General features: G+C 33.4%; 12 protein-coding genes and 1 non-coding gene across 16 annotated transcripts; 10 read left to right on the forward strand and 3 right to left on the reverse strand.

Moving 5' to 3' along the window:
• The first annotated feature begins 6187 nt into the window (after positions 1-6187).
• On the forward strand, positions 6188-11471 carry LOC132604509 (F-box/kelch-repeat protein At3g23880-like). The gene is made up of 2 exons (XM_060318048.1): positions 6188-7648; positions 11225-11471. The coding sequence occupies exon 1, from the start codon at positions 6441-6443 to the stop codon at positions 7623-7625; it is 1185 nt and encodes a 394-aa protein (XP_060174031.1). The 5' UTR covers positions 6188-6440; the 3' UTR covers positions 7626-7648; positions 11225-11471.
• An 11264-nt stretch (positions 11472-22735) lies between these two features.
• On the forward strand, positions 22736-25530 carry LOC132604510 (GATA transcription factor 15-like). Of its 3 annotated transcripts, none has more exons than XM_060318049.1 (3): positions 22736-23489; positions 23588-23722; positions 24957-25530. In XM_060318049.1, the coding sequence occupies exons 1-3, from the start codon at positions 23454-23456 to the stop codon at positions 25302-25304; spliced, it is 519 nt and encodes a 172-aa protein (XP_060174032.1). In that variant the 5' UTR covers positions 22736-23453; the 3' UTR covers positions 25305-25530. The 3 variants fall into 3 exon arrangements, with proteins under 3 accessions (XP_060174032.1, XP_060174034.1, XP_060174033.1); XM_060318051.1 differs by having other exon boundaries at positions 22736-22925; XM_060318050.1 differs by having other exon boundaries at positions 22736-22920.
• A 5220-nt stretch (positions 25531-30750) lies between these two features.
• Positions 30751-36007, reverse strand: LOC132601974 (two-component response regulator ARR1-like). Its single transcript, XM_060315013.1, has 6 exons — positions 35694-36007; positions 34073-34225; positions 33626-34000; positions 32447-32523; positions 30843-31730; positions 30751-30774 (listed from the first exon to the last, which is right to left on the reverse strand). Exons 1-6 carry the CDS (start codon positions 35836-35838, stop codon positions 30751-30753), a joined length of 1662 nt encoding a protein of 553 aa, XP_060170996.1. The 5' UTR covers positions 35839-36007.
• A 4257-nt stretch (positions 36008-40264) lies between these two features.
• TRNAT-AGU (transfer RNA threonine (anticodon AGU)) lies at positions 40265-40338 on the reverse strand. The gene has a single exon. It is a non-coding gene; the product is annotated as a tRNA-Thr (tRNA).
• Positions 40339-48143: 7805 nt separating this feature from the next.
• Positions 48144-53836, forward strand: LOC132604512 (protein DEHYDRATION-INDUCED 19 homolog 4-like). Of its 2 annotated transcripts, XM_060318054.1 has the most exons (6): positions 48146-48287; positions 48860-48921; positions 50530-50672; positions 52138-52215; positions 52306-52571; positions 53544-53836. In XM_060318054.1, the coding sequence occupies exons 2-6, from the start codon at positions 48861-48863 to the stop codon at positions 53650-53652; spliced, it is 657 nt and encodes a 218-aa protein (XP_060174037.1). In that variant the 5' UTR covers positions 48146-48287; position 48860; the 3' UTR covers positions 53653-53836. The 2 variants fall into 2 exon arrangements, with proteins under 2 accessions (XP_060174036.1, XP_060174037.1); XM_060318053.1 differs by having other exon boundaries at positions 48144-48921.
• A 1606-nt stretch (positions 53837-55442) lies between these two features.
• On the forward strand, positions 55443-56777 carry LOC132604514 (major strawberry allergen Fra a 1-2-like). Its single transcript, XM_060318055.1, has 2 exons — positions 55443-55675; positions 56247-56777. Exons 1-2 carry the CDS (start codon positions 55492-55494, stop codon positions 56543-56545), a joined length of 483 nt encoding a protein of 160 aa, XP_060174038.1. The 5' UTR covers positions 55443-55491; the 3' UTR covers positions 56546-56777.
• A 134-nt stretch (positions 56778-56911) lies between these two features.
• On the forward strand, positions 56912-58879 carry LOC132604515 (SKP1-like protein 1). Its single transcript, XM_060318056.1, has one exon. The coding sequence runs from the start codon at positions 57467-57469 to the stop codon at positions 57935-57937; it is 471 nt and encodes a 156-aa protein (XP_060174039.1). The 5' UTR covers positions 56912-57466; the 3' UTR covers positions 57938-58879.
• Positions 58880-58999: 120 nt separating this feature from the next.
• Positions 59000-63243, reverse strand: LOC132604511 (uncharacterized). The gene is made up of 8 exons (XM_060318052.1): positions 62849-63243; positions 61317-61447; positions 60378-60455; positions 60250-60294; positions 60100-60144; positions 59968-60019; positions 59593-59689; positions 59000-59422 (listed from the first exon to the last, which is right to left on the reverse strand). The coding sequence occupies exons 1-8, from the start codon at positions 63207-63209 to the stop codon at positions 59257-59259; spliced, it is 975 nt and encodes a 324-aa protein (XP_060174035.1). The 5' UTR covers positions 63210-63243; the 3' UTR covers positions 59000-59256.
• Positions 63244-73787: 10544 nt separating this feature from the next.
• On the forward strand, positions 73788-77822 carry LOC132602684 (pectinesterase-like). The gene is made up of 4 exons (XM_060315480.1): positions 73788-74602; positions 75048-75332; positions 76083-76409; positions 77210-77822. The coding sequence occupies exons 1-4, from the start codon at positions 73939-73941 to the stop codon at positions 77602-77604; spliced, it is 1671 nt and encodes a 556-aa protein (XP_060171463.1). The 5' UTR covers positions 73788-73938; the 3' UTR covers positions 77605-77822.
• Positions 77823-79352: 1530 nt separating this feature from the next.
• LOC132604516 (condensin-2 complex subunit H2) lies at positions 79353-87381 on the forward strand. The gene is made up of 11 exons (XM_060318057.1): positions 79353-79739; positions 81153-81252; positions 84358-84464; positions 84542-84681; positions 84757-85234; positions 85329-85504; positions 85584-85757; positions 85869-85958; positions 86124-86225; positions 86315-86473; positions 86643-87381. Exons 1-11 carry the CDS (start codon positions 79529-79531, stop codon positions 86997-86999), a joined length of 2094 nt encoding a protein of 697 aa, XP_060174040.1. The 5' UTR covers positions 79353-79528; the 3' UTR covers positions 87000-87381.
• Positions 87382-90883: 3502 nt separating this feature from the next.
• Positions 90884-94785, forward strand: LOC132604517 (uncharacterized). Its single transcript, XM_060318059.1, has 4 exons — positions 90884-91230; positions 91944-92221; positions 93109-93341; positions 94310-94785. The coding sequence occupies exons 1-4, from the start codon at positions 91026-91028 to the stop codon at positions 94563-94565; spliced, it is 972 nt and encodes a 323-aa protein (XP_060174042.1). The 5' UTR covers positions 90884-91025; the 3' UTR covers positions 94566-94785.
• Positions 94786-103227: 8442 nt separating this feature from the next.
• Positions 103228-111916, forward strand: LOC132604518 (glyoxysomal fatty acid beta-oxidation multifunctional protein MFP-a-like). Its single transcript, XM_060318060.1, has 18 exons — positions 103228-103458; positions 105721-105792; positions 105871-105936; positions 106012-106068; positions 106163-106230; positions 106303-106384; positions 107912-107967; positions 108056-108358; positions 108441-108527; positions 108920-109094; positions 109169-109290; positions 109370-109533; positions 109614-109868; positions 109954-110075; positions 110170-110291; positions 110389-110537; positions 110694-110832; positions 111565-111916. The coding sequence occupies exons 1-18, from the start codon at positions 103353-103355 to the stop codon at positions 111598-111600; spliced, it is 2181 nt and encodes a 726-aa protein (XP_060174043.1). The 5' UTR covers positions 103228-103352; the 3' UTR covers positions 111601-111916.
• A 4601-nt stretch (positions 111917-116517) lies between these two features.
• LOC132604519 (uncharacterized) lies at positions 116518-119538 on the forward strand. The gene is made up of 2 exons (XM_060318061.1): positions 116518-117873; positions 118675-119538. Exons 1-2 carry the CDS (start codon positions 117336-117338, stop codon positions 119166-119168), a joined length of 1032 nt encoding a protein of 343 aa, XP_060174044.1. The 5' UTR covers positions 116518-117335; the 3' UTR covers positions 119169-119538.
• Positions 119539-134893: the final 15355 nt, after the last annotated feature.

A 134893-nucleotide genomic window follows, 5' to 3' on the forward strand; every position in this document is an offset into this window, starting at 1 on the left:
CTCAACCCCTTAATTAAAAACATAAAACATAACTTCATACTCTTAAATTTTATCTCACCCCACCACCACACTCCCACCTTTTACTTTACTAGACGGCCTATGCCCGTGCTGCGCACGGGCCCAACACTTTAGATTATAGTGCATCTATGTATATGTAATTGTTTTTGAATAGTGATTATATATATATATATTATGTTCGTAACACAATTAATATAACATTATAGTTGTGCTCCGTATCTAAAATTTTATTATATTAATGTTTGCTACGAATACAAAATCGGCAAATTTATTAATATTTTTTAAAAGAGAAGATTTGTTTAAAAGGAAACTATTTTCCTCTCTTTGAGATAAAACAATAGCAATATTTAAGCATCAATTGATACTTTCAATTTTAATTCGATTAATTTAAAGGTATAAAATACTTATTATTTTTTATCAAATTTTGATTTGGATAATTCAAATTCAAATTAGTAAATTAATTTACATGTTTAAAACGAAACAAAGTAGAAATTGATTTTCTATTTAAATGAAGAAATACTATTTTTTAATTTTGGTAAATATTCTCGGTTTAGCTTATTTTGCTTGTCATGTTGTCTTTTGCATGGTTTTTTAAGGAAACGTCGTTTAGAATTATAATTTGACTTGTTCACCTTATTCATTATTTGTTCTCCATTTGATATATTTTTTTGTACAACATTAATCTCTTTTCACATTTATTAGAGTAAGAATAAAAATAAAAAGTAATTAAATTCTATCTTATTTTAAAATATAAATATTTTAAGTATATTTATTTTAGTGAACATAACAAATAAATGACATGGCGGAATAGTAAATACAACAGTTTAATATCTAGATTAGATCTCAGGCTAATAAAAAAAAAAAAAAACTGTATGGTTTGACTACTTATTTTTTGGAAGAAAAGCAATTTGATTTGCTCCCATTAATGGATTGATACGCACGTGGCAATGAATCCATCATTATTGATTTAATGAGATACTTTGAAAATTACATGAATATTGTTTGATTTTTTGATATGGAGTGCACTTTTTTTTTTTTGGACATAATTAATTTGCACTATTTTTATGCATACACACACATATATATATATATATATATATATATATATATATATATATATATATACACACACACACACACACTATGTTCAAAACACTATTAATATAACATTGTAGTTTGTACTCCGTATCTAAAACTTTAGTATATTAGTGTTTACTACGAATACAAAGTCTGCACTTTTTTTTTTACATTTTTTTTTAATATGGGGTTCACTTTTTTTTTTTTTTTTTTTTTGATATTGCTTGATTTTGTTAATATGGGGTCCACTTTTTTTTTTACAGTGAGTTTGGAGATGGTGGGTTCCACTTTTTATTTTTTATTTTTTTTATATTGCTTGATGTTGTTTAGTATGAGGTCCACCCTTTATGGGGTGCACCTTTTTTTTTGACATTATTAGTTTGTATTATTTTTATGCATATAATATATCTACATATACTATGTTCAAAACACGATTAATATAACATTGTAGTTTGTGCTCTGTATCTAAAACTTTATTATATTAGTGTTTGCTACGAATACAAAGCCATCACTTTTTGTTTTTAACATTATATTTTTTTTAATATGTTCACTTTTGTTTTTTGATATTGCTTGATTTTGATAATATAGGGTCCACTTTTTTTCCCATGAGTTTGGAGATGGCGAGTTCCACCTTTTTTTTTTTTTTATTGCTCGGTGTTATTTAGTATGGGGCCCACCCCTTTTTTTTAAGGGACAACGGACGACGAAGCATGGGTCTAAACCCATCCTTTATATAGTTTTTTTTTGTTTTTTTTATTTTTTATATTGCTTGGTGTTGTTTAGTATGGGGCCCACCCTTTTGGATATTATTAGTTTGCACTATTTTTATGCATATAATATATATATATATATATATATATATATATATATATATATATATATATATATATATATATATATATATATATATATTATGTTCAAAACATAATTGATATAACATTGTAATTTGTGCTCCGTATCTAAAACTTTATTATATTAGTGTTTGCTACGAATACAAAGTGTGCACTTTTTTTTTGACATTGTTTTTTTTTTAATATGGGATTCACTTTTTTTATATATATATTGTTTGATTTTGTCAATATGGATACTATGTTCAAAACACGATTAATATAATATTGTAGTTTGTGCTCCGTATTTAAAACTTTATTATATTAGTGTTTGCTACGAATACGCACGTGGCAATGAATCCATCATTATTGACTTAATGAGATACTTTGGAAATTAAATGAATATTATTTGATTTTTTAATACGGGGTGCACTTTTTTTTGGACATTATTAATTTACACTATTTTTTTAATATTAGTTGTTGTTTAATATATATGGGGCCCATAACTTTAAAAAAAATTAGAACGGATATATATATGCCATAGAATTATGGGGCCCATAATTATTTTTTTATATTAGTTGTTGTTTTTAATATATATGGGTGGGGCTCACAATTTATTTTTTATTAAATTGAAAACGGATGACAAAAAAGTGAGTTGAACTCACTCTTCTAAATAGTTAGAATGTATTCGGTATTTGAAACTCAATCAAAGTAATATAAGATTTGTGTTGAGTAGATTTAATATCAGAAGTGGATTCAAAACTTTGAAATATATGATTTTCGGATTTTAACCATTTGGAGTTACTGTGTTTTAACTTTATAATTTGAACATATTAAATGGAGTTTTCAAGGTGAATACAAATTTGAATCAAAGTTGTAAGATTTTGGTGAACCAATATCATAAAATAATATATATATGTCCCTGTTCACTATAGAAATAAAATGCTTTATACTGAAATTTTTTAATCCGGAAAACTTAATAAAAAACATATCATCAATGGTGAAGGATTCCGACCATTTATCCCAACCTCCATGATCCCATCCCCAATTTTGGCCTCTCTTTTCTTGCATTTGACAAAAATGGAACTCAAAAGTGTGTTGCTTTTTCTACTCATATAAGTAATAGCAATACATAAAGACTAAGAGCCCGTTTGGATTGGCTTATAAGTTGTTTATAAGTTGCTTATAAGCTGTTTTCAGCTTTTTTGAGTGTTTGGCTGGCCAGCTTAAAGTCATTTTGTGCTTAAAATAAGTTCAAAACATAATTGGGCCCATTTGACTTATCTTATCTAAAGCAGTTTATAAGCTGAAAACAGCTTATAAGCCAAAAAAAAATAAGTTGGGGTAGCAAAAAAAATAAGTTAGACTACCCCAACTTATTTTTTTTAGCTTATAAGCTGTTTGCAGTTTATTGGCATAAGCCCATCCAAACAGGCTCTTAACACATAACATTGCTCCCCATTGTCTAGTTGTCCCTTAGTTTCCATCTTTGGATTCTCATGCATCAGTGCCACACCTTTTGAATTCTTTTTAACTTTTTTACAATTTGATCATATTGATTACAAAGTGGCAGTGGATCAATTTTCCTCACCAGCGGTCTTTTCAATCAGAGCTCGTTGTACTGGACTGGCCTATTGAGATTTACATCTTCTGTGTAATTTGCGAGCTATTTTACAGTGAGCAGGTTACCTACTGCGCAAACAGAAAGGTAGCAACTTACAGGTTTTCCTGGAGGTTCCAAAAAAAAAGAATTATACAGCGGCAGTCAACCTTTTAAAAAGAAAGATAAATAATTATCTATAGTGAAGAAATTAACAAATACAAGAATTTAAGATTATGACAATGTAGAAGTCAACAAATCACAAATAGTTATTTTCCTAAAATATTTACGACGTAGTTTATTTTGTTCTTTACTTATTTGTTCATTTCAAGTACCACAGAGTTGACATTTTAGTAGATTCCTTGCCTTTTTTTTTTTTTAACTTTAAATCGATTACCTTTTTTTCTTTTTTCTTTTTCTTTTTCACTTTAGATAGATACCTTGAGGAACTGAACAAAGTTATAGATTTGCACTCTCGATCATTGACGTTTTACGTTTACGTACATCTAATTACCTTCCATTTTACATAAAAACTGTACATATTTGTAACTCAAATTTAGTTAATTATTTAAATAATCATTCAAGTTATGAAAAATAAAGTAGTAGAGTAACTTTGATTTTTTTTATAATAATAAAATCATCCAAATTAACCCGACCTTTCCCATATAGAAGCCGAGTCAATCCAAAAAATGATATTGACAATGAACCTCAGCAAAAAAAAATCCTCATTAACATCCTAATATTTATACATTTTAATATGCAACCAATTCCTCCAAATTTGAGACTCCTAAATCAAGCCATAAAAAAAAACGAAAATTTACATAGTAAAATATATGGATTACTAAACTTAAAACAAAATTCCTGATAATTAGGAAAGATGGATATATAACTTTTTTCACATCAATAATGATGTACCTATACTCTTTAAAAGACTAGCTCAATTCCGAATAAGTTGGATCGGTTATATGAATCATTATTGTTTCATTTAAGCTCAACTCATATCATTATCATAGCAAACTCGGTCTGCGCGAGCCAACTCACATTCCCATCCCAATTCCGAATAAAGGAAGAAGAGTTGTTGTTAACCAACAACCAATATAAAACTTGTCAATTTATGATCATAAATCTTCATAATATTTTCTTTAAAAAAATAATATCTACTCCAGTAAGATAAGGTATTATTTCACTGTTGAATGATAGTTTGTCATGTTTCTATTCTGAATAAAGGAAAAGTAATAATTAAATAAGACGAATTGATGAATATTACTTTATTAATTTGGAGGGGACAAAACCTTACAAACAGGTCCAATTTTCATGAATGGGAATTAAAAGTTGGCTAGATTCTCTAATTAAGGTGCTTGTAATAGTAGCAATGCTAATAGACAAACAGTGGGAAAGTGGGTGTGTTGACCCCAGCCACCAACATGTTTGCAGGAATTTGGAAACTTAAGTACACTTTTTAATTTGGTTTTATTAGTTCTTTGGTGACTTGAACTCCTAACATCTTGATTGGAAGTGGTGTACTCTTGCCACTGATGCAACCTCACTTACCATAGTTTGTTATTCAAATTACCTCACAATGCTTGTGTCTGGCTCTTTACAAGTTTGCCTTCTATTTCTGGTGGTTTCCATATGCAGATAACTCCAGCAGCCATTGCACATCTTGGTGTGATTCATTTCTCTGCTGCACCTGTGGTACATGCTCAACACCAGAAGAGGATGAACCATTGAACTATACATCGAAAAGATGTTATATTATACATTTCTTGAACTTCAATTTCACCTGAGTTTGCATAGACCAGTTAGCTTCCGTTAAAAATAACTGGAAAATAGTTGATTCCTCTTAGATGTTGTTAAGGTTGTCATCGAACTCAGTGTATCGATCCATAGAAGAGACCTGTATGCTTCTTGAAGAAGAGCTGCTTTTTTGTACTCTCTTTAGTTCCATGTGACAAACAAATCAAAGTTGCTTTAAATTAGACGATGCAACAAAACCAATTCTTTGGCAAATATATCAAATCCCATTAGAAGAACATGTTGAATTCTGCTAACTTGGGTTTATGAGTGAAAATCTAGTTAAATGTGATTTAGTACAAAGTGCATACTTGCCAAAATTGTTTATCATATATAGACAACCTGATTTTCCTAGTTACTTCCAGCATTGGTTTGTTTGACATATTTCTGCCTAATCACTTGCGTTTCTCGAATTGGTGCTTAACAACAGTGTACTTAATGAAACAATAAAAAATGAATTGGCATAATCTTTCCTTCTCATCCAGACATCCACCATGGTTTGGCCAATTAATAAATGTTCTGTTTTGCCTTTTCCTTTTTCTTACAAGTGGGGTGCTTCAATTTCAGTTAAAATCAAACTTGTCAGTTGATTAATCCGCCTAACAATTGAGGCATAGTAATAGATGTTGCACCAACCACCAAGTTCTTAAAATAGACTAAAAATAACGTAAACTGCAAAGTTTGTATTTTTAAATGTGTGTTCCCCTAAAATATTTTTTTATATTTCATAGTTCCGATTCCCCCGGATCAATAAGAGTATCCACTTAGCCATTTACATACTCTTAAGAAAATACGAACTCCTAAAAAAAAAATTGATTAAATTACTTATAATTAAATATATATTGAGATTTAATCACATAACACTTGATAGTGGCAAATCTAAAAATATAACATTAATTCTTTCTTGATTTGATAAGTAGACACTCTTTTGATAAAAAAAAAATAGCTAAGTGAACATTCTTTTTTATCCGAAGGGAGTATCAAATATCTGACAGACACCAAAATACTCATTTTTGACAAACTTAAAAAGACCAAAGCTCTGCTTAAATGATACTCACAGGAGCTACTTATTTTGAACCAAAGTGCACCTTCTGTGACAGTATCTATGCAAGTCCCTCTGAACCATGGCAACTAAACTGGTGGAATTCAACCCAAAACGGAGCAAACCCGCTATTCCTACTCAATTTCCATCAAGTTCAATCCCTATTTTGCCAGGAGAACTTATCACTGAAATACTTTCAAGGCTTCCAGTGAAATCTCTTTTGAAGTTCAGGTCTGCTTCAAAATCTTGGCTTGCTTTAATATCTAGTCCTGAATTTATCAAGAACCATCTTAGTATATCTGCTAATAACAAAGAATACACCCACCATAGGCTTATATTGAGTTTTCCTGGACCTAGATCCATTTACAATAATCTTAAGGACTGTTCCCTTGGCTCTTTACTGGATGGGTCTGTTGTGGAAGTATCAGAATTGAATCGCCCACCCGGGACTTTTTGGTTTGTTATGGGTTCTGTGAATGGATTGGTTTGTCTTGTCAGTGGATTGTGTATTTCTTTTGTCAATGAGAAAAAAAAAGTGGTTCTATGGAATCCATCTATTAGAAAGTACAAGAAATTGCCTGATCTTGGAACTAGTTTGAGCAAAGCTACCTGTGTCTTATTTGGCTTTGGGTATGATGAGTTCCATGATGATTATAAGGTGGTGGGGTTTTATTACTCTTTTGGCAATTTGTCTAGTGTTGAGGGCAAAATATATAGTCTAAAGGAGGATTCTTGGAGAAGCACCCATTATCCTCTTCCAGATGAGTTGCGATTCTATGGTAAGGGTATGTTTGTGAATGGGAAGCTTCATTGGACATATCGTGGTCGTAAGATCATACACATAATTTCTATTGATTTGGCTGATGAGAAATGGGAAAAGGTTGAGCCACCATGTTGGGGAGAAGAAGATGTTTTGATTTTGGATCTGGTAGTACTGGGAAATAATCTTTCTGTGATAAGACATGGTTATCCTCGAAATGTTAATCCCGACACAGATGTGTGGGTTATGAAGGAGTATGGGGTTAAAGAATCTTGGACAAAGATGTTTACCTTAAAATATCCTGTGTCGTCGCCACCCTTTTTAATTTCAAATAAAGATGAAATTTTGCTTATGTTTGGAAAAAAATTCTTGTTGTACAATCTGAAGGATGAATCGACCAGATATCCAGAGTTTACTAAGCTTAAATTTGGTAATGTGTGGGAAGTTTACCTTGAAAGCCTAGTTTCTCCCCTTTTACAGAACAAACCGAGGACACAACAGGAATGAAGGGTGCAGATGGACGCAATAGTGTAAGTAATTACTTGTAAGAGTTCCACTTTATACATTTTTTGCATGAGGGCTATTCAGTTTCGTTTCTTTTGTCAAATATGGAAAAGGCATTACGGGACACATTTACACCACTTCTGCTTGGTGATCTTGTTTGTCCTTTTACTTTTTGCATATTTCCATGAAAATTAAAGCAACTTTTACAAGAATAATTATTTGGTTCTAGTGAATACGTTACAACCAGAAATCTCTTTTATTAGTGAATATTTTGTACACCGATCCATTGAATATTGATTGTTGCGGTGTGAGGTCTTGAAGTGGGAGTGTTGGGCTTGATGTGAAGATGGTGGGTAGGGTTAGGTTTAAAGCTGATGCTTGGAGAGTAAGGACGATGAGGGAATGAAAAAAATCTCCCGATTAGTTGTTTTGTTCGTGAGAGGAAAGAAATGAAGGCAACAAATGTGTTTCTCTTATGATGTGTCCCACTGAATGCAAATACGACCACTTGTGTTTTTTTGGAAACTGAGAAAAAAATTAGAAGTTGATAAAAGCAATTGTAATAGTAAAAATAGTTTGTGTTTCTATTATTCCAAAGTTGAAAAGAACAACAAAATAATAAAAAAAAAAGATCTTTGACCAAAATATGATGCGTTGTGTTAGGAAAGGTAAGTACTTTTTGAGAAGCTATAGATGAGTAATTTTGAGGTGTCACTTGCTGTAGCTGTCTCACTGTGTTCTTAGCTTGTTGCAGTTCAGATAGGTGGGATTAAAATTAGGGAAAAGAGTCAAAAATACACCTTTACTTAGTTTTAATGGCTAAAAATATCCTCTAAACTAATTTTGGGTCATTTATGCCCCTGTCGTTACGAAATGTAACAAATATACCCTTCATTTGACGGAAATTCCCAAATTGATTCAAATAACCCGATTTCATAAAAAATAACTCATTCTCCTATTTTACCCGCCCCGACCCACCTCCTAAAATAACCCACTCTTCCTTCTCTCTCATATTGTCTCCTCCAGTTATCAAGCCCGTTGATGTAGACTTACTTTCTAGTCGTTGATTAATTCAAAAGTTAGTGTCATGTTTTAGGAGCGACAATTTTTATGTTTCAGTTAAGTCATCCTAGTAGTCCTAAGTATGTTGAAATACTTCACGTCATAGGTTAGTGATAAGTTAGTGCTCTATTTATCTGCTTAGTTGGTTGCTCTGCAGTACTAACTATTTAAAGGAATATACTGGTTGTTTCCAAAATGTCTGTCAATTGTTTCCGTCTTTCTTTGCTTTCCTTTCTAAGGGAAGAGCTTGAATAGAATTTTGGGGGAAGTAGAAACTTTAGTTGATTTCATACTGTAAAGTTTTATTTTTTTGGAGATAACATCTGCCCACTGTGGGTTGTAAGATCCCACCTCATCACGTTTGAATGATGAGTTTTTTGTGTGAATACAAAGTTACCTTTACCTCAAAAAACAAAAAAGCTTGAACAGAATTTTCTATTCAAATAATGAATAACATGTTTATAAATTTAGATGTTTGACAAAGATGAAATTTAAAATGTTTTATGGTTTCAAAAACCACTTCTTAATCTTGTTTCTGGTTATAATTGATGGAATTGACGGCTTGAGAGTTATAGGAGAAAATATGAGAGAGAAGTAAGAAGGTTATTTTAGGAGATGGGTCGGGGAGAAGTAAGAAGGGTTATTTTAGGAGATGACTAGGCTATTTGGATTGGGTGTACTAATGAAAATTTTAGCTGCTTGAATGTGTGGAACCTCATTAAATAGTGTCAAAATTCATCTCGTGGATAGAATGATTTAGATGAAATCTCTTCCATTAAAAGGTCTTTTCTGATGTGTTAGACCCCGTGAGGAAACTATTGAACATATAGTTTCTGGCAGTGATAATTTTTGTCTCCAAACTATATGATTTTTGTTCTTTTTGCAAAAAAAAAATTAATATTGTTTAACAAATAAAACACGTGCATTTACAAGTGAAAGGCCAAGCCCAGAGAAAGAATAGGTCTTAATTGAGATTGTTGTCGCTGAGCCAGCCACCATGAGAGGACAGTGAAATGATCTTATTCACAAGGGAAACAAGCAATGAACTTAAGTAAAAACCAAATGAGTATGAGCAATAACTAATGGCTATTAGAAATGATTGCATCACTTTTAAGGACTGTTTATAGAAGAACTCAATTAGGCCAACTGCACCGAACATTTTGGATACCCCGAAAATAAAGAACTGTGGCGTGATCCAAAATATTGATAGTGTCTTGTCTGAGTTCACTGCTACATTTCTCCTTGTATATTCCATAACCTCTGCTGATACCATGGAGAACGTCGCGACGAATAGGCTGAGGCCTATATGTGCCAATGGCGTGACACCGGAGTCATGATCGGTGATTTTTCGGGCGAAAGGGACAAAGAATGTGTCGTAGAGAGGGACTATGAAGATTAGCATTATGTAAGGAATTGCTCGAAGGGAAGCTGGAGGGATTTGGAAGCTAGAGTTCATAGAATTTCCTTGTTGGACTGAAAAAGTTTGGAGTTGGGCTTAGATGGTGTTGAAAACTATAGTACAAGCGAAGATAGGAATAACTGAAATAAGGATCGTGACTTGTTCCACTTGGGTTACAGTGCAAAGTTTCCATGGACTCTCCTTTGTGTTATTTCCATCTTGCACTTTGATGCCAGCTTTGTCCAAGAACCTGAAAAGTTTGCTCTACAATAGTGAGGTAGGATTACCAAAATAGATGCTAAAGGAAGAAATTTTTATTTCCTATAAGCTTTTAATGTCAAGGTAAACTTGGTAGAGCTCGAGCTATAAAAAAGACTGGCTTTAAATGATCAACTTATTACCCATTTTGAGCAGCATAATATGTTTGATGTGGATCAATGTGAGTACTGCTTGTTACTTTAGTCTCAATTTTTAATTTCTTTTGGTATTTACAATAGACTACATGAAGTTGCACGTCATGATTTAGCCATCAGATTAGTTGAATTTAAGTATCTGATATCTGTTAATGTTCACTGCTTAGAAGTTGAATGTAAACACCTTAGACATGCCTCAATTATAGTTGATAGGGGGAATCAGTATGAAACTCATCTTTTTACTTAAAAAAGGCAGTCAATTTCTTATGAAAATAACTAGTTTGGGATTAAGGCATCGATGTTGATGTACCTTTGTCGTAAAAGAAAAAGGGTGTTGATGTTGATGCTGTTGCTTCGGTTACTCATTTTTTTGTATAAATGTTTGTACTGCTACTTTTTTGTTTCTGAATGAAATATTAGCTGCCTCGGTAGATTATTTTCGAGACATACATGAATATAATGTTGTGTAACATTTAGATTTGGGACAAATAGGATTGCAGTAAGACTTCTTTTTGGTGGGTGTGGAATAGGATAGTGTTTTAGTGTTAGTGGGAGACAGATTTAATTAAAATTTAATTAGGGCTTGAATGAAATATTACCCTGTTTCGGGCTGTTTAAATTACGGCTTCTCTATGACTGATGAAGAAACTAATGGACCTGCTAGTATTTCACTTGCAATTTCTGTCATTAATCTCTTTATATTTATACTACAATTGCATTTGTCTCAGGTGACCTGGAAGCTGGTTGTGCTGGCTTTGCTACATGCTCGGTTCTGATAGGGAAGTTCTTGGATAGATATCACTAATCCCAGTGAGCAATTAGACTAAATGGATTATTCGAGTTAGATCGTTTCTGAATTTAGAAAGGGATCATTTCTATTGAAACTTGTGATCTTAATATCATAACATTTGATGTGGGAACATATTGGCCCGAACACCACGATTATAAAAATGAGATAATTACCTACCGGTGTCATTCGTTGATCTAATTAACCATTTCTAGCCTAATTATTAAGTTTATTACCCAATCTACTCATTCGGTGATATAGCTAACCATTCTCCGGTAACTATTAGCTTCTTTTTAAACTATCTAAATCTGCCTCAGCACGAGGACTAACCTGAGCAACATACCTGTGAACCACTCCTCTATGCCAGTCTGTTCCTTTGGCAGCATAATAGGTAATTAAAATCAAATAGTGTTATAAACATCCCAAGTAGTGGATATCCATTAAGTTATAAATATCCCAAAATATCCCAAAATATCTCAAAATATCCCATGTCATGTTGCTCCTATAAATAGGATGCACAGATGCAACGTTGAAAGAGCTGAAGTAATATAATCTGATATCTCTCTACATATTCTCTCTACATATTTCTTCTGTGTATTTACTTCATAGTTTTATTTTATAACACGTTATCAGCACGAGCCTCAGCCATCTTGAGCAAATACTTTGAAAGCCTCGAAGGTGCAATTCTTGGAATTACACTAAGTACAAGTCGTTGCCTCCTGGAGATAAAGTAAAGGACTTGCAGTACTTATTTAGTCTAAACAGTTCAGGTAACATGTTCCAAGTATTTTTCTATCTTTGTTTTGATGGTTGATTGTTGTTGACTTTAACAACTATGAAAATTTTAAACTGATTTTTGGGAGAAGCTCACCATCAACGTAGTAAGAAACATGGCCTTTTTTTTTTTTTAAATATTACTATGGAATATAGCACTTCGGCCTCTTTTTGCCAAAATATCTTGAAACCAAAGTTGCTGAAGGCCTTATGCCAATATTCTACTGGAAGGTTAGTTCGCAAATATGAATTGATTAAATGAGTTTATATCCGTGAACACCAGAAGTGGTAATATTTTTACTGACTTATTGTGTTTATGATTGAAGATGTGTTAGAGAAAAATTCTCCACATTATATGTATGCCTCGATTTGCTCCTGAAGTAGCAATATCTTAAAAGAGGCTATAAGCTATCACGATTTGATATGCTTAAGGCGCGTTCAGATAATTATGTTTTATTCCTGAAGAATTAAAACTTTTGATAAATGTTATAAATATAGATCCATTCCCTGAAGTGAATGCGATAATATGTGGTAAAGCCTATAAATATAAACGTGCATTTGATTGTGAAAATATCATGATCCATCTTCAGAAGAGGTAGAATAATTGAGAAGAAATATTCTGAATATTATATGTTTTTCTCCCGAAGTACTAAACTCATAATTTTGCTCCACGAGTAGCAAACTTTGAATTCTACTCCAGAAGTAGTAAGCCTATGTATTTTACTCCTGAAGTAGTAAGGTTTTTAATTCTACTCCAGAAACAACTCTGAAATCTACTCCCGAAGTAGTAGAATTAAGAAATTTACTCCTGAATTAGTCAACCTTTAAAATTTACGCCCGAAGTGGTAAAACTTGAAACTTTACTCCCGAAGCAGTAAAACTCTGAAACTTTACTCCTGAAGCAGAAAGAATTACCAAAATATCTGAGAAATATTCTCAGCAATGTCTTCTTGTGCTTGAGCAAAATAACGAGTTATTGATGAACGTCGTATTGCAAGCACATTTAAATAATCATATTTCATTCCCCGAAGTGAATGAAGATATACCACAACCTGTCTCCTGGAGAGATAAAATACAAGTAATATACATGTTATTTTTGTGGTATGAAATTAAGACATAGCAACACGTACCTGTCGTACACAGAAACATCTTAAATAATTTTATCAAAGTATCATGACACTAGTAGTGTCCAAATAATATCTGATCATGATAAATAAATTGAAGTCTCTTGAAGATGTTATATATGATAATACCATTCATCGTAGATCGTAATTGGTACGATCGGAACACTGTAGTAGACCTGAAGTTTACTAACAATAAAAATGGTTATCATATTGAGACTACAAATGATCGGATTATTAAATATCTTCAAGTTACTACGGGTAAGAAATACACTTGTGAAATGTTACCCGAGCATGATGAAATCATATACCACGATAAACCAGAAGTTTATTGATATAAAATTTCATGCAATAGTAAACCAGAAGTTTATTAAAAGAAATAGCACTCGTCATAGTAAACTTGAAGTTTACGGGTACAAATAATTTTATCAGTTGACAAGACCAATTTGATCGTCCTGATTTAAATCTGATGTGCTAATTGAGTATTAAAAAACATATTGAAGAACTAGAAGATTCTTCAAGAATTTGTTTGTGTTGCTTGTTCTCATGATAAGTTGATTACACCAGCTAATGTTGGGACTGAATCCCCAAAATTCTGAAAAATATAAAAGGTGAATGTGGGCCCCTTCACCTGCAATGTGATGTCTTAAATAGATGCATCTATTTAAGACAGTCACATGTATGTTTATTGTCAACTGGCAGTTTGGCATTTACAAAGTTGCTTGCTCAAAATAATTGAGTTGGAAGCACAATTTTCAGAATATGTAATTAAGACAATCATCTTGATAATGCTGGTTTATATCTAAGTTGGTTTGGCATTGGATGCCTCCATAATACAGCTAAACCATTGCTTATGAGAACAGAGTTTCAGATGTTGGTCTGAGATATGATATATTGCATACAACAGCACTTGTATGCTTCAGATCAATAAATTTTGATAAATTCTCCCCTCATATTTGGTTCAGGGTCAGGAACTAGATATTTCCATCTTTTAGCATTTGATGTGCGGTACATGATTAATGGATATACCATGATGCACACAGATGGATTTTCCCAAAGAAAATGGGGACATATGTCACTAAAATAAGGGGGAGAGAATAAGCAGCTAAGAAATTAGTTGTGAATTATCATCAGAATGATCCTCAGATAATTCAAGTCAAATGCTGGAAGCATTTGCTGACCCAACTATTTCATATTTCATCTGCAAAATGCTCTTAATGTCCCTGAAGGACAAAGTCTACAGCGTGCATGGAGCATGGTAGACCAATCGGTTCCATATATAATAATCCTTGAAAAAGGGAGGAGCAAATGATAATAATAAGGAGGCAATGTGCTCTTGAAGAGCTACGACATAACACTTCATAAACCTTATGAGAGGTTCAGGTACCTAAAAATAATGAAGTATTGAGATCTCAGTAAGTTATGTCGAATTGCGAACCGATACAACATGATATCCTGTCGACAATATACAATATAGCGCGCAATATTGTCTAAGGTTGTGAGGATTTGATTTCTACGTCTCTTAAAGCATGTTGACGTAGAATAATTACCAAGTAAAATGATGCATCTTGGTAAACTTAATGTTTGTTGGGTCAGCAGTCCAAACAACAGAAGATGTCACATTATTTATAATGATGGAAGTTGTCATAGCCTATATGGCTTACTTGACAAAAATTTATATGAAAATTTCTTAAGGATTCAAAATGCCTGAAGCATATACAAATTATTGGGAAACTTGTTTAAAATCCTTTAATGGATTAAATGAATCAAGGCTGATGTACTGAAATCGCCTTAATGAATATTTATTGACGAAGGGTACAAATAAGATCATGTTTACCCTTGTCTCTATATGATAATCAGAACCTTTCATATTATTATGCAAGTTGATGGCTTGAATATTATTGGAGCTCTTGAAGAGTTTCCAAAAGCACTTGATTATATCTGCTGAAATGAGAAAATTGAAATGGTCCTGAAGTACCATATATTTGTGCAGTTGATACATTTATATATCTTGTTATAACTACAGGCATGATATAATTTACTCCAACATGGAGTTATTGAAATAGATCAACTGCATATTGCAAATGAAAGCCCTGACATGAAAGTATTTGTCCTAACCAATATTGTCAAGTGTTTTGGACATACAGGGCATTCATCTGATCGACATAAGAGTTCAATCTAGATGTGTTATCTATTTCCATCAAGGATTATTGTCATGACAATCAAATTATAGAAAGACAACAATAGATTATGAAGCAAGTCATGATGTACTTGTCCTGATTGCAATGATATTACGGCGATGATGCAACTCTATCTGAGAAAAGAAGATGCAGATCATCAACCAGTTCGTCAAATGATCATTGATAGATCTGATAAAAGCTCTGTCAATCTCAGGATATGATAAGTTGGTATACAAGATTTGTTACATCATCGTCAAGAATTATGTGATACATTTCATCAGAGAAAGATGTGGCTTGAAGTGTGATACAAAAATACCCACAGTATCATATGAAGATAATGTTGCATGCATAACTCAATTAAAAGGAGGTTTCATAAAAGGAGATAGAACGAAGCATATTTCACCAAAGTTATTTTTCACACATGATCTCCAGAAGAATGGTGATATTGATGTGCAACAAATCCGTTCAAGTGACAATCCTGCAGATTTGTTCACTAAATCTTTGCCAACTTCAACTCTTGAGAAGATGATATTCAAGATTGGAATGCGAAGACTCCGACATCTGAATCTTGGTCTTCGTCAGGGGGAGTGAAATACGTGTTGTACTCTTTTTTCCTTTATCAAGTTTTGTCCCATTGGGTTTTCTTGGTAAGGTTTTTAATGAGGCAGCTCTTAAAGCGTATTTCTAGATATGTGCACTCTTTTTCCTTCATTAGGACTTTTTCCCACAGGGTTTTTTTTTTAATAAGGTTTTAACGAGGTATATCATCTATTAATGGACATCCAAGGGGGAGTGTTATAAATATCCCAAGTAGTGGATATCCATTAAGTTATAAATATCCCAAAATATCCCAAAATATCTCAAAATATCCCATGTCATGTTGCTCCTATAAATAGGATGCACAGATGCAATGTTGAAAGAGCTGAAGTAATATAATCTGATATCTCTCTACATATTTTCTCTACATATTTTTTCTGTGTATTTACTTCATAGTTTTATTTTATAACAAATAGAAATTTTTGTTCCTCACATGTTAATGATAATGACTCATCAATTTGGTTGGACTATAGTAATAAGGAAAATTAATGATTCATATTAGAATGGATCATCGGTTCCGTCAAGTCCTCCATTCGTCTTTGATTTTAAGGGGGAAAAGAGATTGTAACTGAAGAATAATTATTTGTTCACAACAAACTCTTTCGAAGAAACAAGAACTAGTTATGCCCAATTAGATCACCACAAGTTTCTTCCTTCTCAAATTTGTGAAGCTATGTTCATCTCCGGGCACACGGTGCATTTTTTTATCTTCTGTGTGGTCATTTGCAGCCTACTTTCGTTGTGGGCTACATCAACTGTCAAGCAGATGCAAAAGTTACAAAGGAAGTTGAGCAACTTATACATAACATCTGAATTATCTATACAGTGCAATTTGAGTTGGTTTCGTGTGTTTATACATGATTATACAAAATACATTGTGGGATCCAACTGGGTATGTTGTTGTTGTTGTTGTATACAAAACACACACCCACACACACATATAGCTATACAACACATATACATTACCTATACCTTGATAATATAGTGGGCTACATTAGCTATAAACTAGACGCGTAGACCGTATAGCTATACAATACATATAAATTATCTATAAACCGATGATACAGTGGGTTACATCGGCTGCAAACTAAATGCGTGAGTTGTATATATAAGTTATTTCCCCTATTTAAAAAATAAAAAAATGTTGTAGTCCATTGCAACTCACTTTTGTTTGGTTTTTCATCCGCTGTGGTGGTATCCGGTACTCGCATTGGGGGCCCGAGTAATTCAGATTTGCTCCGCTTAAGATCCATTTAAGGGGGAAGCATTTCCTAACAAGATTTTTTCCATTGCAACTCAGATTTGGTTTCTCTTTGTCTAAACCTTTGTTTATGTTTCCTTTGTGAATTTTCTGATGGAAACAAGGCTAGAGTCATAGAACCTTATCTGAAAATGACGTTAAGGTATGAGATATAGGGATATCCTATGCAACCCCATCCCTTAATTAAGCAATCACTTCATGTGAATTTTTGTCTCTCAACTCTCACTGCCCCAAATGATTTTTTGCATTTGGACAAAAGGTGAGATTTTGTAACTAACAAAGTAATCTTAAGTCCCATCATGATTTTCAAACCTGTCTTTACATTCTTTGATTTCTTTTTGGTGGAAGAATTAACCCCGCCCACCTAACAGCTTAACTTAAAATTAGCCGGCGGATGTACAATATATATGTATAATTCATGTATATATACTAGGAAATGTAAACAATGAATTCGCTCGGATATTTGTGTAAATATTCCTACAAAGCATTTGGTATCCAATACTTATTGGTCCGGTAAATCTAGATTCATGCCGTGTAGGACACATCAAATTAGGAAGTGTACCAATAGTTTTGCATTCCCAAGTTTGAACTCGAGACTTATGATTAAGGTCGGGAATCTCATTCATAATTAATCGATACCATTGCATCTTCACATCCCACCACATCCTTTGGTTGTTAATATATGGTGTTAAATCTTCTTCGCCATTTTGGTATTTTCTTTTCTTAATATCAGCAGAGGTTTATTACCACACAATTCTTAACCTTATCTGATCCCTTTTTATGCTTTTTATTGAGCCGAGGGTCTTTCGGAAACAGCCGTCCTACCTTGGTAGGAATAAGGTCTGCGTACACTCTACCCTCCCCAGACCCCACGGTGTGGGATCCCACTAGGTTGTTGTTGTAATTCATATCTCGAGTATGAAATGACTAAACTTGAATTACAAGGTTGAAGTAATAACTTCAAAAAGTTTAAAAATCTTAGGTTCAATTATCTTCGTTGAACAGTATTTTCTTAATTTCTTTATAAAATGTAATGACCTTGTAGGTCGATAGTTTGGTGGTATCAATTTGATTTAATTTCTATTTATGATCTTTTGTGATAATGAATAATTATACATGCAATATTTTATTTGAAAACGACAAACGAACAGATATTCTGCTATTCATTATGTGTTAGAAAAGGAGGATGGGACCCTATATCGAAATTTTCAATATTTGGAATGACATAGTACAACCCAGAAAAAAAAAACGAAATAATTGTTCTATTGTTTTTATAATAATCATTATTATTGGGCGATGTCGAAATTAATTAAACAAAAATGAACCTTAGGTGTTGAACTGTTGATAATGTGTAGCCATTTGCAAGGATAGGATAATCCTATCATTATGTGTCCTTTCATGTGGTTTCTAAAAAATGAAGTTAAGGAATTTGGGATAAAAACTTATCTGAAATTATGTGGTTAATGAATTAGATACTTGGACTAATGCAATCCACTCAACCCCTTAATTAAAGACACAATTTTCGTATCAAATTTGGCCTCACGCCCACACCACATTACCACCTCCAATCCTTTAAAAAAAAAAAAAAAAAAAACTTTATGTATACGCTAATCGAAACTCAATTGAATTAATTCTTATTTGTGTTGAGTAGGTTTACTATCAGAAAGTGGATTCAAAACTTGAAATATATGATTTTCAAATTCTAACCCTTTAGAGCTATTATGTTCTAAATTTATAACTTGAACAAATTAAAAGGAGTTTCCAAGACAAATACAGGTTTAAGTCAAAATTATTGAGTTCTGTTGAATTACTGTAAACTAGGGTTGTTCAAAACCGAACCGCACCCGATAACCCAACCGCAAAATAGGTTTATTGGTATCGGGTAATTGGATTAACGGATGGGGAATGGTTTGGAATTTTATAGTAAACGGCTTAACGGTGCGGGGGACGGTTTCCTCCTTTTCCCTATTGGTTTAGCCGTTAACCCGTTAAGAATAATTAAATTATAAATATATCCCTATGTATATAAAGTACTATAAGAAATACTAATACTAATCTTTGAGCCTAAAACTCATTTTTCTTCCTGCAACATAGTAGCAGTTTCGCATTTTCCTTATTCCTTCTGTCTGGTGTTTGTTTCTTATTATCTCATGTTACCAACTAGAATCATTCAAAACCTTTTTACTTTCCTTGGATGTTTCTTTCCTTTTCTATGGTGAAGATGAGAACGAGATAGAATTACTAGTGGTTGTTTGAAAGAAATAAGTTTTCTTATGGACATTGACACGCTTTAGTATGAAAATCTCATACTTAATCTGCACAGTTTATTTAATAACGATACTTTAGTAAAAATTTAATTCGTATTCCAATAATTTAAAATCATGTGCCCAAGAATACCCACCATGAGTAATACATCAATTTAAATCATGTGATGTGAAGCAAATAGGGTCAAATGTGAGTTCGCAACCTATACACTATCAATATTGAGCCTTTTGTGTTTTGATAATTTTGTACTGATGCAATAGTCCGAGCAATAGAAGGAAAAAAAATCTCATATACTTTATTGATTAACTGATAAACCAACCGCTAACCGACCGTTAACCGCTAAATCCACACCGAACCAACCGATATCTTATTGGTTGGCTAGCGGATTGAGATATTTAAAAACCGATATTCGATAAGCTGAACCGTTAAGCACAATTATCCAACCGAACCGCCCGATAAGCACTCCTACTGTAAACGGTACGCCTACCCCTATTCACTATGAAAATAAATGGTTTTCTATTGAATTTTTTTTAATCCCGTGAACTTAATCGAAAGCATGTCATTAAAAAATGAAGAAATTCCGACTATCCATCACAACTTCCGTAGTCCCACCACCAATTTTGGTCTCTCTTTTCTTTGCATTTGACAAAATGGAACCAAAAAGTAAGTTGCTTTTTATATGATGGGTAATAAATAAAGACTAACACACGATGTTGCTCCTCATTGTCTATTTGTCCCTTAGCAATTTTGGGGCCTTTCCATCTTTGGATTCTCATGCATGAGTGCCACCTTTTTGAGTTCTTTTTAATTTCTTACAATCTGATATTAAGTGGCAATGAAAATTAAAAAGAAAAAGCTAAATAATCATCTTTTATTGAAGAAATTAACAACAACAACAACAACAACATAACTAGTATAATCCCAGCAGTTGAGTTTGGGAAGGATCGAGTGTACGCAGACTTTAGCCCACCTTGTGGAGGTAAGAAAGTTGTTTCGATAGACTCTCGGCATTGAAAAATTTAACAAGTAAAAGAATATAAGATTATGACCATGTAAAAGTCAACAAATCACAAAAAAAAAAAATCCTAAAAGTAAATTTCTACTATATAGAAGCACGGGTTTGGTAGGCATGATCGTCGACATGCCTCAAGGGTATTTTGGTCCTTTCATGTTTTGTTTATTCAACGTGGCTTCTAATCCTATAGCCAGCGCATACATAGTTTATATAGTTCTTTTAATCTGTTCACTTCAAAATTCAATTACCGCAGAGTTGACATTTTAGTAGATACGTACCTTTCCGTTTTTCCTTTTACTTTAAATAGATACCTTTTCCTTTTTCTTTTTTTCTTTTTTCTTTTTCCTTTTTTCCTTTTCACTTTAGATAGATACCTTGAGGAACTGAACAAAGTTATAAATTTGTACTCTCAAACTCAATCATTAGTTTTGCGTTTACATACATCTAATTACCTTCCATTTTTCATAAATGCCTATTTGAAACTCAAAGTATTATTTAAATGGCCATCCAAGTTATGAAAACAACGCAATAAAATTAATTACTTTGATCATTTAAGAAGAAACTAAAAAAAAAAAAAACTCATTCAATATCCTAATATCTATACATTTTTTCATGCACCCTAAGTCTCCAAATTTGAGACTCCTAAATCAAACCAAAAAACGAACATAAGACTTTTACAAAGTGAAATATATGCATTAATAAACTTAAAGAAAAATCCTGATAATCAGTAAAGATATATATAACTTTTTCATATCAATAATTTTGCAGCTCAGTGAATAGATTTTGATAGCATTTCGTCTGTTGAATTACATCACTTTCAATCTAATTCACCGCCTGCGTGCCCTTTACACCCAATCATCCAAAGAATAGCCCCCGTCCCCCACCCTCCCCCCCTCCCCCACCACCCCAACCGAGTCTCTTTGCACGGAGTTAGTCAAGGTTTTTTTCGCAAATCCTATCATGTCATGCACTCGATGAATTTTACAAGCTGACATTATTATTCTTCACTCACACAACATTGTTTGGATTGGACTTTCATCCATTGTCCAAAATTCCTCACTGCCATCCATGTGAGAATTCGGACCGTCTTATTTCAACCGTTGAAATATGTTTGTCATTTTTTAGAATGAAGAAAAGGTACCAATTAAATTAATTAAATTAAGATGAGTTGAGTAAATGAATATCACTACCTTTCAATTTGGAGGGCACAAAACCTTATAAACAGGTCCAATATTTTTTATGAATGGGAATTAAGAGTTGGCTAGATTCTCATTGCAATGGCAGTAATGCTAATAGAGTGTTGACCCCAGCCGCCAAACATGTTTGCAGAAATTTGGAAACTAAGTACACTTTTTAATTTGGTTTTATTTGTACCTACCCAACCCATTTTTTCTTTTATATAAAGGGCAAGGGAAGAAAAAAATGGACAATAAGAGTTAAACTCATGTTCGTTTTTTTTCCTTTCCTCTTTCGATTTAACAATCAAGTATTCAAAGTTAATTAACTTAATGAATGCGATGCAATTATTGGTTTGACTGATTGAGTTTACATGGCATATGTTTAATAAGGGAGTAAAACACTTCTCATCATCAAGTTCTCCATTTACATGATTGAACTTAAGACCTCTTTAATTAACTGTGAAGAGCTCTCATCTCTCCCACCTTATTCCTCGATTACACCTATGAATACAAACCCCTCCCCCTCTCACTTCTTATTCGGAATTCACTGGACTAATTGATCCAAACTCAATCCTTTACCTAGAGATTTCGGATTCAAACCCTATGTAGAAAGTCCCTTTTGGTTGGGATCGATTACCTCCTGAGTATGCTTTTCTAACGCAAATTCAAATTAATCAAATTCCGGTGTTTTCAGTGACATACGGGTGAGTAACGCGTAAGAACCTGCTCTTGGGAGGAGAACAACAGTTGGAAACGGCTGCTAACCGATACCGGCCAAAGTATAAAAAAACCCGTAGTTTTTGAGTTGAGCGGCAAAGGGAAAATACAAATGAATTTGCCAAAATATCCCACCAAACTTCCAAATTCCAAAAACAACCAAATTAATGGCGCCGTTTTCAATCAAAAACCAACCATATTTTGGCGGGTATATTACCAAATCAAAAATTTCATAACAAGGTCAATTCCGTCATTTCACCTCACCCGCGCCTAGGGTTTTCTTGCACACTCTCTTATAAACCCTTCCAATATATTTATTTTTTCGGCTACGTCTCTTTTTATTATCTCTTCATATTTATCACTTCATTTTTTTTTTCTCTATATCATTCTAGTAGCCTGTATTAATTTATTTTTTTTCATTTTCATGTCGGTTTATCAATATCTTCTTATTTAAACCTTAGCTAAACTTTAAGTTCTCCTAGTGTACTCCTTTTTGGTGCCTTAGAGTTGTGCTTATTAGTGAAGTATAGTAAGGTTTCTTTAATTTTTTTTCTTCTAATTTGAGGAGAAAAAAAAACTCTATTTAGCTAGTTTTTGCCATTTTAGTATCTGGGTCGTGCTTAGTTTTTGTTAAAACTCACTTAATAGTTAATTTTTTGTTTTAAAACCTTTCTGTATGCTACAAAAATAGGAGTTTATTTGGTTCTTTTTTTGTGCTAATTTGGTGATAAAAATCTTTGTTTAGCTAGTTTTTGTCATTTTTTTGTTTGGGTATTACTTAGTTTTTGTTAAAATCAACTTAATAGTGAGTTTGTGATTTATGATCAAGGTGTTTTTTTTATCTTTGATTTTCCTTCTTAAACCTTAGTATATTCCTTTTTTTTATTTTTTTTAATAACCTAAAGTTGTGCTTATTAGCTAATTTGTTGAAAAACATCTTTATTAAGCTGGTTTTTGCCAATTTCTAATCTGGGTCTTGATTAGATTTTGTTAAACCCCACTTAATTGTGAGTTGTTACCCTTAATCACTAGTGATTAAGGTGGTCTTTTAGTTGATCCAAAATGGTGGATATAAGTGATAAAACAAGTGATCACGAGGTACCCTTTTGTTCACTCCCCCCCCCCCCCCCCCCCCCCCCCCCCAATTAATATGTTGATTAGTGTTTGATGTTAATTTTTTGTTATGGTTTTTTTAGGTTCAAGAAACTGAAGAAATGAGTGGGCAAAATCAAACACCAGAAAGGGTTTCATTAGAGACTAATCAGAAAACTTGTGTTGATTGTGGTACTACAAAAACACCACTTTGGAGAGGTGGTCCTGCTGGACCTAAGGTCAGTAAAATAATCTTCGTTTTGCTAATTGATTTTTTATTGTATATATAGTATGTGTTTGATTGTGTTTTAAAATGTTAATTTGACTTGTATATTTGTGTTTGGAGTAGTTGAGTGCTATCCTTTCAAGTAGCTATAGTATTATTGTTGTAGTTCCTTGTCCTTTGATTTATGTTACTTGTACTCTATTAATGTATTATTTTGTGGTAGTTACAATCCTTTTTTTCCAGTCAGCTTTATCATGTTTTCCAGTATTTTGCCATTATTCTTTTTTATATACTGCTTTAAATTACTTGTTTTTGTTTCGAGGCTGTACCTGAAACTACCTTTGTACCTCTCAAGGTAGGGGTAAGGTAGTGGTGGAGCCAGAATTTATGCTAAGGGGGTTCAATAATATAAATAAGTCATAAATGAAAAAGCTACGGGGGTTCAACGTCTACTATATATACATAAAAAATAATTTTCACCTTGTATATACAGTGCAATTTTTCGTCGAAGGGGATCCGAACCCCTTGGGCTCTTACTAGGTCCGTCACTTGTAAGGTTTGCGTATATTCTACTCTCCTTATACAATTGGCTTTGTTGTATTTGTTTGGAATAGTGACATAAAATCTTGAAGTTTGAAAGATTAATTTGACAAAGATGTCACTGAAAATTACTGTAGGTAAATTGCATTCTTGAAAGTTGTACATGTAGTATACTCGTTGTTAGTGGATTTGTGTTAAAAAACTGGGGCATATTCAAGGCAAACAAGTGTCAAAAGTGAAAGAGAATGAGTACTACCCTAGTATGTAGGATTTTGTGCTAGTGGTTTTGGTCTGTAGTTGCAATTTGGCTGGTAAATGAGCTAAGGTTTGAGAGTTGTAAAAAAATTGATATTATAGTGGCGGAGTTGTTATTTAGGAGTTAAAATAAAGAATATATATACATAAAAAAATATTACCTATCCTAGTCAGTTAATTTTTTTATTTAAGTGGTGTCAAGGTGTATTTGCCATTAGATATTTACTATTCAAATGTGATTGTGTTTAATCTAGCATGAAATTTATTAAAGGAAAATTTTTAAATCTTGTTGTTTAAAACAAGTTATAGACATTTTTGTGACTATAAAACAAAAATGTCACTTGAATTGAGACTTTTCAAGTGTTTTTTTTTTTGCCTATTTTATTATAGGGTATGTCTAATTTTTCTCAAAAAAAAAATTCAATCTGATGACTTGATCATGGTGAATGCAGTCATTGTGTAATGCATGTGGGATAAGGAGCAGAAAAAAGAGAAGAGCTCTTCTAGGATTGAACAAAGAAGACAAGAAATCAAAAAAATCTTCAAATAAGACAATTGGCCATCAACAGAACCAGAGTAGTACCAGCAGTACAAGCAGCAGTGGAGAAAGTTCAACTAGTAATGCAGTAGTGAAGCAGAGTGAAAAGTGCATTCCTTTTAAAAAGAGATTATTGCATTTTGGTAGAGAAGTAGCAATGCAAAGACCAAGATCAAACTCTACACAGAGAAGAAAATTGGGTGAAGAAGAACAAGCAGCATTCTTGTTGATGGCTCTTTCTTGTGGCTCTGTTTATGCTTAATGAGTTGTACTAATGGCACTGATTGTAGTATCAAGGTAGATGCATAGTTAGAATCTTTGATGATAAAAAAGAGCTTTGATGATAAAAAAGTTGGGAGCCCTCAAGAATAATGTTTGTACTAATTGCAGTGGAAGTAGTACTTTTTTAGGTAGGTTGAGCAAAGGTAGGTATATGGGAAGAATCTGGAATGATGAAAAGTGCTTAATCAAAGTTGAGAATTGGCATGTGTTTTGTTTTAATTTAATTTATTTTAATCTAATTGTTACTAATTGTGCTATTTGTTTGTTGTACTAATTGCAGTGATCTGATTTAATTTAAATTTATTTTAATTTAAATAGGGTTACTGGTTTGGGAACAACCTTTCTACCTTCTATGTGGAGATAGAGGTAGAGGCTTGTTTAATTGGTCGTTTGTTGTACTAATTGGTCTGATTGGAGCACGTATTTGGGTAGGTAGAGCTAGAAGGTATGTATATGAGAAGAATCTAGAATGATAAAAAGGAGGTTAATCAATGTTGAAAGCTCTCAAGAATGTAGGGTTGAGAATTGGCATGTGTTTTAATTTAATTTAATTAATGCTAATCTATGTAGAGTTATTGATTATGCTACTAGTTTGGACATGGATTAAAAAGGGCCCTTAAGCGTGTATTTGGTAGTCAATATAAAAACACACTTAAACGTGTGGCTTTTAATCGGTATTTAACGTATAGTTGAGAAGTAGGCAAAATAACTTGATATTCATAAAGTAAAAAGAGAATATTTGCATTTAGTGGAGTTGTGGTTGTACATTTTTGATTTGGTAGAGTTACAGGGTAGGTGTGAGTAAAGGTGTCAACCGGTTCATTGTAACTGGTTTTATCCGGTAATCGGACCGATTAAACCGGAACCGGTATAACCGATTAACCGAATATTAGTTTACCGGTTCGGTTCCAATTTTTTTTTAACCGGAACCGGATCGGTTAAACCGGTTAAAATAAAAAAAAAAAAAAAAAAGGAAAGAGCCGTTGGGCCTCGGTAATGGACCGTTGGCAACGGTCCATTTGCAAAAATGGCCGTTGCCAAACGGTCATTTTCTTAATTTTTGGCCCCCAATTTTTTTTTTTTTAACACTTTAACCCCTCCCCCACCCCTATATAAACCCTTCTTCATTTTCATTTCAATTCACTCTTTTTCATCTTTCTCTCAAATTTCAATCTCTCAATTATAGTTACTTTGCAATAATTAGCCACAAAGTCTTATTATAGTTTCAACTTTCAATTATTAATTTTGCAATTATAATATTGTTGGTGGAGTTGGTGATTTTGCAACAATCCGAAGTAGCTTTGGTGGATTTGCAATTCTAGCCGCCTTCGCTTTGTTGGAAATTAATCCGGCAATTTGGTACCTTCGTTCCAACTCTATCTTTAATTTTCGCAATTTAATTCTAGCAATTTAATTTGTTGTAATTTATTTTCTTGTGATTTATTTGATTGTGATTTAAATTATTTCTATTTAATAATGTCAAAGAGATTAAGACGTGGTGCCGGTAGTAGTAGTCGTACTGTTAGGGGTGCGCTTAATGAGGAAACATTTGTGGAAGAAACACCTAATTTAGGTATTGATGTTGATGGAAATAATCCACTTTTAGGTCATGAGGCAATGCAACAACATTTTACCGACACTTTTAATGAAGACTTAGATGATGATGATGATGAAACACAACCCCCCGAAAATCCCATAGGAGATACAGGTCCTGCACAATCACATACACAAGACAAACCGCCTAGAACTCGTAAGCCAACAGCTAAAGTTTGAAAATTTATGACTAAAGATAGGGAAAACCAATCAGTTACATGTACCATATGTGAACAAGTATTTAGTTTTAAGCAAGGAACTGGTAAGGATGGTGGAACGGGTACACTAAATGCTCATATGAGAACCAAACATATGGATGTTTGGGGAGAGCAAACGGGTTCAAATGTGGGGGGGATTCAAATGACGATAGACACACGAACCGGTAGAAATTTTAAGTAAGACAAGAAAAAAGAACGCGTAGAAATAGCTAAAATGGTAGCTTATGATTGTTTACCATTTTCCTTTCCCTCGGATTTGGGGTTTGTTACTTACATTCAACGTTGTTATAACCCGTTATTTGAGGGTATTCCTAGAAGTACTTGTAGAGCCGATGTTATAGATTTGTTTAAAAAATATAGATTTTATTTGCGCCATGTATTTAATTCTTTAAATTGTAATGTTTGTCTTACCGCTGATTTGGGTCTTAGTATTAACCATTTAGATTTTTTTGCTATTACATGTCATTGGGTTGATGACAACTGGGTTATGCAAAAAGGAATTATAGCTTTTTTATACGACGAAGGAAAAGGTCGTCACGATGGAAAATTTTTAGCCGATTTAATATCTACTATAATGAGATTTTTTAACATTTATAGAAAAACACTTTGTATTGCTTTAGATAATGCTTCTAATAATACAAAGGCAATTGGTCGTTTAAAAAGAGAAATAAACCCTCCTCTAAGAAATATTTTTCATGTAAGATGTAGTTGTCACATTTTAAATTTAATTGTTAAAGATGGTCTTATGCATTTTGATGATTCTGTTAAAAAAGTTAGAAATGCTGTTGCGTTTCTTTTTTGTAATGCTAATAGGGGAAAAATTAGAGATTTTAAGAATGCTTGTGTGGAAAATAACCTTAGACCTAGGAAAATTCAAGTAGAAATTGAGACTAGGTGGAACTACACTTACATTATGCTACAACAAGCATATGAGTATAAGATTCCCTTACAACAAGTTTACAACAAATATAATATTGATAGTGATGATTGGTTAACTTTTAAGCATTGGGAAGATGTTAAAGAATGTATTGAACTCTTAGAAATTTTTTATAATGCAACTCTTGCTTTTTCTAGACAATTCTATCCCACGGTAACCGGAATTTTAGCCTACTTAGCGGAAATAGCTAGAGTTTTACAAGAGTATAAATATAAACCCGATTATCAAGTGGCTATTTTTGAAATGATAATCAAATTTAAGAAGTATTTTTTTCGCATCCCAACTTTATTTATATTGGGTTCCCTTTTAAATCCTTGTTTAAAAGTGTCTTATACTAAAAATTTGGTTAGTCAAATTTATACATTTTTAGAAATTGAAGAGGGAGTTCAACCATCTTTAGCTGAAGCCGATCTCGCTATTGATGATGAGTTTAGAAAAGTTTTTACTCATTATTCTAGTTTGGAAGAACGTGCTACACCCGTTGCTCCACGCCCTACTACTTCTCAGAGTAGCAAAAAGGGTTTGTCGGGTTTAAAAGTTTTACATTCACAGCCAACTTCTCTTCTACTGCAAACTTTGATGAATTTAACTTTTATTTGATGCAGCCAAATGTGGATATCAAGGATGACTTGGACGTCTTAGCATGGTGGAAGAAGTACAAGGCAAGCTATCCGGTACTTTCAAGAATGACTCGAGATATCCTTACGGTTCAAGTATCAACCGTGGCTTCGGAGAGCGCATTTAGCCAAGGAAGACAACAAATTGGAGACCATAGACATTCATTATCCGGCTTTAGCTTGCAAGTACTAGTGTGCATTCGAGATTGGATTAGATCGGAGCGACGCAACCAAAACTCATAAACGAAGCAAGGCGAAGAGGAAGAAATTGAAGATTTGATAGCTAGTGGACCGGACCAAATGGAAGACTTTGAAGATATTTCCATGACCGAATATGATGTGGGGGAAATTAACGAAATGGTTCAAAATTGGTGATTTTATTATTCTACTATTTTTGTATAACTCATGTATTATTTGCAAGTTAAAAAAAAATACAACTTGCAAATAAATGTTATCCAAGAATGAATAAAATATATGGCTCATTGAGCTTTCTTCTATTTACTTGTGTTCATATTTTTACTTTTATTAAGTTAGGAATATAAGTATATATAGTATATAAGTAAGTACATATATATTATATAAATATATATAGTATATATATTAAGTATATATTGTATATATAGTAGATATGTATATATAGTATATATATTAAGTTATACCTATATATATATATATATATATTAAGCTATACCTATATATAGTATATAGTACATATATATATATAAGTATATAGAGTATAGAGTATATAGTACATATATATAAGTACATATAGTATATATATTAAGTTATACATATATATAAGTATATGTAAGTTATACATATATATGTGTACGAAAAGCACTATTCTGTATTGCTGACTTGCTGTTAGGCTGTTAGTCAGTAAATATTTAAACTTTAATTATAAAGTTGTATAACATATGTAAATATACCTACAATATACAAATAAATACTATAATATATATATATATAATACAAAAAACAAAAAAAAATATTTTAACCAATCCAAACCGGAACGGTTCCGGTTTGGACTTTAAAATATTTTTTCAGTGTTTTAAAAGGCAGTTCTGGGACTCGCCTCGGGGCTCGCCCGGGGCGGGGCACTAGCAAAATGCCCCAGGGCTCATGTGCGGGGCTTAATTCCTGCGAGGCTTACGCCCTAAGCGCCCGATTGTACGCCCTAAACACGCCTAACGCCCAACGCTCGGGGCTCGCCTAACAGTTCTTACACAATTACATATTAAATTCCTTAATTAAAACCGTTGACCCTCATAATTCTTTAACAAATGATTGATACTTAATAATTTTTCATTTACCGAAATAAGAAGATTGGGCATAACTCAAATAACAAGTCGTAGTATTGCATATTTACTATATGAGAACATCGTGAGGGTGAATATCACTTAATATTTCTTTTAAGAATACATAACCGAATTGTGAATTTTCACTTGTCATTGGTCTTTTGTCCTATGTATCAAAATTATCATATTTTATTATTTCTATATTTGAAAGTAATTTTATTTTTATTCATGAAGTAGTTACGTTTCAATTATAATACTGATAAAGTTGTTTATAGGGAGATACAATGAATAGTATGATAGTAATATTGTTTTAACAAATTGTGATTTTTTCATTGTTTGAAAGTTAAGATGTTAGAGTTGATTTGTATTTCATAATAGCTTTTATTTCATTGTATTGTTTATACTTGTAAGGTTATATATATATATATATACTTTTCTTTTATTTTTATGTAATTTTACCTATTTAAAAATATTTATTATAATTATATTATTTTATGAAATACAAAAAATTAAATACCCATGGGGCTTACGCCTCACCGAGGCATATGTAAAACGTCCCGCCTTACGCCCCTGCCTTTTTAAACACTGTATTTTTTTGTGTATATATACTTAAGATCTCTTATTAAAATTTGGCTTTAGGCTACTAATTTTATTTAAATGCCCTTTTTTTGGGGCGATTATATGAATACTTACTGATCGTGTCGCACCACTAAAGCTCATTTCATATAAAATAAAAAGTACGAAAAGTTCCATATTACTTCTACTAGCATATAAACGTCTGACATGACTAAAAGACTCAAAGAAAACATAGCAACTAATATTGAAGCAACGTAAAGGTAATAAATTAAGACTAACCTGCTCGAAAAGGGCACTCATGAGGTCCTCTTGTCCAAATTGCTCAGGGAAAATGGTAACCGAGTTAACTTGTGGACCAACCATAGGATTAACATGTCTAATTTCTTCCCCGCTAGAGAGAACTGCTTCCACAATAGGAGCATTTACGTTCTGTCCACTCTGCTCCACTGAAGAATTACCATGTTGTATGCTAGAATGATAAGAGGCATCAAAGGTTGATCCAACATTCTGTAAACCCCAATCATGTGTGAAAATATCATAATCAGACTTAACCTCTTCCTTACGTATCCCGTTAGTTGCCAGAGTGGAAATTGCTGAATTTCCACTCAAAGGAAAACTGCTTCTCGCCAAACGTACGTTTTGATTTAATGAGAAATCTACTGCTGAAGACACTTGGGGAACATGATTGAACATACTAACTTGCGCACTATCAACAATACCATTCCGTAATAGGACCTTATTGGATTCACTTAGCATCTGAGCTCGTAACTGTGGTTGAGAAATCCGTGCAACTAAAGATTTATTTTGTTGCTGCATATTCATTTCCAAAAAGGATGGCTTTGGTTCCACGGTAGTTGGGATTCCATAAAGCAAGTTAACTTGCTTATTGCTATCGTTCAGTCGTTGCTGACCTTGATATCTCAACATGGAGTTTTCAAAGCCAAAATGGTTTCTCTGGTTTGCTAGGGGAATACATATGGGAGATTTTGCTGCAGGCCTACCCAATGTGGCGGACAACGGGAAGGTAGAAAGACTTTGAGCGGGAAATAGACCGGTAGGTGTAAGAGCTTGAACATCAAGACAGTTTGACAATGTCCCAACGGTTGCTTCCGAGTGTCCCATGGAAGCATTATCCAGTTTATCCTTCCGTAGAATCAACCGGTATTTCTGCAATGTGGGATCAACCAGAAAGTAATGAACACTTTTGAATTTTTTGATCTTAAACTAAAGATATGTATAATGTGCAAAAATGCCCTTTAATATTGTGATCTTAAACATGTCATGTGGGATGTTGGAATTAAAGAGTTGTCAAATTAGGAAAGAGACATTCCTTTTTATACAAACTAAAAAGGAAAGTAAGACAAACAAATTGAAACGGAGGGAGTACTATTTAGCCGAAAACTATTTGGGGTGGGAGAAATACTCTAGCAGTTTATGCTATATTCAGGTCCATTTCATTCAATACTTAAAACTACTTGGGTGGAAGTTTAATGATTTGGGCTGTCCTTTTCTATCTTATGAGGAAAATTAGGAGTTCCCTAAAACTAAAAGTACTCTAATTCCTGCACATATGCCTATCACAACTTAATATAAGTGTAACATCAATGAGTAAACATTAATCCAACTAATTGATGTCGCCTGATGGATCATTTGCTTTCACTATGTTCCATTCTAGTTATTTTCGCATTTATTTCTAAAGGATGTATGTCTTTTGAGATAACTTCGCTTTCACCTTTAGCACTAACTAGTGAAAATACTACGGAACATCTCAATTGAGTATATGTTGCAAGATATACAACCAACACATGAGATCGTTAGCCAATGAAATTTCTTATGCATGGTTTAAATTCTTGAGAAGGGGAAAAAGTAAAAGTCCTCGGTACCTGAAGGTGGCTAGCAACGTTTTCTCTTTTTAGCCACGGAACATTCATCAGTTCGAGAATTTTCTTGGGAACAGCCCCTGTATGCATAGTTAAAGTTGAGACAACAAGGAATATGAAAATAAATGTGAGGATAATATTGATTTTTAATAAATTGTAAAGTAGAAGACCTTATTGAACTACATATTTACATGAAAATAAAAGGAATATCACAATCATGGAGAGTGGAGTCAAGCGAGAACCAGATAGTAGTGTTCTTGTAATACATACATACCAAAATCACCACCTTTTATTGAACACTAAATATGATATTAGAGAGTAAGGCACTACTAACCAAGGCAAAACATAATTTGACTAATCTCATATAGCTCACGATTGGATCTTTGAACCCCCCTCAATCCCAATATTTACTTCATCCCTCTTCGATCCATCTTCAAAAAGGTCAAACTAGTATAAGCTAGAACTTTAAATCGCCACTTAGGATATGACGTGAAATGTTTTCGACGGATCTCTCATTTCTGCACAATTTTAGTACTCCTATCTTAAACATATCTCTAGCTGAACTTAATAAGTAGCTGTTCAAAAAGTCATAATATAAGCGTCTACCCCCACCCCAAGCAAGAGTAAGAAAGGCACAACAATATTTGCATGTGAACACACGTCTTCAGCATAAGAGTTTTATGACGCACAAAGTAAAAGAAGCACAAAATTCAGATAAAGAACTAGCTCTGATGATGAGGAATATGATTCCTCAAATAAGGTCTCTAACTCTTGAATTTAACTGCCGGAAAAAAACAGGAAGAAGAGAGAAGACATAAGGTAAGCATTTATGTAAATTCCTGTTGAAAAGAATCCAAGGGGGTGCCACATATCACATACAGGGAAATGTGTTAACATATTAAAAAGAAATATTGATTGTGAACAAAGCAAGGTTAATAGAGAAAGATACATGTAAATGCACAAATAAAATCCAAAGACTACACATTTGGTATATGATTTTATTAAGTATAGACTGCAAGAAGCAGAGACTTCAAGTTATGAGAAGCAAAATGTGATGATGAGGAATCTGATGAATGAAATAAGATTGCTGATGCAAAATAACCAGACAATTTGGAACATAGAATTGGATTAACAAGACAAGAAGCTAATAAATATCCAAAATCATGGTAAAATGATACATACTGTCCGGTCCAAGTTGCATGAAAGCTTGTACAAACTTTTTATGAAGTTCCGCTGACCAAATTATACGTGCTTTCTTCGACGTGGATATATCATCCCTTTCTTCCATTTCATTTTCCTCCTCCTTCCGTTTCCTTGAGCTTTTCAACCCTGAATACGAGTACTCAACATCTTTCGCTGGTTCTTGCAGCCTTTCTCCATCTTCAATATTTCCTGATTGATCTAAAATCTTGCCCTTCCACTCGTCCTTATTTTGTCGAACCACATGCTGCCAAATGTTCTTCAGTGCATCAATACGCACCGGTTTGATCAGATAATCAAGTGCACCATGAATCACACCTTTCAGAATTACACTTCTACTATCATCCCCAGACATCACTGTCCAATCACAAAATGGAAGTTAAAGTCCACCGATTAATATAAAATTCGGCATTTCTAAAGAATACTTACTTATAACAGGCAGGTCCATCTCCAGACCAATGTGCTCGAGAAGTTTAAAACCGTCCATGTCTGGCATGTGGACATCGCTTATCACCAAGTGAAAGCCATTTTTGTTTTCACGGAGCAACGACAATGCAACCTCTGCTCGATTACACGTGGTGACTGGAAGACACCGTTAAATTGGAATGAATTTTGAGTAGAAAAGAAAAAAAGCTCTGTTCAGGATCAACTTATCAACATCAACATACAGATATTCCTTATTCTTTTTCCTCATTAAACATTCACTTGGTAAAGTTCAAAGGGTCTTTAGAAACATGTAAACACAAATGCAAGCATAAGTACTCTTCCAGCATCAATTCTCAACATAACCATTTCCTAGATCACCTAAAAGCCAAATTTTGAACGTCTACTCCATTTTATGTGGAGACATTCAGAGTACGATGGGATCAGATCACGTAATCAGTGTAAACTCGGACATAGAATCTTTATGTTCTTTCAAACAAAACTTACATATTTAGGAACTACACAAAAATTTACATTTCCTAGATCACCTAAAACAGAAAATCACCTAAAAGCCAGATTTTGAAAAACTTCTACTCCTTTGCATTTTATGTGTCGAGTTTGGAATACGAGGGTCAAACTAAATATTCAGTGCGTATTTGGACATAGAATCTTCAAGTTTTCTGAAACAAAATATATACATATAGAAACTACATAAAAAGAATTACTCCCTCAGTCTCAATTTGTTTGATACTTCTCGCTTTTCAAGAGTCAAAATGAGTTGCTCTTTGACCGTAATTTTTTCATATGTCTTTTAAATAATTTAATTATTAATTATGGTGACTAACAATACTTTTTACTTAGTTTTCAAATATGTAAATTTTATTTAAGAAAATTTAAAGATTCTATATTCAAACACACGGTCAATATTAAGAAGTTTGACTCTCGAAAAGCGAAAAGTGTTAGACAAATTAGGACGAACGAGTATAAGTTAGTAAGTCAAAAATAAATTTTACCGTCAAAGAGAAACCTCTTTGACACTCCAAATAGTAATAGTACCACATATAGTAGAACAAAAGAAGTATTCCACCAAAAAAAGAACAAAAGGACTACGTTTATGATTTAACTCCTTTCAAGTAAGCTTCCTCATATTGCCGGTCACAAACCTTGATATAAGTGCAGTAGATTGACAGCTAGCCTAAAATTTGTTAGCTTATAATGAATCCTACAATTTACTAGTTTGGGATTGTGGCATTTGTAGCTATTGTCATTATTGCTCTTTAATGGCTTATACAGGGCGGAGGTAGTGTATAATGCGTAAGTTTGGCAAAACCTAATAGCTTTTGTCTAAAACCCCTGTATATATCTATGTTAAAAAATCACAAAATATGTAGAAAAATTAAATCCGAAACGCTCAAGATTACAATTTTGGACCGCCTTTGGGCCACAACATTAATTCAACAAGATTGAGTACTCCCAAAGCCCAAAAGAACCAAATTAACGTACTAAGTAGACAACACATTCAACATATTTCTCCCTAGAACTGAAAATGAAAATAACAAAAAAGGCACAAGGACATGAACTTTATACAAATAGTGCATGAAAATTGTAGAGCAAAAATATTGATTACCTTCATAGTGGCACTCCTTAAGCATTCTTTCCAAAAGTGTAAGACAAGTAGCATCATCATCAACAACAAGCAACCGGAACGTTGGGAACTTGCTTGATAAGCCATCACTGGCCGTCAAACATGCACCAGAAGTAGAAGTAGACATGGGGTTTATTCAATTGTGAAGAAGCAGATGGAAATATATAGCACGAACGATATAAAGAGAGAAAAAGAAGGAAAAAAAACAAGTAAAAGAAAATTCAAAAATAAAAGAACTACTTATATATATCTATCTCTTTTTATCTTTTTTCTTTCTGGCTTCTCTCAAAAAGACGTTTTGCGGGCAAGTCGATTAAAGTAAGAGCAGGGAGAGAGGTTTATTTACGGTTATTATAGTGCGACTTTTTATTTCTTCTTCAAGTTTCTTTCCGGCGTTCGTCTTATTCGTATTGGGGCCCAACTAAGTTCCCGTATAATCCCACACTTGAGATGAAGCGTTTTCTAACAAAGACGACTCCGCAATCACGATTCTAAACCGAAATCTCTGATTTACTTCAAATATGTAAAAGATATATCATACATATTTATAACAACAACAACAACAACAACCCAGTGAAATCCCACAACGTGGGGTCTGGGGAGGGTAGAGTGTACGCAGACCTTACTCCTACCAAGGTAGGATGGCTGTTTCCGAGAGACCCTCGACTCAATAAAAACATAACAAGAGGTCAGATACGGCTAAGAAATTCAAAGCGATATGGAAATGAAGTAACGCAAGCGACACAGATAACATAGAATAATCAAAGCACAGGAAATAACAGATAATAGCATAATAGCATAAATTAGAGCACAAGAAATTATACTACGATAATGCGACTATTAATAAGGCAGGGTAATGAGACTATCTACTAGCCTTCTACCCTAATATGGGTCCTCCAAACCCTTCTATCTAAGGTCATGTCCTCGGTAAGCTGTAACTGCGCCATGTCGTGTCTAATTACCTCTCCCCAATACTTCTTTGGCCTACCCCTACCTCGTCTGAAACCATCCATGGCCAACCTCTCACACCTCCGCACTGGGGCATCCGTGTCTCTCCTCTTCACATGCCCAAACCATCTCAATCTCGCTTCTCGCATCTTGTCTATATCATACATATTTATATTGTATATTTATTAGTTTAAACAAATAGTAGTACAGATAGATAATTTTCGTAGCAGTTGTTATTTAGGGTTTATTATAATAATTTTTAGCGAAGCTTACAGATTTTAATATTATTTGAAAAAAAAAAAAATGCTATTAAAAGGTATAAGTTAAGAATTTTAGTATTAATAGAACTCTTTTGAGACTGACGGAGTATATTTAAATCTATATACATTCATTAATGTGTAATTTGTTCAATTTACTAAAGTTTTAGTGTCTATCTTTATCTTCTTTTTATTCCATTTTTATTCAAGCTGTTTCATTGTTTTAAAAAGTCTTTTTGGTTATTTGACTATATGATAGTTTTGTCTTAGTAAGTGAATTATAAATAAAATGGAAGTTTGAAGTAGATTGATATATACTGAAAAAAAAAAAAATGGTAGATTGATATATACAAGGAATGTTTTTATACTGGAGTACAAGTATACTTTTAACTAATCTCTTCAATTCAACCAACATGGTAAGTCAATATTCTGATTTACAGCTTTTGAGCAAAAGGTGTTTGATCCAAACTCTTATTTACGGGTTTCAAAATTTTACATTTGAATTTTATATTTTCATTTAAAAATCATAAAAGTTCAGTAATATTCTTACTATTAAGAATATTGTATAATTATTTAGCCGAATAACCTGAAAAAAAGTTTTAGACGATGATGAATAAGAAAATAAAAAAGGCAAAAATATAATTTCTGAATAAATAAGAGATTAAAAATCAAAAAGACCTGTTATATAAAATAAATTCAGGCGTTAAATGAATATAATAGAGCCTGTTTGGATGGACTTAAAAAAAAGCAGCTTGTAAGCTGAAAACGAGTTTATAAACTGTTTTTTTTAACCTAAGCCAAACGGGTTAACTTATTTTTTTAGGCTTATTTTAAGCACAAAATGACTTATAAACAGGCCAGCCAAACACTCAAAAAAAATGAAAACAGTTTATAAGTTGTTTTCAGCAACTTATAAGCTAAGCCAAACGAGCTCTAATATATTCCATCAATCCAAAATAGAACAACATTCGTCCTGTTTAAATATGGACTCCAATTACTTTGGATGGACTTTGAAGTTTGAAAATAGATTGGTATAAACATGGAAAGTAAATTTATGTAAAATATACGTTTTCACACAACTAAATTAATGACAGCAATGCTTCCTAATTAGCTAATTAGTACTGCCTAATTACTAGTTGATAAATTGGATGAAGCTGTGAAAGATTCTACATAAAGTTATAAACAGGCCAGCCAAACACTCAAAAAAAATGAAAACAGTTTATAAGTTGTTTTTAGCAACTTATAAGCTAAGCCAAACGAGCTCTAATATATTCCATCAATCCAAAATAGAACAACATTCGTCCTGTTTAAATATGGACTCCAATTACTTTGGATGGACTTTGAAGTTTGAAAATAGATTGGTATAAACATGGAAAGTAAATTTATGTAAAATATACGTTTTCACACAACTAAATTAATGACAGCAATGCTTCCTAATTAGCTAATTAGTACTGCCTAATTACTAGTTGATAAATTGGATGAAGCTGTGAAAGATTCTACATAAAGTTATAAACAGGCCAGCCAAACACTCAAAAAAAATGAAAACAGTTTATAAGTTGTTTTCAGCAACTTATAAGCTAAGCCAAACGAGCTCTAATATATTCCATCAATCCAAAATAGAACAACATTCGTCCTGTTTAAATATGGACTCCAATTACTTTGGATGGACTTTGAAGTTTGAAAATAGATTGGTATAAACATGGAAAGTAAATTTATGTAAAATATACGTTTTCACACAACTAAATTAATGACAGCAATGCTTCCTAATTAGCTAATTAGTACTGCCTAATTACTAGTTGATAAATTGGATGAAGCTGTGAAAGATTCTACATAAAGTTATAAACAGGCCAGCCAAACACTCAAAAAAAATGAAAACAGTTTATAAGTTGTTTTCAGCAACTTATAAGCTAAGCCAAACGAGCTCTAATATATTCCATCAATCCAAAATAGAACAACATTCGTCCTGTTTAAATATGGACTCCAATTACTTTGGATAGACTTTGAAGTTTGAAAATAGATTGGTATAAACATGGAAAGTAAATTTATGTGAAATATACGTTTTCACACAACTAAATTAATGACAGCAATGCTTCCTAATTAGCTAATTAGTACTGCCTAATTACTAGTTGATAAATTGGATGAAGCTGTGAAAGATTCTACATAAAGTTATAAACAGGCCAGCCAAACACTCAAAAAAAATGAAAACAGTTTATAAGTTGTTTTCAGCAACTTATAAGCTAAGCCAAACGAGCTCTAATATATTCCATCAATCCAAAATAGAACAACATTCGTCCTGTTTAAATATTGACTCCAATTACTTTGGATGGACTTTGAAGTTTGAAAATAGATTGGTATAAACATGGAAAGTAAATTTATGTAAAATATACGTTTTCACACAACTAAATTAATGACAGCAATGCTTCCTAATTAGCTAATTAGTACTGCCTAATTACTAGTTGATAAATTGGATGAAGCTGTGAAAGATTCTACATAAAGTTATAAACAGGCCAGCCAAACACTCAAAAAAAATGAAAACAGTTTATAAGTTGTTTTTAGCAACTTATAAGCTAAGCCAAACGAGCTCTAATATATTCCATCAATCCAAAATAGAACAACATTCGTCCTGTTTAAATATGGACTCCAATTACTTTGGATGGACTTTGAAGTTTGAAAATAGATTGGTATAAACATGGAAAGTAAATTTATGTAAAATATACGTTTTCACACAACTAAATTAATGACAGCAATGCTTCCTAATTAGCTAATTAGTACTGCCTAATTACTAGTTGATAAATTGGATGAAGCTGTGAAAGATTCTACATAAAGTTATAAACAGGCCAGCCAAACACTCAAAAAAAATGAAAACAGTTTATAAGTTGTTTTCAGCAACTTATAAGCTAAGCCAAACGAGCTCTAATATATTCCATCAATCCAAAATAGAACAACATTCGTCCTGTTTAAATATGGACTCCAATTACTTTGGATAGACTTTGAAGTTTGAAAATAGATTGGTATAAACATGGAAAGTAAATTTATGTAAAATATACGTTTTCACACAACTAAATTAATGACAGCAATGCTTCCTAATTAGCTAATTAGTACTGCCTAATTACTAGTTGATAAATTGGATGAAGCTGTGAAAGATTCTACATAAAGTTCTAAAAGACATCACTTTTATCAAATAATTTTAAACCAATTGATTAAAATAGTTAAATCTAGATTTCAATCAATCATCACTGTTGACAATACCGACAGTCACCCTAACACCATTATTATTACGTATTTACAAGGTATGAAAAAAAAAAAGATTAAAAACTAACCCACGTAAGAGGGAAAAAACATGCAAATTGCTCTCGTTGAGAGTTGAACTCAAGACCTCCCGCTTACTAAACGGGTGCTCTAACCAACTGAGCTACGAGAGCTTTGTATTAGATGTTTCTGTTTTTGGGATAACATTGCCAATTTCGGGAGTGGGGTCTGGGAAGGATAGAGTGTACGCAACTTTACCCCTACCTTGGGAGACATAGAAACTATTTCTGCTAGACCCTCAGCACAGGGACAAGCAGTATTAAAAACATGGCCAAATATGGTAAAAAAAATGATAAAGCTATCTGAAAAAGGAAGTCGTAACTACCACAAAATAATACGATAATCGAATTAAAAGAAACAACATATAGGAACATAAATAGAAGGACAAGCAACGACAAGAATAATACTACAATTACTAGTATGAAAATGATAGATAGGACAACATTCTACTACCTACAACCTTCTATACCCTAACCTGTGTCCTCTATATATAACCTCTTATCTAAAGTCATGTTCTCGGTACAAGAAGTGTATGGTAACTCACAATATGTTCCATAATTAAGTACTAGAAGTATAAAATATGTTGTTCATGCACAATTAAGATATCTGACTTGTTATTTCTTTCTTTTAATGGACAAATAGGTTAAAAAATTAACTCACAATTTTTTTTTTTTTGTAAAACAACCAACTCAAATTTCATATTGTCATTCTTTAACTTAATTTTAGCCAAGAGTTTATCGGAAACAGCCTCTTTACCCTATAAAGGTAGAGATAAAGTTTGCGTACATCTTATCCTCCCCAGACCCCACTCACGGAATTACACTGGGTATGTTGTTGTTGTAGTAATTTATCCAGCTTCTGCATTCTTACTTTGTATAGTTTAATTAATTCATTGTATCCAATAATCACGGTGGAGATAACATTTACTTTAATGTGGCATTGTTTACTCTTATATATACATGTTTCATGTACATTCATTTCACGAAAAAGTTAAGAGAAAAAATAGTTGAGTTTTAAACAGGCACACTGAATAAAGGAGTAAAGTTTAATTGGTTAAATATATTTGGATTTCATATTGAAAGTTCACAAATTATTTTAATGAGCTAATTAGTTGGTTCATAGACCATGCATTTCCTTGCATGAATTGAATGAGGACATATGATTACGATTGCTTCTCAGGGAAATTTCGTATTTTTCATAACATTCTAACCCTATAATTAACCATAAAATCTATTACACGTGGCGCATACATTACGACATCAAGTCAACACATTTAAATGCAGACATTAAATTACTGGAGAAAACATGAACTCATACAAAATTTATGACTTACTACTTATATTTATTTTTATTAATATATAAGCAAGGGTATAGCGCTTTTTTTGTCCTCACATAACACAATCCATTGGTGATGATTTTGTCACATGGGCTGTTGCTTGCTTTTTCCTGCAAATATTTACTTTTGTCACTGTTCCTTTTTTAAGACTCACAGGCCACATGGGCCTTTGTTATTGGTCAATATTGGAGTAGCAACTTTTTGTAAAAAAAATTTCCTTAATTACTTTTACTCCATCCCGAAATATCTGCGATGATTCACTTTGCCGGGATCAAATTACATAAATTTTAACCAATAGGTCTTTTTAAAAAATCACTATATTGATATATTTTTCGTGTAATTTCGAATATCTAAATTTTAATTTTAGAATATTGAATTAATCTAATTCAATTTAGCTCAAAAAATTAGTCAAATTACCTTTCGGAAACGAAATGTGACAAATATCTGAGACGGTATTATTTGTTCTATACGTTCTGGTTAAATTTAAGCTACTTTGAAGCCTTTTTTTTTTTTTTTTTTTTTAACAACTGAAGCATTTATTAGGTCTTACTATATCTTTTATCCTTAGACTTTCCATAATTTGTTTATAGTGAGCTCATATGTGCTTATAAAGGTCCTTAATTTATTTTCAGGTATAGTTTTAAATTGTTTTTACGTTGTTCATTTAATTTAGTATTCATTTATTAATATTCTTGTAAGACAATTAGGTTAATTTGTGTAGAAACTCGAAACTAAAGTTGTAAATATGTAGTACTATAAATTGGGAGTTGTTTAAAATTTATCGTGTTAGATAATTCTAGAAGATGAAAACATAACTACTTTTGTTAATACAGGTGAAAATAAAATACCTTATTAAAATCTTAAACTCGTTTAAGGTAAACACAAAATGAGTTTGAAGCAGGCCGAAGTTAGAGTGTTGGCTATGAGTTTGATCGGATCCGGAAATTTTGGTTTAAACTGTGCATTTTAAAAAAAAATCATTGAATATGTATTGATTGTTAATTTAGAACCGAATAACTTAAAAGATTAGAATTTAGAACTCATAAAACTTTAAATTCTGACTCCTCATATGATTTTAAGTAAATAACTTCAACAATGAAAGTTAAAATGTTAAAGGAGTGAAATGAAAGTTTTGCTTTCATATATTACAAGTTTATTTATTTGAAATTTTAATTATTATACAGTTAAAAAGTGTAACATAACTATATTTCTTTAATTACAATGTCTTCTTTTATATTTTGAATTTGAGCCCGACCTTAGCACAAGCCTCATAAAACTAATTGACACTATATATGATGAAAGTGACAAAGGATATAATTTGGAATTGTGATAAAAGAGACAAAAGATTTACATGTTTAATCAAATTCTCGTGTTCGAATCTTGAAAATAGAATCGATTGATTTACGCAAATGTCTCTTATTTGGTCCATCATTTAGATTTGTCCTTATATTTAAAGGTTGTGTATATAACCCTTAAAAGTTTACCCTTTCGGACAACGCTAGATTAGATCTGGTCTAATATTTGTTCATGTACTACTCAAACTTACAGACAAAATATTACATTATCATCCAACGTGTTGCAATAACTTATACTAATAAGTTATACCAAGTCTAACATTTTCTCATAAGAGTTTTAATTTATTCAAAAAGGATCTTTAGATCACGGTCTAAAAGATTCATAAATTGGAAGAGAAATAAAAGATATGGTCATAAGGTCATGTACTAAACAGTTATAAAAAAAAGGGATAGGATACCTAGAGAAAATTTTACAATGGAGTCCTGGTGGAAGGAACTAAGAAGCCATACTCCAAAGCAAGCACTAGACACTAAGGCTGGCCAGTGGGCCGGGACAGCCCGATCCCGCCCCGGCCCATCCCGAATCCCGACCCGGCCCACCCCATTTCGTTGGGGAAAGAGGGGATGGGGATTGGAGCTTGGCGGGCTCGAACTCGAGATGGGCCTAGAGGTTGTCCCATGTGACCCGACCCCGCTAGGCCCGCTCCAGTCTCGACCCGCCCCGGCCCATTACATTTTTAAAGTGTAAAATTAATTATGGGGTGAGGGAGGTTCGAACACATGACCTTAAACCCCTCACCTGCACTTTAACCAACTGGGCTACAATGCCTTTTGCTAAGCAAACTACATACAATAATAAAGTAGTTAACACAAGTTTTTTTTTTTTTTTAAATTCTGTTACAAAATAGCCGTTGCACAAACAACCATTTGCAATTATACCCGTTGGCAACGGCTATAATCCGTCACCTTGGCCCCCCAAACACTCCCCAAAATCCCCCTACCCCCTTAATATTTAATTTTAACCCCTAAGTTAGTATATTTACATTTTAACCCAATTTCCAACTATAAATACCTTTTCTTCTTCTCATTTTTTTCACAAAATTTCCTACCATCTCTCCAATCTCTCTCTCTCTCTCTCTCTCTCTCTCTCTCTCTATAATTCTAAATTGCAAACTAAATATTATTTTTTATTTGTTCATTGCTTTCAAATATCAAAAATTGGGAGTGAAGTTAGCAACTAGATTGAAGATCATCGAGTAACGTTTCAATTTTCAACTTCAATTACACCTCGACGATACGTCGGCGTTTGGTACACTCGTTTCATCTTTTAATTTTGTTTACGTACTTAATTTTCTCAAGTTGAACCCTTTATTTACATAATTATAATGGAACGAGGTGGCCGTTTTACTAGTAGGGGTAGTAGGGGTAAGGGTATATCTTCTAGTAATCCTATTCCTAATTATGATGATTTCACTCACGTAGATGAAACTGATCTTTATAATATTGATGTTAATGCAAATGTGCGATCATTAAATCACGAGGTTTTATCTGCAGCTTTTCCAACTACTGAACTTGATGATGATTTAGAAAATGAATTAGAAGATAATTTAGATGACACACCCACTAGTACAGCTCCACCTCAGGCTCAGACGCAGTCTCAAGTTGGAACTGGAACCCCTCCTATTCCCCCTAGTATGAGAAGAGGCCCAACACAACGAAAATTAAAATCACCTGCATGGGATTTTTTTGAAAGGGACATTCCTAATTAGGTAGCTATTTGTAAAATTTGCGGCGAACCTTATAAGTTTAAAAGTGGAAAAGGTCAAGGTGGGACAGGGGGTTTAATGAGACACGTGGAAAGAGAACATAAAGACAGGTATAACCAATACATGGCTAAAATTTCGGGTGTGCCTTCTGAGTCGGGACAGAGTTCACATAGTGTTCATAACCAAGTACAGGGTCGAATTAACCCAATGACTGGGGGAATTATAGGTCCGAAATATGATAAACACAAAGATCGGGAAAATTTAGCAAAATTAGTTGCTGTGGAGGGTTTGCCTTTTTCGTTTCCTTCCTCTCCTGGTTTTATTCATTATATTCGAGAAACATATAACCCTGTTTTTAATGGTTTTCCTAGATCAACTGTTAGAAGAGATGTTTTTAAATTTGCGCATGAATATCAACAATATTTACGTTATGCATTGTATCATTTTGAGGGTAAAGTGGCTATCACCTCTGACATAGGTCGTAGTACTAATGGTAACGATTATTTAACCGTTACATGTCATTGGATTGATCAAAATTGGTTTATGCAAAAACGTGTTATAGCATATAGATATATTGATGAAAGGCACACTGGAAATTTTATTTCAAGAAATATTCATGAAGTTAGTGAATATTATGCAATTAATGATAAAATTATGACTATTTCATTAGATAATGCTTCTAGTAATTCTAAAGCTATAGACACTTTAAAAACTCGATGGACTCCATCTTTTCTCCATATTTTTCATGTTAGATGTGCATGTCATATTTATAACTTAGTTGTAAAAGATGGCTTAAAACTTTTTAGCTGTATTCTTGATAAAGTACAATTTGCTATCAACTTTGTTTTTAAAGGTAATAAAATACAAAGACGTAAAGAGTTTAAAAAAACATGTGTGGATTGTGAATTACCTTTTAGGAGAATTCCAGAAGAAGTTGCAACTAGGTGGAATTCTTTGTATGAACAATTAGTTGTTGCTCACGAGTATATAAGGCCTTTAACTTTAGTATTTAACGCCCATAATCAAAATCCTTCTGATATGCTTGTAGATGATGATTGGGAACAAATTTGGGAACTTATTGTATTCTTAGAGAAATTTTTTATAGCTACTAAGGAATTTTCTGGTGTTTATTATCCTACGATTTCCTCTATGTTATTTTATATAGCTCTAATATCTTTGTTATTTAATGAATATAAGAAAAAACCAATTTACATCCAAGCTGTTACGAAAATGATTGAAAAATTTAAAAAATATTTTTTTCCTATTCCCACTATTTATTTTATTGGTGCTGTATTAAATCCTACTATTAAAGTAGATGGTTGTAGTGCCCTTGTTGAAACAATTTATGAATGCCTAGAAATACCTGAAACGGAATTACCAACTAAGGAATATGTTATCGCTGGCATACAACCACAATGCAAAGCTATGTATATGTATTACCAAGAGGAAAGTGCAAATAATCAACCTGCTTCTGTACCTTCTTCTTCTGAAGTTCAACCTTATAAAAAACATGCTATTTCTACTTCAAGTATTCAAGGCCTTCGAAATAGAATGTATAGCGGTTCAAGTGCTTCACAAGTTAGCGAGTTTGATGTTTATGTTTTGCAGGGTGTTGTACCGTTCGAATCAATTACTGATGAAAATGGACGTGAAGACTTGCTGAAATACTGGAGGGAGAATCAAAAGACATTTCCGACTCTATCAAAGATGGCCCGAGATGTGTTGAATATTCAAGCGTCATCTACAGCTTCTGAAAGCGCTTTTAGTGCTGGAAGATTTCAAATAGGAGAGCATAGACACTCATTGGCGGGAGACAGTTTGGAAATTGCAGTTTTATTTAGAGATTGGATTAGAGCGGAGCGTAGAAGGTGCGGTCAACCAGAGATCAATGAAGAAGATGACTACAATTACAACGCAATCTTATCCGAGGGAGCAGGAAGTGACGTTGAAGACTTTAACCAACAAATCCCAATTCCGACTGAAGATCCTCAAGAGATTGTCAGAAAATTAGAAAAAGTGTGGTTGCATATGTAATTTCTTTTAATGCCAATTCTACTTTGTGATTTGCAACTTTTGAACTACAAAACAAAGTTGCGATTTTGAAATTGTATTAGAAAAAAAAAACATATTTCTGATAAATAATAGAAAAAGGCTATTAGCCTTTGGGATGTTTTTTCACTGTCTTGTTCAATTATTTAAGTGTTCGAAAAAAACAATTAAACGTCCAAGAAAAAGTTGAAAAAAATCCCCCCAAATCCCCCTTCCCGTCCCATCCCGTCCCCCCAAATCCCTTCCCCCCCCGATAGTGGGATGTGGGACGGGATGGGACCACTTCTCATCCCCCTAATCCCGTCCCCCTCCGTCCCCCTAATCTCGATCCCGACCCACTCCACCATCCCCCCAAATCCCCGTCCCCTTAATCCCGTCCCGTCCCGTCCCATCCCGTCCCACTGGCCAGCCCTACTAGACACCCAGTGATAAATCAAAAAATAAAATCCTTTTTTTTTCCTGTTGGAATTTTATAAACCAATGTCCAAACTTCACCACCAAGCTTCCATATTTTTCCAAGAATATACACATCATGATGAGTCAGACTCCAATTCGTCGCTGCCAAGTGGTGATGGCAATTTCGAAATTAAACCCAAAATCAAGCCTTTATTTATGACCTAAACTTTATATAAATTCACAACACTTACTAAAATGTAAATTTGGAGGCTTTCTCTAACCTTTCACCTCCCATTTCCACGAAACTTCTCGAAGAATTTCCAATTTTCTCCTTAGCAATTTATCAAAAATTCTCATAAAGTTTTGATCTTTAAGCAATTTCACTATTTAGGAATGCAATTTCTTGAACATTTTGTAAGGATTTAAGCTTTAAATTTGCTCATATATTGCTAGCCCTACGGACGAAACATTAAATTGTCGTTTAACATTTGTAATAACTTATACGTAAAAATTTATATCGTGATCTAATGTTCTCTCATAAAAAATTTCCGTTTACTCAAAAGTGATCTTTAGATCATGGTCTAAAATTCATAATTTACAAGAGAGCAAAAAAAAAAGTCATATTTATCAAATAACTGTCCCAAAAAAGATAATAGACGGAAAATTTCCAATGAAATCTACTAAAAGAGAGGAAAAACAAGAGAGGATCATAATTTGTAAAATAACTGTCCCATAATTTGCAACCGAGAAAAAATAAAAGGTCATTTACTAAATAACTGGAAGAAAAAAAAAATTGATCCACGGAAATTTACAATAAAGTCTCCTCTAGTAGGATGCAAACACTATTTGAAAGCAAATATTGAACACGTGTGTTAAATCAAAAAATAAAATCTTTTTTTGTTTTTTTTTGTTTTCTCTTTACTTAAACTAATGTCCAAACTTAACCACATAATGATGAGTCAATGACTCCAATTCTTCCTTGCCAAGTGGGTGATGGCAATTTCGAAATTAAATCCAATTTCAAGTCTTTATTTCCTAACCCAAATTCTATATAAATTCATAAGACCTCGCTAGCATGTCAATTCGGAGGCTTTCTCTAACATTCCACCTCCCATTTCCACGAAACTTCTAGAAAAATTTCCAAATTGGTCCTTAGGGCTTTCAACAATTTAATCTGAAAATTCCCAAAGTTTTAAACTTTAAGCAATTTGAGTACTTGGGTATGCAATTTCTTGAACAAATTTTGAGAATCTAAGCTTTAAATTTGTTTAGTTTAAAAAAATTCCCATAAAGTTCTGATCTTTGAAAATTTTTAGTATTTGGGTATTCATTTTCTAAAGATTTAAGCTTTAAATCCTAAATTTCCCTTAATGTTTTGATCTTTAAGATTTTTCAGTGTTTGGGGTTGCAATTTCTTGAAATATGTCTAAGGTTTTAAGCTTTAAATTTGTTTAATTTAAAAAAAAAAAAAATCCTTAAAGTTGTGATCTTTGAGCAATTTGAGTACTTGGGTAATCAATTTCTTGAATATTTGTTAAAGATTTAAGCTTTAAGTTTGTTTAATTTAAAAAAATTACCTTAAAGCTGTGATCTTTGAGCAATTTTACTATTTGGGTATTCATTTTCTTGAACATTTTCTAAAGATTTAACTTTAAAGTTGTTTAATTTTAAAAAAATCCCATAAAGTTGTGATCTTTGAGCGATTTTAGTATTTGGGTATTTATTTTCTTGAATAATTTTTGAGGATTTAAGGTTTAAATTTGTTAAAAAAAATAAATTGTGGGTGTAATAGGATGGATTCTGATTCTTGGATTCGTATGTCTACTTCTTCAAGACGTCACCAAGCTAGATCAGGTTAGTGTTTTCTCACTTAACTTTCCTTTTTAGGATTATCTTGTATAAGGGTCAAAGTATCTAATTTTTTTTTTTTTTTTTAATTTGAGTTACTTTAAATCATGATGTTTATTGTAAATATATGTGTAGATATTGTTCTTTTTTAAAGAAAAGATATAATTTTGGGGATGGAAGGAGGAATTAGTGTGTGAGCTGAGATTAAAGTGGAATATGTATACCAGAAAATGAAGGAATGTAAAAGGAAACTTTACATTTTTTTGGAAGGAAAAAAAAAAAAAAAAAAAAAAAACTTTATATTTTCTGGAAAAAAAAAAAAAACAGTAGGAAACTTTACATTTGCAGTTTTGGGTTTTAGTTTATGGTATTAGGGGTTTAGTATTTTTCTCACTTACTTTCCTCTTTTGGCTTGCTTAGTATTTTTTTCCCTTAAAAAATAAAGGGTTAGTATAAGGTCAAAATGTCAATTTTTTTTTTTATTTGAGTTACTTTAAATCATGGTGTTATTGTAAATTTATGTGTAGATAGCATTTGAAAAAAAAGAAATTCCCAAATAGTGGATTTAAAAGAAAAAGTAATTATGGGGATGGAGAGAGGAATTAGTTTGTGAGCTGAGGTTAAGAAAATGAAAGAATGTTAAAGGAAACTTTATATTTGTAATACTGGGTTTTAGTTTATGGTATTAGGGGTTTAGTATTTTCTCACTTACTTTCCTCTTTTTCGGCTTGGCTAGTACGAGGGTGAAAGTATCTAATTTCTTTTTATATGAGTTACTTTAAATCACGATGTTTATTGTAAAGTATATGTAGATACGATTTGAAAATAGTAATTTTTTTTGTTGGGGATGGTAGGAGGTTTTGTGAGCTGAGGTTAAGAAAATGAAAGAAAGTAAAAGGAATTTTGCATTTGCAATCATGGGTTTTAGTTTATGGTATTAGGGGTTTAGTGTTTTTCTCACTTACTTTCCTCTTTTGCTTGCCTAGTATTCTTTCCCTTAAAAAAAATAAAGGGTGTGGACTATGAGGTCAAAGTATATCATTTTTCGATTTGGATTGCTTCGGATAGTTGTTCTTCTTCTTCTTTTTTTTTTTTTTTTTTTTAAGGTTGTAAATATGTTTAAGATTATTGAACAAGAAAAGTTGGTCAACTCACAAATTGTAAGAGTGGTCTTCTTAATGAAGAAATAGTTTGTGAGCTAAGGTAAAGTTGAATATGTTATGCAAGAAAACAAATGGAAAAGGGAACTTTACATTTGCATTTATGGGTTTTTGTTTCTCCAATTTCGAGTTTAGTGTTATATTATTATTACTTCCCTGTTTATGCTTGCTTATATTAGCTAGTTCAGACTATGAGATCCATGCATCTAATTTTCGGTGATTTTGCAAATTGAATGTTTACTCAATTTTACAAGTGCCAATTTTTTTTTATTTTATTTTTTTTGTGAAGGAAGGAGTAATTAGTGGATTAAGAAGAAAAATGCAAAGGATATTTTACATTTGCACTCTTTTTTTTTTTTTTTTTTTTTTTTTGGTTCTTGGTATGTGGTTTGTTTGAATTGTCAGAAAGGATTGTTTATGGTTTCTGCGATTGAAGTTGGGCTAAATTGTGCAGACTTCTATAATATAATAGAAGAGTATGAGGGTGAAGAGGAGTCAAGGCCGGAGTTTCTGTGCCCTTTCTGTGGCGAGGATTTTGATATAGTTGGCCTTTGCTGTCATATCGACGAAGAGCATGCTATTGAGGCTAAGAATGGGGTATAGTATCTACACAACTCTTTATTTATTCGTTTCTTCTTTTCGTTTTAATTGAGCAATTGCATCAGGATTGAGGCATAGCTGAATTCATTGATTGGGCTGTCATCTGAAAAGTTTTTCACACCTAAGACTGTCTTATATGCAGGATAACGATGAAGTTTTGGACTTTATATCCTTCTAATTTCTAGGCTACATTTGTGCTTCTCGAATGCAACATATTTCAACGGTTTAATCCTTTTGAATTTAGTGTGTATATTGTAGAGGCTTTGAAACTTCACAATTCAAAGCTTCAGGACAGTAGGGTCTTTTTTTTCTTATGAAAAGGGGGAAAAAGATAGCTTCTTGTTCTGTTGCCTTTATATATTGATTGTGGAGAAAATGAAATTAAGCTGTATATGCTTTAATATCGAATGTTAGTTGCATCAATGCTACATCATAGTAGGTTTTCCTCCGTTCAGCTGCTCTTTTTATTGCAATTAAAATCTCAGCTGATATATGTTTTTCTAGAAGTATTGTTATTCCCTGTTCCTTTTTTATTTTGGATAACGGTGGTGTTCCTTAACTAATCTAGTGGGTACTTGCTAGTTGCTACCTCCCACCTTTTTTTTTTTCCTCCTTTGGAGTTATATAATCTGCCTCATACGTTTCATAGGAAAGGTTTGAAATGGAAGTCTTAGCCTAGTGGAGAGGATCCTCCACCTCCTAACCTAAGGTTGAGTGTTCGAGTCATCAAGGGAGCAAAGTGGGAAAGGACCACCGCTGACTCTTGAGCAGAGAGTTTGGAGGTGGGGGTGCCCTATTAAAAGAAATAAAGTCAACTTTGATTTAATAGTCACTTTCATTCAAAATAGACTTAGAAGTACAACCTTTCTTTGGGGCTTGTGCCAGCTTTGTTAGGAAATGCACGCAAGGATATGAAGTTTTTTTTTCTTTCTATTAATATGGGTTATTGTCTCACTTTGCCAAAATGAAATTTTAACAACCCCCTGGTGATCCAACTCCACCACTCAAAAGAAAGGTTCCTTATCCATTTTTTGATTCCTTCCGATGACCAGAGGCGGAGCACTATAACCGGGGGTTCAATTGAACCCCAAACTTTCGATGCGGAGTATAAATTTATGTGTAAAAATTTACCAAAATTATAATAAATAGTAGTTCATCATAACTTTAGAAATATAATGGTTTGATGCTAAAAAAAATTAACATGTTGAACCCCTGAGTTTAAATCCTAGATCCGCCTCTGCCAATGACAATGATCTTGTGCGCCCCTGCCCCCCGGCCCCGGCTGCATGTTACAGACCATAAAAAGTATGGTTATCTTTTTGTGTCTTGAGTATATGTTTATAGATGCATTGTTTATATTTGAATGCTTCAAGCTTGTGACTATTAAATTTTCGAGAATATTTATGCTGGTTTATATATCTTGAGTTATTTGATGACTAAGGTGACACTACTGTACATGCAGATATGCCCCGTTTGTGCTAAAAGGGTTGGGACGAATTTGGTTGGCCATATTACGCAGCAACATGGAAATATTCTGAAGGTATCCTTTTGGTGATTTTTCATAGTTGACTTAACTGGGATTTGAATATGAAGCCTTTTCTGTGTTCATAAGTTCTTGACCGTGTAACAGGTGCAGCGCAAGAGACGATTACGAAGGGGTGGAACTAATTCAACTCTTTCTATTTTAAGAAAAGAGCTGAGAGAAGGAAGTCTACCGTCCATTCTCAGGGGATCTTCGCACTTGGTTTCTTCCGCTACCTCAGATCCTGATCCCCTGTTATCTTCATTCATTAACACCTCAGCTTCGGTTGATGAACCTCCTGAAGTTCAACCTCTTTCTTCTGCTTTAGCAGCATGCTCAACAGAAGAAAGCACTGTTGAGAACTTGTCTGACAGGTATGGCAGCTTCTTATTACACCTTTGTTGTGTCTCCTTTATCATTACTTCTGATTCTGTCTGGGAAGTGGATGAGGAAGTGGGGGTAAAATGGGAAATGAAGTCCTTACTATTAGTGTTTCTAAGAGTATGTAAGTGACCCTATTTCGGTCTCTCCTCTTCATGTTTCTTTTGCCTTAGTTCATTGGAGTCTTCTCTTCATATTCTTGTAATGTTTAATTGCATGTTTTGCTGTTTGGCTGAGTTGCACATAAGTTTTCATTTTCTTTGTCGCATTTGGAACATATTATTACTAAAATGGGAAGCCATTTTTAAGCTGCCAAGTTTTTTTTGATATAATTTGGCATAAAAATACATATATATCCTTTTGCATGGTAATTATCCTTTACAATTTTTTTTGAGAATGGTAATGTAATGTTAAGTAATTATCCTTTACAATTTACATGCTATAGTTCTCATTTCTCAGTAGTAAATACTTCTCATCGAGACTTGGCAATGTTTAGAGAAGACATTAGTCACGAGTTTTGACGTTCATCATTGAATAGTGGTAAATAGAATTGGCAATGTTTAGGCAAGGCATTCATGCTTAGCAGATTCATAGGTCAATAGATCATTGGATCTGAAATCGAAATGTTTCTCAATTTATGTGTCTTATTTTCCTCGTCTCTTTAAAAAAGAATGACACGCACTATATTTACCAACTCTTTAATTCCAATATTCTTCCTAGCATGTTTGAGATTCAATGGACATCTTGGTACATTACATACATCTTTTGTCTTAGACCCCAAGATTCAAGAGTCTTCCTTTTTAAACTTCGTGCGCAATCAAATTAAGACACATAAAATGAATCAGTAGTGAGTACATGTTACGCCTTTTAGGATCGAGGGAAGATCCTAACCAATGTACAGTATCCAGGTTCACACTTTAGGCAACTTTGATCCTAACCAAGATTCTTGATGTTATTTTGAACAGAAATATTCGGCCATCTCCACTATCTGAAAAAGACCAAGAAGAGAAGGCAAGGAAATGTGAGTTTGTTCAAGGGCTTCTGCTGTCGACCTTTCTTGAAGATGATTTCTAATTTAACAAGAGGATTTGCAATGTAGTAGCTATATTATGTAACTTGCAATGTAGCTTGGTGGAAAAAAAAGAGATGCTGCCAATTTGTAGTAGTTATTAGGCCAATTTGGAACTTATAGAGTGCTATTGTATGTAGTTCTATATGTATATGTATATAATAATGAAGACTCTTACCTTTCCATGTTCGACAGTATGCAATATCTTTCTAATTCAAAGTTCAAACTGTGTAAATACCCAGCTAGGAGTCTTGATTCACCCAAGAGTGATGTTGCTAGGACTCCTAAAATCTTGTCGTACTTGTCTTGGATCCTTCAAAAATGTATTACTTTTAGAGGATTTGACATGTATCCGTCGGCATTGGTTTCTCTTCTACAGGGAATTTCATCTAAGATTAAATATTCCGAGTTGGCTTCTCTGGCAAAATCATACTCTCTTTTTTATATTGCCATCACATATAAACGTAAACTTTTAACGATGAAAAGCTAAATGCATGGAATCCTTCGAGACCAAAGTAGAGTTCATCGACCAGTATAGCATTCAAGGGTGTGGTCTAACAGAATAAACCGCAAGATCTTTCGAAACCAGCAATGCTGGGTGACTTCTTCTTTTTTTTCATATTCTTAAGTGTTTGCGTGTACAATTACTGGATGCCTGGTGAGAGAATACTCGAGATGCGTAGATGGTACGAACACCACCATTATTATCAAACACGAGTTGGTCATCTAAGGTCTCTGAAATATCTACTTATGATATTGCTTGTGAAGAGATATTTGATCTTATAATCTGAAATGACTGATCCTTGTGTTTGTGTTACAAGAAAACGAATGTCAGGAATCCAGATAACGTCTCTGGAGAAACAACTTGTAAATTGTAGTTAAAGAATTTCTTTGTATTTCTTCTTAATCCATGTGTCAAAGTTTAAAACCTCAATTATTTTGGACCGTAGCAGTAAGTTATATCTAAATTAAATAAAAACAAAAATAAATGTCTACTTCTCGAAGAGAGGCATATCATTGTGGTTAAAGGTCTAAGTACTTATTAGTCCCATTTAATGCACATCAACCTACCACAAAAGGATGTGCTTACTAAAAATACTTGTCTCAAAATATTTGTCGTTTTATTTACCTAAGATAAAATTAAGTAGCTTTTTCCCATTTTACCCTTGCATTAATTACATCAATGGGCTGATTTTGTGAGTTCACATACCAACATTTAAGAGGTTTCAACATTAATGGAGAAAATATTTATTGAGGAGCGAATACATGATGAAATATGTTAAAAAGAGTAAAATAGTCAAAATGCTACCCTTATAAATGCTTTCTTATTGGGCGTGCAAATGAGAAATGCGACAAATATTTTGAGACGGAGGGAGTAATCTATATTATGCATCTAATTTAATTAATTTAACTCTTAACAGAACCAGTAGCCACCTATTGAGTGGCTACTGATTCTGAATTTTTGGGTATGATATCGCTCGGTAAGAAGCAGTTTCCCTGAAGTGAAACTTTCCGGCACGAATCTGAATTAATCAAGCCCCAAAGCATGTACAGGACATCAGCTCAGAAACAAAAAAAAATGTGTATTTATTTATAGTATTAAAAAGGTTGGTCCTGGTCCTGACGAGCTAAAAATTTAGGTTAGGAGGAACTAAATGCATCTAAGCGCCGCATTTCATTAAAGATTGTATGCTACGTACACTTTAATTTGAAAAAAGAATGCTTAAGCATTAAAATGCATTTCATTTCCCAATCTATAAATACCATCATGAATCAATTCAGTTTCTTCATATCAAGCTCTATACTACAATATACAATTCAAGTTTTTTTTTTGTTTATTTATCATGGGAATTATCACAGTCACTGATGAGTTCACTAGCCCAATTTCAGCATCTAGAATTTTTAAGGCCTTCATTCTTGATGGTGATAATTTTCTTCCAAAAATTGCACCTCAAGTTATCAAAAATGTTGAGACAATTCATGGAGATGGAGGCCCTGGAACTATCAAGCAAATAAACTTTGCTGAAGGCAACATATTTCTTCTTTTACTCCTTATATTTTATATTGTGTTTGATATGCTGGAAGTCATTTTCCACCGGCAAAACATATTTTCCTACAAAAATGTATGCTAAAAATTAATTAATATGAGGCAATCAGACAGTGTTTTGATGAAGTTTTTGAATACTAAATAGTGATAATGATTTTTAATTGACTTTAGATGGAACAAATGATATAAAATTAAAAGGTAATATACTTGCAAAGAAGCTAACTTCTGTCCACAAGGGAAGTAATTAAAGGTGGATCCAAGATTTTAAATTTATGGGTTCCGGACAACAATTCTTTTTATTTACTGGATATTTATTTATACATATTAAGTGAATTTCTTAGCACAAAGACGTGATTTGAGCCAAAGCTACTAGGTTCTAACGAACCTATAACTCATTTCTCCGGATGGAAAAAAATTTGGGTAGCGAAACACCAGACCAGAAAACGACTCCCTCTTGAAAACATTTTCCTAGATAATGACTTTCGTTGTACCAAATACACCAAATCATAAATTTTGCTCAAAATAGAATTGATCTTTTATATATGCATGCAGGTAGTGAAGTTAAGTTTGTGAAGAATAGGATTGATGCACTTGACAAGGATAACATGACCTATGCATACACATTGATTGAAGATGATTCTTTCATGGACAAGATTGATTCAATTTCATATGAAATAAAACTTGAATCCACCCCTGATGGAGGATGTAAAAGTAAAACCACTAGCAATTACCATACAAAGCCTGATGTTGAGATCAAAGAAGAAGAAATTAAAGCAGGCAAAGAGAAGGCTACTCTTATTGTCAAGGCTGTTGAGGGTTACCTCTTGGCAAATCCTAATGAATATGCTTAGTGCAATTTTCGCGACTCTACCACTCAGTCAATTCTGTTTGCGGGTCTACTTATACTACTATGGCTGGTTATTTAATAAAACTTGTGTTATTTTGGTGTGAGAAAGCATTTCTATCGTAAGGGTCCTATATCATATTGTATTGAGGTTTTCCTCAATTTCGTTTTACTAGTTTCTAGGGACGTGTTTTGGCGTGTACCCCATATATCAATGAGTATACAATATTAAAAAATCACATGAATAGCATTATAGTACTGTGTATGATGAATATTGATCTTAGCTCAATAGATAAAGGAAGAGATCATGCCCCATAAAAGATTTCAAATGTGTTGTTATAATTTTCGTCTTTGTCTCAGATGTCTTCTTGTTATTTCTGGATTTGCGTCTAATTACTGAAGTAATTCGATTGTCTTAATTTCTTTTGGAATATTTGCAATATTTTTAGCATAAACCCCTTAAACCATTTGCAATATTTTTAGCATAAACCCGACTTTTATGAATTTGATTGTAAGGTGTTATTTGCTCCCATTTTAAAGCCTCAGCTCGATATGTAGTTGCTTATGAATTTTACAGTACAAAACCAAGAAGTACAACAAACATCATCCTAGACACTTCCATACATTGGATTTTGTAACATAGGACGTCTTTTGGGTCAAAGTGAGTAATTCAAGAGTACCGTCTTGTTTAAATTGTCTCACCTTGACCGCCAAGAATAAAGTTGTAGCAAAACCAAATTTGTTTAGGATTTGGTATTTAATTAAGTCATGGCTAAATATGATTTATAGTCAATTTATATAAAAATAGGTTTTCCAGTTTATAATCAAAGTAGGTTTTCTATTATTATAAATAGGAGTGTTGCTAGCTATTTTAAATTGTGGAGAATTATAGAGAGCAGTTAAATATTTATTGAGTTTATATCAATTCATGTCTTCCTCAAAGATGATCGTGTTGAAGAGCTCTGATGGCGAGACTTTCGAGGTGGAAGAGTCTGTGGCTATGGAATCACAGACCATCAAGCACATAATCGAGGACGATTGCGCCAACACCAGCATCCCTCTTCCTAATGTTACTAGCATAATCTTGGCTAAGGTGATTGAGTACTGTAGGCGTCATGTTGATGCTGCTGCTAAGACCGATGACAAAGCCTCTGAGGATGATCTCAAGAACTTTGATGCTGATTTCGTCAAAGTTGATCAGAGCACCCTTTTTGATCTTATTTTGGCTGCTAACTATTTGAACATAAAGAGCCTGCTTGATCTCACCTGTCAAACTGTGGCAAACATGATCAAAGAGAAGACTCCAGAGGAAATTCGCAAGATCTTCAACATCAAGAATGACTACACACCCGAGGAAGAGGAGGAGGTTAGGAAGGAGAATGCTTGGGCATTTGAGTGAATCTGATGTTTTTAAGTGCCCATATTCTGGGTGATACACTTGCAATATACATAAGTAGATGTTGTCAACAATCTTTATGTTAGTACTAGTAAATATGTTCCTAACGTTTGCTTTGGAGCCTTTAATTAGATTTTGTTGTTCTTTCTAACTTTTGCATTGGAACTTTTCACGTCTTTGTTCAATGAAGATAGTTAATTCTCTTTTTGCTAAAAAAAAGGAAGAAAAATTAAATTGATTTAATTAAAATAAAAAAGAAAGTGCCTAAAACATAATCCTTCAAAGTGTCGCCTGTGTGGCTAATGATTATGTTGGCAAACGTCGGGCCAATGACATGTGTGAGAAACAATCATGTTGAGAAGGACTGACAAAGATATTGTGCGTCTAAAGAGGTGCAAGCAAATATGCACAAGAAGAAGAAATTCTTCTCTAAAAGTTGGGAAAAAGTGGGGGGAAATTAGAGGTTGATGAGAAAGTACATCAACAATTGAAATGTTTGGAGAGAAAGTGCTTCAATGAATTAGAAGTTAGAGACATGTGCATCAACAAATTGAAAATTGAATTCCCCGAGAATATTGAAAGAATAATGGGGGAAACCAAATCTGTATAGAATTTGGTGTTTCCTTAATTCTTGTCTAAATAGGATTTATAGTCAAATTATATAGAAATGTTTTCTAGTTTATAGTCAAAGTAGGTTTCGTACTATTATAATAGAGGTATTGCTAGCTATTTTAAATTGTATAGAAATCTAAAATTTATTGAATTTATGAATAAAAAAATCCTTCACCTCTGAATAAATGTAAAGGTTGGGAAGATTGATAAGAAACAATTTCATCAGCACAATACACTCTGTTCTGTTGGTCACAAGTTCACACGTGAACTCAGTAACTTTTATCTAAACCTTATATATATTGAAAAATCTATCACTCCAATTGTCTATAAGTATATTTGACTATGAACCAAATTACTATTAAAGTTAACTTGAGGTCCTTATAGAAATTCATAAGCATCAAATCTTAATTTGTGCTCGTTCAAAAGGAAAATGACTTAAGCGGAAAAGAGAGGGAAACAACCTCACATCTACCAGTCTAATCGCATTACTGCTTTTACAGTACAGTTTTGTAGACAAGTCAAAAGTTTCTTCAACATATGATATGCAGTCTACTTGTGATGCCAATCACATACGTTTCTGATGTACTTACAGTTGCTCATACCTAATATGGAGTTAGTGAGCAAAGTTGCTTAAAAACCTCTCAATTTAGTGTCAATTATTGACATCTAATAAAATAACTATCAATCGACAATGTCATTCACCATTCAACTTAACCGCCATATCGTTCTTTTAACAAGTCGGGAGGCTCCTCTTCCATGATTCCAGAACCAGTTGTTGAGAAGTACTCGCGTATTGTTGTTCTACGGTCGCCAAGGAAGGTATGATCAAGAAAATTATCGTAGGCAAGATCACCAAGATTCTGAGCTGCCAGAACACTACAAAATCACAATGTTTAATCACTTAAAAGCTAAATTCACTTTGTGAAAAGGAAAAAAAATATTTCCAATAAGTACGAAATCCAAATAATCTCAGAACTCAGATATTCGAGGAAACAAGTTTCAAACAAGAATATGGTTTGCACTAATAAGTACTCTATGGAACTAACCAATGACGGAGATAGACCCGGCAGGGTAATAAATCATCTCGCCAAATCTTGTCAATATTATATCGTCCATACCGCTGGAAGAAGATGTCTTTATCACCTAATGATAAAATTAAAGATAAGATATGAAACTGCTTGCAACTTATAAGAGTGATACAGATAAAACTCAAACTAACAAGCATTACAATAAGAAATTTCCACCAATATAACCACAAATGCAAGTGAATCACTACACTTTTTCTCCTCATAATTAATATAAATGCTAAGTTATATGGTAAAAATTCGCCCAAAAGGTTGTAACTTAGATAGAGAAGTATGTAAACTAAAGCAGTTAGACTAACAAACAGAAAGCAAGTGCCCTACTGATAGGAAGACTACCTCTGCATCTAGTTTTCAGATACTCCTCATCACTATAACGGGCACAAATTATCTGCATTAAGAGATAATACAAAGAATAGGATCAGGAAGACAACTTATTGGTAAAAGGCCAAGCAGTCTCAGGGTGCTTACTGCTGGATTGATGTAAAACAATCCATTTAATGTTTCTGGGATTACCTAAAAAAAAAAAAAATACTGATATTAGTCACATGAATTGAAGTTACATTTTGTTTTATGTAGTTAGAGAAAGGATAGAGAAGGAAAGATTATCGAAGGTCTCACAGCTAAAAACCGAAACTCGTGCTCCCTTTCAATAAATGCTGGGATCTGGCCTTTATAGAGAAGAAGTTAGAAAACAGAGTAATCACATCAAGATCTCAACTAAAAATGAATAATTGCTAAGACATTACCTCTGATCTTTGAATTTCAAAGATAGTAACTATAAGACTTTCCCCTTCACAGGGCTCCACACTCAAGCTTGATATTTCCTGGAAATATAGTAACATTCCATTCAATAAAAGTCAGTCCTAAACAAATTTCAAATTTCTACAGTCTGTCTGAGAGTAATTCGAAAAGCAGCAATAGTTTTTTAACAGTGATGGTTTTCCTGATACCTCAAATGCACAATAACAAAAATCAAGCTAATCTAACTCTTCCATTTCAGAGAGGTTTGTTAAAGAAGTTCAACAAAATGACAACCAGGGACTGATACTTTCTCAACTTAAACAGATAGTTAGACTGAGCATCCTTTCATTTTTATTTTTGATAAACATGGAGTTCAAACCAATTTGCGCGCACCTCAACTAATCCACCCGGTACCTGCGACCTCTCTCAAATACAGGTAGTATCGGATAACTCTACTCCACCAAGACTAAGACAGATAGGAAGAAATCACTTCACTTTTTTTGCATATACTGCCATACTGGGATTTGAACTCTAATTACACATGGTCTGCAAGGCTTATTTATACCAATCTCTCATTTCCAGTTTTTTCTACAACCTAATTCCAGAAGCATTTGTCCTCCTTCCAGATTCAAGGAAAAACGACTTAAAACGATTATAGCAGAGACTATTCTCTAGGTTCCGGTTTGTTTCACCTTTTCATTGCCAGAAGATTCTACTGATAAGTAATTATGTAAAGCCATCAAAAGTTGGTGGTAGTAGTAGTAGTATCTTTGACAGAATTTTGTGGTTGAGAAATTTTATTTTAATTTCAGTTTCATTCTTCTTTCTAATATCCGTTAAATATATCAAGAGTCAAGCATGACAGAGACATTTTCTGCTTTGTCTGCACCTTCTGAGCAAACCAAACAATATTTAAGATTGTACTTTTAGTGAATGTAAGGCACCTTGGTTTCAGGTTTAGCTATCCCACGCTCGAAGAAAATAGGCGCTGAATGAGCAAAAACTCTCCGAAATCCACTCAATTTCCCTACTCTGAAGTTGATCAGATCTGGAAATGTACTCCGAGCACTCCTTTCTGTTCTACCAACAACACAACATCAATTTCCACAGAGACAAGAGTATATCGCAACTCGCTTTGTCACAGATCATTTGGCACTTTCCACGTTAATTTAACTAAGTGTGAACTACATTAATTATCTTTTAAGAAACTACAATTTAGATACTTAAAAACTGCACAAAAGTAATATAAATTACAATTTTGCTATATCAAATGTCCAAATTGGTGATAAAAATAGTTAATACTAATCACATTTCAACAGTGCAAACATCATCAAACGTACACTAAAATATTCTCCAAAATCAAAGTATGAACTACCTTAGGGTTTTTTTTTTTTTTTTTTTTTTTTAAGAACTAAAAGTAAGATATTTAATTAGTACACAAAAAAAGTATAATAAGTGCAATTCTACTTTATCAAATATTCAAAGTGGTGAAAAAAAAATACTATTGAGCAAATTTCAACAGTCTAAATATCGACAAACATACAAGTATACTAAATTTTTAAAAAAAAAAAAAAGGGCAGCCCGGTGCACTAAGCTCCCGCTATGCGCGGGATCCGGGGAAGGGCCGTACCACGCAGTCTTACCTTGCATTTCTGCAAGAGGCTGTTTCCACGGCTCGAACCCGTGACCTCCTGGTCACATGGCAGCAACTTTACTAGTTACGCCAAGGCTCCCCTTCACAAGTATACTAAATTATTCTCCAAAAATTAAAGTTAAGAATAAGTGTGTGAGTTGACCAGAGAGTAGAGAACCGCAAACGGAGATAAGCATGAACTACATTAATTATTTTTCAGGAACTAAAATTTTGACATTCAAAAAAGTATTACAAATTGTAATTCTGGTATATCAAATATTTCTACGTGATGAATATCGACAAACATACAAGTATACTCAAATATTCTGCAAAATAATCAAAGTTAAGGATAAGTGTAATGATTTGATTTTGACCTGAGAGTAGAGAACCAAAGCCACAAACAGAGATACTTTTAAGAAAAAACTAAAATTATCTCGCAAGAAAGTGTGTTTTAATAGATACTGCATCGGTGATGGTTCAAGCAAGAAATGCAAACACTTGATAGTTCAGGTAGAAACTCTAAAAAAATGAGATACTTTCAAGTGTTTTTTTGAGTATTATCTCTAAAAGATAAGTGTGAACTACATTAATTATTCTTTTAAGAAAAAACTAAAATTATCTCGCAAGAAAGTGTGTTTTAGTAAATACTGCATTGGTGATAAATGCAAACAATTCATACTTCGCGTAGAAACTCCCAAAAAATGCCACAGTTTCAAGTGACTTTTTTAGCATTATCTCTATATATTATAATATTGATCAATTGACAAACATACAAATATACGAAAATATTCTGCAAAATTAAAAATTATTTAAGGATAGTAAGTGTAACGATTTGATTTTGACCTGATAGGAGAGAACCAAATCCGCAAACAGAGATTAATCCATCGGATGATACAATTCGATCAAAATCAGAGTCATCGGAAAGTTCCACAGGAAGATTCAGTTCGCCGTCATCGCCGGCGGAATCTACGGCGGTGAAGGCTGAAGGCATGGTGAAATTTGGCCGGAAAAAGTAATTCCGGCGAGGAAAAGAAGAGAAGCGGAATGAACGAGGAAGAGTGACGGAGTTTGCGACATAAGTAGGCCGTAAGAGCGTGGGGACACGCACGTGAGGTGGCGGTGGAGTTAATAATAATAGTACAGCAGGAGTAAAGTGAGTGGTCATGTGTACCACGTGCATATTGTGTTGTGAGAAAGATGACATTGATAATTACTACTACCTGTTTTGCTTAGGTGAGAGACATTGAAAGATGACATTGATAAGTGTGTTTAGGCTTGTTTGGATGGTTATTATCTATTGTACTATTCTCTCTCGATCAAAAAAAGAGTATACTTAGCCGTTTACACATCCCTCGAAAAATTACTCACTTCAAGAAAAAAATATGTAAATTGATTAAATTATTCATAATTAAATAGGCATTGAGATTTGATCACATAACACTTAATAGAAACAAATCTGGAAAGATAGGATTAATTGTTTCTTGATTTAATAAGTGGATACTTTTTTTGACCCAAGAAAAAAAGGCTGAGTGGACATTTTTTTTTATCCGGATGGAGTATTGTATTGTGTTGTGGTGTTAATTTAAATATAATACTCCCTCTATTCTAATTTATGTGATATACTTTCCTTTTTAATTTATCAAAAAAAGAATAAGATATTTTCTTATTTGGTAACAATTTAGTTTTAAATTTTACCTTTTACGATTAACGAGATGATTTATAACTACACAAATATCTTTGGCTTATTTTAGATAACAAGATTCAAAAGTCTCTTTTTATTTCTTAAATTTTTGTGTTCAGTCAAACTATATCACGTAAATTAGGACGAAGGGAGTATTTGTTTTGATTGATACTTTAACTTTATTGTATCGTATCATTAAATTTATTGTTAATTAACCACGAAGGGTCTAGTTTTATAACGATGGATTTCGTGTTATCGCATTGTTACCTTATTTATTTTGTCTTTATTTATTATCTAATAATTATAGTTTCCTTCATCCTACATTTTTATGATAGATCTACACGGTACCCTATTTTTCTTGTAGGTTTATTCTTCTAATTGTGGATGTCGGACATTATGTAACGACAGAAAACGATATGATCTATCTAAACGTTGTATTAATCAAAACAATGCAATACGATATGATACGATACATTATGAGACAATACGTAATAACCATTCAAACAGAGTGTTAATGTATAGAGATTGGATTGTTTTGGTCTGTAGGAGTTGTTTGATAGGAGGTATTATGATACTTTTGCTTCCCCGATATTCAAAATGTATAAATTTGATTAATATTTTAAGATGTAATTTCATCAAATTAATATGAATTAAAGTTGCAACCAATAGTAGTTTTTAAATATATAATTTTAATTTTAATATATCGAGTCAATCTAATCGAATTTAGCTTTAATGTTTACTTAAATCGATTAAAAAAATAATGAGTATCATATAAATTGAGACGAAATTGAAACAATGAAATTATTATTTTGCTTCAAAATGTGGGTAAATACGTAAGGCATACTTCAACATAAGTAGATGGTAAGCGCGTGGTGACGCGAGTACAAAAAGAGTAAAGTTGAGTGGTCATGTGATACTGTGATTGGGACTTTAAGACAAAGATGATATGAGTTCCAAATGCTAGCCATAAAGAGGACACCCTTTTTCCTTGGAAATGTGACTAAACAGCGTGGTTGGATGAGCTTATGACTCTTAAAAAGTCATAAGTTATTTTTATTATTTAGCTTAAAGATAAATATTTAAAAGTATTTTTTTATTTTAATCAAATATTATAAAAGTATTTAAAAGTTATTCTTTTCTTAAAAGACCTAAAATAAGGTAATCCAAACGGGCTGTAAATGCGTAAGTCATATTTAGGAGAGATTAAATGAATGCCAAATGGCTAGCCAGAAAAAGGATACTCCCTAGTCTTAGTGACAGTTTTTAATTTTCGAGATTTAAACTGTATGAACTTTCATCAATATTTTAAGATATATTTTTTCACTAAATTGATATGAGAAAAGTTGTAACTCATACTCCCTCCGTCCCATAATAAGTATCACCTTAGTAAAAAAAAAATCGTCTGAAGTGTCACATTAAGAATTCAAGACAAACACTGACACTTGTTTCCAGCTATGTCTCTAGCATTAAAGAAGTAGTCCTCTTTAATATTGCAGATCCACTCTTCTTCCTATTCAAAGATCAACCCCTGGCTCTAATTTTCACATCGAGAAATAGATGAAGAGGTGTCAAAAGGGTTTCTTACTTCCCAAACAAATGTTCCTACATCTATTATACAGACGCTAGTTTATCAAGAATATGATAGAAAGTCACTTCAAATTGTTGATTAATAGTCAAATATGCTCAAAAAGTATCTAACACATATAGGGTAGTCTAGTAAACTCAACATAGTATTTATTGATTTCTTAATAGGTGTGATTTTTTGCTAAAGTGGTATTTTTTTTTTAGAATGGAGGGTTTTTTTTTTTGTTTTCAAATATATAAATTTTAATTTTAAAACATTGAGTTAATATAATACTTTAGCTATAAAATTTAATCAAATCGACTCTCAAAATCGAAAAGTATCATATAAATTAGAACGGTGGAGTAATTTTTTTCTTTCAAAATGTGGCTAAATGCATAAGACATACTTCAACATAAGTGTAGGTCGACCTACTACAGAAGGAGTAGACTGAGTGGTCATGTGTATCACGTGGATTTTGTGTGAGAAAGATGAGATTGATAACCTTTTCTTTGGTTCAGTGAAGGAATGTGATATTTATTTATGAGAAGATGAAATGAATGCCAAATGGCTAGGCAGAAAAAGCATTAACTTTTTCTTTCAAAATGTGGTTAAATGTGTAAGTTGTATTTCAACATCTTTCTATGACACCTTGCCAGACATCATCATGAGTAAGTTTCCTTTTTCTTCCTTGTGTTTCTCAATCACGTTTATTAATTAAGTTTCCTTTTTCTTCCTTATGTTTCTCAATCACGTTTATTAATTGTGAATTCGTTCGATATGTATTTCTTAATTCGGGCCCTCAAAAAAAGCAGAGAAATATAGGACAAACTACAGTTAATAGGAGAAAGAAATAGTGATTGAAAAATTTAAATAAAAGGATAAGTGATGCCTTTTGACGAATTTAAATTCGGACTCATAAATTCTAAACTAGCTGAAAATGTCCATTTAGAGCTCGTTCCTTTAGCAGCTTAGGTTAGCTGAAGATCGAACAAAATAGTTCAAGCCCGCTTGAAATCTATCCAAGACCTAGGTTGTTGATACAATAATCAGAAAAATTATTATATTGTTAAAATATAAACAGATTCGATTCTTTTATGTATATAGGGGGAGAAAATGTTGTGGACTAGCTTAGACTTATTATAGGGTTAATACGACCTATAAGGCTATGATGTGCAATCATCCTGCCTGTGTGAGCTGAACGAACTTAAACGTATTAACCAACTTAAGCTGATTTTTAGTTTTTTACCTACATGTGATTTATAAGTCGCACTAGATGAATGTGATTATAAGTCAAGCCTGGCGAATACAAGGGAGAAAAACATATATGAACATAGATAGAGGGTATATTTACCAAATATGACATACTTTTAAGTTTACAAATGCTAATATTAGAAAATTTACAAAACCTATATAAAATAACAAATACAGTAAAAAAAAATATACGGTAAAGCATAAACCAAAAATCACACAGTAACCGTTCATATCTTTCTCCCCATAATATCTCGCTACGCTTTTCTCTCCCCAATTTCACCATAAATATGGCAGTTTGAAATTGATTCCACTAAGCGGCATATTCTCTTGATATCAGATTTCATATTGAAGAATAATTTGAAGCTTCTCTGTTGTTTGTGTTTTTTTTTTTTTAGGAATTATACACAGTAGAATTACGGTACATACCATTTTCTATACAAAATTCATACCCATATATAATATTTTTCATACATTCAGTTTTCAAAATATATATCAAAATTGATACAATCTGGTTTTCATACACATGTATGAACAAATACTAAAAATTATGACTCGTGTTTATATACAAGAATATACCTAAATTATACAACATTCATACACACATGACCAAAAGCCCATATATAATTTATAAATACCATTTTCTATACGAAATTCATACCATATTTAATATTTTCATACATTCGGTTTTCAAAATATATCTCAAAATTGATACAATCCGGTTTTCATACACTTTTCATACACATGTATGAACAAATACTAAAAATATGACTCATGTTTATATCCAAAAATATACCTAAATTATACAACATTCATACAAACAGGACCGCTATTGGTATCATGGAAAGGGTGTCCCCGCCATTAACTTGATAATTCATATTAAATTGTTTGCTTACAAACACACTCCATAATGGGTGTTGTTAGCAATTTAATATCTACTGTAGCACTGGCAATTGAAGAAAAAAGACAAAAAAAAGGAAGAGAGAGAGAATGGTGTTAATGAACCGCTATAAAGGGAAGAGAGAGAGATTGAGAGAGAGAAAAAAAAATCTTTTTTGTAAAGATGAAGAAACTGAATTGTAACTATTCTAAAATTAAGTCTACATTTTAAAATTCAGATTCTCTTCCTAAAAAAAGGCCTAAAATCGTGGAAAGTCACATTAAGCTCAAATCTGATATATTTAGTAATTTTAATTATATATTTTATAAATAAAAAAAAATGTTTTTATAATTTGTAATATAGAGTCGTATTATTATGTTATTTTCCCATTGCACCAGACAAACGTGATTTATAAGTCACGCTTGATAAATGCAATTTATAAGTCGCACTCGATGAATTAATGCGACTTTTACTAAATGCGACATCTGGTGCTAATAAGGTGTCCCACCATTTTGTACAATATTTCTCTTTCTTCCCCGTTCATAACCCTTTCCGCCTCCTTTGATGTATTTCGTCATTTTTATAGCGAACAAAGTCTAACCTTCTGATTTATTCATGTGATTTTGTGAAAGATTAGGTATATTCAATCTTGAACTCCTTCCCTCGGATTTCTGAGTTTTTTGGACCTTCTTTGATTCTTTTTTTAAGTAATTTTAAGTCAATCTATTTCTTTAATGAACCCCAATGCACTTGTTAATTATGATTCATCATTAAAACTTACATTTTTATGTGAATGGTTAAATACAAGTATCTTACTTGTCACTTTACTTGGTAAATCATAAATGCAGCATTTTTTTTTTAATAAGATTTTATCATCGTGATGGAGGAGTTTGGCTTGACTCCAACATGTATATTTCAAAAATTATAATTACACGGAAGAGGACATATACCTTGGCCTCTATTACAATACTTAGGTTGACGAAGCCCAATACAGGAGAGGGATTGATGGGCAAAAGATTGAGGGCCACGTCCCTAACTATGTCAGTCTGAAAAGGCTTGCAAGAGGTCACTACATACAAATATGTCACAACAGAAACACCAAAACTAAGTTAAGGAAATTCCATCAATAATATGGTAATGTTTCCTCCTGTATTTGAATCTAAAATTGGGCATCTCATCTTGATCAAACTTCAAGAAAGCTCTAACTATACTGGGCATGAAAACAACTTCATTGAAGATATCATAATTTTTTGTTTGAACTCTCAAGCCTATTTATGGATGATACATAAATAGAGTAAATATTCAATGAAGAGAGATTATATATTAAAACATAAAATAAGGGTAAAATAGTCAAAATTCATCCTAGTTAATGTTTCTTAAGGGACGTGTAAACGAGAATCATGACATATAATTTAAGATGGAGTGAATACAACTTTAGAGGTGTATAGGATATTCCAACAACTTGAAGGGCCTAGCTATAAGTTAATTAAGAGCGGAACGGATGCGTAGGCAAGAATTGCTTTGTCTTTTTTTTCCTTTTACAAGACGAATAAATTGGAAACTACAATTTTTTTCTGCGAGGAAAAATGAAAAACAAAAGTATTGGTTAGAAATCAAATCAAAATGGTTTGGAACAACCAAATCTTCTCTAGATTATTTTCTATTTTTTTTTTTCCGACTTTGACGAGAAAAAAGGAGTGCTCGATGTGAAGTGTGAACACACATAATTCAAGACCAAAATCAACAAGTTACTTAAAATAAGATTTCACGCATCCGTGGAGACAATTATTGAATTACTAGCGAAAATGTTCGCGCTTCGCGCGGCTATAAAAATATTAATAATTTTTTAAATAATAATTTTATTAAGTTAGTTGAGATAAAATGGATCAATTTTAATTTTAGTACATTGATTAAATAAAAAAGGTGATATTTTTATTGGAGTTGGAGCTTAGATGAACTGTATTTATTTATTACTGGATTTTCTACTAAAGATAACTAATTTTAAAATTCAAATAAAAGAAACACAAATAAAAACTAACAAAACTAAAAACATAAGAAAACAAAACAACGATCTTATTGTTGGTTATATTCACTCATGTCGTCAAATTTCATATATACATTTTTTTTTTTGCCAAGTAAAGTATATATCCACAACTCCACATACAACTAACCTACAATTTGTGTGCAATAATTTCAAATATTTGGTTGATACATAAAATTCAACTCAAATGCTCATTTATAGATATATGTATGAGCATTATAAATGTATGTATAATATCAGTTGCTTGCGGGCTTAATTTTAAAAATATATATGTACAATATTTGAATTTCGAGTGCAGAAAAATCTTTAACCTTCAACAAAACGTCAAATGCCTTGCACCAAGTGGGCGTTTTTTAATTCAATTTTAAATTAAATCCAATTCAAGTACTCATTCAGAGATATGTACAATAGCAGTTGCTTGCAAGCCTCGTTCAAAATAGATATATGCACAATATTCGGATTTTGAGCATAAAAGAAATCTTTAACTTTAAGAAAATGTCAAAATATGTCATATCAATTGGACTATGAATGTTAATTTGAAAGGATTAGAAATGTTACTGCTAATGTGCTAATAATAGAAAATAGGAATCTATATTCAAGTGAATTTTCTCGCAGAGGTCCATAAAAGCCGCCGCAATGAATCATTCTCGATGAAAAAACTTTTCTCTCCTAACTGAACAACTTATCTTAGGACTCGTTTTCCTTTATTTCCCTAGAAAAATTACAAGCAAACATGAGTCAAAATAAACATTAGAACAACTATGGATATATTGCACTGTGGAGTAAAACACACGATAAAAACATATACCTTATGTAACTTGATTTTTAGATGAACATTCAAAATTTAGATAAGCTTCGTTAGCCTTTTATACTCATCATTCAAAATAGTACTTTCACTGCCTCAATTTATGTGTCATAATTATAACTTTTAGAATCAAAATTCTTAATTGTGATAGTAAATTCGGATATAGAATCTTAAAATTTTTGGAATAAAATTTATATATTTAAAAACTATGTAAAAGGTACTCAACTCACAATAATTTATAATTTAAAAGGCATTCAAGAGAATAATGTCAAAGATAAACTCGTTTAATTCTCGAAATCCGACCACCACCAACTAAATTGGGGAGGAGGGAGTTTTGCCATCAAACAACACCTTCACCTAAAAATTTACAATACTATTAGTCTATTACTAACGCCATATGAAAAGTCAAATAGTTAGATAACTGAAATTAAGGAAGATAAATGAATTAAGATCAAGAAAATAAAAATTGTCAAGAAGGAAAAATTGTTATGAATTGAGAAAACAAAAAGAACAGATACTATCTTGTAATCATCCTTGCGAAGCTAAGAGTAAATAATGGCATAAACAGAAAATGCAAAATGCAGCAAATGCTTACAAGGATGTAGAAAAAAACTAATTCATTCTTAGCCTCTATTTATAATATGGTTATTTCGAATATGTAGAGACCTACATAGAAGATGGAACCACCCATTTAATTACAGGTTATTAAAGCACGTTTAATTTGGAATATGCATAACCTACACAGTGGAGGGGAGGTAAATCAATCATCCACATACAGGTTATTTACATCACTCGTTTATAGGTTAGTTAAGAGCACTTTTAAAATGTAATTTAATGAAACGTTTCAGTATGATAACCATTAAGCATATACATAACTAACATTTGATGCAATATTTGATTATTAGGAAAATAAAGGTAAAATAGAAAAAATTTCAAAAAAAAAACAGAAAAAGGATAAATGCAATTGATGGTCATAGAAAGGTGTCACATCACCTTATCTATGCCTAGCTTTATATTATATATAGATTTCCATTATAACCACAGAGACCTAAACTAAAAGAAAAACAAGAAAAGAAAAATTGAACGGTCATATTGTTGATCATGGAATAAAAATAAAGGAAATATAACACTAATTTTAGATTTAATTCATATTTTTATTAAATGATCTCGTAAAAATGCAGCAACATGAGTAATCAAGCTGCATTCTAGTTTAATTCTCAATATTTGGTCAGTAAATAGAAACTTCTTTGTTACCTTTACCATATTTGAATCTTTTTTTAACTCCCCGTCATTTACTTTACTCCAAACTCCAAGAATCATCAAGAAATTTGCTTTAATGGAAGACACTCCATCTGGTAATCAAGACTCTATCTCGTAATCGCACTGCCAATTATCCAACTTCCATACCATGACCATCTCGTAATCACGAGGTCCCTCCGAATAATATGAATTTCTATTCTACTTACACAACCCTCCCAAAATCCCAATCTTGTATTAGCCCCAACTACAAATCCTATATTAGCCCAACTACAAGCCATTGTGGGGCCTGTATTAACAATTCTAGGAAGAATAAGAGAAATTGCACCGGCTGTAAACTCACACCATACTTCTCGCTCAAGAATGGAGTCTTCAATGAATTATATGAGGATGTGGGCCCACACAAAATCAAGAACGTAATTAATAAGCCTGGCTCAGTCAATAGGATGTCCAACATCTAAAAAAAATAAGTAGACAACTGAAATTACTTGGCTGAGCTTTTTGGCTAACTCTAGAAACAGAGAGATGTGATCATAACCCAACCGCGAAAACATCAAAACACGAAGGATTCACTATTATCCATGAAATAGTTCATGATTAATTACTTGGGTTTTTCTTCTTTCTCTAACTTACTTTCTTGTTGAAATTGTTTCTATGGAGTTCGTATTTAATGTTGATCAACAATTTCACATATGGTAAGTTCAGGTAAATATTTAATGCACAAATACGTAGAAGGAAAATGCGACAATGTATTTTTGGTGTAGGTACAACATCTGCATGGTTCATTTTCCTTTTACGTTGATCCACTTTCTTTATTTCTTCCCCTTCCACACTGTGTATATTTTTTTTTTCTTTTGAAGGTGGAAATGAGACCATGAATAATATCCACATATCTTGGACTACGGATCTTAACATTTTTAGCAACTATTGTTTTTACCCATCTAGTACCTAAACTATGTGGAGATAGTATAAACATAGATATTGAGACAGTTAGAATGCAATATTATACTTAGCTACTATGCATAATTCTCTTCTTAAACACAAGAGAATACAATAGACACAGAACACAAAAGTAAAAGAACAACAACCCAGAATAAGGTTTGATGTTACACTCAAAAGATACTAATTATTATTACTATCTAATAAATTTGAATAGCGCACAGTTGGGCGTCGACATGCTTGCTTGTGTTGTACTGAAGTACAAAGTTTATAAGAACAAAAGGAGAGAGAGACAATATCCATATTTTGTATAGTGTTTAGTTGGGTATTATTAATTGATACGTAAATATAAATGGAACCCTAAATCAAGGGTAGCTCAACTTTCATATTGTGTTTAGTGGGGTACTAATAGTAATGGGAAAAAAATCTATAAATAATAAAACAAGGCCAATTTTTATTCCACACTTGTTATTTATAGTGTAGTATTCTTAAAAAGTATAAAGTCTTTAACTTCACATAATAATATTATTACTATTATTTATATTATTAGTAAGTATTAATTCAAGTTAATAAGATGTTAACCATGTGTTTGCAATGCAATTCGTTAGATGTTGTTGTATAATTTTTTACTTATTAATATGAAGATGTGAGTAGTTTAATTCAAAATACTAAAATATTTCTATCATAAAAAGTAGACAGTTTTTTTCTTATTTCCTTTTTATAAAGATCTTACTTATTTTTCTACAAATAACAATATTATGTAAGCGGAAATAAAACCATAAAATCACTATTATTTAAAAAATTGGGCCCCCAAATTTTGGGGAATAAACGAAATGCTTCACTGGAATAACCGTTACTCCCTCAGGCAGTAATCTTCCATCTAAGAACAAGATATGATCTTTTATGTATTACTATATGCTTTTCAATTCAACTACTCAATTCACCAAAAAAAAAAGGTGGTTGGCATTTTCTTTAATGTAAATGTGAAAAATGATATAATTATAAGAAGGAAATTTAAAAGGAAAAAAGAATTGTAGTAACTTGTTAGAAACAAACGGAATACATTACAAATTAACCCACAAAAAAGGGCCAAAAATAAAGAAATTAGTGGAGTAATAGATATGAATAAGTTTTGTGGTGGGTAAAAGAAAAAAGAAAATGAATGGAGTGGAAAGAAACAAAGCAATTAATTGAAAAATTAAACAGAAGAATTCCAATTATGAGTCAATGGTAAACCTGAATTCTATCACAACCAAATAAACAAACAAACTGTTTTCCACAAATTTGTTAACAGAACCAACTGATAATCCCCTTATTTCTTGTGTGTCAATACTATAAATATGTACCTCGTTTCTGACATACGAGTTTAATTTCTTTACACTGGCAGAGTCCAGGGGAATCACAGAAATTCGTTAAAAATCCCCATATGCTCTGCTTTAAACAAAAACAAAACTTAATTGAAGAAATAACAACTATCCATTCATTATAAAAATCCCAAAAAAAAAAAATTAAGTAAAAATGGCAGAAGGTGGAAAAGGGAAGGTAGCAATTGCTGGAATTGCTTCGATTCTTTTAGTGGCATGTGTTGTTGGTACTGCTGTTACTCTTACAAGAAAGGATGATTCTAGTGGGACCCAAGTTTCAACTTCTAGCAAATCAGTGGAAGCCATGTGTCAACCAACTCAATATAAAGAAACATGTGAAAAATCACTTAATTCAGCCAAAAATACAAGTGATCCAAAGGAATTAATTAAACAAGCATTTGATAGCAGTATTAATGAAATTGCTAGTTCAATCAAGAATTCAGCTCCATTTAAAGAAGCTGCAAATGATCCAAGGACTAAGGATGCATTAAAAATTTGTGATGAAGTTCTTGACCGTTCGATCGAAGAAATCAAGAGGTCTTTTTCGAAAATTGACAGTAATGACCTCAACAAGTTGATCAAGGAGTACATTTATGATGTTAGGTCATGGCTTAGCTCTGCTGTCACTTTCGAGGAGACCTGTATAGATGCGTTCGCCAACACAACCGGTGATACGGGCGAGAAAATGAAGAATCTCCTGAAGACCGCCAACGAGCTTTCTAGCGTTGCCCTTGAAATCATCAGCAACTTCGAGGAACAAATGGTCGGGTTGCAAGGCCTAGGCATCACTAACAGACGATTATTAACCGTCGAAGCAGGTAATGTTAGGCTCCATAAAGCTAAATATTATAATAATAAAAAAGCTTATCACCTAAAGTTGGGGATGGGGTTGCTATAGTTGGCTAGGGTGAGCCTTCCTACACGGTTGGAAGCCCAGTTCTAGCCTTCTGGACCCCTGGAATAAAGCTGAAATAAAAAATAAAGAAGAGAAATTGGTCATCTTACCTGAGAGAGACTGCCTTGTCTCAGGCCGTCAATCTTCTACTTATAGTATATTGCTCTATGACGGGCTTCCCTCTTTTCTCGATGTGGTCGCTGATCTACGCTCCGAGTCACACGACATTTCCACTGAAAGGACGTCTTGCACAGTTCATGCCTTTCCGTTCATGACCAGAAATTCTTTGTTTATTTTTTAATAAAATTGTTTCTTTTTAGACTAAGAACCGAACTCATGAAATTAAAATTTTGAATCTGTCTCTGCAGGTAACCGAAAGCTCCTTCAAGTCTCATCCCTCAAGCCCAATGTTGTGGTGGCCCAAGATGGCAGTGGACAACACAAATCTATCAATGAGGCTCTTAAAACAGTGCCCCCAAACAATGCCCAACCCTATGTCATCTTTATCAAGGCTGGTATTTACAATGAAATTGTTCAAGTTACCAATACAATGGCCAATGTTGTCTTTATTGGTGAAGGCCCAACCAAGACCAAGATAACTGGCAACAAAAATTACCTTGATGGTCTCCCAATTTTGCTTACTGCCACTGTTAGTAAGTATTGATCATTGCAGTCATTATATGTAGATGCATACCGAAACACCAACCTCTTATTCTAAATATTAACATATTGGTATCTTGAGCCTAATTCAACTCAAAAGTTAGTTCAGGCTGTAAAAATTGTTTAACACCATATAAGCAGGGGCAAATTTAGGCGAAGTCAATAAAAATTGTATGGGGGTAGTCACTTTTCAGACCGATTATTAAAAAATAGCATTGTTGAGACTTCGTTGAAAAGTACCCTCATTTGGTGCGGAAACACCATGGCAATATCATGGATTTCCAACTTAAACAAGTAAAGATCTTGGATACTATTATCATGAATTTCGAACTTAAAAGAATGAAACTCCATGATATTTTCTAGATTTTGTCTAGGATACAGTGATGGAGTTTCACTTTTTTTAAGTTCGAAATCCATGACATTGTTATGGATTCCAGAATTGACTATTTTCAGAGACTAAATATGTACCTATTTTACAATTACAAGTCTAAAAAATGGCGATTTTCGGATTTTGCTGAATCCCTTTGACATAAAGGAAGATTCTAGTATTATGGTAAATGTTTCAATAGTTACTTCACATCATAAGTTCAAATTCCTAATTGTGACATCCTAGTGTTCTTTCATATCTCGTTATATAAATTTCTGATTCGACCATTGCATATAACGAATCAACAACACATTTCCTCAACTAACTTCTGAAACACAATAAACATAAATTCCGATATTTGATACAAATTTTGTAGCCATCTCCGGAGAAGGATTTGTGGCTAAGGATATCGGATTCGAGAACTCAGCAGGACCCTTAAAAAAAGAAGCTGTTGCACTCCGTGTCTCGGCTGAAATGACAACATTCCAGAACTGCCAGATTGATGGATACCAATCCACCCTTATGACTCATATTGGCAGACAGTTCTACCGTGACTGCACTATCACCGGAACCATCGACTTCATCTTCGGGGATGCAGTAGCTGTGTTCCAGAACTGTAAGTTGATCGCGAGAAAGCCCGAGGAGATGCAGACACAGGCCATCACGATCGCGGCTCAGCAAAGAAGCAACCCAACCGGAACAGGTCAGTGCTAGAGTCAATTAAGTTCAATGAATTATATCCCCTTGCGTCAAAAAATTATAATTGTACAGATATGGTAAAAATAATAGTATTATATATATAAAAGTTTTTGAATCGAATGGAGTCTTGGCGCAATGGAAGAGTTGCCAGCATATGAAAGGGCGAATATAGCTTGCCCACAAGCGGTGTCACGAGATACCGGTTCGTCAAAAACTTTTACTACTAAATATGTATAGATAATATGCAGAACAAAAATATTGGATATAAATCTAAAAAATGGCATCTCTTGTCAGTATAGTGATTTTTTTTATTTGTTCACTTATTTAAATGTTGGCATTGCTTATGGACAATTATGCGTGTACCATTGGTCATGTGACCAGCAGGCCACAAGTTCTAGGGCGGATGTACAATGTAGGCTATGCGTTCAGTCGAATCTAGTAGATTTGACTCAAAATCTTGTGTATGTGTTAAAAAAACATTTACCAAATATGTATAAATATTAAATTTCAACCATCCTGAACCCATAAAGTTCAAATCTAATTTGGATCCATCGGGTTCAAGCATGAAAAGACTCTCTTACATAAATGCAACTAAGATTTGTGCAAAATAAAGCACAATGTGGTCCGTCCTTTCTTGAACCTCGTGCATAACGGGAGCTTGGTACACCATACTGCCTTTTATATAAGTTTTTGAATCACTTTAACATAATGGTAAAGATCGAATCTTAGATAGGATGTCATTATTACATTTATTTGAAATTGAATCCACTTGTTAGAATTCTAACTCTGTCACTACTTGAACAGGTGCAATCATTATACAGAACTGCACGATCACAGCTGAGCCTGCTCTGGTCGCAATCAACCCACCACACAACAAGGCATTCCTCGGACGTCCGGCGAAGTTGTACTCAAGGACCATAGTCATGCAATCTCAAATTGATGGATTCATTAATCCTGAAGGATGGATTCCATGGGCTGGTACCTTTGGACTTGAGACTTTGTATTTTGTAGAGTACCAAAACAGGGGTCCAGGTGCAAATACTGATAAAAGGGTCACTTGGAAGAATTACATTAAGAACCCTCCACAAGATGTTGTTGCTAAATTTGCCCCTGGAGCTGTGCTTAGAGCTGGTGATAATACTGATGGATGGGTTAAAAAGACTAGTATCCCATATGAACCAGGGATGATGAAGGTGTAAATAAGTTTATGCATCTTCAATAAATATAAAAACAACTTGTTGTGCCTCTTGTACTTACCTTTTGGGCATGCAAAATGAAAAAAAAAATATGTTGTTTGATTGGAGCATTTCTTCAAATTAGTTTAATCTTGGGATGTTACATTATTAATTAGATAGCTAAAAAGTTTCACCCCCTATTATACTCAACATATAATAAAGAGATAATTACACTGTATCAATTAGTGTATCAATGTTACCAAAATTGACCCATAGTTTTAAATCTTACAACAACTGACCCAAACTTTTTCCCAATCTCCACCATTGTCGATCACTGTCTTCCCGGAAGCTCATCGGAATTACTCCCTCCTCCCTCTCTCTCTCTCTCTCTCTCTCTCTCTCTCTCTCTCTCTCTGCTGCAACTTCTCTTCCTCGCCGGAAGTTTTCCGGCGACAATGACTGCGACTTCTCTTCCATCGCCTGAGGGCTGTACTCACTTCCGACGCCGCCTCCTCTGTTGCGGTGGCTCAGATCTGGTCAGAAATTACCTAGATCTAGATCTATCAGAAAACTCATCGAGGTGGTGGTGGAGCGCAGGTGGCGGAGATGAAATAACCGGCGGTGGGAGTCGCCGAAGGTGATTGAGGTCGGTGATGGAGAAACCGGTAGGTGCAGGACAGAGGGTATAATAGTGTATAATATTGTATAGTAGCGTATATGGGTGTATAAACCCTCTTATACAATATTATACATTTCTATCCACCTATATACATAATGTATCTGCCTTGTATACTTATGTATATAGGTGTATAAATATGTATAAGTCTTATTCAACACCAGTCCAGATATATGTTTATACCCACTTATACAATATTGTATAATTGTGTATAAATATGTATAAGTGTGTATTTTCTTGTATAATTAAATTTTGTTAGTGTATATACCTACACATTATACACCTTCAAACACCTATATACATAATGTACTTGTCTTTGGTATATAAGTGTATAAAATTGTATAAAAGTATTTTTGGGTCAAAGCTTTGCAATGTAAGTTTTAAGTTATTTTTTACAATGTAAGTGAGCAAATTGTATATTTGTGAAATTTTCCCTATAATAAATGTATAATAAGTGTACAACATTGTATTTATTAAAGAAAATATAGTTATACTCTGTTTAGCCAAGCTTTCAAAATCTGCTCATTTTGAAACATGTTTTTATAAAAAGGACTTTTCAAAGAATAAAATTTAGTCTGGTTAATCAATTTGAAAAATTCTTTTGGACAATATTAAAGCATAATTTGTGGTTGATCAAAGTTTCAAAGGTATTTTAGGGAAAAAAACTACTTTTTTTTCCAGCTTTTGAAAAATAACATTTGCTACGACCCAAAATAAATACTTAGTAGGCGTTTGGTCATGAAAATCAAATATTTTTCACTCTATTGGGAATTTTGAAGCCGGAGTTGTGTTTGAAAAACAGGTTTTTAGGTGTTTTTCAAATGAATTTGTATTTGAAATTTTTATCACCAAACGTTAATTTCCAAATAAAACGAATAAAACTTCCGAAAAAAAGTGAAAAATTCTCATGGCCAAACGGATCCTTATTTTTTCCTCTAAAAATTTGGCCAAATATGTCAACTCTCTTAAAAAAATAAAAAAAATAGTTGGGCTAATGACCAGATCCAATAAACCTCAATGGGCTCTCTTGGCCCATCTCATTTTTACAAACTATAAAACGCACATATATATATACATACACCTTGGAGCGGGAAAACATTATTCCAAAATTTCAAAATCTCCAATTTCTCACATCCACCACTTAAAACGACGTCGTCTTAACAAAACCCTTTTCCCAAATATTAGGGTTTTCAAATTCAATTCAAACAATTCATACATTATACAAAATTCACAGTTTTCTTTAATGGATGGTGAGATTTGTACTCACAAAAGATGATCAACGGTCAAGAAGAGGCGAATCGCAATGGCGAAAATGAAGAAAATGGGAAATATCATAGTGTACAGCCACTTAGGGACTTAGAATCAAATTGGGGTGTTGATTTAGCAAAGAATCTTGAAGAATATTTGCTTAAAATTTGTTCTGGTGAAATTACTCGTGAAAATTATGATGATGGGCATCACCTTTCTGTTAATTTTGCTGAAGGTTAGTAAAAATTTCAGCTTTAGTCCTCCATTTTGTTTAATAATTGCATTTTCACCTAGTTTTTGTTGTTGTTGTTGTCAAGACACTATTTTTGTAATTCTTTTGATGAAGAAACTGGGAAGTATCTTAGTGTTGAGCCACTTAGGGACTTAGAATCAAATTGGGGTGTTGATTTAACCAAAAATCTTGAAGAATATTTGCTTAAAATTTGCTCTGGTGAAATTACTCGTGAAAATTATGATGATGGGCATCACCTTTCTGTTAATTTTGCTGAAGGTTAGTAAAGTTTTCAGCTTTAGTCCTCCATTTTGTACAATAAGTCAATAATTACATTTTCACCTACTTTGTTGTTGTTGTTGTTGTTGTTGTTCTTGTTGTTGGCAAGACGCTATTTTTGTAATTCTTTTGATGAAGAAAGGGGTATTCTTGTAATTCTTCTGATGAAGAAAATGGGGAATTTCATAGTGTACAACCACTTAGGGACTTAGAATCAAATAGGGGTGTTGATTTAGCAAAAAATCTTGAAGAATATTTGCTTAAAATTTGTTCTGGTGAAATTACTCGTGAAAATTATGATGACGGGCATCACCTTTCTGTTAATTTTGCTGAAGGTTAGTAAAAATTTCAGCTTTAGTCCTCCATTTTGTATAATAATTGCATTTTCACCTAGTTTTTGTTGTTGTTGTCAAGACACTATTTTTGTAATTCTTTTGATGAAGAAAGGGGTATTCCTGTAATTCTTTTGATGAAGAAAATGGGGAATTTCATAGTGTACAACCACTTAGGGACTTAGAATCAAATAGGGGTGTTGATTTAGCAAAAAATCTTGAAGAATATTTGCCTAAAATTTGTTCTGGTGAAATTACTTGTGAAAATTATGATGATGGGCATCATCTTTCTGTTAATTTTGCTGAAAGTTAGTAGAATTTTCAGCTTTAGTCCTCCATTTTGTACAATAATTACATATTCACGTACTTTTTTTTTGCTGTTGTTGATGTCAAGACACTATTTTTGCACTCTATCCTCCGCTATAAAATAATCAGCAAAATGTTATTTTAAGTAAAATATTTTTCATGGAAAATGTGTTCTTCCATGCTAAGTACATTCTTGATTTTTCGGAAAGGGTGTTGTAGCCTGTAGGTTTGTATGGTTTGAAAAGGGTATTCTTGTAATTATTTGCCACGATAAAATCATTTTCTAATGTTTGTCAAGACACTATTTTTTTTTGCACTCTATCCTCCACTAGAAAATAATCAGAAAAAAGGTAAAATATGTTTCAAGGAAAACAATTTCATGGACATTTGCTTCCATGCTGGGTAAATTCTTGATTTTTCGAAAAGGGTATTTTAGGTTTGTATTGTTTGAAAAGGGTATTCTTGTAATTCATTTGATGAGATGCTTTTGGATTTGTAGCTGCTTTGCTGCTTCAGGGGTCAGTTCAGGTGTACAGCAGGAAGGTGGAATATCTGTATTCTCTGGTGTTGCATGCTTTGGAATTCATTACGAAAAAGAGGTTCTTTTCAACTCTTGCTATTTATTTTTTAGTTTATTCCTTGAGTAGAATTGTATAGGTGTCTCTGGTTGGATATAAACTCTGATTGCATCTTATTCAACTCTCTCTTGTTCTGTAAATGGTTGAATCTGTGTCTGGTTTTACTTACATTTGCTTGTATTCAACAATCAACATGTATTATCGGGTAGTAGCTGTATCTCCTAGGTCGTTCACCTGTGAGTGTTGCATTAGGAGCCTGAAATTAGACATTGATGTCCTAACTTGCAAACCTGGTTCAACCCATAGAGCGTTTTGCCTGGAAACTACTGCTAAAGCTTCTTTCTTTAGCACCCAAGATTGTGGCCGCCTAATGGTCAAAGTAGTAGGTTGAGAACCATTAAGGTCTCAGGTTCAAATCCCGGCAGAAGCAAAAAAACCACTAGGTAATTTCTTCCCACCTATCCAAGCCTTGGGGGATAGAGTAGCCCGGTACCTGTGTTGGTGGGAGGTAGCAGGTACCCGGTGGAATTGGTAGAGGGCCGCGCAAACTGGCTCGGACACCAAGGTTATAAAAAAAAAAGCTTCTTTCTTTTCTTGGAAAACTTTTTCTTCTGTTTTATTCCTTTTAGTTTCTCTCTAAGTTTGCTCAATGCACTAGCCTGTGTAGATTAGTTTTGATGAGCTTTTGTCCCTTTAGAGAAATGATGCAGCTAAGTTAGAGAAGTTCTGCAGCTTAACATTAGATGAAAGCTTGTATGTAGTGGTTGTTAAGTGTTGTACTTTGGTGATTGAGTTTTTATCCATTAAGCTGTTGTTTTTACAATCTGAACCCTGCCTGTTTTTGTCTTCACCGTAGTTAAATGATAAAGGATCGCCTTGTATTTCATGAAGCTGTTTGAATGTGAATGCTATTCTAGCAATGACAGTTAGAGCTAACATCTGTTGGACATTAATACTAATTGTTGCGATTTTGCTACGATTTCCTACTCCAGTAAGTTGGATTTGAATCCCTAATGGGGGATAATCCTTTGGAAAATGTTGTATTGATAGGTGTCCTCAATGACATGTAGATATTGATAATGTCCTGGAAACATACGACATACTTTTGGTCTAATTGTGGGTTATTTCTCTTGGGTATTGATTACAACAACATACCCAGTGCTCTTGGGTATTGATTAGAAGCTTATATTTTACTGGTGACCAGGTTAGATAAACAACAACAATAGCATAAACTACGTCTCAATTCCAGGCTCGATGGATCAGCTATGAGTCCTCCATAGCCATACCCATTCATCCCAATATTCAACATTTCCTAATTAGACAAATTAAGGGTTCTCTAACACCACAGATTCTGTATATTTTCTACTGATATTCAAACCTCTAGACAAACTAAGAAGACTCCTTACAAACACCTGGCCTAATGTATGTAATAGCCTTTTCTCATGGTTTGAGGAGCATGGCAATTAATGATATGATTTATCAGAAAGAAATTTTTTCACACATTATCCAATCGCCCACTGCACTGATGCTTCAAGCAATAATGTTATGCCTTGGTCCATCAGAATGCAAAGGAGACTGTAGAGTATGGTGCTGTGCTTCGCTCTTTCTTTGTTCGACTATGTGCTGGAGTTAAGTAGTTTAGTGTGTGCTGCACAAACTTGTACCTTGACAATTTCTGCCATTGAAGGTGTTGTGTTTGCTTGAGGTGAAGGGAGGGAAATTTTTGCAAAAGGGTCTTGTTAGTTAGAATATTTTGAACATCTGTTATTTAGAATGAAGGTTAAAACAAGGTATACTCTATTAGTACTGATCCCTTGCCAATCTAGAAGTTTTTTCTTCTCATTTTATTCCAATAAAATCTTCCATGAACATTATACCAATCACGGGATTCTTTTTTATGTAGCTACTTAAAGAATTGTTCATCAGTTAAAAGATTCAGAGTCTTGAGATCAATACTTTTAGAGGTCTAGGAGAACACATCTACATTTTAATTTTCTTATTTTGCATTTTCTTCTATATTTTCAAAATATATAATATTTCCAATTTTGCATTTTCTTCCATTAATCTAAATAGTAACGTCATTAGAATAAACCTTTGTAGGGCAAGTGCACCTTGTAGTATTTTGACTATTTTTGGGTGCAAAGATGGCCTTGAATTATGAGGCATACACCTTTTAATACGTTTTATCAGGATCTATATACGTTTTCCTAACAGATAGGCATCGTGGACGGCATTATAGTTGTTTTGAGTTTTAATCTATTGTTTCATGTTTGTAGAAGGTAATTATTCTTTATATTGAGGTAAAAAAATTTACACTTATCTTAACTTTGTATATTTCTTACTGCTTTTGTCATTAGTTATTAGTAGAATTCTAGTTTATGAAAGAGTATATCTCAATTTTTGCGTTGGTATTTCATGTTCCTTTTACCTTTATTTTTGGTTATTGTTATGTTCCTTTTACCTTTATTCATTTAACATAATAATATATTCAATTGAAATGGCACCACAAAGCATTGAAATATATGCATTCTTCAAGTAATAATTCTAATTAGCGAAAAGTGATGACGATGGTGATCAATGTCGAAGATTAAGAAAAGACAATTTAATCAAAAACATAACTTATATTCCGAATCAATGTGGCAGTTATCTTTTTAGAAGTAACAACTATATGTCACTTTACCAAATACCAACTATATTTATTTTGAAGTACTAGCTTCTTAAAAACAAAAGCCTATGGGCATGCTGATGCCTATTCTAAAGTGTCATCTAATCAAGGCAAAATGCTAAACGCGAGTCTCACCTAGCTTTGGGGCTTAGGTATGCATCAAGGGAGCCTTTAACAACACTGTGTCAACCAATTCTACCAATATAAAGCATAAAACGGGAAGTATAGAGTAGTAACTAATTTTTCCTACACTTGAGCCTTTTACTGATTATGTTCTATTTGCTTGTTATAATGAAGGGCAGTAGTAATTCAATTCATATTAATTGGCTGTTGATACATTTTTCATTGCTACCAATGTTGCTGTACACCAAATATACCAATACCATTTCAATCCTTGATATTGCAAGTATCATAAACCTAAAATATTATATATTGATTTTATCCGTTTCCTGTTAAACTAGTGAACCAGAACTACAAGCAAGTGGATCAGCGCAAGCAGATGAAGACGGGTTGCCTGCTGCCAATAATGGAGAGGATGATTCATTCTGGGCTTCAGGGGAAATCCCAGGTAGCATCATTACTTGTCTGTTATTTTAGTAAGTGCCCAGACTTCAAACAGCCTGATTTATATTGTTCTTTTTGCAGTGGAAACAAAGAACATGTTGGATAATACGGCATGCAGGGATTCGTTCACCCAGTTTGTGAAGGCCCCAGCGAATCTGGTTGTGCTCGAGGGTGACTGCCTGGATGTCACTGGAGATGCTGGAGAACTAGAGTCTTACTTGGTATGTTAGTGTAGAGATTTTGTACACTTCCAGTATATTTGGTATTCGTTTGATTTGTTCTGCTATTACTTGCAGCTAGCCACGTGTGATCTTTATCGTGATTTTATTCTGTTGGACGCATGTGATTCTGTAACAGTGGATGGGTTTCTGGACAGTGAGAATATAGCTGGAAAGGGGCTGAACAATAGCTGCAGGGGTAGTTCTTTAAAATCCAAATACCGCAAAAGCTTTTCCTCTCCCGCCGGACTTTCTGGTGGAACTGGCAATAAATCTTCAGCTCGAAAGAACCAGGATGCTAATTTACATCAATCTCCAAGGGTTCATGAGTTTGACCCGGGCAATTTAAGCAATGATCCACATGAGTTTGATCAAGGCAATTTTAACAATGATCCGTTCTCATCTGATATGCCTGATAACATTAATGATGCACATGGATGTGAAGATGGATATTCAGGACCTCATGATTCAGATGACTCAGATAATGAAGAAGACCCATGGAAACCCTTGAACCCTCATGAAGCTGGCACTTTGAAAGTAAAACCGTATAAAAAAGGTTTCTTAAGCTTCCTTCTCTTTGTTTCCTTCTCTTTGTTTCCTTCTGTATCCAAGTACTTTATTATCTAATGATGTTTCATGCTTTCAAGCAGTCAAGTCTAACAGAAGGCAGGGTGTGGTATCCAGAAAACTCGCATCTTTGGCCACAGAATTTCCGCTTGCGAAATTACATGGTACCACTAGTACCGACCTCAATGACATGTGGGAGAAAAAATGTTGTGCCATGAGTAAACAAGTTGACTCACAATATCCACCACCATTTGAGAAGGTTTTATTTATTGACAGTTTATTTGTACCTAAACTTTTTATGTCCGAATTGTTTCATTATATGAAGCTTGCATTTGCAGCTCCGGGAATCACTTCTTCATGGGGTGAACAACGACTATGATGGTTTATGTAGTCCAAAGAACACGAATGAAAACGATGACTACGATGGTGCAGATCACGATTTTGGGCCTCCTGACTTTGACATGCCAGAAAATGCAGAAATGCAAAATGATGCAACTCCACATGGTGAAAAGGTTATTAAACTGGATAAGGATGTTTCTCCATACAGTAAAGATTGTGTTGCTCTGAAGCTGGTTCAATGTGGCATGGACGAATTGTGTTGCTAATATATTTTGTTTTTGCAGCATGATAATTGTAGTCCACTTTTTGATAGTGAACCTCACGAAGATCCGAATGGTCATGAAAACCTTGAAGATCTTTGTCGCTCCCACTTGGTAAGAATAAAATTCATAATCTTCATTAAGTTATGGATTTTAGGTATATGTCCTGATATTTGATTCATGCTCATGAAGCGGCACTGACCTCTAGACATGCTTATCTGTTGCTTAAATTTTGTTAAAATCTTCCGTGATTGATTTGGTGACCGTTCTTTTTTATAGGATTCTCTTCTTGCTAGCCTTGCTGAAACTGAAAAGCAGACTGAATTGGCTGCTCGGGTTTCAACGTGGAAACAGAGAATTGAGCAGAACTTGGAGGAACAAGTGTGTTGCATTTTCTAAGATCTCCTTTGTTTATCCTTTTATCCTCTGTCAAGTTTAGATATTTTATCATTCTTAGTGTTTACCCGCAGGAATCACATCCGCCCTTTGACATTCATGAATATGGGGCAAGGGTTTTGAGCAAGTTATCCCTGGAAGAAATTGATAAAAGCACCATGTCTTTTTCTGATGTTGTCAAGGGTTCTGAGAAGCATGACATTGCTCGAACATTTTCTGCGCTTCTGCAGTTGGTAAAACCCCTTTCTGCATTAGAAGCTTTTTTCCTTACTAAAAGAAAGTTCCTTTTCTTTTTGGTGTTGAAACTTTTATCTTTTGCCTGAGGCCAGCAGTAAGCAATGTTCACCCTTTTTTTTTTTTTTTTTTTTTTTTTTCGCTTTGTAAAAAACGAAAAAATTGTAGGTAAACAATGGAGATGTTGGTTTGGAAAGAGGCGGAGTACGTGAGTCCACTTGTTTCACGGCTGCAAATCCCTTCTGTGTCAGGCTCCTTAGGCATGAGAACGGAAGGGAGAAAATGCAGTTTCAATCATCAAGAAAGAGAGCGAAATCTCCAGTACACAATCAGTACGGTAGAAAGGAAAAGAACAAAGGTAAGGCAGTTCAGGCTGTTGTTGGTTCATCGCCTTCAGGACCCAATTCGGGTTGTAGATTTTCCGTGAAGCTGGGAAAGGTTAATGGAACTAGATGCACACCTGAAAGCAAGAAAAGAAGAAAGTCAAGATTAGTGATACCATCGGATCTGCGCACTGCATTGTAATAAGACAGACGATTAACCCCACCATTGTAATTCTTACCGCGAACCAATAACCCGTTGGCTGCAGAAATTTGTAAGATCTATTTCTTACTTAACTTAATTAGGACTTAGCGCTGTACTGAGTAAGGTTGGATGTAACAATATTTGACATATGCAGAGCTTACTCTTCATTAGTCTATTTGTAGACAAACATGTCAATAGAATTGCCAGAAATGTTTCCGTTACATGTGTTGGTGGGAGGTAGCAGGTACCCCGTGAAATTTGTCGAGGTGTGTGCAAATTGATCCGAACACCATGTTATCAAATTGCCAGTAATGTTTCAAGTGTATATTTTGTTTGTTGGAGGTGTAGAGCTACTATATCATCAAACCAGTAAATTTACCTAGAGTTTGACTGTAATTCTTTTGCTATTATTTTCAAGACTTTGACACGGAGCTCACGTTCTAGTTTTCAGACTGTATGTAATGTTTTTGTGCTTGACATTGCTTAAACTGTCATCGAACTACTTATCTATTGGTGTGTGAGCAGTACTTGGATAAAGTGAAAAAAGTTTCATGTGATGAAGGGTAGATTACTATAAGCAATTCATATTCTGAAGATGGTGTTAACTGAGAATATAATGTATGTCCTATTAGGATCAAGTTCGAAGAAAAAACCACCAAAGGTTGTCGCGGGATGGTAAAGTACCCAGCCATCCTTTATTAGAAGTTTGGGATTCGAGTCTTATGAACGAAATCGCCTTTGATAGGAGGTGCTTTATCATTCAAAGTGAGACTTCTCGTTGCGAATTAGAATTAGCAAGTATTACAGAAAAACAAAACAAAGACAAAAACTGAAGAAATAATGATAGGATTCATATCTCCACATTATGTTTATTGATGTTTGATTTATGCCTGGTCTTTTATTAATTCAAGTACTTCAGTTGGAAATTTGATGCGTAGATCATTTTTTTCTTTCTTGAAAAGTTGACAAGATTGACATGCAAGGAGAAGTCATTTTGAAGTCATGCCCATGCCTATTGCTAGACTCTAAAGCAACAATCAGTGAGGAGTGAACGCATCAAGTTGGATGTTTTTGGGCTCCAAATTCCACATTCTAAGTTTACGTATCTATTTTTTTTTTAAAGAAATAATTTGATATATGAAATTCACAATTTTTTTAAAATTTAAATTCGTACTATGTTGGACATATTTAAGGGGAAGCAATTGCCTATTAATTAGAAATTTCCTCATTTCCGAAGTTCAAAAACACACTTCTGAATAAGAGTGAACTCAATTATTCTGCCACAAACTCCTTGTAACAATCTAGTACTAGGTACACATCGATTTGACTAATTGAGATTTGTATCGTGTAAAACATTAAAGGGGAATGTTTTTCATCAAAGATTTTTATTTTTACTTTTATTTTCAAGGCTCGAATTGAAACTTTTAATTACGGGTGGAAGAATTTTGTCCATTCTACCGCATTCCTCCTGGTGATATTGATGAATGATCATGTTAACTGACTTTGAATATGTTGTTCCATCTTTTCCAAATTCCCATATGCTTCAAAAACTTGGACTACTATTATCATGAAATTCGAAGGGTCTATGACTCTCAGTTGTAAAATAAAGAAAGAACTGATGGATATATGATGGAAATAAAAATGGGACACCTCTTTATCTCTTGATGTTTCTATAGAGTTCCATTCTCAAAGATACTTATTTGCTTTTGGTGTAACTTATACGTAACTCCTCTATAATAAGTGGAGCAAATAGCTTGGAATATAAAGTTGACATACTACATACTTATAGCAAAAGTTGCACTGATAATATAGAAATTGCATTACATTTTCATTCAAAATATATATAAGTTAATTAAAGAATCCTTTGGATATTATTTTGGAGCATCAATATATAACATTTGAATTCAGAAAAAAAGAAGTAATGATATTAATTTTCACTCAGTGTCCGCGATACTCGTTTTCGGGCCGACTAATTCCGATTTGCATGGAAAAATTCCACTTTAGAGGTAAAGTAGGCATGGCTAATCTAGATTCCAGATTCACGCTGAAAATTCCTACTTTGGAGGGTAATGGCGTGAATAATCCACATATGAAGGACTCGCTTTGGAGGGTAAAGCAGGATCGACTAATCTAGATTTGCGCCGAAAGTCTTCTTTAGGTGAAGCGGGTCTGACTGATCCAGATTTGAGCCGAAAAGTTTTACTTTGGAGGGTAAAGCGGGTCTGTCTAATCCATATTCGTGTCGAATAGTCATACTTAATTCAGAAGTAAAATGTTTCATAGTAAAATTGACTCTACCTCTGGTTAAGAATCGCAGGTATTTATCATTTCACCGCAAAAGAGCTTCCTCATATTACGTTACCATCTATGTAGGGCTAATAATAATGGTTCCAACAGTATCGATTTCACTCCCTTTCTATTTTAGGTATGATAGTTTAGCACATGGTCTATTTATAATTACTTTCCTTCAAAATAAGAAATTGCTTCCCTTCTAAACGTGTCAAATTTCTCATCTAATTTAAGAAACCAATTCAATTTCTAGCCACAATATCTCATATATACTTTTCTTTTTATAATAGTGGTGTCCGGCGAGCGTCTCGATTAATTTCATGAGATACCTGCTATTTTCCATAACAAAAAGTACCAAGTAACTCTATCAATCTCAAACTTAAATAGAGTGAAAAAGATATTTCACTATTTCGTTTTCACGAGATTCAAACTAAGTACTAAAATTTAGACTTTACAAAGTGCTCTTCCTAATTTTGATATAATTAAAATTGTGATTTATAGTAACACTATCGGTCATCTCGAGTTCAAGCTCTAAGAATGAAAAAATGCAGATGAGAATCAGTGGCGGATCTAGGATTTTCATTCAGGGTGTTCGGAAAAAAGAAGAAGCTAAATATACACTGTAATTTTTTGCTGAGTGTGTTCAAAAGTTAAAATATGCACATAAATACAGAAAATTTACCTTATATATACACTATAATTTTTTACTGAGGAACACCCTAACTTACACGTAGATCCGCCCCTGATGAGAATCACTTCCCCTTAAATGAGTTGTATTGCGTGGTTTGTATCTGAATTAGTTGTCGGACAATAGATTCCAAATTAAATAATTAAATCAGTAAATAGTCCCTTTGAGATTTTAAAATCATATATTTAATTAGAAACAAAATAATCAAAACTGAATTGACTCCAAAAATTAGTTAATCTGATTTATAATTAGTGAAAAATATCAAACAAATTTAGGAGGAGGGAATGGTAGAAAGATAAGCCTAGAAAAATGGTCCCTATTTAACTACCACTGGGAAATAGAGAAAAATCATGCAAACGAATCTTACGTGAAGCACAAGGACAGACTGAGATGATGAATATTTCTACGGTACTTCATCAGTTCCAATTTACCTTATATTCTTCTCTCTTTAATTCGTCCTTAAAAAAAAGACATATTTATTATTTAAAAATATTTTAATTTTAAAAATCTCGTTTTACAGTTAATAAGATGATTACAGACACACAATAGTCTAATGCTTGTGTTAGCTAGACCACTGTTTCGAGAGTATTCTTTTCTTTCTTAAACTCGGTGTTTACTTAAATAGTACCAGATAAATTGAGAGGTAGTATAATTTAATGATAAGTGTATATAGGCATAGATACTTAGATAGAGCTTAGAGTTTTAGTTTATGGGTTTTGGATCACACTTCATCACTTGGTTTACGGACTACCGTGTTCTGGATAAATCATTTTGGCCATATTAAAATATTTTTTTTTAACACAAATACTGAATTTGAGTCAAGCTGTCCGATTCTGCCGAACATGTTACTACCACTATTACCACCCCTGTATGTAAATACAAGTATGCCACGTATTCATTGGATTTATGTAATCACGCAGTGCGCCTTCCTTTTTACGTACTATTTAACCTTTGTGAAGACTGAAGTGTACAAATAGCCCAAAGGAGTACCAAAGATATTGAACACACAAAGTCTCCTTCAGATTTCATCACGAAAATTCATTTCAGAAATGGAGGAAAACAGCTTTGAGCACAAAACAGTGAAAGTAAATGGCATAAACATGCATGTTGTTGAAAAAGGAAAAGGCCCTGTTGTTCTGTTCATCCATGGTTTCCCAGAATTATGGTATTCATGGAGGCATCAAATTTCTTTCATGGCTAAACATGGTTACAGGGCTGTGGCTCCTGATCTTCGTGGCTATGGAGATACCACAGGTTGGAAGAAATTATTATAATTTTTATACTTATACCGTAGACACACACACACACATATATATATATATATATATATATGAAAAATCGTGAAAAATATCTTAATTTTACTTCCGTTATACTTTGAAGTCAGTTATATATACCCTTATCGTTAGCAGATGTTATTGTATTTTCTCGACTCTAATGAAGCTCCAGCTTGAACCCTAGCCGAAATATAATGAACAGAGGTGGATCCAAGATTTAAGCTCTATAAGTTCAACCTTTAAGGTTTTAGCATTAAATTCATTGTATTTTTAAAATTATGGGTTCAGACTTACTATTTGTGAATTTTAGTACTTGTTTACACATAAATTTATATTTCGCATCAAAAGTGAACCTGGTGGCACAACATTCCATCCGCCCCTAATAATGAAAAGTAATTTTAAGTTTTAGTCAGAAGAAGTAGAGGAGTAAATTAATTTGGACCTTTTTCCGAAGTGCTTGGACACATGAAGCTAAGTCCATTCATACTAAAGCTCTGTTAAGATCAAGAGCAAATACAACACGATTTGCAAGGTTATGAATAACCCAAAGTCTAACGCGGGGTAAAGTGAAGATATTTCCTATAGAGTATTTTTTCACCCTTTTCTCTAAATCAAATCTTGAATTCATAATTTCAAAGAGCATAAAATTATGAATTTTATTAAATTTAAGTTTTGAATCTGCCTCTTTGACAGGAGTATCCAAAGATGATCCAAGCAAGTTCACCTCCTTACAAGTTGTGGGTGACTTAGTGGAACTTCTGAATACCATTGTGCCTGAGCAAGATAAGGTGTTTGTTGTAGGCCATGATTGGGGTGCTATTATTGCTTGGACTCTTTGTTTATTCAGGCCAGACAAAGTCAAGGCTTTGGTTAATATGAGTGTGCCATTTTCTCCAAGAAATCCTAAGATAAAGCCAATTGAGACATTGAAGGCTGTTTATGGAGATGATTATTATGTTGTTAGATTCCAGGTTAATTTCTTTGCTTCCTTCTAATTTGTTCTTCTTGATCTTTCATTTCATATTTTTAGACACATCAATCGAGACGGATTCAAGATTTTATGTCGACTAAGTTTTAGGTGCTCTTAACCCTATATAGTTCAAGCTATAAAAGCAATCTTTGTGCACTTAATTTAAATTTGATGAGTTCAACCTTCATGTTATCGATATTATATCGAATCCATTGCATATTTTCTTTAAAAGCAGGCGTTCATCTCTGTGCACTTCTATTTAAATTTGATGAGTTCAACCTTCATGTTCTCTACATTGAATCCATTGCATATATATATTTGTTGAAAATTGTTAGGAATTTTCACATTCGTGTATATGGTCTCTGTAAAAAGTATTAGGTTCAGTTTTCTTGAAAGTGTGATTATTTCATCTAAAAGATTAAGCTATTAGAGAGAGCACACCTTTATTTACTTAATTATATCTTCAACACGCCCCTTAACATGCGAGAATGATTCTTTTCCATGGGCTAAACATGTGAAAGTTATTTTTTTTTTAATAATGTGTGGCAGTGAGACTAGAACCTAGTATCTCTATCTACTCTGATACTATATTAAAGTATGTGACCATCTCATCTAAAAACTTAAGTTTGTTAGAAAAAGCATACTTTTATTTGCTTAATTAAATCTTCAACAAATTTAATGAGTAATACTATATTGTATCCGCCTTTGGATCTGTCTAGGCACACAAATGAAGAGTTGTTTCACCTAGGATCATAGGATTGTTATAGTGGATTTTCTCGGCGCAAATCCAAATTAATCGACCAGTCTGATGCTTAAAATGCATCTACTCTTTTTGCTTCCTTCTTCTTTCTTTTGATGAGTTTAATACATATTGCTTATCTTATTTAGGAACCTGGAGAAATAGAAGCAGAGTTTGCAAAAGTAGGCATCAAGAAAGTGTTGGAGAAATTTTTTACTTATAGGAACCCTGGACCACCATACATGCCTAAAGGAAAGCCCTTTGATGACGGCCCAGTAATTTTACCCTGTTGGTTATCAGAAAAAGACGTTGATTACTTTGCTAGCAAATATGAAAAAACTGGCTTCACTGGTGGAGTGAATTATTACAGAGCACTTGACATGTAAGTTAATTTCTACCCTTTAATTTTATTTGTACATACTTATAACCATTTGATATCTTTCAATGTATAGTTCATTTATAGCTTGGCTAAAAAAGTATGTTTGGCACTTGTCATTTTAGTACGAAATTAATATTATTTCGACCGGAAAATCTAACAGTGACATTATTATTGATATTCTGGCAAAAGTTACATATTCCATATCGTCGAGAGTGCTTTTATTTTTCTTCCTCCAAATATAATACATCCATATGTGTCTATATTTGACACTGAGAAGGGGTAGAACGAAATGATCTTTTTGCGGAAGTAATAAGCACTATTTTTAGCCTTAAATATAACTACATTACACCTACCTATAGAGCAAATGTAAAAAAGTACTAGTGATGACGACTTTATATAGGTTTATGGATGTCCTTGGCTTGAGCTAATTCCAGCTCTCCAGCAGATATTGCAAAGGTTAAGACGGAGTGATAGATAAGCAAGAAATGGAGAGAGTAGAGTTAGATTTGATGTCATTGATTCTGTTCGATGAAGGTTCATAATTTCATGATTAAGCTATTCTGCTATCATTCTAGTTGTAGTGCATGATGTTTGATTGTATAAATGCCTTTAACTATTGCTACGACGTCAACTGCATCACTTAATTGAAACTTTCCACCATGCTAATTAACCCTATGGATCATGAGTTTGAGCCGTGGAATCAATCACTGATGCTTGCGTCAGGGTATGTTGCCTACATCACAACCCCTTGAGATTCATCCCTACACCTGATCCTGCATGAACGGGGGATGCTTGTTCACCGGGCTGTCCATTTTTGTAGAATCTATATAGAAAAGTTTCAAAAAAGATGTTGTCTTTGGTACTATTATTATTTTACACGATCCAAGAACTTCCATGGCATTTGATCAATTTCTTGAGTCACTGAAATGTCTGAAAACTATATATTGTTCATTTTTTACTTTGAAATGCAGAAATTGGGAATTGACAGCAGCATGGACTGGTGCAAAAGTAAAAGTACCAGTGAAGTTCATTGTGGGAGATTTGGATTTAACTTATAATGCCCCAGGAGTCAAAGATTATGTAAACAAAGGTGGAATGAAGAAAGATGTACCTTTGCTAGAAGAAGTGGTTATATTGGAAAATGTTTGCCATTTTCTTCAACAAGAGAAGCCTGATGAAATTAACAAACATATTTATGATTTCTTCAAGGGCTTTTCTTCTACCTAAAGGTTTAAAGTTTATCTCTTTTAAGTTTGTTTGGGAATATTGTAACTTTTGATGTAATTGAATAAAGTACATGTGAACAACAACATATTAAGTTTAATCCCACAAGTGGGAAATAAAGTACATGTGAAGAAGTGGTTATATCGGAAAGAGTTGGCCATTTTCTCCAACAAGAAAAGCCTATGAAATTGACAAACTTATTCATGATTTCTCTTTTCTTCTACTTAAAGGTTGAAAGTTTAGCCATTTTTAAGTTTGTTTTGGGGGATATAGTAACTTTTGATGTAATTGAATAAAATACATATGAATAAGTGGTTACATTGAAAAGAGTTGGCCATTTTCTTCAACAAGAAAGCCTGATGAAATTAACAAACACATTCATGTTGTAAAATAAAGCTAAAAGAGTCACAATATTAATGGATGAAAACCATAGAAATAGAATGACAAAAGAGGAGAGATTTTTACTATTCTTCCAAAATGTTTTTACAAGTGTATCTCATATGAAAATTTATGCCTCTATTTATAGTGATACATATGTATTTAATATATGAAATGGTGGAAGAAAATGGGAGAGCCATTAACATGGTGGAAGAAAAAGGAAGAACCATTAACATGGTGGAAAGAGCATTATATTTGAGAAATGGACATTCATAATTTCATAACACTCCCCCTTGGATGTCCATAGATGACGTGCATCGTTAAAAACCTTATTGGGAAAAACCCTGTGGGAAAAAGCCTCAATGAAGGAAATAGAGTACACATATCTAGTAATACGCTTTGAGAGTTGCCTCATTAAAAACCTTACCAAGAAAACCCAATGGGACAAAACTTGATTAAGGGAAAAAGAGTACAACGCGTATTTTCACTCCCCCTGACGAAGACCAAGATTCAGATGTCGGAGTCTTCGCATTCCAATCTTAAATATCATCTTCTCAAGAGTTGAAGTTGGCAAAGATTTGGTGAACAAATCTGCGGGATTGTCACTTGAACGAATCTGTTGTACATCAATATCACCATTCTTCTGGAGATCATGTGTGAAAAATAACTTTGGTGAAATGTGCTTCGTTCTATCTCCTTTTATAAATCCTCCCTTTAATTGAGCTATGCATGCAGCATTATCTTCATATAATACTGTGGGTATTTTTGTATCATACTTCAAGCCACATCTTTCTCTGATAAAATGTATCACTGATCTCAACCACACACATTCTCTACTTGCTTCATGAATAGCTATTATCTCAGCATGATTCGAAGAAGTAACAACAATGGACTGCTTTGTGGATCGCCATGATATAGCAGTACCCCCGCATGTAAACAAATAGCCTGTTTGAGATCGAGCTTTATGTGGATCAGATAAATAACCTGCATCTGCATAACCAACAAGATCTGTACTACCTTTGTTAGTATAAAACAGACCCATATCGCTAGTTCCCTTCAGATATCGCAATATATGCTTAACTCCGTTCCAATGTCTTCGTGTAGGAGAAGAGATATATCTTGCTAGCAAATTAACAGAGAACGCTATGTCAGGTCTTGTAGCGTCAGCAAGATACATAAGTGCACCAATTGCACTAAGATATGGTACTTCAGGACCAAGAAACTCTTCATTTTCTTCTTGAGGTCGGAACGGATCTTTGCTCACTTCAAGTGATCGAACAACCATTGGAGTACTTAAAGGATGCGCATTGTCCATGTAAAATCGTTTTAAAACCTTTTCGGTATAAGCAGATTGATGGATAAGGATCCCATCTGTCAAATGTTCAATCTACAAACCAAGACAAAGTTTTGCTTTTCCCAAATCTTTTATCTCAAATTCTTTCTTTAAATATTCAATCGCCTTTTGGAGCTCTTCTGGAGTTCCAATTAGGTTTATGTCATCAACATAAACAGCGATTATAACGAACTCTGATTTTGCTTTCTTAATAAAAACACATGGACAAATGACATCATTTATATAACCTTCTTTTACCAAGTACTCACTGAGGCGATTGTACCACATGCGCCCTGATTGTTTTAGACCATACAATGATCTTTGTAATCTGATTGAATACATCTCCCGAGACTTTGAGTTAATTGCTTCAGGCATTTTAAATCCTTCAGGAATTTTCATATAGACTTCATTATCAAGTGATCCATAAAGGTAAGCTGTAACCACATCCATCAGATGTATTTCAAGGTTTTCATGTACAGCTAAACTGATGAGATATCGAAATGTTATGCCATCCATAACGGGTGAATATGTTTCTTCATAGTCGATACCGGGTCGTTGAGAGAATCCTTGTGCAACAAGGCGTGCCTTGTATCTCACAATTTCATTTCTCTCATTCCTTTTTTGCACAAAAACCCATTTATGGCCAATTGGTTTTACACCATTAGGCGTTTGGACTACAGGTCCAAAAACCTCACGTTTGGCAAGTGAATTCAATTCTGATTGAACTGCCTCTTGCCATTTTGGCCAATCATATCTTCGTCGACATTCTTCGACAGATTGGGGTTCCTGATCGTCAATGTCTTTCATAATATTTAGTGCAACATTATATGCAAAAACATTATCCACCATAATCTTCGATCGATTCAAATTTATCCCATCACTAGAAGAACTCAATGATAGTTCTTTATTTACTTGAGTCTCGGGTTCCCTAATATCTTCAGGAGTATCGGAATTAGTCAGATCTTGAATATCTTCATGATATTCTTTCGTAGTGTCATTTTGATCATTTTTCGTGTTTCATTTTCTAGGATTTTTATCCTTAGAGCCCAATGGCCTACCACGCTTCAGGCGCGTATGAGATTCAGAGGCTATGACACTAGTAGATTGTCCCTTTGGGACATCAATTCGGATAGGCACATTCTCTGCAGGGATATGTGACTTAGTTATCCTTTTCAAATCAGTAAATGCGTCTGGCATTTGATTTGCTATTTTTTGCAAGTGAATGATCTTCTGGATCTCCTGTTCACATATGGGGGCACGTGGATCAAAATGAGATAGTGATGGAACTTTCCACGCAATTTCTCTTTTAATTTCTTTTTTCTCTCCCCCTAATTGTGGGAAATTTGTTTCATCAAATCGACAATCTGCAAATCGGGCAGTAAATAAATCTCCCGTCAATGGTTCAAGATAGCGAATAATAGAGGGTGATTCAAACCCAACATATATACCTAACCTTCTTTGGGGGCCCATCTTAGTACGATGTGGTGGTGCTACAGGCACATATACAGCACAACCAAAGATTCGGAGATGAGCAATATTTGGTTCATGACCAAATACTAATTGTGATGGGGAGTATTTATTATAATGAGTCGGTCTGATATGAATAAGAGATGCTGCATGTAAGATAGCATGTCCCCAGACGGTAGTGGGCAACCGTGTTTTCATAAGTAGTGGTCTTGCTATCAATTGTAGTCTTTTAATAAATGACTCAGCAAGGCCATTTTGGGTATGAACATGTGCTACAGGATGTTCAACTTTTATCCCAACTGATAAACAATAATCATCAAAAGATTGAGACGTAAATTCTCCGGCATTATCGAGGCGTATAGACTTAATGGGATGGTCTGGACACTGTGCCCTTAAGCGTATTATCTGTGCTAATAATTTCGCAAACGCCAGGTTGCGAGAAGATAGGAGGCACACATGAGACCATCTTGAAGATGCGTCTATTAGGACCATAAAATATCTAAATGACCCACAAGGTGGATGAATAGGTCCACATATATCCCCATGTATACGTTCTAGAAAAGCAAGAGATTCAATGTCAACTTTCATTTGTGATGGCTTAGCTATCAATTTACCCTGATAACAAGCAGCACATGAAAATTCACCACTTTCAAGAATCTTCAGGTTCTTAAGTGGATGCCCATTTGAATTTTCAATAATTCGTCTCATCATTATTGATCCAGGGTGACCTATTCGGTCATGCCAAAGCAAAAAAATACTTGAATCATTAAACTTCTGGTTTACGATCGAGTGTGCTTCAATTGTACTAATTTTTGCATAATACAGTCCAGAAGATAAAGTTGGCAATTTCTCCAAAACATATTTCTGGCCGGAGACATTCTTTGTAATAGCAATATATTCATCATTTATTTCGTTTAATGTCTCAGCGTGATACCCATTACGGCGGATATCTTTGAAACTTAACAAGTTTCTTGGGGATTTAGAAGAGAATAATGCATCTTCTATAACAAGTTTCGTCCCCTTAGGCAGAAATATAGTAGCTCTTCCGGAGCCTTCAATCAATTTCGAATTGCCAGAAATTGTATTAATATTTCCCCTTTTTCTACGCAAGTTAGAAAAGTATTTCTCATCTTTGAATATGGCATGCGTTGTTCCACTATCAATCACACAAATATCTTCATGATTGGTCATTGATCCAAATAAAATTTGAGGAATTTCCATAGATTCTTCAAAAATGAAATAATAAATAAAGTGAACATCGAAGTAGATATTATGATTAGACAAAGTATTACACACATTTTATTATATAAATATGAAAACATAACCACATACAAATGATACTTATAAAATATCTAAGTTTTCACAGATCCATCACCGATCAAATGATCTATTTTCCCTTCAGGGAGTTCAAAGAAATCTGCCACATCTAGATGCATGGGCTCAATATTATCTTCAGAAATAAAATTTGCTTCAGCATCTTTTTCTGCCTTTTTGAGAGAGGCTTGATACAGATCAACTAGGTGCTTTGGCGTACGACAGGTACGTGACCAGTGCCCCTTTCCTCCACATCGGTATCATTTATTTTCTGAGTTTTTCTTTTGCACAGCTTTATGCTTTTCATCTTTCTTTTTACACTGTTGGTGGTGAAAGATATTATTTGGTGCAAAACGAGAATCATGATTAAAATTTCTTCCTCGACCACGACCATGACCACGACTGGGGCCACAATCTCTTCCACGCCTAGAATGGCGAAAATTTGCCTCATTCACTTCAGGGAATGGGGCAGTACCAATGGGTCGGCTTTCATGATTTTTCATTAATAATTCATTATGTTGTTCAGCCACTAGAAGATGTGCGATTAGATCAGAATATTTCTTGAACTTCATTTCTCGGTATTGCTGCTGCAGGAGCATACTTGAGGCAGGAAAAGTGGAGAATGTTTTCTCCAGCATATCATGATCAGTGATATTTTCACCACATAATTTCAACTGAGAAATAATTTTAAACATGACAGAATTATATGATTTAATAGATTTAAAATCTTGTAGCCTTAAATGGAGCCAATCAAAACGTGCTTGTGGAAATATGACCATCTTCAGGTGGTCATATCTATCTTTTAAATTATTCCACAGAGTAAAAGGATCTTTAACAGTGAGATATTCCATTTTCAAGTCCTCATCAAGGTGATGGCGAAGGAATATCATTGCCTTGGCACGGTCTTGGTTTGATGCCTCATTTTTATCTTTGATGGTGTCTGCCAGACCCATCGCATTAAGGTGAATTTCGGCGTCAAGAATCCAAGACATATAGGTATTGCCAGATATATCTAAAGCTACAAATTCACGTTTGGTAAGATTTGCCATTAGTAAAGAAAAATAGAAAATTAATACCTTCGAGGCTTTAAAGTATTTTCTCGGAACGGCAGAGTCTCGTGCTGATAACGTGTTGTAAAATAAAGCTAAAAGAGTCACAATATTAATGGATGAAAACCATAGTAATAGAATGACAAAAGAAGAGAGATTTTTACTATTCTTCCAAAATGTTTTTACAAGTGTATCTCATATGAAAATTTATGCCTCTATTTATAGTGATACATATGTATTTAATATATGAAATGGTGGAAGAAAATGGGAGAGTCATTAACATGGTGGAAGAAAAAGGAAGAACCATTAACATGGTGGAAGGAGCATTATATTTGAGAAATGAACATTCATAATTTCATAACAATTCATGATTTATTCAAGGACTTTTCTTATCAATAGTGTTCCTACTTACGTATAGTTAGCTCGAATCCTGAACCTATCGATTGATGATGCAGGTGCCCAACTACTAAAGCAAGCCTCACTTATCATAGTTTAGTTACTGAGTTTACAAATAAAAAATCATATACTTCCTCCGTCTCATAGCCCATCTTAGTTATTGAGTTTACAAATTAAAAAATCAGGTACTCTCTCTGTCTCATAATAAGTGTCATCTTAGTCAAATTTTTTTGTGCCATAATAGGTGTCACCTTAAGAAACCAAGACATAAATAAGCTAGTTTTTTCCAATTCTACCCTTGGACAATAAAGTAACATCTAAATGATGATTGAAAAAGTCACATAGTAACTTGGTATTATTGGATTCCAATGCAAAAGTTTACTTCTTGTGTATGCTCTAATCAAGAGTTAAAAGTAATTTGTTTTTATTATATAGGGATAATTTGATAAACTTCACATTGCATTATTGGTTTCTTAATATGCGTATTTTTAACTAAAATGACACTTATTATGGGACGGAAGGAATATATTTAATAAAATTTCTTAGTACACATGCATGGTTTAAGCAAAATTATTGAGTTCATAAATTCATTCAAACCCGTACTCTACTTCTATCCCTGATGAATATATGATTACATTAGTGCTAGTATTACTCTGTGATAATGAAACTAACTTCACTTTTTCTTGGCACATGAAAACTAACTTTATAACTTCACTAGTGATTTGCATCGACCGTATTGAAATAAATGTGGGCATTATTGTTTTATCTTTGAGCCTTAGTAGGAAAACTGATTTGTCAAAGGTGTAGTTGCATCAATTGGTATTAATAATGGGTAACTACTGCATAGTGCATAGGGATGTGTGAGCTTTGAAACTATCACCTGTGGGCTCCCATACACTATCTTCTAATTATCTAATCTAATCTGTTTGGTTGGACCTTGAACCAACACTATCGAAAAATATTTTAAACAAATGAAAAACAAAGGTAGATAAAACTTTTTAGATTTGGTAGACGAAGGTTATATCCTACTGGAAAGACAAGTCAATTAGCCAATAAAATACTCCCGCAGTACAATTGCATATTTTACCTTTGCGTGTTATTTCGGTTCCATATTACTTGTTCATTTTTTTCTTTATCTATCCTTTAAGAAATTATAAATAAAAGTATATTTTTACAATATTATACTTATCTCTCTCTATAATAAGTTATGTTCTAATCAATATTGGTTACTTAAAAGAAAATTAATGTAAAGAATAAAATAATTTTTTTTAATTAATTCTATCTTGATTTTGTAATTTGACAAGTATAGTAGGACGGATATTTTAGTGATGTGGATAATAAATATAGGATGGAGGGGTACTTTTATTGTCAACGTGGCAATAGTAAAATAGGATAAAAGGGTCAAATTTATCCGTGTGTTATTTGAAACTAAAGCAACTTTAGTCCTCATTAAGCTTTCGGTCTAATTTTATTGGGACGTCATAAAATAATGTCATTCATAAAATGGTCAAACTAAGTTGCAACCATCGTAATTTTTTAATCATAATATGAAGTTAAAGGAATAAAATTGGACCTTTCTCCTTGAATAATTTGAATACGTGAAGAGATCAGTTAGTGGTGAGGGTAAATATAAGACAATTTCTCTAACATTAAGGAGTTGTTTGGTTGAGTTTTTAAATCCAAATTATTTATACCACAATTATAGTATTGTTACTTTTATACGGCATTCTATATGAAATAACAATCCCCAGGATAAGATATTGAAATAACAAAAATGTCCACCAATTGATTTTTTTTTTTTTTTTAACTTCACCTTACGTACAACTAACCACATATTTGCAACTCAACACTTTTTTACACCGGTAAAGTTGTCTTCGTGTGATCTATATGTCACAGGTTTGAGCCGTGAAAATAGCTATTAATGCTTACTTTAGGGTAGACTGTCTATATCACACCCCTTGAGATGTGACCCTTCTTCGAACCCTACTAACGCGAGATGTTTTCTTGAATATATGAGGGTATAATAATTTCAACATTACAATTCCGATATTATTTGTTTGCAAACAGAGGTGGACCCAGGATTTTAAGACGCTGGAGGCACTATTATCTTAACATAAATGCCAACAATTTTTTTAATGACGATTGAGGGATAATATTGTGTTGGACCGGTCACTAATAACATAGCAGTGATGAAAATACAAGTATATAGGTCAAATATGTGTAATAAATAAAATTTAACACAGTGAAGCAAATGAAAGAGATAGCTTAGTAGCTAAGACTGTGCAACATATGGTGACATATGCGAGCTCATTTAACGCTTATTATTTTCCTAAAAATAGGCTCAAAAAAATAATTAAAAGTGGCATTCGGGTTCGATCCGGTGTGACATGTAAGGGAAGCAGCAGTTGCAACTAACGTGCCCCAAAGATACTTTAATTTGTTAGAGTGCATAATTAAATATATACTAATTTCTTCAGGTATATATATATATAATTTTTTCCGAAGTGCACTCCCACCCTTCTACGTAGGTCCGCCTCTGAAATTGAAAACCAAATGATCCCTTAAGGTAGAAAAAAGTAGATGAATCTCAAATTAAATGGGGGCAAATTTGTATATTCTTCCACTAAAAAAAAATATAGATATAAAACTGACTTTGTCACGATCCTTATCTTTTGTTATTTGTTGGCGTTAGCATCCAAACGCAGCCTTACGTCATTGTACACGGTACCTTCACGATACCACCTCTCCTCTCCCATAATAAATATCACTTCTCTTTTCAAAAATCCTATTTTTTCTCCGATCACTCCCTCAATTTCATCATAATTTTCAGTTTCAGAACCAAAAAAATAGAAAATGAGCAGTAGCAATCCAAAAGGAAGAACTACAATTGAAGTTGGAAGTGATGGAGTTGCAATCATTACAATTATTAATCCTCCTGTTAATTCTCTTGCCTTAGATGGTACGTTTATAAACTATTCACAGATCTCACTCATCATATATTTCAATTTTTTCTTCAGTGAAATTCATTTTTTTTTTGTAGAATTATTGATGGATAAATTAAGTACTAGGTTATTTTTTTTATTTTTTTTTTCATTTGTTCGAGCTTTAAGTGGACAGAGTTATTTGGTACCTGTGCTGACGGGAGGTAGTAGGTGTATGTGGAATTAGTTGAGGTACGTGCAAGCTGACGTGGACACTACGGTTATTAAAAAAGGATCAATCGTTTGAGTGCTAATTCACTGATCGTTATATTCCAATTTTTCTTCAGTGATTTTTTTTTTTTTTTAGAATTATTGATGGATGAATTAAGTACTAGGTTATTATTTTTATTTTTTTTCATTTGTTCGAGCTTTAAGTGGACAGAGTTATTCGGTACCTGTGCTGACGGGAGGTAGTAGGTATAGGTGGAATTAGTTGAGGTACGTGCAAGCTGACGTGGACACTACGGTTATTAAAAAGGATCAATCGTTTGAGTGCTAATTCACTGATCGTTATATTCCAATTTTTCTTCAGTGATTTTTTTTTTTTTTTTTTTTTTTTTTTTTTTTTTAGAATTATTGATGGATGAATTAAGTACTAGGTTATTTTTTTTTCATTTGTTTGAGCTTTTAAGTGGACAGAGTTATTTGGTACCTGTGCTGACGGGAGGTAATAGGTGTATGTGGAATTAGTTGAGGTACGTGCAAGCTGACGTGGATACTACGGTTATTAAAAAAGGATCAATCCTTTTGAGTGCTAATTTGTTTGAGTAGATTGAATGAAAACATGTGATTTATAGAGTAGAGTTTAACTAGTTTGTGAATTGTGATTGAGGCGTAACTGATGGATTGTTTCAAGGGAAAATTACGCTCTATGTCTACTGGGAGATATTTATGCTCTTTAGCCCATGTTTTGAGTTTGTTACCCGGTTTAGTTCATATTTGTGTATAAACATAAACAACTTTTATGCACTATTATAGGTTGATACATTATGTATAATGCTTTTCCCAGGTATAATGCTGTATAATATTGCATAATGTTGTATAAACTGTAAATAGGGCTACGTGGCGTAATAATTTATGTTGGGGCTGTATAGTTTTGAAAATTTCCCTTGTTTCAAATGTTGATGTTTTCTCTTTCTCCAAATGAGCACATATATATATATATTTGCGAAAATCATATAGGCAGCAGTCCAAATGATCAGGAACTATTTGAAAATTAAAGTTGTGTGGTTTTTTTTTGCGGGAAATTTGCATTTTAAAGTAGCAAATTTGTGGTCCAATTGATCAGAAAATGTTTGAAAATTTGAACTTGTGTGATGTTTTTGTGGGAAATTGGCATAGTAAAAGTAGCAAATTTTGTTGCGTGTTGTTTATTTAAGACTATTCTATTATGCTCCAAATTCTTTTCATAACAGAGATTCTCAATTCAATTTGCTTATATTAGGTAATCACTATTTATGCGTCTTTGATGTGTTTTCTTTGGGATGTTACTGATCAGTGTCATTGCTTCATGTTAGATAAGCTTTTAGCAAATATGTGCTTTGATGCATACCATGAAGCTAGTTCCTCACCAAGGCGATAGGACCACTAAGGACCATAGTTTTAAAGAGGAGGAATAGTTAAGGACATAGAAAGAGCGGGGCACTCTAGAATGTTGTAGTACATTATTTCATAGAAAAGTCAAAACGGAATAATATTTTTGAAACATTATATAAGAGTGAGAAATTCAATACTATGTGAGAAAGTAATGGCCCTTTCATAATCGACGAAAACATGCACTTGCACATACAGATTACAAGACTTATGGAGCTTTTTGCTATACGGTGTGCCTGTACTTGGTAGTTTCCTCTGAGCTAGGCTGCCACTTCTTTTGTTTATTGTTGATCAAGGGAGTTCTTTCTCTGCAAGCATGTGTGAAGACTAATGCTTGTGTTATAAGATATGTGGCTTTGAGCGGAATGATTATATATGTTTTTTTTATTAGCTGATCCAACTAATTTTGGATTGAGAGGAGTTGATTGACATTTGTGTTGTACGACATATTATAAATTGTTAATATTGGTATATGGAACTTCGAGAAAGATACTAAAGTTGCTTCTTCTCGTGTTTAATTTTGAAAAGTGGTCAGAAGAACTGTATAACTATAAGAAAAGCTTGCCTTTTCCTTTAAATGTACCAAATCTGATGCTGAATATTTTTAATCAATAATTGATCTTTATACTATTGCAATTCCTTTTCAGTGCTGTACAGCCTGAAAGAGAGCTACGAGCAGGCCTTAAGAAGGGATGATGTGAAAGCAATTGTTGTGACAGGTAAATGCCAAGAAATCACAGTCTCTTTATATATCCAATCGGGTGAAATATTGAACTTGAATGTGTAAACATTTACAGGTGCTAATGGCAAGTTCTCTGGTGGTTTTGATATCAGTGCTTTCGGTAAACTGCAGGGAGGAACAGGTATACATTTCTGTTTGCTTATTTTCTATTATGGTTCTGCAAGAGTTTTCTTAGCTAACTTCAGTCTGTTCACAGTCGAATCACCAAAGCCTGGGTTTATATCAGTGGAGATTCTCACTGACACCGTTGAAGGTAAGCCTTTAAAGGTTTTGATCTTCATCCTTGAAGCAAATAATTGGGTGCAGTTTAAACGTCTCTACATTTGCTGATTTACCCTTGATGTTAGCTGCAAGAAAACCTTCTGTGGCGGCAATTGATGGTCTCGCTCTAGGTGGAGGACTAGAAGTTGCAATGGTACATAAAAGTCATATTTCTCCACAGAAACTTCTGTTGGTCATTTGCTGACTCCTTATGTGTGAAAATCAGGCTTGTCATGCACGAATTTCTACTCCCAATGCACAACTTGGATTGCCAGAACTTCAACTTGGTATACTTCCTGGATTTGGAGGTAAGCAAGCTTGTCTCTGTGCTCGAGTTGTTATTTTTTCCCTTTTCTTTTTTGCCTAAATCTACCATCAGCTTTGGGTGAAATAAATGCTAAGGTCATGGTTTTTCTCCTTCTAACAACCAAAACTTGTATAACTGCTGTCTAGAGCAAGCGCATTGTATCTTATATGAACTTCACTCTTAATTTTTCATATAACTAGGGGGAACAATGCAGAGATGTATGGCCTTCTTTTCCAATTAAAACTTTATTTTTTGTTAGTTAAAAGAAAGTAATAGTGCGAGAAGCACTTATAAATCATTATTATAAAATTTTGAAAAAAGCACGAATGTTATCATCTATATTACCAAATCCAACTTTATGAACTGTGAATTTCTGATTCTTCTTTAAAAAAACAGTAGTTTTGTAGCCGAGTATGTTCAAGCACATTATGTAACCTTAATGTCCAATTCTAGTTAGCATTACATAAATGGAAATTTAAACATCTAAGCCGTTGCTTTGACTTCTTGATCACTGTTAGTTTTTGGAGAAAAGACACCTTCAAGTGTAAAACTTCTCCTTATAATGGTAATTTTCTCTCCGAAATTGATTGTGGCCATTAAAAGAAGTCCATCTACTGACCCTTAAGAGGAAACTAAATTGCTGAAAAGGGGTTCATGAAATTAAAAGCACATACCCAAGCATTACTTTATCAGATACTAGTAAGACATGGATACATGGTCGCACCCAGGGTGTTGCCTAGTGGTTAATGAAGTGGGAGGAGAACCATGACGTCTCAGGTTCAAATTCCAGCAGAGTCAAACCTTCCCAACTGCCTAATTCTTTGTGGGCAGTGTTATGTGGTGGAATAGTCGAGGTGTGTGCAAGCTGTTCCGGACACCACCATTATCAAAAGAAAAGAAAATGAAACACATTGAATAAATGGCCTAGAATTTGTGTGGTTTCTTCATAGCCTGGTCCATGTATGATATTAACTTTAGAGCAAGACATGTCCTCAAAGTCAACACTTGTAAAACCTTAATTTTCTAAGACTACATAATATCATAATCTGTTTGACCATCCACGAGGAGCATATAGATTTACTAGGGTCTGTTGAAGATAATCCAAAGGATATTTGCACAGACAGCCTAAGAAGTTAATAAGTAAGAAAACAATGTCTTCTACTAAAGACCGGTGCACATGGTTTCATGGAAAAACTGGTTATCATCAAAGGACATTCAGAAATGTGAATCATTTACTGAAGCTAATTGCTCATGCACCAAAGGATACGCTGACGCATGTCTTAAATTAATATATAAGGGAGCACTTCATATTTTAGGTATCTGATGTCTAGATTAAGTGGTATTCAAATTATTAAACGTCTGATCAAATGGCCAGTAGAACTTTAATTGGGACATCCTGGAATTCTCTTTCTTTGTTTATTTTCCTTGGATCCAAAACATATGATCCCAATCATAAGCAACTCATACCACTCTGCTCGCTCAAACCCCACATTTCTTCCTTTATCTCATTTTATCTGCACTATTTCAGGTACTCAGCGGCTGCCCCGCCTCGTGGGTCTTGCTAAGTCCCTCGAAATGATGCTAGTAAGCTACAATTTTCCTCAAGTTATGAGTCCAATTTTTTTTGCTCTATAGTTGCTTCTCACCCTCTTGTTCTAATATATCAATGTAGACATCAAAGCCTGTTAAAGGAGAGGAAGCTGTTAATCTGGGCCTTGTTGATGCTGTAGTTCCATCAAACCAGTTATTGGATACTGCTCGTAAGTGGGCTCTTGATATTTTGGAGTGCAGAAAACCTTGGGTTGCCAGTCTTCACAAAACTGACAAGATAGAGCCTCTTGGTGAGGCAAGGGAAATATTAAAGTTTGCAAGAGTTCAAACGCGCAGACAGGCTCCAAACCTCCAACATCCCTTAGTCGTCATTGATGTTGTTGAAGAGGGTATAGTGTCTGGTCCACGTGCTGGGCTTTGGAAGGTTTAGTTCCAGCTCTATTTCTTTTGTGCTTTCAGTCTAATTACCTAACTTGTATAATCTAAAAAATTGTTGGTATTTGCAGGAGGCTGAAGCATTCCAAAGTCTTCTACATTCTGACACTTGCAAGGCCTTGGTCAACGTTTTCTTTGCTCAGCGTGGAACCACAAAGGTTAATGAGTTTAATACTTTACATAGAAATTTATTGTCACATATGTCAAGTTGTAAATAGCGGTTCAAAAAATTTGGTTTGTTTTTGTATTCCTTTTTAACAAAACTGAATGTTTACTTTGAGTACACATGGATCTAAGAGCTTCTAATCTTTGTAATGCTGTAATGGACCCAATATTTGAAAATGTTAAAGCTTATTCAACACTGACAACAGTTGTGTCCTTGGTTGAATACGCGAGGCTATGATGATTGATTACTGCATAAATTGATACTTATTAACATTAACAATGAAATCTGAATGCTTTGCATGCCAAACAGTTTGTGATATTGTTCACCCTGGTCAATCTTGAACTCTGACCTCTTGATTCTGCTGACTCCTTTCCTCACAAGCAGGTACCAGGGGTGACTGATTTAGGGCTAAAACCACGGCGCATAAAAAAGGTCGCAATTCTTGGGGGTGGTTTAATGGGTTCTGGAATTGCAACTGCACTGCTTCTTAGTAACTACCCTGTGATCTTGAAAGAAGTTAATGACAAATTCCTACAGGCTGGGTTGGGTAGAGTAAAAGGTAAAGCCATTGTCTTGCTTTGATATGATCGCTTATACTTGGTATGGCTAGTGACTAATACATTAATTTCTCAGCCAATTTGCAAAGCAGTGTCAAGAAAGGGAAAATGAGTCAAGAGAAGTTTGAAAAAACTCTCTCCCTACTCAAGGGTGTTCTGGATTATGAAAGTTTTAGAGATGTGGACATGGTCATTGAGGTTGGTATTCTCATTATAGGATATACTCTGTGATTCTCCTTGGTATCTTACGGTGCTTTGCTCTTAATATGTGTAACAGGCCGTCATCGAGAATGTATCTCTTAAGCAGCAAATATTTGCAGATCTTGAGAAGTATTGCCCTCCACATTGCATTCTAGCAAGTAACACTTCTACGATTGACTTGGATTTGATTGGGGAAAAGACCAAATCTCAAGATCGTATTGTTGGAGCTCACTTTTTCAGGTAATGTTTTCTGAAACCGTGAAAATTTTATATTGAACTTTTCTTGTAGTTCTGTCAAATTGATTGATTGGCTGGTGCAGTCCGGCTCATGTGATGCCATTGTTGGAAATCGTCCGCACCCAAAAGACATCGCCCCAAGTAATCGTAGACTTGCTTGATGTTGGCAAGAAGATAAGGAAAACCCCTGTGGTAGTTGGGAACTGCACTGGTTTTGCTGTCAACAGAATGTTCTTTCCTTACACCCAAGCTGCTCTTTTGCTAGTTGAACGTGGAACAGATGTCTACCGCATAGATAGGGTCATTACTAAATTTGGCATGCCAATGGGCCCCTTCAGGTAAAAAGATAACTGTGCTGTAGGGTTAGATATGCCTCTCTGTTAAGGTGGCCAAGCTTTAAAGGTTTTGGTTTCCTATATGCAGATTATGTGATCTTGTTGGTTTTGGTGTTGCAATTGCCACTGGAGGGCAATTTGTGATGAATTTCCCGGAGAGAACTTACAAATCAATGTTGATACCGCTCATGCAAGAAGATAAAAGAGCTGGTATGATTCCCATATTTTGAAATGCCGGCAGATTATTTAGTGAAAAATGCAAGTAGAAGCATTTATGAATGTACATTTGGTACACTTTCTGTAGGTGAAGCTACTCGGAAAGGGTTCTATGTATATGACGACAGACGTAAAGCGACCCCAGATCCAGAAATAAAGAAATACATTGAGAAGGCAAGAGAGATGTCTGGTGTTACCATCGACCCTAAGGTCCTCTCTCCCCCCTCATTGTTAACGAATACTGCTTTTGAGATACTTTTCAGTAATTCTATTCTGATCTTACTCAATTGTTTTGAACTCGACCCAGCTGGCCAAACTCTCGGACAAGGATATTGTAGAGATGATTTTCTTCCCTGTGGTAAATGAAGCCTGCAGAGTGCTTGCAGAAGGCATAGCGGTTAAAGCTTCTGATCTTGACATTTCTGCTATTATGGGCATGGGATTCCCTCCTTACAGGTTCATTTCATATACATTTCTGTCTCCCCCCCACAAAGCCTCCAAGTGAATTCCGTCATATATATATATATATATATATACTGTCATCAAAAATATATATATATATATATAAGGATTGTTTATTAATAAGAGAGATTTGTTTACTTTCTTTGCCAGGGGAGGGATCATATTCTGGGCAGACACTCTTGGATCCAAATACATCTGTTCAAGATTGGAAGAGTGGTCAAGAATGTATGGAGACTTTTTCAAGCCGTGTTCCTACCTAGCTGAAAGAGCTGCCAAGGGGACTCCTCTGGTGAGTATTTTGAGTTTTATTATTGTTATATGATTCAGGATCCATATAGGTTGTGATTTGAGACAATCTCATGGTGAAACATTTCTATGATTCTACCTCTGCATAGTGTTTCCTTTAGATCTCCGTCTTTAGTTGTAAGTATCAACCCTCTGTTTTATGATTCTATCTCTGAATGGACATGTCTGATTTCCTTTGTTCGCTTAATGGAAAAAGTTTCCGTTTGCTGTTTGCAGCACATATTAGACTACCCAGATCAGCCCTTAAGCCATTGGTTCATTGACACACATCCTTCGCTGTTTGATGAAAGGTCATATTAGAAGTCACGTTAAAGCACCAACATATTGTCACTAGATGATCCTGATTACTGTGTTGTCTAGCGGGTGTTATTATAATTAGGAACGGGTAGTCAATAACCATATGCATCAAATTCGGACTACAAAAAAAGAACATCTCATCATTAGAGAAGACCCTCCATCTATAAACACAAGGTTGGGAGTTCGAGTCATTAATGTAACAAAGTGAAAAGAGCCACAGTAGGGCTCCTCAGTCAAGTTTTCCATATAAAGAAGCATATCTCATCAACATGGGGTGAAAAAAGGGAACCCTTTTTAGAAAAAGAGCAAGCAACAATTTGTCATTTTATCTTAACTTAAACTCTTGCCCTGTTCACCCGAATTAAAATATTTACTCATATATTCAAGCCATTGATATTTCTTTGTGGGGTCATTGCAGAGTTCTACAATGGATGCAGCCAAGTCGCGCTTGTAAGATCAGCAATGCTTTTGAGCATTCATCAAGTTCGTCGCTTTGTTATCTCCTCTCTCTGGTCAGTTAGGAGGAGTTGATAAAGAAGAATCAATAATGTAGAAATGAAAATGAAGAACTAGATTATTATGTAACCTAAAAGCTTAGTTGTCTGGAAATAAAATGAGAGCAAAGTGAGAATATAAGACGATTATTTGTCCACCCGCGTTTGTTTTTTATGCCTTCGATAGTGAACTAAAATTTTTAATGTATTGCTTCTGAAGGGGTCAATTTTATGGTCTGGTGTTCTCACAAGAATCAAATATTTGTTTGTTGCTTCTCCATGCTCTCACCTATTATTTTTTGAAAATTCTATGTTTTGAATGTTTGCCTCCGTATATAGATGCTTCTATGGAAATGTAACTGTTTGTATTTTGATTTTGTTTCATATATAATTTTAATCACTATACTATTTCCTTATTACAAGTCCTAGAAATGAGTTGCATAAAATAACACTGCTGTTTCACTAGTATGCTGTATTTCTGCCTTATTCAAGCCGAGGGTATATAGGAAACAACCTCTCTACCCCTGGTAGGGGGTAAGGTCTGTGTACACTCCACTCTCCCTAGATCTCACTTATGGGATTACATATCCCACAATTGGGTATGTTGTTGTTGTTTGATGTTTCACTAGTAACATTTGGAAAAGGGACAACATGTGTGCAAGTAGAAGGCATTAAACAGGTGGCAGCAAAGAATTTTCTTCCATCCATTTGTTCGTTTCTGACATGTTTTCGTATTAGTCAAATGATATACTTCGTCTTGTGCTTCTGCAAGTCTATATTCATGTTTGAAGGCTAAACTATGGTGTGTCTGGTTCTCCAGTCCTGTTGAAACATTGGGACAGAGCCAGGTTATGTCATTCTCGACTTAAATAATCTATATACGAGAACTTTTCTTCATGTCGAGAGGATTCATCAATTGTTTATATAATTAACACAAATATGTTTTTGCCCTATTTTACGTGGATAGCTCCGTCACTGATTGTGTACACTGGGTCAGTGGCAGATACACCACGGTTCAAACTTTACTTTTTAGCAAGGATTACCTTTCAAGGGCGCTCCGCTTAGTCAAAAAAAGAAAAAAAAATTCGCAAGATTAGGCTTCGCAAAAGTCTGTCTTGCAGAGGTTTGCAAATTTGCCTCAAGGCAAATGCCTTGTGAAATTTCGCAAGGCGTTTTTTTTTCTTTTTTTTTTTTGTTGGAATTCTACAAAAGTTAGACAATTGTATGGGTTTGGAAAAAATTTATAACCTTAATCAGAACTTCCACGTACTGTCTTAGCCTATATAATTAAATATTGATACATGTTTGGTCGAGCTTTTAAAATCAACATATGTTGAAAGTGTTTTGTAAAAAAGCACTTTTGGTAAGAAGTAGTTTGTGTTTGGCTAATCAATTTCAAAATACTTGTTGAGCATCCATTAGTGTTTGATTAAGCTTTTAAAAAGTGTCTCTGAGTATATTTTCTCAAAATTGCTTTACAAAAGAGTACTTCTGGGTAGAGGCAGAACCAGGTGGTGGCTAGGGGGTTCACCCGAACCTCTTTCGGCGAAAAATTACTCTGAATATATAAGGTTAAAATTATGTTTTTATGTATATATAATAGATGTTGAACTCCCTTGGCTTCTTCGTTTGCTTACCTCTTTAGTAAAAATCTTGGCTTCGTCATTGCTTCTGGGGAAAAACTACATTTTTTAGCTTCTGAAAAACAACTTATGTTACTCTCCAAAACACTTATTTTCTCCTTAAAGCTTGGTCAAACACATCATTTTTTAAATAAATATTTTTTAACAAAATACTTCATCTGTCCCAATTTATCTGGGACAGTTCTAATTGCGTGAGTCAAACAATTTATTTTTTATCGTAAATTCGAGCATGGAATCTTTAAGATTTTTGAAATAAAATTTATATTTTTGGAAATAACGTAAAAAAGATTATAAGTCACAATAATTGATAATTCAAAATATTTCAAAGATATATGAAAAAATTATGATCAAACAAAGATTTGTTTAAATCTCAAAATTTGGAAGATGCTACATAAATTGAGACGGAGGGAGTTAACATTTTTGGCCTCCCAGACACTTGGCGAAACAGAACTATGAGTCCTGATAACATGTCGACATCATTTTACAAATCTTGCATGCAATCTTGCATCGTGTGCGTGAGAGCGATTAATACGCTGTCAAAAACAATGGGTGAAATGCTGCAATGGTCAGGATGATCCATGCTCATACGAAACAGATAACTGTTGTTTTTGAGTGTCAGATTCATCTACATATTAATATTATTATACTAAAACACATAGGACAAACAAGATGTATCAAAGAATAGCAGTAGTTGTAATATTAATACATTAATTATGATGAAAGGGGCTTTGGTTAAGCATTCTTGTGCTGGGAATTAAAGGAAGTGGTCCATTGTGGTGGTGCATCATGAAGAAGCCAAGTGCTCCTGTGAGCACATGCACATGTTAGCTTAATTAGTTTTAATTTAATTAGAAACAGATCATCTAATCTCTGAACTAGGAATATCGTGAGACGGCATTCACACGAGGAATATGATCCCAATACTAAGCACTTTCTCTGTGTAGACTAATTAGCACAAGAGATATGTTGAACAGAGGCAAATTAAGATTCTAATTTGATAGGGTTTAAATATTAGGTTCTTCCATCTTAATTCGTTATACTTTTAAAATTATGGATTCAATATATAGTTGTATTTGTTATGATTTTAGTAATATTAAACTTTGTATAGAAAGTGATAGGTTCATGTGCACCGAATACTATGCTCTACATCCGCCAATGATATTAATATTGTATAACTTTTTCATGCAATTAATGAATTTTAGTCTGTCTTAATAAGTAGCATGTTTAATTTTCGGATTACTAGTTTTATTTTCATGAATATTTGTAGTTGATAGGGTAGAATATGTGTTACACTGTGAAGAAGTTAAATTCCTTTTTTTTTTTCATATTAAAAGAGTATAATATATATACCATGAAAACACAACATATTTTCTTCTACTATAGTTAATAGATCTACTAAAGAAGATTCAACTACAGACAAACAGTGATACTCTTAACTCATATGAGTCATGACAAGATACTTAAATGATAAAAAACAACTAGACGTTGGTTATGTCGCTTTGACGTATAACAAGACTGACAATCAATAAAAATAATTAAGGTATCCTATGGTTTCTCAGTCATTATATGCTCTCTCCCATATTTTTATATTATTGCTATTTATGGAATCAGATAATCCCTTTTCTCAAATAATAATATATTCTAATCCTAACAAATTTTAAGTTATATTACTTTCATTTTGTCTTCAAACATATAATTTTTTTGTGTATATTATCAGTATAATATAAAATATTACTATGTATTAAGTACTTTTTAAATTACATAAGTAGGTTTAAAACTTAAAAGTGAACATTCTTGTAAGAAATGTATTCTTTGGATCTCGAGAAGTAAAAATGTTTTTCTTATTATACATAAAATTGGATTAATTTAAAACAAGTTGACAATATAGTGTGTAATTGAGATAAATATGGTCATTAAATATATGATCTCTCTTTATCTCTCTCTATATATACAACATATATATGCATCTATCTAGTGAAACTAAAATCACACAAATAAGTGTACATAATACACTAATTAGTTTCTTTGGGGTGGGGGTGCTTTTCTTTTTCTTGTTTCCTCACCAGATTTATATAGTATTAAGGGATTATCTGTTGTTAATCAAATGTCTTGACACTACATAAAAGAAGAAAACAAAAGTTAGCTATAAAATTCACCATTTATTTATAGTATAATTTGTACCTACTATTTCCCTGGTCCAATGCGATGCACTTTTATTTTTAGTCTGTTTAAAAACGAATGATACATTTATATATTTAAAAATAATTTAACTTAAAACTTTCCCTTTTACCCTTAATAAAATGGTTTACAGCCATATAAATATGACTTGTTTTAGATCACAAATTTCAAAAGTCTTCCTTTCTTTCTTAAACTTCGTGCCTAGTCAAACCATATTATTGACACCCAATTTTGTCCCTCCTTTATAGAGGAAGGGAGAGAAGAGAGAGAGGGATCAGGGGAGGGTGCGGCGTGGCCGAGGGAAATGAAAGGGGATAGGGAACGCTACCCGTTTTCATTTAATTAAGAAACGGGTCGGGTCCATTTTTGGGCTGGGTCGATTTTAAATGTGGGCTGGAGTGAAAAATATTGGGTTGGGTATTAAAAATGTGGGCTGGTGGTTTGGAGATGTGGGCTGGGAATAAAATGTGGACTGGTCTGAAAATTGGGTTGGGGTGAATTAAAATGGGTAGTGATCTATGAAAATTGTTTTGGGTTAATCCGAAAATATTGGGGTGAATTGGGCTCGTATTTGAACTAATAATAATAATAATAATAATAATAATTAGTAACTGTAATAGAATAATGAAACACTGGTATTGATAAGAGGCTAATAATTATAGTAAAATATGAATGTATTTTAATTTGCCAAAAATATTAGAAGCGTAAATAGGTATACAGGAGGAGAGGCGGGACAAAATTGGAGATCAACACATATCACATAAATTGAGACGATTGAATATATTTTTTGATAATTAAATAAGATTACGATAAAATTCTATTGTTTAGCTATTGAAGTTTGTCCGTCGTTAATTTTATTTTGCTTTTATAGTAGTCAGTCGTGAGAATGGAAGAAGGTTAGTAGTAATACAAATTTAAATTAGTCACCTAAATACAAATTACAGACAACTTATAAAAAAAAAGAAAAACAGTTTTAATTATACAGCTTAGTCAGGTTTGCACGTGCTCATGGGGACTAACGTTTTCTCCTTTACTTGAATGCTACAATTCTCTATTTTTGCACACCTCCTTTCTCCTTTGACCATATTTGCCTAGCTTACTGCTTCTCCATTTTCTCTCCATCTTTCTTCTTCTTCTTACACACTACCTTAATCTTTTTATATTTTCAACCCATCAAAGTTAAGCTCTAGTAGTTGCCTTCAACATTACATACATCAAGAGAAAAAAATACAAGTAGATTGAAACTAAAGCATATTACACAGTGTGTGTGTGTCATTCTTTTTTTTTTTTTTTTCATTTTCACAGTGTGTATAGTTTTTGTTAACTGGGGTTTTATCAAGATTCATTTTTTTTCCATTTTCACATTGTGTGTGACTTGTGAGTGTGTGTGTTTTATTGTTGTTAACTGTGGTATATCAAGATTCAATTTTTATCCCTTTCACATAGTGTGTAAGTGTGTGTGTGTTTTGTCAAGTGGGGTTAATCAAGATTCAATTTTTGCCCTTTTTTACAGTGTGTGTGTTTTGTCAACTGGAGTTTATCAAGATTAAATCTTTTTTCATTTCCACAGTGTGTGTGTGTTTTGTTAAGTGGGGTTAATCAAGATTCAATTTTTGCCCATTTTTACAGTGTGTGTTTTGTCAACTGGAGTTTATCAAGATTAAGTCTTTTTTCATTTCCACAGTGTGTGTGTGTTTTGTTAAGTGGGGTTAATCAAGATTCAATTTTTTCCCATTTTCACATAGTGTGTGTGCTGTCAAGTGAGGTTAATCAAAATTCAATTTTTGCCCCATTTTCATAGTGTGTGTGTGTATGTGTGTTTTGTCAAGTGGGGTATATCAAGATTCAATTTATTTTCCATTTTAGCTGTGAAAATGGTAATGGAAGGTATTCAAGAAGATATAGGTGATGGAAATATGCAATGTGTGAATCATCCTTATAAAAACAGTTCTCCAGGTGGGATCTGTGCATTTTGTCTTCAAGAAAAACTTGGAAAATTAGTTTCTTCCTCTTTCTCTTCATCTGTTTTCCCTTCAAGTACTCCTTCACTTAGATCTGATAATTTTGTGGCTACAACTTCAACCCTACAAGTCCCAACAAATAACAAAAATACCACCACTGATTGTATTAACTATCATCCTTATGATAACAACAATATGAGGAAATCAAGAATGCAATTTATGTTGACACAACAAAAAAAGAAGAGTAATGGTAATGTTAATGGTAGTGTTAATATGGCAAGTTCTGGTTCAGATTCTGGTATTGTTTTTAAGAGAAGTAAGTCTACTACAACTCCAAGAAATCATTTGCATTACTTGGAAGCTAATGAAAGTGAAGATTATGGTCCTCATAGAAAAGGGTTCTGGTCATTTCTTCATTACTCATCATCCTCAAAGCATTATTCTTCAACAGGTAAGAAAATCTGATCATAGATTTTGCTTCATATTTATTGGATTGTATTATTGTCTTGTTTAAAAGCTTAGTTATGTCTTTAACATGTCCTGTTATGTATGAGTCTAATTCTTTTTCATGGACTAAGCATGTGGAATGGTTTGGTTACACTTTAAATTATGTCTCCCGTTAGTTCAGTGAGCTAAATTTTGCCTTTAAAAGTAGTTGGATGGATCTTTTTTGGGACAAGCCTAGACCAATGACTAACTAGGGATAGAATTGCAAGAGTGGCCTTAAAAAAAGGCCATTTGTGAAAATGCCCCTGAAAATTGTTTTTGATAAAACAAATGGTGGCGATGAGACTTGAACGCAGTACTTCTGTTGCTCTATTATTATGTTGAAGTGTATAACTATCTTATCTAAACGTTTGAGCTAATAAAGAAGTAGAAACTCTTTTTGATAAATTGTGGTGATGAGACTCGAACACAATACTTCTATCTGGTCTATTATCATGTTGATACGTGTAATCATCTTATCTAAACGTTTAAGCTGATAAACAAGTGGAAATTCTTTTGCGATTGGTGGTGTGAGATTTGAACACAGTACTTCTATTTGCTCTATTGTCATGTTGAAATGTGTAACCGTCTTATCTAAACGTTTAAGATGATAAAAAAGTGGAAATTCTTTCCGATGAATTGGTGCTGTCGAGCCTCGAACATAGTATTTCTGTCTGCTTTATTATCATGTTGAAGTACGTAACCATCTTATGTGAATGTTTTTGATAAAAACACACTTTTATTTACTTAATTACGTTTTCAACAGGATCATCTATGAATGGTTCTACAAGATCAAGGGAGAAGAAGAAAGAAGAGATTGTTGTAGTAGAGGGGGAGAATGAAAGTCCTAATGAGTCTTCATTTAACAATAAAGTTGCAAGATCAAGATCTGTTGGCTGTGGAAGTAGGAGTTTTTCAGGTGACTTATTTGAAAAAATCTCCACAGGTTTTGGAGATTGCACACTAAGAAGAATTGAGTCACAAAGAGAAAACAAGCCAAGATTTTCATCTGTTCATCACAAAGAAAGAGTCAACTGTGGAGGCATATTATCTTATTTAGTTTCTTCTGAAGTAAATATGAATGGAAAATCCCATCACATTTCTAATGGAAGGAGTAAGAACTGGGGATGGGCATTAGCAAGTCCAATGAGAGCTTTTAGTAAAACATCATCATCATCGTCAAGTGAGAAAAAAGAAGACTCAAATAACAAGAATTCCACCCCAAACTTGGATGGAATTCCTTCTTTGTTGACTGTGTGAAGCTAAGCGAGAATTCTTTAATTTGATTTTTATTAAGTGAAAGGCGCTAACGTTTTGAAAAGATGAAGATCTGGGCTATCGATCCAGAAAGACGAGATAGAATTGTTATTGAGTATTCAAAGCGTTGAAAATGAAGTCCTAAGATTGATTTGATGCCTCCATAGCTGCTACTGATACTATTACACAAATTTGCATTATTTCTTGTGTAGAAACTATGTTTATTTATCAGGTTTTATCAACTAATTTCTCTGTTTCATCACTGTTTATTAGAGTTCTCCTTTTTTGGTCCTATTGTAAGGTTGATGTTGATTTCTGATGATTTTGTGGATAATTATCACTTTTGTATGACAATGTAGAATGATGATGATGATTGAGTTGTATTCAAACTTTTTGTATTTTTAAATGTAAGGGAGAAATTCACAAATGGTTGGTTCTGTTTCCTCCTTTTGGACATTGAATAGAAATGATAAAAGAATCAGTTCTCTTCCTTTTGTTTGATCAATTGTTGAGAAATGATTTCCTTCTTTTTGTTGTACATGATAATGTAATTTTTCTCTAAGAACTCTTTTTTAATGATGACATAGGATTAGCTTGTGTTCACCTCGATTATCTTACTGAATATTTGTCATTAGAGGCAGATTCAATAGTTGAATATTATAGGGCTGGATCTGAAATTTTACCACAACCAATTCAATTTATTAGGTTCAAAATCTATTATCTGTATTTATATAGTGTATTGATAAACACATACAAGATCCGAATTAAAGTTACAAGGTGCGGATTGACATATAAACTAATGAAATTTTACCACAACCAATTCAATTTATTAGGTTCAAAATCTATTATCTGTATTTATATAGTGTATTGATAAACACATACAAGATCCGAATTAAAGTTACAAGGTGCGGATTGACATATAAACTAATGGCTATATACCCTTCTATACTTGTTATCTTCCACCAGTATAAATATTATTTAACTCTTTCGACTAAAGTTGAGCTAGAAGAAATTACCTAATATTACTTGGTTTCTATAAGAATTAAAATCCTAATCTCCACCACACTTTTGGATCTAGATTGAGAATGATGGGAGTGTACCGGAATTTAATGCATGGCTTAAGCAATAGTTATGGGAAACCTTACTCTCTAGATGTCTCCATCTAGGAGCCTCACTAGTTTATATGCCTACCTTTTTAGTTGGCCCAAAGCTAAAAGACAAAAAGCCAATAGATCCATAAAGAACAAGTTGCTGATAAGAGTATCATCTAGCTATATCTCATGTGCAAGATTGGTGGACACAACTAATCATTATTTAAAAAAGGGGGAAAAGGGATTTTAGAATCACCTTCAAGTCTCCAAGGTGCAAGTCAAAATACTATCACATGTTTGGTAGATGGAAAACACATGCCAAAAAGGTTTAAATCAAGGGGGCATATGACACCTAACACTAGCTTAAGTAGCTTACATGTTTAAGTTCATGTAAATTATTCTCTTTCTTAGCCAATAGTTGTGATAACCCTTTCCTTTTTTTTTTCCCTCGTGTTTGATAACGAATTAACGACAGTGTTCGAATCAATTTGCTTACCTCAATTATTTTATAGAATATATGTTATTCTCAACCGGTACAAGTATTCGATAACTCTACTAATTAAGGGTATTTTGTTGTCTTGATAATTTTCTTTTGTTTATTTCTGCAACTTAATATGGTCAACAACTTAACTTTGTCGTCAACAGAGGTGAATCTAGAGTGTGTTTGGTGGGTTTAAGTGAATCTATATTGCTTTCAGTTCGAATTATGTATATGTGTAACATAAAATTAAAATATTAACATTACACCATTCTGAACTCATAGATTCTAGATTTTTGGATTTGCCTTCTCCGACACAAGTTTTTTGGCAGCACATGGTAAATGGTAGAGTTCATTGCTCAAATTAATGTTCACACAACTATCGGAAATCATGTAGCAAAGTAATTTTTGTTTTGACTTTTCTATAGCCATTTCACACAAAAAATCATTCTGGCTGGTTTTGTGAATTTTGCGGCACTCAACGGCTGATTTGACATTTATATCAGTCCACATGAACTTAATCAATCCCATCACTAAAAATAAAACCCGATCGGACTGTAATAATTTTGCCATACTGTGCACCCTTATCTCATAAACCTTTACTAAATTAATGTCAACAGGTTTGGAGCAGATCAAATTTTCTTTTTGGTTTTGGGATTATTTAGGTCGATATCAGAAGTTAGATGCTGAAAAATTCACAAGATGGTCCAAAATGATTTTTAGTGTGAAATAACTATACAAAAGCAACATTTTTTTTTAATCGGTTACAAAAGCAACTTTTCTATGACAAAATAAAGAAATACGAGTGAACTACATAACTTTTAATAATTGAATAACTTTAAGCAATGAAATCTAAAATGGTAGGGTGAATGTCTGACTATTTCCCTGCTTGTTATGTCTACTTCATATTGATTATTTGCTTATATACATCCTGTAAAGTGGACAAATAGCTAAAAGTAACCATTCATCATGACCTGATTTACAGATAACTCACCAGAGGCTGAAAATGTCTCTGTTATTATTTTTTGTCCGTTGGAGGGGAAATTGAGAGTAACTTTTCCTCCCTATTTGATTTGTGTATGTCTTGACTTTTCTTGTGTCAGTTTTGTCTGTCTTTTTTGCATGAAATATCACACTGTCATGCATTTAGTTTCACTGCACAAATGGCCAACAGTGGTTAATCACTTACTTACTTAGGTTAGGTCCTTTTGCTAGCATGCGAGCAGTGGCGGATTCAGGATTTTCATTGAGGGTGTTCGAAAAAAAAAAAAAGCTAAATATAATTTATTCAGGGTGTTCAAAAGTTAATATATGCACATAAACACAGAAAATTTATCCTATATATACACTGTAATTTTTTGCTGGTGAACACCCTCGATAACATGTAGATCTGCCCCTGTATGCAAGACCATAAAACCATTTATCTCCAAATTGCCTAATATTTATGATAGTGGCAGAGTTTGAATTTTAAGTTTATGGGTTCTGAATTTTAGGAAAAGTAGCTTATCAGGTTCTAGCTAACCTTTTAATGCAAATACAAGATCCGGACGAAAGCGATTGAATTCTGCGGAACTCATAAAGTACACTGTAGCTCCATCAATTGTGCCGTAAGAACCAAAATGAAGGTTATGCGTTATGGTTGCAATTAGTTTACTGTTATTAGCAAAACATGTAAAGATTTGAAGTATAAGAAAAAAATGAATAAGAAAAATTTAATAAATAAGAAATAAAAATAATTATTTCAAAATTGAATGTGAATGTCATGTGGTATACTACTTTGGAATACTTTTCAACTCTCACACACTACAAAGAGAGTGAAGTCGCTCCCCATGCCACTTGGCACGACAGTGTTATTTGAATAGGACATATTATAGTTAAGGAGGTAAAAACAACACCCCATAATTGAAGTATTAAACTAGCAAAACGTGAATAGTTAGACAGGTTTTAGGTATTAATTGAAAAAAAAGATCCTTTACATCTACGTGTATATAGCCTGAATCACCATCAAAAGATGTGGTGCAGCGGATGAGACTGCTCCTCCCTTAATCAAAGGTATCGAATTCGAACCTTGGATATAGAAAAATTCTGGGTAGGGAGCGTTTTCCCCGAATGGGCCTTACGCGGCGCGAATACGAATTAGTCGGGCTCTAATGCGGTACCGAATACCTGATGCAAAAAAAAGTAAAATTTACTTGTCATAGCTACCCCTAAAACTTAATTATGGATAGTAACTACCTTTTTTAATATTTAAGTTTAGTAGCTATATTATTCAAAATTTACATTTCATATCTACCCACCTTTTTTAATTAACCGTGCTGCCTCATAATCCCTAAATACACACCGCATTACTATCTCTCTCCCTAAATATACTCTATCTCCCTAAATACATGGTAATTGTTCCATTTTTTTCAAATCATAATTAAAAATGATTTCTAGCCAATATGACTTCATATACAAAGAGTTAATTAATGGCATCAACTAGTAAACTTGAAAACAAAAAGATCAATGGCATTGTTGTCCTTATGAAAAAGAGAGTTTTAGAGCTTGTTCCATCTGAAGTGGTTCAACGACAAGTTACAATATTCTTGGGCATAAGGTTATCCTGCAGCTTATCAGTTCTGTTAATGGAGATTCAGGTGATTACATTCATAATAATTCGTTTGCTAAATCTCCATGCATGGGCCGAAAGAAAAGGAAAATCCTTCTTATGGTTGCTGATCATGCGGTGTTGTTTATCTTATGAGTGATGAAGAATAGTATTGATTATAGCAATATGATATTGTAGCATCATCTAGGAGCAAGAGAATAGGTTGTTGGTGTAGAAACACTATTGATGAGAGTTGTGGAGCTTTATTGTCACACCCGAATTCCGCTAGGGTGTGATGGGCACCCGGCCCCACATCCGAAGCCGAGCGAACCCACAGACCTTTGGAACACACATAATCTTAGTAGACTTTTTAAATCAAATAAAAATAAAATATATAATAAACTCTCAAAATATGCTTGTCCGATGCTTTCCAAATCAAACAGAATCTATGATCGTACAGAATTTAACACATAATACGGAATGACATATCGGCTGATGAAGCCGCATACACAACTGACATACTATACCCACAACTCTGCCTGCAAAGTCTCTAACATCAATCCAGAAAGCATACATACAAACTCTGACTCGGCAGCGCTCCAGGAGCAAATGGAGCTTGCCAACTCTGCTGGAACCTCCTCTATAACAACTTCACATCATCTGGGTGTACCTGCGCGGCATGAAACGTAGCCCCCGAAGAAAAGGGGGTCAGTACGGAATATGTACTGAGTATGTAAAGCATAAAGTACAACAAACAGAATCATAATCTGAACAGAGGGTGCAGAATGTAAGTACAGTAACTGGAATGTCAAAATGCTTACTCACAGAACAAAGATAATACATGTCAGAGCATATGCCATATCCGGCCCCCATTATGGGACTCGGTGAATAGAACGTGATCGCCACCCCGTGACTGGCGCCACAACACAGCATACTCCAGAGTAGGGAATAGCTCCGTAACATATCATATCATATCAGAATGTGCACATATCAAACATATCAGATTGCCATATCATATCATATTATCATATATCAGAATGTGTGTACATGGCACATCATACTCCACAACCCATGTATATGTATACCTGCCCCCTCATATCGAGGCACGGCGAACAATGCAGTGGAATACGCGTGATAACATATCCTGGCCCGGGCTCAGTGAAAGCAGCATTGAAGCATCCACGAGTGGAGTAGTGAGAAACTAAATGCAATATAAAACATAATACATTTACAAAGACTCGATGGGACATCTTGAATAACAAATCATAATAACGAAATCGTACGATAATTTTTGCGTATATTTCGAATGTCACAATAGGTTATGTAGAATAATTTTTCTGGGATCATTTCCATGTTCCAGAACAATTCATAAGACTCAACAGAATGCTTACAACAATTTTTACTCAGTAGTTAGAAGAGTAGTTAAAACGTTTCTTTTAAAATCGTTCGAAAATAAGTCAATACACAATAGGGGGGAATTCGGGAAAAAGTGAGCCCGCCTCGGGTCAAATGAGGTGGCACACACAATTTACGTACGTTACATTTCATGACGTCACTTGTGGTAGTTTTAAGGTAATCGGGTCCTAATTGTGCAAGTTCTACATGTTTAGGCAATTTTTCTAACTATTCATGACATATTCAATTCAATTCTACTGAATGAAAAAGGGGCAAATTTAGGCGCGGATTCCTAAGAGTAGAGTCGTCCCCAAGGCTCGTATCCAAGCCTATCACATCTAAGACATGCCAAAAGAAGGAAAGGTAAAGCTTTACATACCTTATTCGCCTTTTACGTTTATCTAAATTCAAATCCCGTTTCGTCCAAAATCTACAATTGGTCACATTTACCAAATATTAGTCATAAGACTTTAAGAGTTCAATCTTAACCAATACTTGTCTACAGAAATTTGGGCAGCATCTCCCCTGTACATAAGGCATCCCCGAGATTTAACTCGGCTCCAAATGTCAACAACCATACCAACAACAATACCAACAACATCAACAATCGAATTAAAACGCATTCTAGCATGAATAGTATTCTTTTCCAAATAATGCAACAACTTCCAATCCAACTTTGCACTTTCAAATCAACATCAATATTTCCATGTTCATTACTAATCAAGATCGTTACAATACCATTTGGAAGCATTTCATATCATTTTACCAAATATTCACAAAATAACAAAATTTTTACCAAAACCATAATTCGTCCAAAACCTCTAATCTTCAACATAAATATTCATAACACACTTTCATCTTCCCATTTCATCAACAATAATCATAATTCACACCTTAACAACTTCATTTTCATAGTTACATAAATCTACCATAAAATCACAAAACTTCCCATAACAACTTACCAACCAATCTTTCATGCTAATATGGACTTACATCCCTCCAAATCCACCAACTAACATAATAATTCATATTTAGAACTTCACTTCCATAATTACATAAAAACTACATTAAAATCACATAATTTCCTATAATCATTTTCAACAATTTTCCATACCAACTTGAACCATTTTCTTCCATTTCCATTACAAGGCTTCAACAACACAATTAACATAACAAATAAAATTGGTTCATCCTTCTACACACATACATACCCACGGCTATATATATAGATATTCATCATGCAACTTCCATATTTTCATGAATTCTTCTCCTTTCTACATTCCACAACATAAATAAAACCTTTATATCACATAAAAAAGAATTAATTCTTACCTTTTCTTCCTAACTTCTTCACTTGACCAAAGTGCCAAATCTACGAAACAAGCGACTTATTTTCCGAAATAACTACACCATGTTGTAGAGGACCCTTGAATTAGTAGGAATACCACAATAAAATAATTTTTGGGACAAGATTTTAAGGGGCTAAAATTCCATGGTCATGGCCGAAAGTTGGGGTGGTCTTTTCCTTCTTCAAGTTTCTTGATTTTTCTACAAGTTAGAGATGACTTATAGCCTGTTTGGCCAAGCTTATTTTCCCCCCAAAAGTACTTATTTTTTTAATAAGTACTTATTTGAAAAAAAGTGAGGTGTTTGGCCAAGCTTTTGGGAGAAAATAAGTTCTTCTGGGGAGTAGCAGAAGCAGTTTTTTAGAAGCTAAAAAAAATAGATTTTGCCCAAAAGCACTATTTTGAAAAGTACTTTTGAGAAAAATACACATAGAAGCACTTTTTAAAAGCTTGGCCAAACATTAATTACTATTCAAAAGTGCTTTTTAAATTAATTGGCCAAACACAAACTGCTTTTAGCCAAAAGTACTTTTTTGAAAAGTACTTTTTAAAATAAGCTGATTTTAGAAGCTTGGCCAAACAGGCTATTAGTCATCTTTTAATACTACAAATTAGACCCCCACATGGGCTTGGGTCATTTTTATGGACCATGGCCGGATGACCCCTATTGGGCCTCTTCTTCTCTTTTTTTTTTTTTTTTTTTTTTTTGTCATGGGCCTAACTCAGTTGGCCCCGAGTTGGGCCTAGCCCACTGACCTTTTGACCTTAAAACGTCCATATATCCTTGTACCGACGTCACCTGGGAACCGACGACCTATGGTTGGAAAGCTAATTCAATTATCTACAACTTCTATTTCTTGGTATTTTTCCAAATTCCAAACTTATAATACCGTTTTTGCCCCTCAAAGTCAGGTCACCCTAAAACGTTTTCTTAAAAATATTTGTTTGGAGGACTTCCACTTTGATTTGGCCCAAGGGTCCTTCGTGAGTTGTGCTTAACTTTACATATGTGATTCATATAACTCTTCACATGTTCCAAAAAAATTTCTTGACGTGTGGGCCCCACCTCAGCTTACAAATAATTCGACGTTCAAAAATACGGGATACAACACTATCAACGTGAGTTTAAATTATGTAGCAACAACATGATTGTCAATTTTTTTGAGTAAGCACGTATCACGCTCATGCTCTGAAAATGCGGGATATAACATTTATGCCCACCAAGTGTTTGATAAAATGTTTCAGTATATTTCTGTGTATTAGCAAAAAAATATATTTAATTTTTAATATATTTCAGTGTATTATTTTTTCCATTGACTATGTGTATTTCAATATACTTCAGTGTATTTTTGTTTATATTTAATTTTCTTTGCCATTGATTATGTGTATTTCACTGTGTTTTATCTAATTTCAGTATATTTCAGTGATGTTCTGGAACCTCATACGCTTTGCGTGATACATGGAAGCGTTAATACTAACTACAATTTAATTTGAAAGAAGATATTTATTTCCTTAAGTACAACCGTTTTTTACACAACAGTGATTTTGTGTTTCGTTGTATTTCGAAAACGCGAAGATAGTAATTTCCTTAAATACAACCGTTTTTTACTCAACAACGATTTTGTATTTCGTTATATTTTCTTGTATTTTGTTGCATTTCGAAAACGCGAAAATGACCAGAAATACAACAAAAGCAATTACGAATTATAATTTTACAACTTGTAGCTATAAATTGTTAGAACCTATAAAAAGGTAGCTATTTGTGTAAGTTTACAAAAAAAAAAATGAATCGAAGATAGTGAATGCAGTAATGCTTTCAATAGATTAGATCCATCAATGATTTTGGAATTAAGAAGGGAAAATAAGTTGGGCCATCACTTAGCATGACCTTCATTTTTTTGCGCGGAGTGCCCTTCTTTTGGGCTGGTCTTTATATTTTGCCCCTCATTTATGCCTTCTTTAATTTTTGCCCCTGCCACCTGTTTAATGAAAGTTTTTTGACGAAATTACCTTTACCCTATTAAAACCCTTTCTATTTCGTCATTTGCCCTTTTCTTTTATTTTTTTGCTTCTTCGTTCCTCCTCTGTTTTGTGTCTGTCTTATCTGTTCTAAAATTTAGGTACGAATTTAGATCTTTTGCTCATTTCAATATTTGTTTTTATGTTAAATTGTTGTTTGTTGAATTGATATCTTTGTCTTCGTCGTTTTTTATATTTAATTGATCCTTTTTTATTTAAAATTATAGTGTTTTGTTACAGTGTCTGTATGATTTTTTGAACTTTAGTTTCGTTCCCCATGTATATATTTTGGTTTTTTGAATGTCGTATTATGAATGTCGTAATATGTTTTAGTTGATTTTGATATGCGTTTTGATTTTCTCTTTGTTGAATCTTTGAAGTTTTGCCTGTGAACAGTTGTTTTATGTTGTTGCTGTTGTTTTTTGTTTAATAATCTGGTTTTTGTGAAGAATGTGTTTTTCTGAGGCAACATATGCCGGGTCCGGCAGAGTTCTTGGTTTTTTAAACCGAAGTTATGCCGGTTCCGGTATAAAGTTATGCCTGTTCCGGCATAACTTCATGAATTAAGTTAATTTATGTATGTCTTGGTTTTTTGGTGTTGTCTTGTTAATAATTTTGGTTTTTATGCAATCTTATGTGTTTTTGGTATTGTTTTGTTAATAATGTTGGCTTTTTATGTAAACTGAAGTTTTTCCCCTTCCGACAGACTTTTGTAGTTCTTAACACTTGTATAAATTTTTGTTTTGCTCATGAAAATGAAAGTTTGCCTCTAACAGCATACTTTGTTCTTTTGTATAGTGAATTTCTGCCTCCTCCGGCAGACTTGTCTAATTCTTAACACTCGTGTACTTTTTTATTTTGCTTATGAAAATGAAAGTTGCCTCTAACAACATACTTTGTTCTTTTGTAAAGTGAACTTCTGCCTCCTCCGGCATACTTTTCTAGTTCTTAACACTTGTATACTTGATGTTTTGCTTATGAAAATGAAAGTTTGCCTCTAACAGCATACTTTGTTCTTTTGTAAAGTGAACTTCTGCCTCCTCCGGCAGACTTGTCTAATTCTTAACACTTGTGTACTTTTTTATTTTGCTTATGAAAATGAAAGTTACCTCTAACAGCATACTTTGTTCTTTTGCAAGGCGAACTTCTGCCTCCTCCGGCATACTTGTTCAGAACTTTGCCTGATTATTTTTTGTCAACTGAAGTTACTGTAATTTCAAGTATAAGTCATTGAGCATTGTATACTAATCAAATGGAACGTATAAACTAATCAAAATCAGAACAAAGCAATAAATTTGATCAATTCTATGTTGTTGAGTAAAATTATGATTCGCAATGTTGAATCTCAACTGAATATCAGTTGTTTAGTTCATAGAAGATGATTTGTTGTTTTTTTCAAATATTAACAAATCTAAACTTAATAAAGCATCAAATTGAGTTGAATTACGTTCAATTGAAACGCTATATATTATGTATTTACCCTTTCCGACGTTGTAGCAGCAAAATCAATGGAGATTTCTCCGGTGAAATGTTGGAACGATGGAAAGGTTTGTTGTTGGAATGATGAATAGGTTTAATTGAATGTTTGGGGTTCGTTACAGACTTTTAGGTTTTTATATGTTATGGGTAGGGGGTAGTAACGTCTTTTTCTTATTATCTTTTAGCTCAGAAGGGCAAATATTAAAGACCACGCATTACAGGGGCAAAAATTAAAGACCAGTGCATTTGAAGGGCATTTGCACCAATTTTCTCTATAATGGAAAATGTACAAACACTGTGTAACAGTTAGTACAATATGACTAAATCACATAAATACCGAAATACCAAAAATACCCTCGGGTGGTAGCCCCACAATGAGTCCGGAACCAAAATGACCCATTAAAAATCAAAGTGAACTGAAATACTGCGCTAAATCAAACTTCTCTCCCTTATATCGCAGTAAAATACTGCGCTATAGGACTCCAACATAAAACACCTTCGGCTCCACCACTGGTCCCTCCAGTGGCGTAAAAAAATTTCAAAAACGCCATTGGAGACGATTTTAAAGGGGTCCCCACAACCTTCACATCATTACAGAGCGGTTTCCCCACCACCACCCCCAGCCAAAAGGGAACGTTTTTCCAGTGCTATCTTTTCTAAAAGAAATTCATGTGAAAGAGCTGACCATCAACTAAACAACCCAAAAAAAAAAAAAAAAAAAAAAGCTGAACTGCAGTTACTAAGGTGCTCAAAGTATACTAAGGCTGCTAGACGGTTCACGTGGGGCCCATGTAAATCATAAAATAAAACATGAAAGCGGGTCTACCTTTTGTTCCATAACGAAAAAGATATAAACACTACAATAGTCGGAACAGCATAACTAAAGAACAAAAATTATCGAAATACCAAAAATACCCTTGGGAGCAAGCAGGCATGTTGACCTGCTGCCTGCTAACTCCCTCTGTTTCAATTTATGTGAATTTATTTCTTTAGTCCGTATTAAAATGAATGATTTCTTTCCTAATTTAGAAACAAATTCACTTTATGAAATGATTTACATTCATACAAATATTCAAGACTTATTTTGAATCACAAGTTTCAAAAGTCTTCACTCTTTCTTAAATATCGTGTCCAGTCAAATGAGTTCATATAAATTGAAACGGAATAAGTATTAGATAGTAGAATAAAAAGTAATTATGACCTTATATTTAATTAAAAAAAATTAAAGAGATAGTGATAAAAATACACATGAATTATTATTTTTTGCGAGTTTCCTACCAGAATTATCAAGTATTTGTGTTTTCTATCTGAACTTAATCCAACATTTTTAGCTCCTGTATTATTGCATTATTTCTATTTTAGTCTTTGTGCTATGTAATTAAGCCCATCTAATCTTCAATAGAAGGGCAAATATACTGAGCATCTTTTACCATTTCGCGTTATCAAAACGATCTTTAATATATTGCGGTTATTTTATTTTCATTAATCCTTGATATATTTGATAACGTCCAAATACACTCCTCAAAGAGAAAGTGTACACGGTCGTATGCAATATATTTACCCAACTATGAGTCGGGGTCGATCCCACAGGGAACAATGTGCTAGGCGATTAAGAAGGTAAGGAACTTTCACCAACTACGCTAAAGCCAAACGATGGATAATATTTTGGGTTTTTGAGAAATTTATGACTAATGCGGAAATATAAATTATCCTAGAAAGCAAGTAAAATGATCAATGGCCACAAGCATGGATAAAAGGGAAATTACTCTCTAGTAACGATCCAATGTATTTTACAATTTTACAACTAAGAGCGGGTTTGTGTCAATAGATAATGATATCTAAAATCTCATTGAAAGTCTTCCAACCAAATCAATGAATTTCACTCTAAGCTTTTCCAAGCCTTAGAGTGTGATATTAGGCACAATCAATTTAACCTCAAGTAACTATCCTCTTCCGAGCTCAAGTTATTAGATGAGTTTAATGACCCAAATTCTTGTTAATTAATCTTTCCCAACCTAGATTTCCTTTTCCAAGCTCAATCTAAGTAAATGGGTGAGTCCTAGGGTTAGCTAATCCCTTTGGAAACATTCAAGAACGAGATTAATTAAATCAACAAAGACCCACTTCAATAGCAATAAGAATCATTCAATACATAAGCAAAACAAGAGTTTCAATCCAAACTTTAATCAAGAATATTTTCATAAACAAGATTCAAGTCTAGAAATGAAATACTACACACTAAAATATTCAATACAAAACAAGGAATTGAAGAAAGGTTTAAGAATTATCTCATTAAAGTACTCCAATCTTCTCCTCCAATGGTGTAGGTGAAAACCCTAGCCTCCAAAACTTGCAAAATGACCAAAGATGTTCATGTTTTGCCCTAAGCCTCTCTTTTGTAGCTCTTCTAATTCTTCCAAGTTCAAAAGAATATCAAAATCTACCCCCATATTTCTGTTTTTGCAATTCTGCCCGTTTTTGCAAAACTGTCCACTTTTGACAGTTTTGCAAATCTGTCCCGTTTATGCAAAACTGTCCAGTTTTGACAGTTTTGCAAAAATGTCCAGTTTGACCTCTTTTTGACTTTCTTTTCACTTGGTTTCTTCCGATCACTCATTTCAGCTACTTGGCTTGTTTTGCTCTATTTTGTTCCATTTTGGTCCATTTTGATCCATTTTGCTCTTTTATGCTCTCCGGGCATCTTTTCCTACAAAATAACATAAAAACATAAAAAGTAACAACAAAAGTGCTTAAGAGGAGTCATAAAAGCTTAAGGAATTAGCGTCGAATATCGCGTAATTTCACGACTCATCAATATTCTCCTTATAAATTACTACTATTTAGAAGAGTGAGTTGTTACTCACTCTTCGTTGTCCATCATCGTTCCAAAAAAAATAATTATTGGACCCCATATTAAACAGGCCCATAACAAAAAAAAATTGTGGGCCCATATATATTAAACAACAACTAATATTAAAAAAATTGTGGGCCCCATATTAAACACCAACCATTATTAAAAAAAAAATCACACATCCAAACTCACGGGAAAAAAAAATGGACTCCATATTAACAAAATCAAGCAATATTAAAAAAAAAGTGAATTCCATATTAAAAAAAAAAATTGAACCAGTATTAAAAAAAAGGAGAAGAAAAAAAAGTGGAACCCACCACATCCAAACTCACGGGAAAAAAAAAACTGAACCGCATATTAACAGAATCAAGCAAAAAAATTGTGAGCCCCATATATATTAAACAACAACTAATATTTAAAAAAAATGTTGTGGGTCTCATATTAAACACCAACCAGTATTAAAAAAAAAAAAGAAAAAAAGTGGAACCCATCACATCCAAACTCACGGAAAAAAAAAGTGGACCCCATATTAATAAAATCAAGCAATATTAAAACAATGTGAATCCATATTAAAAAAAGCAAATAATGTTAAAGAAAAAATTGTGGGCCCCATATTTTAAAAAATTATGGGCCCCATATTAAACACCAACCAGTATTAAAAAAAAAAAAGAGAAGAAAAAAAAAGTGGAACCCACCACATCCAAACTCACGGGAAAAAAAAATGGACCCCATATTAACAGAAGCAAGCAATATTAACAAAAAAAGTGAATCCCATATTAATAAAACAAACAATGTTAAAAAATAAATTCTTAGAAAATCAAACAATTAAATCAATAATGACGGACTCATTGCCACATGTGTATCAACCCATTAGTGGGAGCAAATGAAATTATTGTACAGCAATATACTTAAAATACTTATATATTAAAATAAGATAGAATTTAATTACTTTTTCATTTTATCCTTACTCAAATAAATGTGAAAAGAGATTAATGTCATAAAAGAAAAATAATATTAAATGGAGATCAAATAATTAATAAGCTAAATTCGTGAAATTATAATTCTAATTAGCGTTTCCTTAAAAAATCGTGTAAAAAATAACATGACAAGTAAAATGAGTTAAACAAAAAATATTTACTAAAAATTAAAAAATAGAAGTTCTTAATGGTCCCATATTAAACACCAACCAGTATTAAAAAAAAAAAAAATTGGAACCCACCACATCCAAACTCACGGGAAAAAAAAAGTGGACCCCATATTAACAAAAACAAGCAATATTAAAAAAAAAAAGGAATCCCATATTAAAAAAACAAACAATGTTAAAAAAATGCTTAGAAAAACAAACAATTAAATCAATAATGATGGATTCATTGCCACATGCGTATCAACCCATTAGTGGGAGCAAATAAAATTATTGTATAGCAACATATTAAAATAAGATAGAATTTAATTACTTTTTCATTTTTTCCTTAGTCTAATAAATGTGAACAAATATTAATGTCATAAAAGAAAAATAATATTAAATGTAGATCAAATAATTAAAAAGGTAAATTAGTGAAATTCTAATTCTAATTGACGTTTCCTTAAAAAAGCGTGTAAAAAACAACATGACAAGTAAAATGAATTAAACAAAAAATATTTCCTAAAAATTAAAAAATAGAAGTTCTTCATTTAGATAAAATATCAAATTTCTACTTTGTTTCATCTTAAACATGTAAAATTAATATAATAATTAGAATTAGAATTATCCAAATCAAAATTTGATAAAAAAATTATATGTATTACTTCACTATTACTACTATATAGAAGAGCCGGTTTATAGAGGCAAGATCGTCGTCCGTGTTCGGTCCTACTTTTTTATTTAAGAGTAAAAATATCCTTTGTGGTCCCACCCACTTTTTTATTTAAGGGCAAAAAAATGCCGTTTTATACTTTATATTACCAACTCTTCTAAAAAGTAGATATAAATACTTTATTATATTTCTATTTTTCTATTATATAGAAGCATCAGTTTACCCATGCTTCGTCGACAGTCACTCTTAAAAAAAAAAAAAAAAAAAAATTGGACCCCTCCCTCCCCAAACTCATGAAAAAAAAAGATGGACCCAATATTAAAAAAGAAAAAAAGAAAAAAGGCAACGTCAAAAAAAAAAAAAACATGCACCCCATATATTAAAAAAATCAAATAATATTCATGTAATTCCCAAAGTATCCTCATCAAGTCAATAATAGTGGATTCATTGTCACATGCATATTAACCCATTAGTGAGAGCAAATGAAATTATTGTACAGCAAAAAACATGGACCTTATATTATTACTTTTCTTCAAAATATTTAATTGCTGTATTTGCTATTCCACCATGTCATTTATTTGTTATGTTTACTAAAATAAATATACTTAAAATATATATATTTAAAAAATAAGATACAATTTAATTACTTTTTTATTTTCATTCTTACTCTAATAAATGTGAAAAGAGAT

This window comes from Lycium barbarum, chromosome 7, assembly GCF_019175385.1.
Source record: "Lycium barbarum isolate Lr01 chromosome 7, ASM1917538v2, whole genome shotgun sequence".
Classification (NCBI taxonomy): domain Eukaryota; kingdom Viridiplantae; phylum Streptophyta; class Magnoliopsida; order Solanales; family Solanaceae; genus Lycium; species Lycium barbarum.

Excerpts from the sequence above, each read along its gene's own strand:
- LOC132604517 (XM_060318059.1), top strand. The coding sequence starts at position 91,026 with ATGGAGGAAAACAGCTTTGAGCACAAAACAGTGAAAGTAAATGGCATA. Across the intron at positions 91,231-91,943 it reads TGGCTATGGAGATACCACAG|GAGTATCCAAAGATGATCCA; the intron begins GTTGGAAGAAAT and ends CCTCTTTGACAG. Across the intron at positions 93,342-94,309 it reads TATTACAGAGCACTTGACAT|AAATTGGGAATTGACAGCAG; the intron begins GTAAGTTAATTT and ends TTTGAAATGCAG.
- LOC132604510 (XM_060318049.1), top strand. The coding sequence starts at position 23,454 with ATGGTGGATATAAGTGATAAAACAAGTGATCACGAG. Across the intron at positions 23,490-23,587 it reads ATAAAACAAGTGATCACGAG|GTTCAAGAAACTGAAGAAAT; the intron begins GTACCCTTTTGT and ends TGGTTTTTTTAG. Across the intron at positions 23,723-24,956 it reads GTGGTCCTGCTGGACCTAAG|TCATTGTGTAATGCATGTGG; the intron begins GTCAGTAAAATA and ends TGGTGAATGCAG.
- LOC132604518 (XM_060318060.1), top strand. The coding sequence starts at position 103,353 with ATGAGCAGTAGCAATCCAAAAGGAAGAACTACAATTGAAGTTGGAAGT. Across the intron at positions 106,231-106,302 it reads GAGGACTAGAAGTTGCAATG|GCTTGTCATGCACGAATTTC; the intron begins GTACATAAAAGT and ends TGTGAAAATCAG. Across the intron at positions 108,359-108,440 it reads CACGTGCTGGGCTTTGGAAG|GAGGCTGAAGCATTCCAAAG; the intron begins GTTTAGTTCCAG and ends TGGTATTTGCAG.
- LOC132604511 (XM_060318052.1), bottom strand. The coding sequence starts at position 63,209 with ATGTCATCTTTCTCACAACACAATATGCACGTGGTACACATGACCACT. Across the intron at positions 60,456-61,316 it reads TAGCTAAACCTGAAACCAAG|GAAATATCAAGCTTGAGTGT; the intron begins GTGCCTTACATT and ends CTATATTTCCAG. Across the intron at positions 59,423-59,592 it reads CGGGTCTATCTCCGTCATTG|TGTTCTGGCAGCTCAGAATC; the intron begins GTTAGTTCCATA and ends GTGATTTTGTAG.
- LOC132604519 (XM_060318061.1), top strand. The coding sequence starts at position 117,336 with ATGGTAATGGAAGGTATTCAAGAAGATATAGGTGATGGAAATATGCAA. Across the intron at positions 117,874-118,674 it reads AAAGCATTATTCTTCAACAG|GATCATCTATGAATGGTTCT; the intron begins GTAAGAAAATCT and ends CGTTTTCAACAG.
- LOC132604516 (XM_060318057.1), top strand. The coding sequence starts at position 79,529 with ATGATCAACGGTCAAGAAGAGGCGAATCGCAATGGCGAAAATGAAGAA. Across the intron at positions 79,740-81,152 it reads TTCTGTTAATTTTGCTGAAG|CTGCTTTGCTGCTTCAGGGG; the intron begins GTTAGTAAAAAT and ends TTGGATTTGTAG. Across the intron at positions 84,465-84,541 it reads GGCTTCAGGGGAAATCCCAG|TGGAAACAAAGAACATGTTG; the intron begins GTAGCATCATTA and ends TTCTTTTTGCAG.
- LOC132604509 (XM_060318048.1), top strand. The coding sequence starts at position 6,441 with ATGGCAACTAAACTGGTGGAATTCAACCCAAAACGGAGCAAACCCGCT.
- LOC132604512 (XM_060318053.1), top strand. The coding sequence starts at position 48,861 with ATGGATTCTGATTCTTGGATTCGTATGTCTACTTCTTCAAGACGTCAC. Across the intron at positions 48,922-50,529 it reads ACGTCACCAAGCTAGATCAG|ACTTCTATAATATAATAGAA; the intron begins GTTAGTGTTTTC and ends TAAATTGTGCAG. Across the intron at positions 52,572-53,543 it reads GTTGAGAACTTGTCTGACAG|AAATATTCGGCCATCTCCAC; the intron begins GTATGGCAGCTT and ends TATTTTGAACAG.
- LOC132601974 (XM_060315013.1), bottom strand. The coding sequence starts at position 35,838 with ATGTCTACTTCTACTTCTGGTGCATGTTTGACGGCCAGTGATGGCTTA. Across the intron at positions 34,226-35,693 it reads TAAGGAGTGCCACTATGAAG|TCACCACGTGTAATCGAGCA; the intron begins GTAATCAATATT and ends GGTGTCTTCCAG. Across the intron at positions 32,524-33,625 it reads CATGCAACTTGGACCGGACA|GGGCTGTTCCCAAGAAAATT; the intron begins GTATGTATCATT and ends CTATGCATACAG.
- LOC132604514 (XM_060318055.1), top strand. The coding sequence starts at position 55,492 with ATGGGAATTATCACAGTCACTGATGAGTTCACTAGCCCAATTTCAGCA. Across the intron at positions 55,676-56,246 it reads GCAAATAAACTTTGCTGAAG|GTAGTGAAGTTAAGTTTGTG; the intron begins GCAACATATTTC and ends ATATGCATGCAG.
- LOC132604515 (XM_060318056.1), top strand. The coding sequence starts at position 57,467 with ATGTCTTCCTCAAAGATGATCGTGTTGAAGAGCTCTGATGGCGAGACT.
- LOC132602684 (XM_060315480.1), top strand. The coding sequence starts at position 73,939 with ATGGCAGAAGGTGGAAAAGGGAAGGTAGCAATTGCTGGAATTGCTTCG. Across the intron at positions 74,603-75,047 it reads ATTATTAACCGTCGAAGCAG|GTAACCGAAAGCTCCTTCAA; the intron begins GTAATGTTAGGC and ends CTGTCTCTGCAG. Across the intron at positions 76,410-77,209 it reads AAGCAACCCAACCGGAACAG|GTGCAATCATTATACAGAAC; the intron begins GTCAGTGCTAGA and ends CTACTTGAACAG.